This window comes from Eurosta solidaginis, chromosome 1 (assembly GCF_040869045.1).
Source record: "Eurosta solidaginis isolate ZX-2024a chromosome 1, ASM4086904v1, whole genome shotgun sequence".
In the NCBI taxonomy this organism is placed as follows: Eukaryota; Metazoa; Arthropoda; class Insecta; order Diptera; family Tephritidae; genus Eurosta; species Eurosta solidaginis.
In genome coordinates this window covers 363054824-363176719 of record NC_090319.1, presented here as the reverse complement: position 1 = coordinate 363176719, position 121896 = coordinate 363054824, and the positions used below count along the sequence as shown (strand labels likewise).

General features: G+C 36.0%; 1 protein-coding gene across 1 annotated transcript; it reads left to right on the top strand.

The window, feature by feature from the left end:
• The first annotated feature begins 344 nt into the window (after window positions 1-344).
• Window positions 345-107850, top strand: LOC137238163 (very long chain fatty acid elongase 7). Its single transcript, XM_067762833.1, has 6 exons — window positions 345-1130; window positions 41967-42157; window positions 42305-42385; window positions 61625-61787; window positions 63716-63852; window positions 106395-107850. Exons 1-6 carry the CDS (start codon window positions 986-988, stop codon window positions 106716-106718), a joined length of 1041 nt encoding a protein of 346 aa, XP_067618934.1. The 5' UTR covers window positions 345-985; the 3' UTR covers window positions 106719-107850.
• The last annotated feature ends 14046 nt before the right edge of the window (window positions 107851-121896 follow it).

Here is a 121896-nt window from a genome sequence, read left to right as displayed (position 1 = left end):
CTTTTTGCTTCACTACTTTTCGCCTTCGTTAAATGCTCTGTGTCAGTTTACACACATCTCCCTTTCCTTCTTGATTTTTGATTATTTTTTAACCGAAAATTTTAGTTTTGCGAATTATTGCCGCATGTTGTTGTTGTTGTTAATTTTCGTTTTAGTAACAGACTATTTTGCTGCTGCTCGATCGCTTTTGGTATATATGAAGTGATTTGCTCTTGGTGTTTCGTTCTCTGCATTGCTAACTTTTTTGGTTGTGTTTGCGTGTGTTCGTAAATTTGTTGTATCTGTGTATGTGTTCACTGTGTTTGCAAAGCGCTTTGACTAAGTACGACTTTACGCGTTCTGTGAAGAAAAAAAAACTTTATTTTATCTTGTGATTGTCGAGAAGCTTTACAGTCAGTTGAGCATAAACATTCATACGGTGCGGTTTGGTTAAATAATATCAAGAAAGGAAACAAACTAAATGAGATTGCAAAACTTGTACACGCACACATACATATGTACGTAGGTGTACTTAGAACATTTAGACGGCATAAGACGGTGGCGTATACGCAACTTTTAATATTTAGAATATTTCTAAATAAGTAAAATGTGGCTGTTAGCCTTTGAAACAAGTGCTTAAAAATTAAAAAAAAAATTTAGTTTGGAAATTTTCGAAATAACAGTTTTATTTAATTTGTGTTTTTCAACAAAAGATATAAACGGAAAAAAAAATTTAAATAAATAAATCTATGAAAAGTGCAAAGAATATTTATGTTAAATAAAAATGTGTGAAAGGAAATAAGAAAAGTCATTAATTTTGCTTAGAGCTTAAGAAAGAAAATTCTATTAAAAATTTTAATAAAGAAAATATATTTAAGTTGAAAGCTTGTGCTTAAATTTATAAATTGTGTAAAAAAAATATCAACGAAAGAAACCAAAGCAAATATTTAAAGTAAGCCAAAGTTGAGTTATTTTATAAAAACCTCCAAACGCACACACAATCAAAATGAATAGTAACATTACTTCACGCTTTGATATGGCGACAGAAATCGCGCTTTTGGCATTCGATGAGTTCAAATCTCATCATGTACATCGAAATTATACGGGACTGATACAACGCTACTATCAATTGGTTATACGAGATTTCGGTGGTATGTATTGGTGACACAAATTAATATATATATAATGAATTAAAAAAAAAAAAATAAAAGCGATGAAGTTAAAGGTTAAATTTAAAGATGCGCTTTATGGCAAATAATGCAGACCTTGGAAGCTTGCATGGCAGCTCATTTTTCGGAATCCCACCGAAACTGCAACTGTGCACATCTTTTTTTTTACATTAAGAAAAGCTTTTCTAAAATTTTGTCAAAATGTTTCTTTCAATCAAAGAATAAATAATTTCGGTGCTTTTTTGCAGTTTTTTTACAAATTTTATTTTAAAATCAGAGCCCGTATCGTGTTTTACGATAACGGATGAAAACCCAATTTCACTCAAATGATATACATGAATCTGTTAAGCTTTTTATAAAAATGATAATATATTAGGAATCTAATAAGTACTTGCAGCTCAACTTCATGTATTAACTCAATCCTAACCACCATTTGAGTGTAATTGCGATTTAAAAAATTGCATTCGATCACGATCATAATACGATATGGCCCCAGGACATGGATTTTAAGCTTTTTATTTCAATTAAATATCTTCTTTAATTTTGGAAAATGATGAAAAACTTTTTGTAAATTTTAAAACGTATAAAATTTATAATGAGTTATTTTTGTACGAAATTTTAAAAAACACCATATTTTTTATTTTTTTTGAAAGTATTTTAACTTTATTTTCTTTTTTCAATTTCATCGACAAAGTTTACTTTAAACATTTAATAAAACTCTGCAACTCTTGACCTGTTTGTTGAAAAAAGAGAGTTATCAAAATATGTACGTGCATGGATGTAGGGGAATCCCCTAAAGAAAAACTAAGTGTACGAGATTTGGCAAAGAAATGTAAGATCAGCAAAACGCAAGCTCCTAGCATTATCAAAAACAGAGATCAAATTTTAAGTTTGTGGGACACTGACGTCAACCCGGAGAGAAAAACGAGTCTGCTGAAGCCCAAAGGCCTTAATATTGATAAATTGTGCTACGAATGGTTTGTGAAGGCTCGAAATAAGAGCATTCCTCTGTCAGGCACACTCATAAGGAGCAAAGCTAAAGAAATTGCAGTGAGACACTATTACGACGATTTTAGTGCATCATCCGGCTTGTTGGAAAGGTTCAAAAAACGTCACAACATAACTTTCCGTAAAATTATTTTGAATACTTTGTACATATACCTTTATTCTTTAATTTATGAACAAAGCTTTATGAACCTCCTAACTCAGTCTTATTTGTATGTATTAATATTCTTGTTTTGGAAATAAAACTGTTTAAACATTCATCAATAAACTTTTCTCATAAGCGGACACCCCTCATAAGGGGACAAATTTGGCAGTCTCTTAAGTGTACGTTTAAGAGAGAGTACACTGTATACGGAAGCAGAATTTTTTTGAAATGTTGATTCGTTTGGTTTTTTTATAAATGTTTTAACCTTTATCTTAATTCGAAAAAAAAATTATCAAAATTTTATAAACTTAGAAAATAAATTTAAATAATCATCCAAACAGGAAAATATTTCGCCATGTAACTGAAAAAATTTATAAAAAAATTCCGATAGCAGTATTTTTGAAAATTTTAATAAAAAAGGAAAACCACAAACATTCTCAAAATCTAAGACTTAATTTTTAATTTTATAACACTAAAATAAGCTATCAAATGTTTAACTACTTATTTTTAACAGTTTTTTTTTAATTCATTACAAAAAGTATTTAAAAAAAATTCCCAAAATTATTGGAAACAATATCCGCTAAAAGTGTTTTTTAAAATTGCCTTATTTTCATTTTTTTGTGTAATTCAAACGAAAGAAAAAAATGTTTCATTATTTTTGACACAGTTTTTTTACAAAAATCATGGCTTTTTTTATTTCTTAAAAAATATATTAATTAAAAAAATAACCCAAATCAAAAGAGTTTTTCACCGGACTACTGAAAAAAACTTAAACAAAAATGTCGGGAGTAGAAAAAAATAGAAAAACCCGAACAATCTCAAAATCAATGTTACACAAAACAATCAAATAACACAAAAAAGCGATCAAGTTTTTGTAGGTTTCTTTCTTGAAAAATAATAAAATATTTTTTTTTTATGAAAATTTATTCAACAAAATTTTTTAAATATCACTTAAGCTGTTCAAAACACTTTATAAAAACTCTTCCGCGACAATATTTTTTTTTATTTTAGAATTTTTATTGTTTTTTTTTTTCACTAAGGCCTGCACAACTTTAAGAACAAAATTTTGAAATGTTATTTATATCAAAAAAAAAAAAAAGAATAAAGAGTAAATTTGTTTTGTTATATGGTAAGAAAATTCTTTATAAATTTTTTAATTTTACTTTTTAATTTTCATAACCCAAACAAAAAAAAACAAATAATTTTTTTTTTTAACTTCAGAAAAAATTAGTTTAAAAACTCACACACAAGTTTGGAAAAACAATGTTATTTAAAGATTATATTTTTGATAATTGTCCATATTCCATTTTTTATTTTAAAATGAGGGCAAGAATTTAATGATATTTAACGAAACAAAACGTTTTTTTTATTTTCTTTAATTTGGTCTCAAAGCGATTTCGAAATAACTTCAAATTTATCCCGAATGATCTTTATATAGTTTTTTAGGTGCCCCCATAAATTCAGAAAACAAAAATTCAGAAACAGTTTTTTTAGAAAACTTTAGTCAGAAACCTTTTTCAGAAACACAAAACTCAAAAGTTTAATTTCAGAAGTCAAATTGCAGAAGTCAAAATTCAGAAAATAGTCAGACGAAAGGAAAAATATTAAATTTTTCTCAAAATTCAGAAAAGTTTATTTATTTGGAAGGAATTATGGATAAAGAAAAAATAGTATAATCTAAAATTTTAAATTATGCGCAATAGAAAACATGTATTTTTTCGCGTTTTTCTTTTTCAAATTAAATTACAATACTAAAAAACGAAGTCTCTATATTTTCTCATGCATTTCCAATATGACTCGCATCCAGCCTGTTCGTTTTTTATTTTATTAAATATGTTAGGGTGTATCCCAAACGGAACGTCGAATGACGTGCCACCTTTCGATACAATTATTTGTACGGACTTCACCCAATTTGGTGACATTATACATATCCCATAGAACATCGCAATGTAAAATTCGGCAGTTGAAAGCATGTAAAAGAGATAGATGGCGAACTGTTAGTGGTTCAGACTTCATTAGAAGTGCACTAGTTTTGAACTAGAGATTCTCTTACAGGGTAGTTTCTGTGATTTTGTATTTTATTTCGGTATATTATTTTTTTTTTATTAAATTCAGGTGGTATTTCAGCACCTCAGTAATCTCTGTTGCTTATATATATAAATTGTGACACAAATTTAAAACAAACCGCGCGGGGCCTTGAGGGCCTTTCGAAAGTTATGTAACTCAATTTCTAATGCAAGATTCTCTACATTTACTTTTAGTATCATTATTGAGACCCAAATTTAGACGATATATATATATATAAAATATATTACTACAAAAACTGAGGCTATAGGTTAATATAATTTTTCGCAACTTTCAGAATTAAATTTACTGCCTCTTATATATTGACGACATACATAACTATTTACGTAAATAAATTTTGTATCGCGGGTTCGAATCGAGCTCAAGGCCTAACAATAATTTTTTATCATTATTATTGTTATGATAAATTTTCTATTTCTATTCTATTCTAATTTAAAAATTTTTTCAATTAAGAAAAAATTTATCATAACAATAATAATGATAAAAAATTATTGTTAGGCCTTGAGCTCGATTCGAACCCGCGATCTTAAAATCAGTAGGCCGATATAACAACAAAAATTGTTAATACATCCCAGAGCACGGGGAAAAAGTGTCAATAAAATATGACACTATGGCAGCGTTGCCAACAAACAAGTCCAATTTTCACAGCCATTCTGCAACAGATGTCGCAGTGTTGTGAATATCAATTGGCACGAACCAGAATAGAAGTAGGATTAATGAAGACAAACAAAAAACCGCTGTGATGGCTGAATGGTTATAGCAGCGGCGCCTAAACGTTGCCGATGAAGGAATTTAGCAGTTCCCGAAATGGATCTATACAACGAGCTTTGGCAGTTGTCTAAATTTTTTCTTTCTTCTATTCTAATTTAAAAATTTTTTCAATTAAGAAAAAATTTATCATAACAATAATAATGATAAAAAATTATTGTTAGGCCTTGAGCTCGATTCGAACCCGCGATCTTAAAATCAGTAGGCCGATATAACAACAAAAATTGTAAATTTTGTATCTTGAAACCAAATCTTGAACTTTTCCCGACCTCAAACAATTAAAATTTTTTAAACTTATTTTTTTCAAATACGAAAAAATTTCAGTGCACATACAAGTTTGTTCATGTATTGTGATTTGCACTTCCATATAAAAAATTTTGAGCAGCACTGTGTATTGATATCAGCAACATAAGTTGTTTTCGTTTGAAAAAACAATATTGGCATTTTTGAAAAATAAATAAAATTAAAATAAAAAAAAATAAAAATTAAAAATAAAAAATAAAAATTAAATAAAGAAACAAAAATATTTTTATGTTTTTTTTTCATGAAAATAACGTTCTTATACAGCCTTGCCCTAAAGTTAGTTTTAAAATCAAAATTAAAATTACGCTTATATTCGAACAATCCAGAAGTTCTTCCAAAATAGTCCAATATGATTATTAACAAAATCCAAAAAAATCCCAACATGCTTTTTTCATAGCCTCAAAACTATACCAAAAACAGTCTGCTTATGACCCGAACATTCCTCAAAACGATCCTGAGATAAACCCAAAATGATCCAAAGTGGTCGTAATATTCTCCCTAATCAGCGCTGAATCCTTCTTTCCATTTGAAGGCCAAATATCAACCCTTTACTAAATATTATTAGTCTACCCCAAAGAACTTCACAAAGGGACTCAAAGTAATGCCGATTTAAAAAACTTTTCCCTAAAATAAAAATAAATTTTATCGGGCAGATAAATCTAAAGTGGGCTTGCAAAAAAGTCTTCACACTTATCTAGTTGATATGTCCTTTTGTAAACCGAAATCGGATTGAGGTTCGAAGCTCTGTTATATTTCAAGTACTTAAACACAGAGAAAGCTTTCAATAGAAAGACTTAAGAAAAAACGTGTTCTTTTAAATAACAGATGTTTTAAATAAGTCATAGTCAAAATAGATTGTTTACTTTAGTTAGCGTCAGCTTTTGTGACAGATAGCTTATTGGAAGTTACGTCAAAAAGCTGCTACTAACTTTATAATCCACTTTATTTTGAATATTACTCATTATCTCCACTCTTCAAACGAAATGCCTGATGCCAATATAACATGTATTTAATTTATACATTGTTTTCTATTGTTATAAGTGCGAAGCTTTTATTCCAACTTTACAACAGAAACGAAGCGCAGAGCTTTTATACATTTTATACAAACTCCCTTAAGCCCATTAAATGTGAATATTTCTCATAAATGCACCTTTAGTTCTTTTAATTATTTTCTTTTAAAAAGAAGTGCTTCCCTTTCAATTTGTGGCGTGCTCCCTTATATGTTTTCCTACATATTGGCGGGACGGGACCTACACTTGTAATACGCCGACTCCGAACGGCATCCGCAATCCAGGTGAGCTTTCACTGAGAAGCTTTTCGTGGCAGAAATACACTCTGGTTTTTTGCCAAATCACTGCTCAGGGGCGACCCTTCTTAGAAAAACTTTTTATAACTGAAAAAAACTTGTTTCTAAATTTTCGATGATGTTTTGCCAGGGACTTGAACCCAGGATTTTCGGTGTGTTAGGCGGAGTACGCTACCACCACACCACGGTGGCCGCCAGAATCCCTTATCTCATAAAAAAATTACCTAAGAATCTTTTCAACTAATACATACATCCATCTGTAATTTGTGTTAATAAACTTCCTGCAATAAAATTACTTATAGCAAGCAATATTTTCCAAAAACTTAATCGAACTAATAACCAATAACTATGTGTTATTAAATAGATAATAATTTATAACTATTAGTTAATGATAGCTTTACTTAGCACGGATGTAGATATCTAGTTCACAATTGAACCCTAACAGAACACGTGGAAAAAAAATTGCATAAGAGATTACATATTATAATAGTTAATTTTTAATTATACGAGTATAACTTGTTTATAAAAACACAAGATGAAATCTCGAAATTGCAGCCAAGTATTTATCTTTTAAGACGTCCATGTAAAACTTCCGTTTAAGATGCATTCAGCTCAGGTTCCGCTTAGAGTGCATTGATTTGAATTGGGGCCAATGAAAAGCTTTTTATTTATGAATACTTCAGTATAATGTAGCAGTCCGAAGAAATGAAAGATCACATTACTCGTTCTGAAACATCTGCGTTTTTTCGCAATCACGTATTCCAATCATCTCAATCACAGCTCTCTTCGCAGGAACTATTAGCAGCGATACAATGAACTTATGATTTGTGCTGCTACTGAGCAGCAGTGCATGTCGCGATGCAAAGCTGCGAACGAGAACATTTGCATGGCCGCCTACATACGTAATATTAGAATCTATTCCAATAGATTTCATGATCATGGTTGAATCTGGGATGGAAAGATTAATAGTTGATATTTTTATACTGGGGCCTAATTGATAGATGACCGCACTTTTAAGATATGGAAAAGGGTATCGACCTTACTCCAGTGTGAGTTGTTAGATCATGAAAGCTGAACTGTCCGACTGTGGCCCACATTACGATTCTGATAACGATATGCAGCAAATAGCATCACTAACATTAAATATAAGAGGTGTAATCCAAGGCTTTGATTTTCATTCTATAAGAGTTCCTTTAACATACCCTTTGCTCCAACAAATATGCTCACTTGCAGCTTTACTTCGTGATGAGGAAACGCTGGCAGCTTCAGTGGGCTTTTAATTCTTTTAGATCAGTGTTGCAATCACACAGAAATTATTGGTTGTAGCTCACAGATCTAGCGGAGCTGGTGACCGTATACCGCACTTGATTATATTGTCAATAGTTCATCAAAAAGTATGCAAGTGTCGGTAGATAATGCTGATATTGTAAATACCTAGCGAATGCTTCAAATTATTATAAACTGATCTAGCGAGTTGCTGGGTCAGAATATACGGGAGATCCTGAAAAGCGACTAAAATAATGATACCCTGTTTAGAGTACACTAAACTACTTAACGTACAATAAGTTATGTCCCTTTAGTGTGCCTACTGATCTGATGAGGTTGAGACGGTGTGGCATATGAAGTGTAAGTTCTAGCTTATTCATTTTCTTTAACGAGGAAGTTCTGGCTTTCCTTCCTCTTTTAAGGAAAATGAGACAACTGAGTTATTTCGGTGCATCTCTCCATCCTTATTTGGATTCAAAGTGGGAGGATAATAATAACCCAATTACACACTTAAGTGTATTTCACTGCAGTAAGCTTTTAATGAGTTACAAATTAGTTGCTCAAGTTAGTGCTTTTTACCTGCTGTTTACATACTATACTGGTTTTGCGATCAACTGCTTCCATGCACCTCCAGAATAATCACGTATCACATTCTCGGATAGGGTCGTATAGTTATCTCTCATTATTCTTTCCCTCATACTCATGTATGTGCGTGTAAAATCATTTCTAATCGTTTGCCATGTCAAGCTAACTTTAACTCTGAGTTTAAAGCTAACTTTCCGTTTAGCAAGTGGGCCACAAAGGGTAAATAAAATGTCGAGGCTGAAAGAAAGTAACAGGAACGTGTGTGCGGGTATTTTGATAAGATAAAAGTTCAATAAAATGAAACAGATGTGAGTGCCAAGCATTCATCAAGTTCGATGCGAAAACATCCAGGCGTCGTCTAGAAAACTAATTTTTTTGAATTAAATAAAGCTCGACCAAGGATTGAAGGTAAACCACAAGTGAGGTAATTTTAAGAAAAATCCAAGAATCCAAAAGTATGCGGCTTTTTGAGAAAAGCTTCGTCGGCTTCTTATCTGTGTCAACCGATATGTAAAAGTTAGTTTTTCTTTTATCGGCTTATTAGCGGCAGCAAATTATCATCGCCGCGTAATCGGCTTCTTACTGGTTTCTTACCGGCTTGCTATAGGCAGGTTACAGATTTGTGATCGCGTTCAATATCAAATCAGTCACATCAAATCAATCACATTTTTTTAACAAATCGATAACTTTTCGATAACAAATCGATAAATACATGCCGCTAACAAATTTTTAACACTCTAATAACAAGCCGACAACTTTTTAAAATAAAAAGATCACTTTCCGATAACATATCTGTAAATATTGATAACCTTTCTTAAGATAATCGATACCACTGCGATTAAAAATCGATGCATATTTAAAAACATATCAATAACTTTTTCATAAGAAATCGATAACTTATCGTTAAATTTTTGGTAACATTTCTATGAATAACCAACAGCTTCACGATAGCAAATTGATAACTTTTCAATAACAAGCCCAGAACTCTTAGATAAAAACAAGTAAAGGTGTCTAAGTTCGGGTGTAACCGAACAATATATACTCAGCGTGAGCTTCAATTGCACATTTCATTTCAGATAAATTACTTTTCTACATAACACGTGGTACCGCCCATTTAAAAAAAAATGTCTCCCCATTTCCTCTTAAAGTAAAATTTGATAAGTGAAATATCATTGATTCAAAACTATTTCCTGCTAAATTATAGCTTATTATTCTAGTCTACGACTCTTTTAAATTTGTCTTATATCTAATTTGTTGTAGTCTTCAACCGATCTCGTCCATTCTTCCTAGAAATATTTCCTGCTATAGGGAAATTGTGGGTACCCAATTTTATTACGATCCGTCAATTTTTCTTCGAGTTATGGCTCTCGAAACATAGAAAATTGCTTAGTCATAAAAGGGGAGGTGCCACGCCCATTTTTCTTAAATTTGAAGCTTCTCCTATTTATTGCTATAAATCCACATGGGAAATGAAATACCATTGATATAAAGCTCTTTGTTGCAAAGATATTGTTTATTTTATTCGTCCACGACCCTTTTAAAAATATTTTATATAAAAGTGGGCGTGGTCCTTAACCGATTGCGTTAATTTTTCTTTAAAGCATTCCATATAGTAAAGGCAACATCTCTGCCGAATTTTGTTACGACAGGTTTAGTGAAATTTGATTTATGATTAATAACATTTGTAAAATTGATTTTATCACAAGTAAACGGTGCCACGCCTATTTTAAAAATTGTTTTCTAAATCAATATCAGTCCACATGTCAAATTTCAACATTCTAGGTCTATTATTTACTAAATTATCAGGTTTTTGTGTTTTCCTAAATTTTATATATATAAAGAGTGGGCGTGGTTATCGTCCGATTTCACTCATTTTCAATATCAATTTATTCTCGGTCCAGATAAGCTAGTGTACCAAATTTGGTGAAGACATCTCAATATTTACTCAAGTTATCGTGCTAACAGACCGACGGAAGGACATGACTCAATCAATTTTTTTTTCGATACTGATGATTTTGATATATAGAAGTATATCTCGATTCCTTTATACCTGTACAACCAACCTTATACAATCAAAGTTAATATACTCTGTGTGCAAAGCACGCTGAGTATAATAAGTAATTCATTGATGACCTTTGTTCGATAGTAAATCGATAACTCGTTTATACAAGATCACTCAATGGTAATTGAAACCATAGCCTGCGATACACCATGATATATAATTTTGCAACTCCTTATATATTTTTAATAAATTCAAAGTTGGTGCTAACAGAAATTTATAGTATCTTATTTGAAAGTGAAATATTTCTTCGAAAGAATTCCATTGAAAACAAACCAATTAAATAAGATTATTATTTTGAATGACAAGCAATGCACTGTGCTTTATTGTAAACAAAATATTGTCCACGTAGTTATGGGAAAAATTAATTTACATTCAATAAATTCCCACTCTAAAACCCGTTCCTGAGTGAATACTTAGAAATGCAGAGAATTTTCCATAATGCCATAAATTAATGCACTACTAATGCAAATAATTGTGTTTAAAAGCTGTAATGCCATACTCCTAGCACAAAAAAACGAACAAAACATATATGTTATTTACAACTAGATGCAGCAATTTTAGTGACGATGTTGAAAGGCGCAGCGAATGTCTAACTTAAACAAAAACAATACAAAGTCAATTCCGTGTGTAAAATGCAGTTCTGTTTACTTCTGTGTGGCAATTATTCATCTTATTGACGTCAAAGTAGCCTGCAAATAATAAAACTGTCTAACAATGAATTTGAATGAATTTGTTCGACATAGAATTGCACTTAAAATGTATTATTTGGCAGTTAAATACATGTAGGGGTCACTAAGGCAAGCAAAGGTTAAACAAGTGGCAAAAGCTTACAAAATCTGATTTTATGTTGTGCGCACGCGTGAGATGAATTTGTAAGTTAGTTGTTTGTTTAAACGTTTTCGAAAACTAAAATTTATGGTTTGCTCAAAATTTGTAGGCTGTTATGCCAATTTCACACAGAGGCTTAATGAAATAATTAGTCAAGTTTTCTACATTAAAGCCCTAATTGAACTCAAGCTTCCATGCAAAATGCAAATTCCTAATTATATCATTATTGCTTTATTGAATGCCTAATCGAGTGAAAAATCCAGTCGGCTTTGCTTGGTGCTTCGATTTTTATTGTTAATGTTACAAATTTACAATAATTTACGAAAAATATAAAAATAGAGAAACACGAAAAAATTCAAATTTCAGTTTTCGCTGCATTTGCTGCAATAGATAATATGGCTTTTTCGAAAATAGGCGCATATTTGGTTAAGTGCAATGCTTAAGAGTAGTTGCGCATTTATTTTATTTTGATTGTATTTATAGTTAAAAAGGAAACGGCTGCTTTCCATTTTGATTATTTTTTGTAAAGAAATATTTTTTTGAGGCTGCTGAGAGATGTTCGCTTAATGAAGTAAAAGGCGATGTATGAAAAGGGAAACTTAATTATTTCATTAAATAAAATTGTGATTCGATTAAGTTTCTGAGTGAAAATGGTATTAAAAATTAACAATAGTTTATTTAAAAAAAAAAATGTATTCACCCGTTTGTACGGATCGTTTTTTAGTTTTTAAATCAAACAAGAAGATATATGTATTTTAAAATTTAAATTAAATTTAATAAAAAAATTAATTTGCATACAGATTTGACTTGATTTTGATCGCCCACTAACTTTGTTGCATGCAATTATTGTACGCCCGTTTACAAGTTTCAAAATTAACATTAATTGATTGCGGAATGAAACATCTTTCATATCTAACTATCAGTTTAAAAGATAAGCTGATTGAGATATAATGAAGTTTTGTGTTGTTGGGTACTTTTCAGGGTAAATGGCATTTTGATTCCAAAAATGTGCCATACTTACATGGCCGGAATGGAATAAGAAGAGATCGCGAGAGCTTCTCACTCTCCGTAAGAGGAATCTGTCCTTAGTTGTAGGTCTTCTCACTGGCCATGTTTGTATTGGACCGCATGCGGAAAGGATTGGCGCTCCATTTAATGATTATTGTAGAAGCTGCGTCAACGAAGAAGAGCCTGAAACTGTTAGGCATCCACTCTGTGAATGTCCAGCGCTCGGTAGAAGAAGGCAACGTTTTATGGATGAGATGTTTCTCGTAGTTCTGACTGATATGGCTGAGGTCAATACACGACACTTAGTTAGCTTCACAAACTCAACGAAGGGGTTTGATTAGGAGAGTAGGAACACTTCCGTGTGGTTTCACAATGGGCCTTAACGGCTTAAGTATGCCGCTCCGATGTGGATGGCAGCCACTTTAACCTAACCTAACCTAAACGAGTGTGTGCAACAATTGTGGGCAACAAAATTGGTATACAGTTGCCTGTGAGTTGATCACTTTTGTTCCATGCAACCTTTGCTTGGTTAAAATTTTGTTATTTAGAAAAATAGAAATGACTTCAATAATGTAACGTTCATCATAAAAAAATTGTGCGTAAATAAATTTTCGCAATAATTTCTCAATTAACTTCTCTTATCACTTTTATAATCGATTTCTAAATATTTTCCCCGTGAGATATAGAAAATGGGGAGTGTTTCGATCAATTTTTATGGAACTTTTGAATGTTGGAGAAGCTTTTTTATCGCTATTTAACTATACGAGTAAACTGGCAGGGAAGTGGGTTTCTATGTTATGGCTGTTAATGCTACCGCAAAGATTCTGTAAAGCCTCGGCAGGAGAAAGAAAAATCATCAGAGTTGATAAAACTGCTCACATTCGCATTTACTTTGCAGCTGTCCGTGAGCTCCAGATCAAGATTAGATATATCGACTGTAGAACATATTCTAAAGAGATAATATCAGACAAGTCGTGTCTTCATTAATTAGGTCTTAAACGATTTCAGTCGTTGCCTAACGACTCATTTTATTTCGGTTTAACTGGCGCCAATTGGGAGCAACAACCATTCCATGCCAACTCAGTGGCGGTTTCCTCCCTCCTCTCCTTGCAATCACGCTTTCTATAAATATGAATCAGCCTCTGGTGTGTGAAAAACATTTTTAGTACTTGCACGATTTCATTTAAGGCTGCTTTCACGTGACTAGTGCTGCATGAGACTGACTTCCATCCGCAGGAGTTTCATCAGAATTCTGGTTGCTTTTAAAGATATATCATCACTATAAGCGATAACGTGATAATCATCCCCTTCTAATTTTAATAATAAAGTCTCATTTCCTTCTTGCGGGGTACCCCTGCTTTAGCACCTTACTATGGAAAAGTATTCCAGACTTGATAGACAGAAGCTTCTTAACGAGTCTCACAACCGATCAATCCATTCTATATGTGGTAGGAACTCTGTAATGGCTTGCGGATGAACGTTGTTGAACGCATATCGACTGCTGAGTGGAATATCACCTTATCGCGGCTGCTGTTTCGAAAACGACACGAAAAACGCCATATTTCAGATATTATTTCCTAAACGCCCTATCTGAGCTCAAATTCGATACATTTTTACATTGGCTGGGGTGTTTAAGAAAAAAATTCTGAAATAGGGCATTCTTCGAGCGAGTTCTGAAATAGGGCGTTTTTGAAATAAATTTTGAGATACGGCGTTTTCAAAAGGCAGCCGATATAGGGTTATATTCCACTCAGCAGTCCATATTCTATGTCGAGAGGTAAGTCCCTGACTGCTTTTAGTTCCTGTATCTTTGAGGTGATAGCGTCGATGGCTGTCTTCACAAATTTGCTTTTGAAGTATTTATGTTGAGAACTTGAAAGTAAATGGTCTCGTAAAATTTTCGATACGATCTTGAAAGCAATTCAAAATACTGTCGCCTTTTAATTCTAAAATTAAACAAGTGAGTTTTGAAGGGATCCTGGAATAATCCGACATGATCACGAAAGATTCCTGCAACTTTTGCCAGTTGATCTCGAAAGCAATCCCCAACAAATCCACAAAAGGTTCCGAATTAGTGCCAAAACAATTCTAAATGTTGAAATGGTCCCGAAATTTATTCCATCCGAATTTTTGAGTTGAGATATTAAAATGCTACTTTATTGGTGAGTTACAAGAAAGGAAAAGAGAAAAAAATCTGAAATAAACTGAACCAGTTTCTTCTAAAGTTAAAATAGCATTAAATGTCCGGAAGGTCCTCTGAAATATTAAGATATTTCTGGCCAAAATATCTATAAAAATTATTTTACACAAGGTAGCTGCTGCAATTTGCTGCTCACCTAAAATGCCCAACTAAAAATTGTCTACTCTTTAAACATTATAACATACACATGTACGAAAATCGTAAAAATAAATTAAAACTACTAAATTTATCATTGACTTTGTGCTGAACTTGAAACTTCAGGTTTATTTTGGATTAAGATATTACGAGCAACGCATTTGCTTACATTTACTTACATTCAAACTTATTACAGTTACTTGTTAAAAAGTCAAAAATAAGATGCAAAACGCATGTAAAATAATTATATGTATCTGAATTGACCTTGACAATGCCAAACGTTCGCGACTGCGTGTCTCTACTACTTTTATTAGGCCGGGTCGATTTGTGGGGAGGCAAAAAAATCTCCAATTGCTCTGTGAAAATCATATTCTAGGGATCAAAATAAGAAACTTTGCCGAAGGAACCATACCTCTAAAACAAATTCTGATGTCCCCCCCCCCCCCTTTGGGTCGTAGGGGCAAATTTTGTAAAATCCCACTTTGAAATGCCTATGTTTTTTCTTTTTGGAGTTTATTTTTCTCTTTAGAAATTTATTTAGTTAGAACATATGTAAATGAAAAAATTAATTTAACTTAGTAATAGAAAAGAAATTAAAAAAAATTATTAGAAATTAGCGTTTTTACAGCCCCCTTTTAAAACCAAGGCATCACTGTGATGCATTTGCATGTCGTAAACATAGTTGTGTGGGTTTTTATTCAACCGTTTTAAAAAATGAAGGTATCACTGTGACACAATTGCAGATCGTAAAATTGCTTGTGTTGTTTTTTTTAAGCCACTACAAGACACAGCAGGTAGAATTGAAATTGCCCTACCCAAAAGTTCGAGCCAAAGGGGGGGGGGGGGGGGGGGACATCAGAATTAGTTTTAGAGGTATGGTTCCTTCGGCAAAGTTTCTTATTTTGATCCCTGGAATACGATTTTCACAGAGCAATGAGCGATTTTTAAATCGACCCGCCCTAACTTTTATATATGAAATAATTGCACTTTTTTTTAGTTCGTCATTAAAAAATGCCGAATAATTGCCAATTTCCTTCTAACCATGTTTTATCACCTTATTATAAATTCATTATAATGGATTTTAGAGTCGTATTTTTGCTTTTCTTTTCCACATGGTTTCATATTTATTTTACTTACTTTGTTTTTAGTTTAATATATGTATTACCCTCATTAAGTATTTGAAGGAAAAGAACACCAAGAACTTGGGTAGATCATTGCACTACATAAGAAAATTTCTAAAGAGTTAAGCAAAAAACTGAGTCTGGGTGTTGGAAGAATACTCAGCAAGGCCATAGTAGTATCCTAAAGAAACTTCCGGATGGTACATGTAGTACCGAGATAGATTACTACCCTCGCAAACTGAAGTTTGAGTACAGTTGTAATACCAAGCAGGAACGAGTGGAAGAGAAACCCGGGCATAAGGGTCGACGACATCCAAATCTACACTGACGGCTCCAAGATGGAATCGGGAGTGGGGGCCGGATTCTACTCTGAGTCCATAAATTTGTTTGCATCATTCAGACTCCCATCGCACTGCAGCGTGTTTCAAGCAAAAATCCTCGAGATTTGGCAAGCCTGCAAATCACTGGAGGGCTTGAATGTAGCTGGTAAAGTTTGCATCCTGTCGGATAGTCAAGCAGCGATATAAGCGCTTTCCTTGCCACACATTAACACAAAATTAGTGTGGGCTTGTAAGCGACTCATATCCCAGTTATCCACCAATCTAGAACTATGCGTTATCTGGGTCCCGGGTCATAGGGGATAGACGGTAACGAGAAAGCTGACGAGCTGGCACGCAGGGGCTCATCGGAGATGAACAAGGAAATAACCTGTGTCGAAGTAGGCATACCCTTAGCAGTAGCCAAGGGAAATATCCAAAGCTTCTACTTGAAGAAAGCACAAACAAAGTGGAATAACTTCACCACCTGTGCAATATCAAAATCCATTTGGCCAAACTATGAGATGGAAAAAGGACGATAAGTCTTCTGAACAAACCCAGGGCTAACACACGCAAACTGACAGCAGTCTGCACCGGTCATAGGGCAGTAGGTACGCATGCGGAAAAAATGGGCATTCCGTATAAAGACTACTGCAGAAGCTGCAAAGATCCAAATACCAGGGAGACAGTAGAACACTTTATCTGTAAATGCCCGGCTCTAGCTAGAGACCGACTAAGGTTCCTAGGAACCCCGTTTCTAGAAGACATCAGAGGTTTGTCTGTGATAGCAATCTCGAATATTCTTAATTTTATCAACAAATCCGGCTATTTGTAATACATTGACCGTAACATGCCGTAGGCTTTTAGACGAGTTACATGGCATCAAAACGGCTATAAATAACTACTTGGGCAACCAGGATCGCAACAATTTCACCTGCCTACCTACCTAAGCAAAAACTTAATTCCAATTCCAAGAACCTGACCAGTTTTTATGCGACTATAAAACTTTAGTCACAAAATTACAGTAGGTAGGTACTTTTAATTTACAGTAAGATAATACCAATTAAACCGAGGTAAAATTTGTTTTTGTCAAAAGCAATATGCTTGCTCAAATAACGAAATTAGAGTTGTGCTTTTTTGTTCATTTCAGAGATTCGGTTCTTTCGTTCTTTTTCTGATGAACTATCAAGTTGTTCTCTTTTTTCATCTGTTCCTTTTTTTTCAAGCAAATTTGTTCACTGCTGCTCGCACTCGCGAAAAAGCCACCAAGTATAGATCCGGGAGTGTATGCAACAAAGCTTAGTGTAGGTATATTTAAATGTGTTATGAATAGGTAAATAAGTTAATATATATATGTATAATTAACTTCAAAAAGTTACAAATTTCGGAAGATCCAGCAAATTGAAAGAGTACAGACACAAATTGTAAATATGAACTTAAATTTTAAAAATAAAAATAAATGTAAGGCGCGATAACCTCCGAAGGGATATAAGGCCGAGCTTCTCTTCCAATTTGCGTCGTACTCCTCTTGCTTTTCCCTACAAATTGGCCGGACGGGACCTACATGTTTTATGCCGACTCCGAACGGCATCTGCAAGGCAGATGAGTTTTCACTGAGAGCTTTTCATGGCAGAAATACACCCGGAGCGCTTGCCAAACACTGCCGAGGGGCGACCCCGCTTAGACAAATTTTCTTCTAATTGAAAAAACTTATTTCTAAAATGTCGATGTTGCTTTGCCCGGGGTGTGAACCCAGGGCATACGGTGTCGTAGGCGGAGCACGCTACCATCACACCACGGTGGCCACCAAGTTTAATAAATGTAATAATCAGTTTTTTACAAAAGATGTTTTTCATATCACACACAAAGATGACCACACATATCTTTAGTGTAAGTAGCATCAACGACATTCGTGCTCACTGTTGTATGAATTTACGATGTTCACGAACGATAAGAGAGAAAGAATAACATTAGATAAAACGAACAAAAGAACAAACGAACTAGAAGAACAAATAGAACCCAAATCGAAGATCTAGTTCACTTGTTCAGTTGAGAGACCCGGTCAATTCAACAAGTTAAGAACGAAACGACCTAACTCTAAACGAAATCAAATTGACGGCCAAATTTATTTTGCTTGGTTTTCACTAGGCAAAATTTCACCACGAACTTAGCAATATCAATGAAAACGTCCTGCCATACAACGTCAAATGCGTTTGCCGTCCATTTTAACTATAAAGTGACAATTGAAGTGACTAATAAGTGAGAACCAGGGGCGGAAAGTGTTATTCCTTTTAGAATATAAATCCTTGAAAAACTATTAATTTTGGACTTTTAATATATTTGGATCAAGATAAAATTTATTTTCGGATTTTTATTACCTGAGTCCTGTACTTTTAAAAGTCCGAGTTTAACTAGTTCTATCGGACTCAAAAAATAAAAATACAGATTTTACTTTTATGTGGACTTTTAAGGAAAAATTTCGAAAAATGAAAAGGATGCATGATTCAACATGATATTGCTATAGGGATACTTGAGAACTCAAAATTTTTCACCTAGGACAATTTTTTGACCCGGACTTTTTCGACTCCGTAAAAAAAAAATAATTATCATTTTCCGTCCCTGGTGAAAAAGGCTATTGCTCAACGCTTTGGAAAATTTGACATTCAAATATCATTTGCTTACATGTTGGCAATTTATTTTTGTTTGCCAACAGGCCAACTACCAATAAGTAACGCCTTTTTGTGTGGGACAATGGAAAATAATAAATGGGTTGTGAAATGAATTAACATAAAATTTTTGCATGGGTATGGGCCGCGCACTGCTTTATCGACTACGAGTCAGAAATGTGACATAATGGAAACGCTTTTGACCCCAGCAGCTGTTGAGGCAGTTTTTGATATCAGTCGTCTTGCTCTAATGAAAACCAAGCATATATTAAAATGGTGTTTGGATGCATATTTGGGCATAGTGCACTCAATTTTCTAGCGCCACTGAAAAATTTAGTGAAGCGTTTGAAAAAAGAAATTGAGCGGAAAAAATTTATAAAAAAATTTATTTTTAATAGTAGTAGTACACCCTGCCCAGCTATGCTTCGCTAAACTCTTCGTAATCTTTGTAAACTTTTTTGAACCAGCCCAGTTATGTAACTTTGCAGTTGCTTGCGCTTTCTTGAAATCGGTAACTTTTTTGGAACGACTATTTTTTTGCAACCGGTTGTTTAGCTCCACCTTAAGACCTAAGTGCATGTAGGAAATTATTTCAAATAAAATTTAGTAAAGCCTGTGAAAAATAAATTAAGTGAGCACCAATTGCAAAAAAAAAAAACAAGTAAACGTGTCTAAGTTCGGGTGTAAGCGAACATTATATACTCAGAGTGAGCTTCAATTGAATTGTACATTTCATTTAAGATAAATTACTTTTCTACATAACTCGTGGCACCGCCCGTTTAAAAAACATGTCTCCCCACTTCCTCTTACAATAAAATTTGATAAGTGAAATATCATTGATTCAAAACTATTTTTTGCTAAGCTATAGCTTATTATTCAAGTCTACGACCCTTTTAAACCTTTTAAACTTGTTTTATATCTAAGCTGCCGTGATCTTTAATCGATCCCGTCCATTTTTACTAGAAACATTTTCTGGTATAAGGAAAATATCTGTACACAATTTCATTACGATATCTTAATTTTTGTGCGAATTATGGCTCCCGAAATATAGAAAATTGCTTAGTCATAAAAGGGGCGGTGCCACGCCCATTTTTTAAAATTTGAAGTTTTACCTATTTACTGTTTTAAATACACTTGGTAAATGAAATACCATTGATATAAAGCCCTTTTTTGCAAAGATATAGCTTATTTTTTTCGTCCGCGACCCTTTTAAAAATCTTTTATATAAGAGTGGGCGTGGTCCTTAACCGATTTCGTTAATTTTTCTTCAAAGCATTCCTTATAGTAAACGCAACCTCTCTGCCGAATTTTGTTATGATAGGTTTAACGATTTTTGATTTATGATTCTATAATAATATTTGTAAAATTGATTTTATCACAAGTGGGCGGTGCCGCGCCCATTTAAAAAATTTTTTCCAATTTTTGTCAAGAGTCTCAATATCAGTCCACATGTCAAATTTCAACATGCTATGTGTATTATTTACTAAATAATCAGGTTTTTTGTGTTTTCCAAAATGTTATATATATAAAAAGTGGGCGTGGTTATCATCCGATTTCGCTCAATTTCAATACCAATCTATTCTGGGTCCAGATAAGCTCATGTACGAAATTTGGTAAAGATATCTCAATATTTACTCAAGTTATCGTGTTAACGGACAGACGGACCGACATGGCTCAATCAAATTTTTTTTCGATACTGATGATTTTGATATATGGAAGTCTATCTCGATTCCTTTATACCTGTACAACCAACCGTTACCCAATCAAAATTAATATACTCTGTGTGCAAAGCACTCTGAGCATAATAACAAACAAAATATTTTGAGATAGTGCTTTGTGCACTAAAAATTTTGTGCATTGTGCCCAACTTTGCTTCGATACAATTTTTGTAAACAACCTTTTGGAACCAACCAATTTTTTATAAACTTTAATTTGTTTTTACTTGCGTGGAATCGGCAACTTTTTTGAACCGGTTATTTTGATCGAATCGGGTACTTTTTTGAAACAGGCCAGAGTTTACTATTTTAAGGCTTTCGGTTTTGGGAAACTGGTTACATCGTTTTTTTTTTTTTTTAACTGGTAAAAATTTGTAAAGTTTTATCTTTTAGGACGGTCTCCTTTTATTGAAAAGGCACATTTTCTGGAACAAATTACTTTCCTGAAATCGATTACTTTTTTCAGCTGAATATTTTTCTGGAACGGGCTAGTATTGAGGAATCGGGTACTTTTTGGAACAGACTATTTTTTTAGTTGAAGTCTCTTTTTTGAAGCCTTATACTTCTGGAAAACCGGGTGCTTTCTTTGACATTTTTTTGGAACTGGCAACTTTTTTATAATGCTTAATATTATTTTTCTTGAATCGCCACTTTTCTGAAACCTATTACTTTCCTATTGAAACTTGCTTCTTTTCTGATACCAAATACGTTTTAGTAACCAATTACTTCTCTGAAACTGGTTACTCTTCTGGAGTCGGTTACTTTACTGAACCCCATTAAATTTTCCGAAATTGGGTACTTTTCTGGAACCGATTATTTTTTTGAAACCGGTTACTCTTCTGGAGCCGGTTACTATACTGAATCCCATTACTTTGCTATAAACGGTTACTTTTCTAAAACCATTAATTTCTCCGAAACTGGGTACTATTCTGGAATCGATTAATTTCAGAAAAAGGTTACTTTTCTAAAACCATTAATTTTGCTAGAACTGGTTATTTTTCTGGAATTGATTACTTTTCAGAAACCGTTTATTTTTAAAAAACCGGTTACTTTTCTGAAACCCATTATACTTTTAGGACTAATAATTTTTTTGAAAACTAATATTTTTCAAGAATGACATCTTTTTAGGAAACCAATAATTGTCTAGAAAGGTAACTTTCTTAAAACTTTTGCCTTTTGGGGTATTCCATAATCAAGGGTGTCGCAAATGTATATCATATTTTCATAGAAGCAAGTAATTCGCTAGCTTTAACAGTCAGGTTTTCTTTTTATGTAAAAAATAATTACAGTATCGACAATATCTCGACTGTAAATTCAAAAAACACCTGAGATAAGGTTTACAAATCGCTCTTCTCAGAAGTCGGTTGAGGAACATACTATCTGAGAATTTTTGATCAATTAGCAGTTGAAAAGCAAGTTATTCGTTTACTGTGGAAAAAAAGAGAAAACTTGCAATAAAGCACGAACTTTACTCTGCATTAGGAATGTATGAATTCAAGATAAAAATCTTGATTAAAAGAGCGTTAATTGAAAAAATATTTTATAATAAACTATAATTGGGTATAAGTGGCAATATGAATTAGTTGTTGTGAATTATTAGCACTATGCATATATAAAGCGCAAGCATTTATTCCTCACCCCCTACATTAATTTCAGCTCTTACTGTAGGTAATGATTATTGCATGAGATAATTAAGCTTAAGCGGATTCAAATTATAGGCTTTTATTAGGCCAAACTTTTATTCTACATCACCTTCAGTTGCAAAAAAAAAAAAATATATCTATATTCTTTACATGTGCGCAAAGCCGGTTAAATATTTTTGATCGAATCCTATTTAGTCGTTTCGATTTCATTATAAACAACGCCTGACCTTTCCAAAGTAGTGCGGATTTCCTTCTTAGTCCCTCGCAAAAGGTTTTGATTTGTACGTAGAACATGTTCTAGCCTCTATATTTTAGCACACTGCGCTACGAACTCTGCATTCATGACAACTACTCAGGTACTCTAGGCGCCTTATCTTTGTGACTGGTTTACTCAATTTTAGTATGTTAAATAATATTAGCTTGTTGGACAATTATAATTGTACACATAACTTATACTATAATTATATATACATTTTCATTAGCATTGCTATAATTAATCAGTAGCTACGAAGCACACTCCTACATTTTTTTTTTTTTTTTGTCGTCTGTTGGCAATTCTCAGTTACATGAAACTATGAGGCACATGCCGCATAGCTTCACGCCTCTCCACACATTAAAATATATCAAATATTAGATCTCTCAGAAATGATATATACGACGTAGGTATTCAAAACAATACCATAATACAAGCTTAATATATAATTACATACATTTATGTGTACCTTAATATTTAATGAAAAAAATGTATGTATTGTAACCATATTAAAAATGATTCTGTTTAATCATTTGATCTTTTTAGCATCTTAATACGTATCTATGTACATATGTGAACTGTGTGCAGTGGTTGGCAGATACCTAGTGAAGTGGATAATTAAAAGGGGCTTTAAAGACATAATAATATCCATTGCTATTTCTTCCGGTCGATTATGTCAACAATACTTCAGACTAACAAACTTGATCTCTACTCATGGACCACCCTAATAAGGTCCTCATAAAACAAAAAATAATTTTTTACAGCCTTACACCTTCAGACGGTAATACATACCTAGATCCGGAATACTGCATACAAATATAGGTCCCGATCGGAGAGTATTATGGAGGTGTTGAAGTTAAGATTGCTCTCTGGAAACTAAAATAAATTAAAAATTACTTGAAATTTAACTTTTTTATTTTCAATACCCAAAAATGATAATAATATAGTTGTGAAATTTTAGTCATAATTGGACGCGATTGAGGCGTGCTGTACTGGTTGCCTATGAATACTCGATATATCAAAAACTGAACTTTAATCACTGTACAATGGGACCAAAAATTATCTGTGTTATCGCCAGCTATAATATTATCAATTTTGGGTGTTAGAAATAAAAAAATTCTATTTTTAGTTTGTGAGTTTTAGGCTGGGTACGAAAACTTTAAATACCTTACAAATATGCCACTAAAACTTTCCAGCATTGTCACAATTTAGACATAAAGCTCTCAGAACTATGCGAGTAAATTTGACAAATAAATATTTTTTTGTTTAACACTGCCTTACCGACATTTTCCAGTGATGTAGGATTTTATCTATTTAGGTAGCCATTTAGGTGAACTCGCACCCCCGCCTTAATTATACCCAGCTGTACTTGTACACAGGGTATTATAACTTTGATTGGATAACGGTTGGTTGTACAGGTATAAAGGAATCGCGATAGATATAGACTTCCATATATCAAAATCATCAGTATCGAAAAAAAAATTTGATTGAGCCATGTCCGTCCGTCTGTCCGTTAACACGATAACTTGAGTAAGTATTGAGATATCTGCACCAAATTTGGTACATGAGCTTATCTGGACCCAGAATAGATTAGTATTTAAAGTGAGCGAAATCGGATTATAACCACGCCCACTTTTTATATATATAACATTTTGGAAAACACAAAAAACCTGATAATTTAGTAAATAATACACTTAGAATATTGAAATATGACGTGTGGACTGATATTGAGACTCCTGATAAAAATTAAAAACAAAAATGTTTAAATGGGCGTGGCACAATGCTTTGAAGAAAAATTAATGAAATCGTTTAAGGCTCACTTTTACATAAAAGATTTTTAAAAGGGTCGTGGACGAATACGATAATCTATATCTTTGCAAAAAAGATCTTTATATCAATGGTATTTCATTTCCCAAGTAAAAAGTATAAAAATATATAGAAAAAACTTCAAATTTTGAAAAATGGGCGTGGCACCGCCCCTATTATGGCTAAGCAATTTTCTATGTTTCGGGAGCTATAACTCGAAGAAAAATTAACGGAATTTAATAAAATTGGATACATAAATTTTCCCTCTAGCAGGAAATATTTCTAGCAAAAATTGATAAGATTGGTTAAGGACCACGCCCACTTTTATTTAAATGGCTTTAAAAAGGGTCGTAGGCAAAAATAATAAGTTAAATAGTTTTGTACCAATCGTATTTTGTGCCATTATAACAAGAAATTGGGAAAAATGCAAATCTTGAAAAATGGGTGTGGCACTGCCCCTTTCTTACAATGCATTTCCCAACGTTTCTGGAGCCATAGCTCGAGGAAAATTTCGTGCACAAGTATGCCTTTTAACAGGAAGTATTTTCAGTAAAAAATGGACTAAATCGGTTAAATCGCTTTCTTTTATATAAAAGATTTTGTAAAAGTGCGTAGATGCAGGTAATAAGCTATTTCTAGTAAAAGTTGGAACATTTCGTTAATAACCCTGCCCTTTTTTTTTTTGTAATAACGCTTTTAGTACTTGCACTTAGCACTTGTGTGTTTATGCTTATTGTTCTGTTATATCTTTATTTTAAAGTAAACAGTAGGGAAATCCCAAGGTCACTGGTGTTAACCTCTGTATCCTTTTTGCTTCTTTTTAACGAAAATTAGTTCAGAATAGAACCATATGTATGTATATGTATTATTGCGCAGCCTTGTAACACTATTAAGCACACAAAACAAACAACAGCAGCAGTTCAAGTGTACAGCTGGGTATGTAATGTTCGGTTTCACCCGAACTTAGACTTCCTTACTTGTTTTAATTTTGACCTAACAAAACTGAAAATCGTTTATCTTATTTACAAGAACCAATCTAATATTTATATTTTAAACTTGCTTTTATTTTTGAGTTCGAAAAGCTCCTCACAAATGATAAGGCTTGGGAGTATGGGTACGCCTGGTATAAAGACTCCCCAACTTATAAGAAATTTTGTTTCTATGACAGTATTACGAAGCTATGTCCATTTAAGAAGTGTTCCCTTGCATTCCTTCTTTCTTTTAAGTTTTCCCAAAATTCTATAACTCATGTTAGCTGCTTTTTAAATTTTCGGCGTAGTCTTAGCTCATCATCATTATTGTAAAGACAAGTTTGAGCTATCTTCTTCACCTCGGTTTAAAAAATCCAAAATTGTGGTACGACTAGGACATTTAATTTAATTTAATTTATTTATTATTACGGCTGTTTAGGCCTAAAACTTAAACTACTAAGTACAATTCATTATTATATCATTTATTTCTATTGAATATGCTGTTGGAATGCCATGTGATTCCGATCAGCATATTTACTGGCGTAACAAACGGACGAGTCTGGGAGCCAGTCATTTAAGGAAGGTTGGAAAGGACGCGTTTCCAATCCTCCAGGGCTCCCAGCTTAAGGCAACAAAATTTGGAACTTATATTTTTCAATTATATTTGGTTTTTAAGCTGTCGGAATGTATTGGTCTCCGATCAACACAGCTAAACATGTCTTTGGATGTTGGAAATTGAAGTGTACCCAATCACCCCTCAACTTTGTTTAGTAAAGACGCTGTCGAAACGCATGAAGATTCCGATCAGCACATCTCAAAATATATTGGGAGGTTGAAAAGGTCGTGTTTCCAATCCCCCCTGCTCCAACTTTTGTTTGACTTTAAAATATTCTCTTAAGTTTTTATGATACTATTGGATTTTTTGCGACCTGGGTTCTTGCGAATATTTGGCGATTCTGCTGGCTCAAGGTCTCTTTAAATAAAACACATAGGTTTTTTTCCTTCCGATATATTTCGGTTACACTACGGTAACCGTCCTCAGGGATCTACAAACGTACAAAATTTTTTTATTAATATATAAAACCAAAAACTTTATAATAAAATTGATTAAAAATATCACATACATTATTTTACACGTCCTTCCGCGTGGAGTTTGGTACTGGTCGTTTGTTTGTTAGTAAATATTTATAGTTGTGAGCGGAATGGTCAATGTTAGTTTTATAGTTCAGTCTAATGTGTTCTGGAGTGTTTACGATATGTAGCATTTCCAATGTAAAGCGCTTATTGTAGTGTTGCTCTTGTTGTAGAATGCTCGCGCTCTCGAAGCTCGGTATATGGCCGCTAGCTGCACAGTGAGACGTTAGTGCAGTTTTTTGATTATTAGACTGTTGGCAATATTTTAAATCTGATCTGTGTTGAAACAATCTGGTTTTTAATTTTGATTTTGTTGTTTCTACGTAAACGCTGTTACATGGTTCGTTGTTTTTGCCGCCGCATGGGATTTTATATATGACATTGCTTTTTTCGGTTTCGGGTATCTTTGCTTTTGTTTTGTTAAAGAAACACCTTTTGTAGAAGTTGTTTAAAATTTTTGTATTTTTTTGTAATTTTTTCATGTTTTGGATTTTTTTTTGTAAATTTTTGATTTTAAACTTTTTTTGTAGGAATTTTTAAATGTTTTGTAATTTTTTTTTGTAGATTTTCTGTTTTATATTTTTTTTGTATTCGTATTAAATTTTGTAAAAAAAAATTTTTATAGATGGTTTTTTAACTTTTATATTTTTGTATTTTTTTGTAAATTTTCATTTTTGAAATTTTGTGTTGGGCTTTTTTTTTTCTTTTAATTTGAGCACCCACGCCTGTTGGGAGGCTTGCCTCCTTCCGGCCCTTCGCCGCATTTACAGGGCTTCGGCCCACGGTCGCCATATGGAGGATCCATGTGGATCTTTGGATATGTTCTGAACGCACGTGAACTGCACAAAAAACGCACGCACTTCGTATTACCTTTCTGTCTAGGACTATAGAGAGACCTTTGAACCTTTTAATTAATAAAACTTATTTATTTTTAATGAATATATAAATGTATAGTCTTTTATTTAATTTATGTTACACTAGGCACTTATATTAAAATTTGCAGGACTAAACGTGTGTAGTTAATTGGCCGGTTCACTTTCAACTGAAAACTGCCACTAACGCAACTCTCTAGCTAGGCAGTTTTTCTTTACGTTGCTTAGCAATGAAATTAATCATGGCGTCGAGCAACGGCAGTTTCAACCAATCAGAAACTCTCCGACTTGCTCGACTCCAACAATTTTAGTGATGCCAAGTGCATCTGATGTATGGTTGCATCTTGCACTTTTCTGGAGAGGGAGATACCAGCTCAAATTTAATTTAATGCAATTTACTATGGCACTACAATGTGCAATTTTAACTTTTTCTCCGTCATAGCAATCAGACTTTGCGAGTCGTTCTGATAACCGCGGTATATATGTTACGGATCTAAAAATGGTAGGTTTTTCGGATTTTTGTATTCCTTTGTTAGATTTTGTATTTTTAATTAATGTTTTAATAATGTTGTTCGGCAAATCATTGCTCTTCAATATATTTTCCGCTTCTCTTATTACCTCGTTGTGGTACGTGTCGTCCGATATACGCAGCATCCGTTGTATACAGCACATTGCTGTATTCATTATCATTGACTTCGGGTGTTTTGAGTGGAAGTTAATGATTCGTCCTGGAGATATTTGCTTCTTATACCACGATAACTTTAGTTGATTTCCTCTTTTTATCACAATGGAGTCTAGATACGGTAGTTTTACATCTTCCTCTATTTCTAATGTAAATTTAATGTTTTTATGAAAAGTGTTGAGAGCGTTGAGTGTGTTATGTACTTCTTTTCCGGGGACAATCGCGAACAGATCATCAACGTACTTTGTTAGCAATCTCGGTGGCTGTGCTAGTTTTTTTATTGTGGTGGTTAAAAGTTCTTCCAATATTATGTCCGCAATTACTGGGGACAACGGGGATCCCATAGGCATTCCCTTTAGTTGTGTGTATACCTGGTCGTTGAACTTGAAATAACGGCTCTCTTCAATACAGAATGTTACAATTTCCATAAATGTTTGTTTTGGTATCTTCGTGCAGTTTTTTATCAGTAGCCATTTACTTTGTATTATTTCCAGTGCTAACTGTGTTGGGATACTCGGAAACAGCGAGACCACATCGAAAGAAACCAATTTTTCATCGTCGCATATAAATGTGTTATTAATTCTCTCTTTAAAATCAATTGTATTTTTGATATTAAATGCAGAGTTCGCTGTTATGTTGCTTAAAATGTAGGTGATGAATTTGCATAAACTATATGAAGGTGATCCTACGGCTGAGAATATTGGTCTCAGTGGGGTTCCTTCTTTGTTTATTTTCGGGGGACCATATATCCTTGGAGGCAATGCAGTAGTTGTGGACAGTTTAAATTTTTCTTTCTTTGAAATAATTCCCATTTTAAAAAGTTTTTCCACCAGACTATTATTTTTGCTTTGAAGTTTCGATGTGGGATCTTGTCTTTGAACTCTGTAGGTCGTCAAGTCGCTTAATATATTGGTCATTTTATTTTCATAGTCATCTTTTTCCATTGTTACAGTTTTATTTCCTTTGTCAGAAGTTAAAATTTTAATGTTTTTATTTTGATTTAAAAATTTCCGTGTTTGCCCCACTGTGTCTATTATTGCACGATCTACACACTAACAAACAAACGACCAGTACCAAACTCCACGTCACGGCGGAAGGACGTGTAAAATAATGTATGTGATATTTTTAATCAATTTTATTGTAAAGTTTTTGGTTTTATTTATTAATAAAAATTTTTTGTACGTTTGTAGTTCCCTGAGGACGGTTACCGTAGTGTAACTGAAATATATCGGAAGGAAAAAAACCCATGTGATTTATTTAAGTTTTTATGGTTAAAATACACTCCTAGTCGTTCTTCAAATATACGCTACAGCTGCATTACTGGAGTACCGCTTTTGAGGTACTAACTAATGTAGCGACCTCATCTAAATCTGTATTTAATTAGCGAGACATGCTCATTAGGGTGGGTCGATTTGTATGGACGAAAGTTAACCGATATCGCGCCATCGATTTTTCGATAGGATTTCGGCTCAGGAAAAAAAGTTCCACTGCGCATACCCAAAAAAATAATTTTCGAGCTTGCGAAATTTCATTTTTTTTACTTTTTTCGATTTTGATTTTTAAGGTTTTTTTCATGGCCTACTTAAAAAATTTTCATAAGTATACCCTGTCCGACCCAAAAATGTCCGCAAAAAACGTTGGCGATAATAGTTAAAAAAAAAAAAAATGATGGAGGTGCAAAAGAAATATTTTTTTTTTTTCAAAAATTATTCTCGCCAACGTTTTTAGTGGATATTTTTGAGTCGGACAGAGTATACATGAAAGTTTTACAATCAAATGAAAATTTTTTTAGTAGGTCAATGAAAACCTTAAAAATCAAAGTCGAAAAAAAGTCAAAAAAATGAAATTTCGCAGGCTCGAAAATTATTTTTTTGGGTATGCGTAGTGGAACTTTTTTTCCTGAGCCCAAATCCTGTTAATAAATCGACCCAGTCTAATGCTCATATTGCTTTATTGATATTAGAGAAAAATTACAAAGTTTGCAATTACAAAAACAATTGTATAAAGCAATATGAACATTTATGGCTAATTAAATACATATGGGGTATTCCATCCCATTTCGACCAATTTTGAACCCGGCCCCTTTCGAATTGGCTGAAAGTTTTTCTTCTTTTTCTAGCTTACGAAAGACGTTTTTCAGAATTTTTTCATCCAACTCAAAAAAAGTTATGAATTTAAAAAAAAATACTGTTTTTGTTTTCAAAATGCTATAACTTTTTCAAAAATTGACCGTTTGGGATCTTTTTTTTTAATTTGTTTTTAAATGTACTTTTCGGAAAATATACAAAAAAATTTTTAAAGTTTTTTTTTTAATTTTTCAGTTTTTCGAGATTTTTCGAATTTCGCAATTTTTTTTTCTCATAAAAAACTTCAATCTATTCTGCAATCATCCCCACTAATCCCGGAGTGGGCCGATTTTTTTTATATTTTTTTTTATTTAATTGAATTAAAAATTTTCAAAAATAAAAATTTTTTTTTATCAATAAGAAAATGATTTTTAAGTATTCTTTTCTTTATATATTATGGTAATCTACGATTAAGATGACTCGCTTTCGCTGTCCAGCAACTGCATTAGGCCGGTATACACATACATTCGTATTCAGTACTTATACTTAATACTAAAAAATCATTTTCTTACATTTTTTATCTCGAAAAATTGAAAAATAAAAAAAAAAACTTTAAAAATTTTTTTGTATTTTTTCCGAAAAGTACATTTAAAAACAAATTTAAAAAAAAAAGATCCCAAACGGTCAATTTTTGAAAAAGTTATAGCATTTTGAAAACGAAAACGGTTTTTTTTTAATTCATAACTTTTTTTGAGTTGGAAGAAAAAATTTGAAAAAATTCTGAAAAACGTCTTTCGTAAGCTAGAAAAAGAAGAAAAACTTTCAGCCAATTCTAAAGGGGTCGGGTTCAAAATTGGTCGAAATGGGATGGAATACCCCATATACACATATCCCCCGATTTACACGGTACTTGTTTTACACGATTTCGCTTTTACACGGTTCATAAGTCAGCAAAATTTGAAAAACTCCGAAGATTCACAAATCATTAAAAACCTTTTTGAGTCCCCTTGGCAACACTGATTGCAATATTGAGGGATTCCCCTTATTGTGAATATGTGGTTCATGTGGAAGGAAAATGGTTTGATGAAAATTTGAACAAAAAGCCATAAATTTTACTATTATTGCCAGTTTTTTTGGTTTGAACTGGTAAGTTATCGATTGAATTATCTTTTCGTGAATCTTCATTAAGATGTTTTAGTTTTGTTTTATTTAAATAAATGACTTAATTGGGTAGTTTTTTCGCTTTACACGGTTTTTGTATAGGAAAACGAAGATTTCACTTTACACGGTGTTGTCTGGAACCGATCTTCCGTGTAAATCGGGGGATAGGGTAATAATATTGATATAATGGTGAACAGCGGAAGTATTGGGTTGGTGTCGAAATTCTGTATGTACAAAATTCTAAAAACAAAATTCTATATTAAAATATAATGTTAACTATGTTAAAGAGGTCATGTAGTTGGTATGTGGTGTGTGGTATAAACGTGGCTACCGCCACGGTGATTTCCTTCTGCGTACTATACCCTTCTGCGTAGGCGGCCTTTGCCCGCACTTTAAAAAAATAACACTTAGCCGATCCAACACCGACTACGCCATCCCATGATTCCGGAAATTTGACTTCCAGAATTAAACATGCAGAATTTTGAAAAAGCAGAATTTGAGAAAGCAGAATTTTAGAAAGCAGAATTTTAAAAAGCAGAATTTTAAAAAAGCAGAATTTTGTTCAAGCAGAATTTTTTTGCAATTTACAGAATTTTGTCACCCAGAATTTTGTAATACAGAATAATGACAAGGGTTAAATTTTATTTGAAGACAAACCGGTTTCGATATTGTGCCATCTTCTCTGTCATTTTTCGTTTCGAACGAACAATCGTAAAACGCTGAATCCGGCTTGTCTCCAGAGATGACGGAAAATCTTTCTAATACACGTCGATGGATCTTAGTAATTTTGCCAACGGTCTTTATTTAAACTCTAGTTTACAAAATATCTACAGCTCCCTTAAGTTAACAATCTTCTGAACGCCCCTGATTTGCAATTACTTTATTTTTGTTTATTGGATTAAAGTTGTTCAGTTTTAATTAAGTTGTGCGCAATATGAATAAATAAATTGAGCACGTTTATATAGCGGCAAATGTAAAGCGTCAAGCGATTTGTTGTAGAACAATTAATACTGGAATAACAAACATTGTTTTTATTATAAGTTTATCCACATCTCGAATATAAGTATATACATATGTATGTACATTCTTATGCACTCGGGACTATTGAGATTTTTATCATAGAACGTTATAAAAGTGTGATAATTTATTAGCATGTGCTAAACATGTAAACGATTGTCGCTAAAAAATTGTGAAGCACAATAGATATAGTATATATACACATATACATATGTAATGTTTAATAGCACAATTTATTTTTTGTAATAGCAATGCTTCGCTCCCTTCTTGCTTCTATTGTGATGGTTGGGAATGCTGTTCTGATAAGGGTGTTTACCGGGCGTGACCATTCAAAGGAAGCCAGCGGCTTATGGGATTACTGTTTATAATAACGTCCGCCACTCTGTGTGGTGGTAGTGGGATTGTTAACTGTAATAAAGACCGAGGCTTAGTTTTCGGGAAATGTCAATCTAAGTTTGCTTAAATAATTTAAAAAGGCTCTTCTCCAATCAATTTTAATCATTAAACGAGCAATTCTTGTACGTTTTATATCAACCCATTGGCAGATTATTGAGCAGCAGTACTGTAGCTGCAGAGTGGAGGGAGCAACGGCTCTGAGAAATGTTAAAAAGGACACCCCACTGGATGGTGTTGTTCTTCCCTACTTGGGTCGTAGTAATGAATGACCTACTTCAGGACATTGAGGGTAGAGACTGCCAAGTGCTGGCTTATACCGATGAACAGGCAATTCTTGTCAGTGGTAGTTTCTGAATACACTGAGGGCGGTTTAACAGAGTTACGTAGGTGTCGTCACACAGTTAGAACTTGGACATGCAGATTTGCTGTAAACTCTAGCATAACGGAGGTCATTTTGTTTACGCGGAAGTATAAGATTCTTGTATTTAAATCACTCTCTATTAGGGGAGTAGCGCTAGTGCTATCTGACAGAGTTAAGCATATTGGGATGGTTGTGTGCAACGAGCTTGGTAAATCCAGGCTGGACGAGTGAAGTATTCTGCCACGAACTCGGTGTTTGTCAGAAATTTAGGTTGTCCGATTGCTTCAGCATCTTCCAGGCAGAGTTCGTCGCTATAAAGAATGTGGTAGATGCGGTGCTATCCGCTGCTTTAATTGTTCGAGCATTTGACATCAACTAAAATAGTCAAGCAACCATGAGGCAGAGGACGATGAAGGATTTCTTGAACTACCTTTCGGTGGCCTCGAACTACATTTTGATAAAAAATATCTGGGTGCCAGAAACACAAGGATATCACGGTCATACTGATCTCTTGACCCCAGCGAATGTGTCTATCAATGGAGACTTTGGGACTCCGCTATGCAAGCGCTGGACTGACACCACATCTTGCCATGCATCAACGTCTTTCAAGCACGCTGCTATTGCCAAGGGCTCAGTGAAGCTATTACGGTTTAAAAAAGTGTATCTTTCCATGGTTATTGGATTTTTAACAGGGAACTGCCAATGGGAGTCCATGGGTGCGCGTAAATATACCGTGCAGCCCGACCCGTTTTTATTGTATGGAGAACGACAAGGTGGACTACCACATGCGCAGCTGTTCATCACTTGCGAGGACGAAGCGTAAATAACTCAGTCCGTACGTATGCTGTTATGAGGAACTTATTCGAAGCTTTATCTTCGCCACGCAATGATTCGCTAAAAAACTGGAAGCCACCTTCACCGTTAGAGTATGTGATAATACAACAGGCCAACATTGAAGTGTCCAAGTTAGCTATTCCTTAACTGGGCAGCTGCAACTCAACCTTAACAAACTATCTCGGAAACGGCACAACAGTTTAGTGAAACTTGTTTTAAGAATGTTTTTCTTCATTTTGACTCTGAATATATGTGACCTGGAATCATGAAACTACCCTATTTTGCGATACCAAGTTTTCGAGAAAAACGCGTTTAAAGTTTTTGTTTGCGGCCGGCCCTTGTGAACGAATTTTGTAATTAAAATTTAATTAACTTCCCGATAAGCTACAAGCTTAAAAGTTGGCAAATAGTTCAGAACCCGATGACAATGCAAAAATAAGAAGAAAAAACTCCGATAGGTGGCGCATGGATTGGAATATTTCAAAAAATCGTATTTGTGGTGCGATTTGGCTTTAAATGCGATTTGTGTAAAAACTAAGAAAAATAGAAAACTGCGGTTTATTTATTGGAAAGAGCGTTAAATTTCCTATAAAGATCACTCAAAAAATGAAGAACGGTATTTTCGCACAATAGGGTCCTTTCATGATTCCAGGTCACATATTTACAAAATGGCATATTTCGATGATATTAAGTGTGTTCCAACCTAGAACTTTTTGACTAGGCGTTATTGCTGAAACTGCCCTTACAAGGTTAACTAGTTGTAATTTGCATAAATCAAATTAAGTAATATTACATTTACACTAATTAGTCATTTGAAAGCGTTTACATTGGCTCTATTCGCAAATCGCACGACCTTCCCTGCAAGACTCGATTGCGAGGACCCCAACCCTTAGCAAGATAATGCACTGACGTAATTGACTAAACAACATAATGGGATTCAAGGGGTTGATAATCGCAATAGAAAGCTTTATAGCTTCATAGCTTCCGCAACCCAATTGTCAACCTCACCTACGCGAGGGGAATCCTGTTAAAATTCGCCATGCAGAAGAATGTCAAATCAAAAGAAAATTTGAATTGATTTCGATTAACTGACACATTAAAGTACAGGCGCTCTATGCTAAATAATCAAGAAGAAGCAATCAGCTGTTGGGATAAAAACACCTGATACTGAAATCGCCTTAGGTCGTGTGGATTGCATTTGCAGGACGAATGCGATTGAATGCGCTCAAATGAGTCATTTCGAAAATGCGATTTGTACGAGGGAATTCGTCGCATTTAGAATTTTGGTGCAGTGTAAATGGTGTATAAAAAGTGTTTTGTATAGTTTTTCAATAGAAATTTTTCTTAAACCGGTTGCCACCTAACCATAACATATATATTTCTGTGTAAATCCGCTCCTATCTCGAAAAGGAATTCAACCATTTGGAAACCAATTTGTTTATTATTAATATGCTACCCTAAAAACCCCTTATCTTAGGTGTGTTTGCTTGGGCTGTTTTTACAAACTTGCCAGCTATTCGAAGTTCTTAAAGAAATCAAAGGATTTGTGTCAAGATGGACATCAAACGAAAGATATTTGACGTCGTATTTCTCTATAAATATTTGTAAGAGGGCTTTTCCACAACCGATACCAATGAAATGCAAACTGGCTAAAGCATATGAGTCGGTTTTGTGAGAAATTAAAACAATCAGCTTAAAGAATTACGAAATTTAATGTGGTGGGGGTCGATTGGAATATTACTATTTTTCCTAATAATAAAAGGTTTAATCTAGATGTTAACGGGAAAAAATATACAGTCAGTTTTAAAAGAAAGTAACAATTTAAGCTCTACATAAGCGTTTTTCAGGCGACACAATGGAATAATTAATGTTCTTTGAAATGATATGTATGGTGAAGTGCTAATATTCGACATAATATATATATTTCAGAAATATCAGGTGCCGCGGTAAATGCTAGACAATGCTACGGACGTTATATACAAACGGTACACATCGGCAAGTTCCACTGAAAAAACTCCTTATATCCAAACCCTAGCAAATCAAACTTCCTAAAAAATTAGTATAAACACATCTTCCTTCGTAACGTTCTTTTAGCAACGAAAAAAATTTGAGGAGCCAGAGAAGAAAAAAGCATCAAAAATATGGAGAACAATAATAAACAATAAATAAGACACTTGTCGAAACGCAATGTTAAATCCATAGTGAAATATGAAGCGGCTAGGTATTGGTGTGCCGGTGTGATTCCGAATTACACAGCGAAAATTGTCAAAGAACAAATACTCGCTGTATCACGCCCCAAGCACTTAGAACACCCTCATCAGTTAGTGCATTTCAACCCATTGAGCATCCATGGGAGCACATACTCTTAGGCAGAAATACCTTAAAAAGCACCATTAGAAGTAAGATGTGCTCAAAGCCGCTTTTTTGGGGTAGTGGCAAAAAATTTAGCGAAGCTGAAAGCAGCGCTTTTTAATTCCATGCCATGTCCGTAACAATCCCTAGTAAAAGCAAGTAAGTAATTGGAAAGCGCACAAAGTACTGAAAATTGGCAACCTGTTATTTCGTATATTTGCGTTTGACACCAAAAATATGACATATTTCCGATATTTCGTCCAATTTTTTTTTTTTTGTTTTAAGAGCTTTGTTTTGGTTTTTTCATTACATATCATTTAAAAAAAAACAAAAATGTATCAATTGTGTCGCCCAGAAAACCTTTACAACAAGTAACAAAGATAATATTGTTACTTTCCACGTGTGTGCACTTTCTTTTGACATTGACTTCATATGGCATACCCAAGTCAACAAAGCAAACACTAATCACCTGAATATGTATCATGTTATTGTTGTTGTTGTACCGATAAGGACACTCCCCGAAGTCCTTGGGGACTTATTTTGATTTGTTGATTTTCCGACAGGGTAGGTAAATGATGTATATTGGAACGATTTTCCATCAAATTTGGTTTCGAAATAAACCGGTTCCGACATTGTGCAATCATCAGTCTCGATTTTCGGTCTGATCTGTTGTTGTAGTTTGTCCTGTATTTATAGTTCGTAGGTACATGAGGAGGTATTGTCAAAATTGATGCCTGTGTATATTTAGTTATGTGTATGTGCTGTGTGTTCATTCAGAACCGAGGGTGGTTTCTACTGATCGATTTGTGTGGCTTAATGAAGCAGGTAAAAGTCCGTAGTTTTAGTCGTTTGACACCTTTCATTTGATACCCATATCGTACAAACAAAGTCCAGAGTCACCCCTCGTCCACCTTTATTGCGATACCTCGAAAAGACGTCCACCTATAGAACTAAGGCCCACTCCCTTTTAAAATACTCATTAACACCTTTCGTTTGATACCCATATTGCACAAACGAATTCTAGAGTCACCCCTACTCCACCTTTATGGCGGTATCTCGACACGGCGTCCACCTATGGAACTAAGGATTACTCCCTTTAAAATACTCATTCTTTTGATGCCCATATTGTACAAACAAATTCTAGGGTCACCCCGGCTCCACCTTTATGGCGATGTCTCGAAACGGCGTCCACCTATGGAACTAAGGACTACTCCCTTTTAAAATACTCATTAACACCTTTCGTTTGATGCCCATATTGTACAAACAAATTCTAGGGTCACCCCTGGTCCACCTTAATGGCGATGTCTCGAAACGGCGTCCACCTATGGAACTAAGGATTACTCCCTTTTAAAATACTCATTAACACCTTTCGTTTGATACCCATATTGCAGAAACGAATTCTAGAGTCACCCCTGGTCCACCTTTATGGCGGTATCTCGACACGGCGTCCACCTATGGAACTAAGGATTACTCCCTTTTAAAATACTCATTTACACCTTTCGTTTGATACCCATATTGCACAAACGAATTCTAGAGTCACCCCTGGTCCACTTTTATGGCGGTATCTCGACACGGCGTCCACCTATGGAACTAAGGATTACTCCCTTTTAAAATACGCATTAACACCTTTCGTTTGATGCCCATATTGTACAAACAAATTCTAGGGTCACCCCTGCTCCACCTTTATGGCGATATCTCGAAAATGCGACCACCTATACAACAACCACCACTCCCTTTTAAAACCCTAATTAATACCTTTAATTTGATACCCATATCATACAAACACATTCTAGAGTTACCCCTGTCCACCTTTATGGCGGTATCTCGTCACGGCGTCCACCTATGGAACTAAGGATTACTCCCCTTTATAATACTCATTAACACCTTTCGTTTTATGCCCATATTGTACAAACAAATTCTAGGGTCACCCCTGGTCCACCTTTATGGCGATGTCTTGAAACGGCGTCCACCTATGGAACTAAGGATTAAAAAACAAAATAAATGTAAGGCGCGATAACCTCCGAAGAGATCTAAGGCCGAGCTTCTCTTCCAATTTGCGTCGTGCTCCTCTTGATTTTCCCTACAAATTGGCCGGACGGGACCTACATGTTTTATGCCGACTCCGCACGGCATCTGCAAAGCAGACGAGTTTTCACTGAGAGCTTTTCATGGCAGAAATACACCCGGAGTGCTTGCCAAACACTGCCGAGGGGCGACCCCGCTTAGAAAAATTTTCTTCTAATTGAAAAATCTTATTTCTAAAATTTTGATGTTGCTTTGCCCGGGAGTTGAACCCAGGGCATACGGTGTAATAGGCGGAGCACGCTACCATGACACCACGGTGGCCGCACAACTAACTAACTAGGGATTAATCCCTTTTAAAATACTCATTAATACCTTTCGTTTGATACCCATATTGCACAAACGAATTCTAGAGTCACCCCTGGTCCACTTTTATGGCGGTATCTCGACACGGCGTCCACCTACGGAACTAAGGATTACTCCCTTTTAAAATACTCATTCTTTTGATACCCATATTGTACAAACAAATTATAGGGTCACCCCTGGTGCACCTTTATGGCGATATCTCCAAAATGTCACCACCTATACAAAAACCACCACTCCCTTTTAAAACCCTAATTAATACCTTTTATTTGATACCCATATCATACAAACACATTCTAGAGTCACCCCTGGTCCACCTTTATGGCGATATTTCGAAACGGCGTTCACCTATAGAACTAAGGCCCACTCCCTTTTATAATACTCATTAACACCTTTCGTTTGATGCCCATATTGTACAAAGAAATTCTACGGTCACCCCTGGTCCACCATTATGGCGATGTCTCGAAACGGCGTCCACCTATGGAACTAGGGATTACTCCCTTTTAAAATACTCATGAACACCTTTCTTTTGATACCCATATTGTACAAACAAATTCTAGGGTCACCCCTGGTCCACCTTTATGGCGATATCTCGAAAATGTGATCACCTATACAACAACCACCACTCCCTTTTAAAACCCTAATTAATACCTTTAATTTGATACCCATATCATACAAACACATTCTAGTCACCCCTGGTCCAACTTTATGGCGATATTTCGAAACGGCCTCCACCTATAGAACTAAGGCCCACTCCCTTTTATAATACTCATTAACACCTTTCGTTTGATGCCCATATTGTACAAACAAATTCTAGGGTCACCCGATACCCATATTGCACAAACGAATTCTAGAGTCACCCCTGGTCCACCTTTATGGCGGTATCTCGACACGGCGTCCACCTATGGAACTAAGGATTACTCCCTTTTAAAATACTCATTCTTTTGATACCCATATTGTACAAACAAATTATAGGGTCACCCCTGGTCCACCTTTATGGCGATATCTCGAAAATGCGACCACCTATACAACAACCACCACTCCCTTTTAAAACCATAATTAATACCTTTAATTTGATACCCATATCATACAAACACATTCTAGAGTCACCCCTGGTCCACCTTTATGGCGATATTTCGTAACGGCGTCCACCTATAGAACTAAGGCCCACTCCCTTTTATAATACCCATTAACACCTTTCGTTTGATGCCCATATTGTACAAACAAATTCTAGGGTCACCCCTGGTCCACCTTTATGGCGATGTCTCGAAACGGCGTCCACCTATGGAACTAAGGATTACTCCCTTTTAAAATACTCATTAACACCTTTCTTTTGATACCCATATTGTACAAACAAATTCTAGGGTCACCCCTGGTCCACCTTTATGCCGATATCTCGAAACGGCGTCCACCTATGGAACTAAGGATTACTGGCTTTTAAAATACCCATTAACACCTTTCATTTGATACCCATATCGTACAAACGCATTCTAGAGTCACCCCTGGTCCACCTTTATGGCGATATCTCGAAAAGGCGACCACCTATACAACATCCACCACTCCCTTTTAAAACCCTCATTAGTACCTTTAATTTGATACCCATATCGTACAAACTCATTCTAGAGTCACCCCTGGTCCACCTTTATGGCGATATTTCGAAACTTCGTCCACCTATAGAACTAAGGCCCACTCGCTTCTAAAATACTCATTAACACCAGTCGTTTGATTCCCATATTGTACAGACAAATTCTAGGGTCACCCCTGGTCTACCTTTGTGGCGATATCTCGAAACGGCGTCCACCTATGGAACTAAGGATTACTCCCTTTTAAAATACTCATTAACACCTTTCATTTGATACCCATATCGTACAAACGCATTCTAGAGTCAACCCTGATCCACCTTTATGGCTATATCCCTAAATGGCGTCCACCTATAGAACTATAGCCCACTCCCTCATAAAATACTCTTTAATGACTTTCATTTGATACACATGTCATACAAACACATTCCAGGGTTTCCCTCGGTTCATTTTCCTACATGGTTATTTTCCCTTATGTTGTCACCATAGCTCTCAACTGAGTATGTAATGTTCGGTTACACCCGAACTTAACCTTCCTTACTTGTTTTGTGTTTATTTGTTGTTGAATGTTAATCTGTTGTACCTGTGTGATTACTTTGTTTCTTGTAAACAAGTTTTAAAGGATCAAATATTGTGTCAGAAATCGTGTTTATCTGTTCGTTTATAATTCTACCGGGGATTGTTATCCATGTTGATGGTCCATTGCCGGATGCAGATCCGGTACTTACCGGTAACAAGCGCCATAAAGGTATTAGCCCGAACATCTCGGGAACGATTTGGTATGACCACATATAACCTTCTAAGCCATCCCACCCCCTACATCCATCAGGAGTTCGGGTTGCCATAGCCTGGGCTTTTAATTCGCCACAGGTAGAGGAGGTTGACAATTGGGTCGGAGAACCTATATATTGCGCTACACAACTCCTTGAATCAATTTGGTATTTTAGTCGCCTCTTCGACAGGCATACCTACTTCAGGAATATTCTAAATCCCCTAACTCGCTGGGGGTTTCTATGTATCATTAATATCACCTGTGTTTTATACATGTATATATATATGCACTTAACCTTTATATGGACTGCTAAGTGCATCAATTTATCTACACTTATGAAATTGCGCCTAAAATAGGACCTTAAAAGTAAGTGTCTCTACTAAGACCGAATATGTTTGTGTCTCCACTATTCCTCCATATACTACCACTATGAGTATTTGTTGATCAGCGGTTTTTTTAGTCTCAATTGTAGATGTATATACATTTAAAAAAACGCGGCTATTACTATGTATTTAAGTAAATTGCAACACTATTATATTAAGAATTCAGCACATGGTTCAACTATATGGTTGGCTCATCTGTACAATAACAAAATATGTCTGTTCAAATTGTCAAAATTTGTGTATTGGTGTTGGTGCGAATGGTATGGAATGGAAACATAAAACGTAGCAGTTTTCGTATGTGTAAGAAAATGTTGCCAATGTGTTGGTTTCATTTTGAGTTTGCCATCTCCTTTTGACAATCCCATCGACCATGCAATGAAATAAATAAAATCATCTGATGAGATGAGCCAACCATATAATTGAACCATGAATTCAGTATTGAAACTGTTTAATATTTCATACATAAAAATTTAAAGGTAAAAATAAAATGCATTAAAAGTTTAAAAGTCACTGATTAGTAAAGATCATACTAATGAAACAAATTTTTTTAATTTTTCCTTTTGCTGTAAATAAATAAATTAAAGGAATGCTGCATTAATATATTTAATTTCACAAATTTTATTGTTCATTTTTAGATCCCCGCGCCACACGTTTCCCGCTCATGGAACATCCCCTCTACACATTCGGTTTAGTTGCCATCTACCTCTCTTGGGTTCTTGTAATCGGTCCATTGTTTATGCGCGACAGAAAACCGCTCCAGCTTAGACGTATATTGGTCACATATAACGCCTTTCAAGTGGCGTTGAGCGCGTATATGTTCTACGAGGTAAGCAAAATTGAAGGGAAAGAAAAATTTACAGCGATTTTTATTTGTTTAAATTAATCAAGCTAGTTGATCATTAAAATAAATATAAATAAATCAAAAATTTTCTTTCCGTAAAAATAAAAATGTTTTTTTTTTTTTAATTTATAGCATTTGATGGCTGGTTGGCTGACCAACTACAATTTAAAATGCGAGCCCGTGGACTATTCAGATGGGCCAATGTCAAAACGGGTGAGTTGAAAAAATTATATGTGGACAATGTCAATTGTATATAATAAATGTGGGTTATTTATGTACGTAAGACTACCCAGACTGCCTGTCATTTGGGGGTAACTTCGAGATCGTTTGTGAGCCATTCCAGTGTAATATTGTGAACTCTCTCGGAATCTTCTCGGTGTCACATGGAGTTCACTTCGGGATCGGTAGAAGGTAATTTCGGGCGCTCTATCGGTATTCTCCCGGATTCATTTAGGGTAAGTTTCAGGATGATTTCGGGAACTTCCTCGGGATCATTCGGCGTCAGTTGGGGATCACTTCGGAAAAAAATAGTAATAATTTATTTTAATATTATGCCATAGTTAGTTCCTATCGCAATCTGTCATTTTCGGCATATTAATTTTAGAAAATAATGTCGATGTTTTACATCTGCCAGGCGTCCCGTGACGGCTCACAATTTTTAATTAAAACAAACACTTTTATAAAGTTCATTATTTGCACATTGAACTTTAAACAGCCAAAATTTGTCACGCTCTTCAAATTTACTTTCATTTTCTTTTTGCTGATTATCTTATCTTTTGTTTACGTCGCTTGCTTTCAAGGTTAGCGTTTATTGTAAACGAAATTAATTGGCTGTTTCCAGGTACACAACCATTCATACTTACTTAAATTTTTTTTCTCTTGTTGATCTTGTACATCTACACAAAAATGTGAATAATCGTAATCTGCTTTCCTCTTTTTAGTCAGCAAGCCAAAGCAAACCAATAAAAAGCAAATATATTTGTGTTTGTGAACGATTTACATCTTTTATGTTTTGTTTTATGCCATTTCTATTTAAGTATTTGCTTTTCCTGATTCTACTTATTATACCCAGTTGTATTTATTTTTCTTATTTTTATGTCATTAACATCCATAGCAGGGTATATTATGTTCAATTTCTAGCTTTTTTGCAAAATTTTTATTCATTTTTATCTCTATATATTTCTTCATTTTTTAAACATTTAAAGTTTATGTCTTCATTTCAATTTTTTATGTGCAATTTTTCAATTGTCGTAAGATTTCGCGATATATTTTATGTCTTCAGTGCAATAAACTGTGGAAGTGTGAAGTAGTCAAGTACTCTAAAGTAGCATTCCATTGAGTCATCGAGCTCTGCATCACGTTCAAATTTATTGGATCAGTACAATGAAAACTGCCAGCACTCAATTGTTATTTTTAACTTTTTCCCCTATTCGCTCCATAAAACTTTACTTAAAAAGTTGAAACAAATTATCAAATTAATAACACTTATTATTAGTTCTTTAAACCATCCCGCAGATGCGATATATTTCATATAAAATTGTATGGTATTTTGCACTTTAAAAAAGCTAGAGTGTTGTCGAGTGGAAAAAAATATGTTAAATATCCGATGCCCAAGCGTTTACTGTTTATCCGAGGCTTGTTGTTGCTTTTCATTGGAGTGTATTTTGATGTGGCTGGTTCCACGCCCAGCACACAACCCGCTCAGTGGGGGTGAAAAAAATATATAGCGAGCCGCTTGATCCAAGACAGCCGCCCACTTGCAGCGGCACCTCGTGGTGGGCAGATGCTGCTGATGAAAGATCCCCTGACTAGCCCTTAAACTGATTATGTCAGAGTGGCCTAGCCAGGTTGTCGCCTTCTCACATTACCCAGAGGATACTTGGCCGCAAGCAATCGGAAGTAGTGAGCTGCTTGAACCGCATGGAAAATAATCGCTCTGGTCATTCCCAGATGAATGGCGATCAGAAGCTTTCCCCACTTTCGTGGACTTCTACACACGGCACCACCCTCTTAATGTATATGTCTGTAAGTGCTACCAAATAAAGAGGGTATGCTGTCAAAAAATTTCCATAAAAACCAAATCAGGGTGACTCTCCCTCTTGATCCAAATTTAATACAGATAGATATCAGGATCACAGCGGTGCTGTTGCATTTGCTTGTTAAACTTTTATCGATATCTGGATCAGATTTCATTGGAACGCAAATTATGTCTATGTGAATATTTGCATTTTCATACAAATTTGTTTAAGTCTGTAATAAACTTTATGTATGCGCTTAAGTGTTTGGTACTAAAAGATCAAAGCACAAGCCAGAGGAGAATCTCTTAAACTGGTGGGAAGCATCAATTTTATTTTTTTATATATAGGTAGACAACATATGTAGAGAGCGATAATTTAGGAAAAAGGCGTAGAATAAAACATGAGGCGAATAATTGAGGAAGTGTTAGACAGTTGTTTCTTAAGGGACTTCAATGCTGATATAAATTGGTAATCAGCTCTTCGTAATCAGAAGCTTCTATATTTTGGAGAATCCTGTTGGTTTTTAAACACAAAGATTCCGATAACTTCTTAGATTTATAGGCGGGTGTATAACATAGTTAATACCGACTTGCACAAACCCGAATGATGGGATCCCGATATACATAATCCAGATATCTCACGACGAACTCCCGAGGAAAGATTGCCCACAAACAACTAAATGCGGACCAAAAATAATCCTGACAAGTAAAAATCCAGACACATACTCCCGACCAGCGGCGCTTAGTGTCTTAGTGAGTATACCTACCTTCCCTTTTCTAATAGAGAAAGAGCCGATACTCACTGTACTAAGACTTCAAAACCATGAGAAGGCAGTTGAGAGTAGTTAGAGATTTCATAGAAAATCCCGTAATGCAAGTACGTGTTGCAATGGCCCCTACGCTACGAAATTTTGATATGTCAATTATGGACGCAGAAATCAACATAGTCCAGCGAATTAAAACGCAGCGGCTGCGCTGGCTAGGCCATGTTATGCGAATGAAAGATGACGCTCCGGCCAAGGAAGTGTTTCTATCGGAACCCGCCTATGGAAGCAGAGATAGAGGGCACCTCCCACTCCGCTGGAAGAACTAGGTGGAAAACGATTATAACTCCCTTGCTGTGACCAATTGGCGCTGGTTGGCAGATAGAAGAAGCGACTGAAGCGCCTTGTTGGACGGCCATAACCGTTTAAATGATTAAACGCCAATTAGGTAAGTAAGAACTATTGTGCACAAAATACTTGGTAAAACAATAAATTCATATACTTGCCCAGACTCGGTGATCAGGTTCATGGATGGATCAAAATTTGATGAAGGAAAAACGGAAGCTATTATCTATTGGCCGAACTTCAAGAAATCGATACCCCCTTATCTTTCAGGCAAAAATCCATGTGTTATAAGTTTGCGGTAGAGAATGTTTACGGAGAGGCTTATTCTCGAGGAGTAACCTCATTATATCAGACAAGAAAGCATCCTTGAGTGTCTTGAAGTCTTGCAAAACTTTTTGTAAGCTAGTGTATGAATGCATTGGATTCCTAAATTATCTGCGAGCCAATACACCAATACGTCATGCGCCGCTTCATAAAGTTGACGACCTTCGTTTTTGCTGTTGCCAGCTGAAGACCGTAATCTGCCATCTATCTATTTACACTGCGCATGAACACTTTCGCGCTTCTATGACAGCTGCCACGTGGTCGACGAAAACAAGAAGGCATGTACCTTCTGGCATGTCTAATCGAAGAAGACTGTCATAAGTAATCCTCTAGAGTTCTAAGCCCAGTACTGAATCCTGGTCACCTCCGCTTGAATTTTTAACCTTTGTTTGATCGTGTAGTGGTTTCGTACGTTAGATGCCGGTCCCTCAAGTATTCTGGTCCAATGGACGGAATTGCTTCATTACTATTCCACATCCTTGCCCCCAGAGCGATGCTTTAGTTTTTCACATATATTTTATCATTAAAAGGCGAAATGCAAATCGGCTGGCATTCCGGGTCATATAGCCAATCGACGGTGAACAAATGGCAACCAATTACAGTTCCCCCTTGATTGACTCTATTTCTCAATTACGGGATCTTTAGGTTGAAATAATTTTCGGTGCTATTACTTGTTTCAAATCGGACAACTTCTTTTACAGGCTTAAGCCTGTTGCTTTTCTTTCCCACATTTGAAAAGACACAGTTCAAAAGCAAGACAATACGTTTTGAAAGTAAGAAAAAAAAAACTTGATAAAACTTTCCACTTAATAAAGTATAAACGTAATTTATGACATTATAAATAATAAGCACTGTTTTTATTGTAAGTAACCCGTAATTATTTTTAATTTGGGCAATGACACAATCAACAATGAAAACAAGTAAGGAAGGCTAAGTTCGGGTGTAACCGAACATTACATACTCAGCTGAGAACTTTGGTGACAAAATAAGGGAAAATCACCATGTAGGAAAATGGACCCAGGGTAACACTGGAATGTGTTTGTATGACATGGGTATCAAATGGAAGGTATTAAAGAGTATTTTAGAAGGGAGTGGTCCGTAGTTCTATAGGTGAACGCTCATAGATATCGCCATAAAGGTGGACCAGGGGTTACTCTAGAATGTGTTTGTACGATAAGGGTATCAAATCAAAGCTGGTAATGAGTATTTTAAAAGGGAGTGGACCTTAGGTTTATAGGTGGACGCCTTTTCAAAATATCGCCATAAAGGTGGAACAGGGGTGACTCTATAATGTGTTTGTACGATATGGATATCAAATTAAAGGTATTAATGGGGGTTTTAAAAGGGAGTGGCCAGTAGTAGTATATGTGAAGGCTTTTTCGAGATATCGACCAAAATGTGGAGCAGGGTGACCCAGAATCACCATATTTCATCCCTTTTTTCGTATTTGGTATAGAATTATGGCATTTTTTCATTTTACGAAATTTTCGATATCGAAAAAGTGGGCGTGGTATTAGTCGGATTTCGCCCATTTTTAATACCAATATAAAGTAAGACGAGATAAGTACGTGAACTAAGTTTAGTAAAGATATATCGATTTTTGTTGAAGTTATCGTGTTAACGGCCAAGAGGAAGGGCAGACGGTCGACTGTGTATAAAAACTAGGCGTGGCTTCAACCGATTTCGCCCATTTTCACAGAAAACAGTTATCTGTATAGAAGCTACGCCCTTACAAAATTTCCTTACCAAATTTTATTAAAAGTAGTCTAGACAAATTAAATGAGAAAGGCGGAGCCACGCCCATTTTGCAATTTTCTTTTATTTTTTGTATTTTGTTGCACCATATCATTACTGGAGTTGAATTTTGACATAATCTACTTGTATACTGTAAAGATATTCAATTTTTTGTTAAAATTTGACTTTAACATTTTTTTTTAAGTGGGCGTGTTCATCATCCGATTTTGCTAATTTTTATTTAGCACACATACAGTAATAGGGGTAACGTTTCTGCCATATTGCATCATGGTATCTTCAACGACTGCCAAATTACGGCTTGCCAAACTTTTGAATTACCTTCTTTTAAAAGTGGACGGTGCCACGCCCATTGTTCAAAATTTTACAAATTTTCTATTCTGCGTCACAAGGTCAACCTACCTACCAAGTTTCATCGCTTTACCCGACTTTGGTAATGAATTATCGTATTTTTTCGGTTTTTCGAAATTTTCGATATCGAAAAAGTGGGCGTGGTTATAGTCCGATTTCGTTTATTTTAAATAGCGATCTGATATGAGTGCCCAGGAACTTACATACCAAATTTCATTAAGATACCTCAAAATGTACTCAAGTTATAGTGTTAACGGACAGACGAACGGACGGACATCGCTAAATGAATTTCTTTTTTCGCTCAAATCATTTTGCTATATATAAGTCTATATCTATCTCGATTAGTATATGCCGTTACGGATTACCGTTATTCGAACAAAGTTAATATACTATGTGAGCTCTGCTCAGCTGAGTATAAAAATGAAATACAAAATGCTCAAATGGATTCTGAACTCAAACTTTGAAGTAATATGGAAATTATATATAAACGCTATAAGTGAAATATTATACTTCATTATTTTTATTTGTTCTATAGAGGTTTATTAAAGACTACATAGTCTCTATGAGCCACAATTGTTTCTTTTGTCAGATATAATTTTGCAACGCATCGCTGCATGCGCGCCAAAATTTCATTCGAGCATTTAGTGTCTGACTAAGCACACATACACAGGCACAACATAAAAGTTATAATAAAAACAAAAATTGCGAACGATTACTTTTGATTGCGTTTATAGGCTTTCTGTTGTGGTTGTTATTATTTTTCATTCTGTATGTTAGTCAATTCCGTGTGTGCTTGCACCGGCATATATTTGGGCGTTTGTTTTTAAAGAATGTAGCCATACCAGTTTCCAATTGTTGCTGAGATTTGGACATTTTTCAATTTGTTGCAGATTGTAGGCTGCAACAGGTTAGTAAATATGTTGCTGTTGCAATAAAACCAAATAAAAAACAGTTGATGAAATTAAGTACCGCTTCTTGGCGTGTTGCCACACATTTGAACTAGTCTCTCTCTCTCTCTCTCTCTCTCTGCTTCTTCTTTCTCACGTACTTTTGCGTTACAGTTCTTGTTTGCAATTATTAAAAAAATTGGCTGTTAAAAATTTATATAATTTTTTTCGCAAAGCATTCAAACTCAAATACATGTATTTGTGTACGTTAGATTGGGTCGAAAAAAGTTTTGTAGGACCACCCTTAAATTTAATCTTACGTTGAGAAAGTTTCGGAAAATTTTTTTATTTACGGTATATAAGCGAAGCGAAAAATAAGACGAAAAATAAGACCAAAAAGTTAACTTTATTTTTCCAGCAAAATAAAAAAATACACAAAAAAGTCTACAAATCGATCGGAATCCAATATAAAAAAAAATTTATTTATTTTTCCAGGGAAATAAAAAACTCAAAAAATAAATTTACTTTCGAGAGAAATAAAAAAGCTCAAAAACCATTTAATTTTTCAAACGAAATAAAAACCTCCAGTGATGAATTTTTTTTTTCGAGTGAAATAAAAAGTTCAAAAAAAATTAATTTTCAAGTGAAATAAAAAAACGCAAGAAAAAATTTAAAAACCAAATAACTTTGGTTTCCGATCGAAACAAAAAGCTCAAAAACAACCTAATTATTTGGGCGAAATAAAAACCTCCAGTGATGAATTTATTTTTCGAATAAAACTAAAAAAAATAATTTTATTTTCAAGTGAAGTATAGAAACGCAAAAACAACTTAATTTTTCGAGCGAAAAAAAAGCCTCCAATGAAAAAATTTTTTTTCCGAGTGAAATAAAAAACTAAAAAAAATTTTATTTTCAAGTGAAACAAAAAAATGCAAAAAACTTAAAAAATCCAAGTGTTCGAAACGAGCTCAAGGCCAGAACAATAATTTTTTGTAATGATTATTGTTTTTTTTTATACTCAGTTGAGCAGAGCTCACAGAGTATATTAAGTTTGATTGGATAACGGTTGGTTGTACATATATAAAGGAATCGAGATAGATATAGACTTCAATATATCAAAATAATCAGGATCGAAAAAAAATTTGATTGAGCCATGTCCGTCCGTCCGTCCGTCCGTCCGTCCGTCCGTCCGTCCGTCCGTCCGTCCGTCCGTCCGTTAACACGATAACTTGAGTAAATTTTGAGGTATCTTGATGAAATTTGGTATGTAGGTTCCTGAGCACTCATCTCAGATCGCTATTTAAAATCAACGATATCGGACTATAACCACGCCCACTGTTTCGATATCGAAAATTTCGAAAAACCGAAAAAGTGCGATAATTCATTGCAAAAGACCGATAAAGCGACGAAACTTGGTAGATGAGTTGAAATTATGACGCAAAATAGAAAATTAGTAAAATTTTGGACAATGGGCGTGGCACCGCCCACTTTTAAAAGAAGGTAATTTAAAACTTCTGCAAGCTGTAATTTGGCAGTCGTTGAAGATTTCATGATGAAATTTGGCAGCAACGTTACTCTTATTACTATATGTACGCTTAATAAAAATTAGCAAAATCGGAGAAGGACCACGCCCACTTATAAAAAAAAAATTTTTATACTCAGTTGAGCAGAGCTCACAGAGTATATTAAGTTTGATTGGATAACGGTTGGTTGTACATATATAAAGGAATCGAGATAGATATAGACTTCAATATATCAAAATAATCAGGATCGAAAAAAAATTTGATTGAGCCATGTCCGTCCGTCCGTCCGTCCGTCCGTCCGTCCGTCCGTTAACACGATAACTTGAGTAAATTTTGAGGTATCTTGATGAAATTTGGAATGTAGGTTCCTGAGCACTCATCTCAGATCGCTATTTAAAATGAACGATATCGGACTATAACCACGCCCACTTTTTCGATATCGAAAATTTCGAAAAACCGAAAAAGTGCGATAATTCATTGCAAAAGACCGATAAAGCGACGAAACTTGGTAGATGAGTTGAAATTATGACGCAAAATAGAAAATTAGTAAAATTTTGGACAATGGGCGTGGCACCGCCCACTTTTAAAAGAAGGTAATTTAAAACTTTTGCAAGCTGTAATTTGGCAGTCGTTGAAGATTTCATGATGAAATTTGGCAGCAACGTTACTCTTATTACTATATGTACGCTTAATAAAAATTAGCAAAATCGGAGAAGGACCACGCCCACTTATAAAAAAAAAATTTTTTTTAAGTAAAATTTTAACAAAAAATTTTATATCTTTACAGTATATAAGTAAATTATGTCAAGATTCAACTCCAGTAATTATATGGTACAACAAAATACAAAAATAAAAGAAAATTTAAAAATGGGCGTGGCTCCGCCCTTTTTCATTTAATTTGTCTAGGATACTTTTAACGCCATAAGTCGAACAAAAATTAACCAATCCTTTTGAAATTTGGTAGGGGCATAGATTTTATGGCGTTAACTGTTTTCTGTGAAAATGGGCGAAATCGGTTGATGTCACGCCCAGTTTTTATACACAGTCGTCCGTCTGTCCTTCCGCATGGCCGTTAACACGATAACTTGAGCAAAAATCGATATATCTTTACTAAACTCAGTTCACGTACTTATCTGAACTCACTTTATCTTGGTATGAAAAATGAACGAAATCCGACTATGACCACGCCCACTTTTTCGATATCGAAAATTACGAAAAATGAAAAAAATGCCATAATTCTATACCAAATACGAAAAAAGGGATGAAATATGTTAAGGTAATTGGATTGTTTTATTGACGCGAAATATAACTTTAGAAAAAACTTTATAAAATGGTTGTGACACCTACCATATTAAGTAGAAGAAAATGAAAAAGTTCTGCAGAGCGAAAAAAAACCCTTAAAATCTTGGCAGGTATTACATATATAAATAAATTAGCGGTATCCAACAGATGATGTTCTGGGTCACCCTGGTCCACATTTTTGTCGATATCTGGAAAACGCCTTCACATATACAACTGCCACCACTCCCTTTTAAAAGCCTCATTAATATCTTTAATTTGATACCCGTATCGTACAAACACATTCTAGAGTCACCCCTGGTCCACCTTTATGGCGTTATCTCAAAAAGGCGTCCACCTATAGAACGAAGGCCCACTCCCTTTTAAAAATACTCATTAACACCTTTCATTTGATACCCATATCGTACAAACAAAGTCTAGAGTCACCCCTGGTACACCCTTATGGCGATATCTTGAAAAGGCGTCCACCTATAGAACTAAGGCCCACTCCCTCTTAAAATACTCATTAACTCCTTTCGTTTGATACCCCTATTGCACAAACGAATTCTAGAGTCACCCCTGGTCCACCTTTATGGCGATATCTCGAAAAGGCAAACACCTATAAAACGAAGGCCCACTCCCTTTTAAAAATACTCATTAACACCTTTCATTTGATACCCATATCGTACAAACAAAGTCTAGAGTCACCCCTGGTCCAGAAAGGCCCACTCCCTCTTAAAATACTCATTAACTCCTTTCGTTTGATACCCATATTGCACAAACGAAATCTAGAGTCACCCTTGGCCCACCTTTATGGCGATATCTCGAAACGGCGTCCACCTATGGAACTAAGGATTACTCCCTTTTAAAATACTCATTAACACCTTTCATTTGATACCCATATCGTACAAACGCATTCTAGAGTCACACCTGGTCCATCTTTATGGCGATATCTCGAAAAGGCGTCCACCTATAGAACTAAGGCCCACTCCCTCTTAAAATACTCATTAACTCCTTTCGTTTGATACCCATATTGCACAAACGAATTCTAGAGACACCCCTGGTCCACCTTTATGGCGATATCTCGAAAAGGGGTCCACCTATAAAACGAAGGCCCACTCCCTTTTAAAAATACTCATTAACACCTTTCATTTGATACCGATATCGTACAAACAAAGTCTAGAGTCACCCCTGGTCCACCCTTATGGCGATATCTTGAAAAGGCGTCCACCTATAGAACTAAGGCCCACTCTCTCTTAAAATACTCATTAACTCCTTTCGGTTGATACCCATATTGCACAAACGAATTCTAGAGTCACCCCTGGTTCACCTTTATGGCGATATCTCGAAAAGATAAACACCTATAAAACGAAGGCCCACTCCCTTTTAAAAATACTCATTAACACCTTTCATTTGATACCCATATCGTACAAACAAAGTCAAGAGTCACCCCTGGTCCACCTTTATTGCGATACCTCGAAAATGCGTCCACCTATAGAACTAAGGCCCACTCCCTCTTAAAATACTCATTAACTCCTTTCGTTTGATGCCCATATTGTGCAAACAAATTCTAGGGTCACCCCTGGCCCACCTTTATGGCGATATCTCGAAACGGCGTCCACCTATGGAACTAAGGATTACTCCCTTTAAAATGCTCATTAACACCTTTCATTTGATACCCATATCGTACAAACGCATTCTAGAGTCACCCCTGATCCATCTTTACGCCGATATCTCGATAAGGCGTCCATCTATAGAACTTAGGTCCACGCCCTTTTAAAATACTCATTAATACCTTTCATTTGATACCCATATCGTACAAACGCATTCTAGAGTCAACCCTGATCCACCTTTATGGCGATATCCCTAAATGGCGTCCACCTATAGAACTATGGCCCCCTCCCTCATAAAATACTCTTTAATTCCTTTCATTTGATACACATGTCATACAAACACATTCCAAGGTTTCCCTCGGTTCATTTTCCTACATGGTTATTTTCCCTTATGTTGTCACCATAGCTCTCAACTGAGTATGTAATGTTCGGTTACACCCGAACTTAACCTTCCTTACTTGTTTTTTTTTAATTTTTCTATAATTGAAAAATTGTATTTTGTTTTTGGAATACTAAGTAGACAATTTTTCATCATTACAAAAACTTATTGTTCTGGCATTGAGCTCGTTTCGAATACTTGTATCCTTTATCAATTGGCCGATAAAACAAAAACAATTCTTAAAAAATCAATTTACTACCCGAGCGAAACAAAAAGCTCAAGAAATTATTTTAATTTAGAGCGAAATAAAAAAACTCAAAAAACAACTTAATTATTTGTGCGAAATAAAGACCTCCGAGTGAAATAAAAAACTAAAAAAAATTATTTTATTTTCAAGTGAAATAAAAAAACTAAAAATCAAATAAAAACTTTATTTTCCGACCGAAACAAAAACCCAAAAAAAATATTTTATTTTCGAGTGAAATAAAAAATCTCAAAAAATAACTTTATTTTCCGAGAAAAACAAAAAACTCAATAAATATCTTCATTTTCTAGCTAAATAAATGACTCAAGAAATCGCTTTAATTTTCGACCAAAATAAAGACCCAAAAACATAAAGTTATTTTCCGAATGATATAAAAAACTTAAAAAATAACTTGATTTTTCGAGTTAAATAAAATACCTCAAAAATTAACTTCGTTTTTCAAGCGAAATATAAATCGACAAAAATTATTTCATTTTCATTATTTTGCGTGAAATAAAAAAACGCAAAAAGTATTTTAGTCTTCGAGCCAAATAAAACTCACAAAATAACTTAATCTTTCGAGAGAACTGAAAACGTTAAAAACAAACTTTTATTTTCCCATTCAAAAAAAAAATTTCAAAAAATATATATATATATTTTCCGAGCGATGTAAAAAACCCCAGAAATAACTTTATTTCCGAGGTAAATAAAAACCCAAAAATGAAAATAATATTTTCCGTACGAAATAAGGAACTCCTTTTCCATGCGAAAATAAAATGCAAATAAATAAATGTTATTTGCCGAGTGAGAGAAAAGCTCATAAAACTCGAAAAAAAAAACTTAGGCCTCGATATACTGCGACCTTTATTTAGATCGATTGTGCTTGACCTTCCAACGCATTACTGTATGTGGTGACCTTTAATGTTTTTAAGTACCTACTTCCTACAGGCTTTTCACTATATATCATAAAGAGATTAAAAGTCGTGCCACATAAACGGGAGAGGCTCAAATTTGTGTATTAAATAGTTTTAATATACGTAGGTGATGTCGTTGATTACAGTGTCTCCTACAGAATCTAGTGAGGGTTTGCGGTACTCTCTGCTTAGATGAATGAGTTTGGCTAATAATTTTGTTTCTGCGAGCATAAACAATTTTGCCTGGGCATTCAATTCAATGCTGTCTGAACTGCTTTGTTTCCCAGTTACTTATGATGTCCATCGTGTATATCTTTGTCAGTTCACAGAAGGGCTCTGAACCATAGTATGCTCCCATAACACCCCGATTTCCTAGGTGGTCCGGCTGTTCATTATCAAATGCCCTGTCATGTTTTCGCTCTTTAGCTCAAAGATATTTTTAAGTCTTTGTGCAGCAAGTGTTGCCACTTTCTCTATTAGAATAGAGAAGGAGATATTCCCACTAAGGCACTAAGGACGTGGCCATTGCACCCTTTAAGCTAATACAAACTAGTGGATGTAGTTTGCTTAGGAAGTGTGTAATTGGGCCAAATTTCTTTTAACTTATTTTGTTGCATAGAATACCCTGAAGATGGCGCTGTCGCGTCGAAACGCGTAGGTATGAAAAAACAAAAATTTTGTTTTATTACCAAAAAACGGCCGAAGCAGCTCTCTATGCAACAAAAGTAGGTTGCTTAGTTTTGTTATTGCTTTAGGACTGTAACTTGTTCATTTGGTTTTCTCTCAATGTTTTTTAATAAATATGCTTCTCCACCAATTCACGACATAAAAACCAATTTCAGCTGCATTTTTTTTCGAAACCTTTTCAACATATACTTCAAATTCTGGAGCAATCTTTCGACACTTTTTTAATCCCTCTGGTGACCGATCCAGTCTAATGTACCTACGTTCATTTATTAACTACCTTATTTCAATATTACCTTCCAATTTATGCTTTATTTACAATCGTTTCAAGCAGTCATTGCACGAGCACGTTTCCTTCATGCTTCACGCTGTCAAATGCGGTAATAATCGCTAACAGCAGCGCATGCTATTCATATTTTTCTGCAGTCTTATATATGCATGTTTGTTTATGCCTACATACATTGTGCTACTATTATAGGTAAACACTTCTTCCGTTTACAATATAAAAATAATAACAATGCTCGTTTTCCAAGTTTGCGTTTGAATATCACGACAAAAAACAAAAAGCAACAGCTGCAAAAATACATAACTACAAATACATGCAGCATATCAAGGTCGTTTCTATTACCTTCCATTATTGCGTCTTCTATTAGCTCCCTTATACAAACACACTTACACTTACACTCAATTTGCTTATTGATATTACTCATACGCCCGGTAGGCTAACGCATTCATATTTGTGTGGTCACTTTAACCACTTGCAGTTTGTTTGTACTTGTGCAACCACCAACAAATTTTGAATGCCAATATAAAGTTGTAAGCTTGTAAAAAAATAAATACAAAGCATTGATTGCTTTTTGACAAAGCTTTGTCGATCAAAGCCGTATTAGAGCGGCTCATTGGGCTTGGGCGCCATTTGTAACTCGTATGAAAACTCTGCCAATTTTTGTAAAGGATTAAGCCCAGGGGCGGAGACTGGTATTCCTTTTATAATATAATTCCTTGAAAAACTATTAATTTTGGCCTTTTAATATATTTGGATTAAGATAAAAATTATTTTCGGATTTTTATTACCTGAGTTCGATAGAACTAGTTAAACTTGCACTTTTAAAAATAAACGTCCGGAAATAAAAGTTAAATCCGGATTTTTATTTTTTAAGGCCTTGAAAAGTAAAAGTCCGGATTTAACTTTTATTTCCGGACTTTTATTTTTAAAACTCCGAGTTTAACTAGTTCTATCCGACTCAAAAAATAAAAATACAGATTTTAATTTTATATGTGGACTTTTATGAAAAAAGTTCGAAAAATAAAAAGGATGCATGATTCGAAATGATATTGCTATAGGGAAACAATACAAACATTTTCACCTAGGACAATTTTTTGACCCGGACTTTTTCGACTCCGAAAAAAAAAATAATTATTATTTTCCGTCCCTGATTAAGCCTCTTTCGTTGTAACAGCGAAACCCGAGTCCATGCGAAGGAAGTCTCAACGCATTTGCTAAAATTCTATATCTATAGATCTTCGGCTTCTTATCGGTAACGACGGATACCGTCAACTTATTATTTTTCTATAAGCTTATTATCAATAACGCATAATTATCCTCAAGTTATCGGCTTTTTATCATAGTTTTCCAATTGCCTACTTTTCGGGTTGTTATTTACGGGTTGCAGATGTTACATCGATTTTACATTAAAATTTAATCGTCATCTGTTTCATAACAAATCGGTATATTTTCGATAAAAATTCGATGACTTTTAGACAACAAACCTTTTTCTGATAACAAATCGATAACTTTTTGACAATCGATGGTTTTTCGATAACAAATCGTTATATTTTCGATAAAAAATCGATTACTGTTAGATAACATAATTTAATAATAATAATCGATAACTTTTCGGTAAATTATCAATAACAAAACGATCAATCACCTACCCTGTGAACTCTGCAAACAATTCGATTTGTCTATAAAGAATACAGTATGAGTCGTAAAGGAGTATGCGATTCTTGCCAGTTTTGATCCCTTTATAAGGGTTGGAGTGATCACTTTTGTTTGAGTTTGTCTTATGGAGAAGATAATTGACAAGATAATTGACAGACTGGTGCTCTTTATACCCCTATGGGTACAGTCATACAGATCCTTTTTCTACTCTCTATAATGCCCTTGCCTCGACCACCGTGGTGTGATGGTAGCGTGCTCCATCACTAAGAGGAGTCGCCCCTCGCCAATGTTTTGCAAGTACTCCGAATGCATTTCTGCCATGAAAAGTTGTCAGTGAAAACTCATCTGACTTGCAGATGCCGTTAGAAGTCGGCATAAAACAAGTAGGTCCTATCCGGCAATTTGTAGAAAAAATTAAAAGGAACACTACGCAAATTGGAAAAGACGTTCGGCCTTAAACCTCTACGAACGTTATCGCGCCTTACATTTATTTATTTATTATGCCCTTGCAGGTACTGTCGGACAGGTCCCTTTTGTACTCTTATGGGTACTTTTCGACACATTCTCGTAGTACGCCTACGGGCACTGCCGGATTAGTCCTCTTTCTACCCGTATGAAAACTCCTACCGATTTTTTCGTTTATTTAAAATTAAAACAAATGCTACGATAGTAGAACATATGTGGAGGTCCACACCAAAACGAAGCTTTTTTATATGAAAACCATATACAAAGGTGCCGTTTTGGTGTAGACTTCTACATATATATAGGCGGCCACCGTGGTGTGATGGTAGCGTGCTCCGTCTACCACACCGTATGCCCTGGGTTCGAACCCCGGGCAAAGCAACATCAAAATTTTATAAATAAGGTTTTTCAATTAGAAGAAAATTTTTCTAAGCGGGGTCGCCCCTCGGCAGTGTTTGGCAAGCACTCCGAGTGTATTTGTGCCATGAAAAGCTCTCAGTGAAAGCTCATCTGTCTTGCAGATGCCGTTAGAAGTCGGCATAAAACAAGTAGGTCCTATCCGGCAATTTGTAGGAAAAATTAAAAGGAACACTACGCAAATTGGAAAAGATGTTCGGCCTTAGATCTCTTCGGAGGTTATCGCGCTTTACATTTATTTTTTTTTTATTCTACATATAGTACTAGTATTTTGCCCTCCATTATTTTTTTAAATAATCGGTTCATTTCCATTTAATTTTAATTTTTTTTTTTTATTTTGAACATTTCGCTGGCGCTTATTTAGTATTTCTTAAAATTTACTACATAAATTTCAAACTGATTTATACAAGCTGTACACAAATGGGACTACACCTACACTTACATTCTGTATTCCCCAATATAGTATAACACTTCTAACGACTACGCTTACGCTTACAGTCTGTACTCTCCCATACTATCGTCTCTTTTGATAGTTTTAAATTGGCGAAATATGATATAGCAAGATTAACTACCAATTAAATCCAAAATTTATTTAAAAAATATTTATTTTCAAATATTCAGTTTTGATTATTAATTAGAACTTTGGTTAATGAAAGTGCTGCCTGAGCGATATATCTTAAGCAAGCAATTAAAGAAATTGTGTTAACGGAATTAATTTCGTTTGCTATAAATAATAACACTAATTAATTGATGTTCAAAATATTAAAAAATACGCCTTTAACATGTAAATCCTGCTCACACAAGCGTGTAAAAAGAACAATAAAATTATTAGCAGGAAAAGGCATAAATAAATAAAAACTTACGCACTTTAGAGCCGAATATATATGTACATCATACCTATATGCATACTTATATAATTCACTTTTGTCTAGGGAGGTAATGTATATATGTATATACAAACTCGCTCTACCTCATCGAAGCTCCACTTACAATCAGCAACGAAAAGATCAAAAATTACATTTAAGCAAATATGGAATTTCAGGTGCTGATATTTCGACACCATCAATTTAATAGTTGTTAAATTTAACATTGGCAGAGTACTAAGAAGTTATTACCAAGAAGTTTTACTGCATTTAAGAACTTTAAATATGTGAGTAATTCAGTGAATGATCATATGCATTCCTATACGGGTACTTGCATAAGTAAAACCACAAATAACCCTGCAAAAAATCGTGCGATTAATCCCTAAAGTGATTGGTCTCTGATTAATCTCTTTTGTCTACATTTGGGCATAATTGATCCCCTTTTGTCCCCTTCGGGTACAGTTGGTATTAGTCAGTTCGAAATCTATGTAGCTCAAACGAATTATTTAAGAAAAATGCGGAGCTCTATACTGAACCTAAATTACTAGGACTTTACGACTATGCCGGAGTTATAGTAAAATTTTCAGAGAATATTTTTTATTCCCTTTTGAAAAGCAGGCGAACATCAAATAAATTTGGTGGCTTGGCAAACCCTTCGATTGTGTTTCTACCATGAAAGTTTCGCAGCAAAAAAGTCATCTGCCTTAGCAAATGCTTATTTCAATATAAACTGCAAATGAAACTAAGACGATTTGAATTATTGTTTTATTTTAAAATTGGTTACATCGGTGAGTATCATTCTACTACTATTGGGGTTAAAAATGGGACTGGCCCTAAATGGAGTAGTCTTCTTATGTTCCCATATGGCTACAAGGGGGATTGGTCCTATCCATTCCTTTCGGGTATAAATGAATACAATTATTCTGTTCATATGACAAGATCAAACAAAAGATAACAGTTCAACTCAAATAAAGACTTCAAAACTGGCATTGATCGCATACTCTTTTGCGACTCCTCCCAGATTCACCTAGACTAATCCCATTTTTTGCAGGGAAGTAACTCAATTTGTGTACCCATCATAAACATAGTATGTTGTACTAATATTGATCCGCTGCCTGACATTTTTAAGTATTTAACGCAGAAGAAATAGACCCGTTAATAAATATACCGAAATGACAGAACGCGGACTGTGTCGATTGAACTATGTCCGTTAGCTGTGAAACACAAAGTGTGGAGCGTACTCTATGGACATCTTTGTATTTTTTACTGTTAGGCCCACTTGCAGAACGGCAAGTTATAATTTATTAATTTAACCGCTCATGCCAAGTTCTCTCTGCAAGTGTATACTCTTGTAGTTGAAAATCGAACCGACAATGTCAGATTTCTAATATGCCTATTAATTCCGTTTTTAATTTTTATTATTGTTATTATTATTTTTATTTAGGAGTTATACTACACTTATCAAATAATACGAACTCTAAAACCCAGTTTTTAGTACAAGTTCAGCTCAGTTTGTCAGTTTAACTACGCTTAAATTATTCTGCAGTTTTTCAGTCTACTTTGACTGAAGTTTAAGCTGAGCTTAAGTGGCCGATCTGGCAGGGTAAGCTCTTATTAACCTCTCAATTATTTTCGTTCATTAGCATTGCCATTGATTATACCAAGTAAGCATTTGGGCTTGAGTACCATTAGAGTTCAGGTTGATAACTAGCATACTTCTAAAATTTCAAGAATTAATCCGAAACAGTGACTGAACTTGAGAATCATAGCGTTATAAAAAAAATAAATAAATGTAAGGCGCGATAACCTCCGAAGGGATCTAAGGCCGGGCTTCTCTTCCAATTTGCGTCGTGCTCCTCTTGATTTTTCCTACAAATTGGCCGGACGGGACCTACATGTTTTATGCCGACTCCGAACGGTATCTGCAAGGCAGATGAGTTTTCATTGAGAACTTTTCATGGCAGAGATACACCCGGAACGCTTGCCAAACACTGCCGAGGGGCGACCCCGCTTAGAAAAATTTTCTTCTAATTGAAAAACCTTATCTCTAAAATTTTGATGTTGCTTTGCCCTGGGTGTGAACCCAGGGCATACGGTGTGATATGCGGAGCATGCTACCATCACACAACGGTGGCCATCAATAGCGTTACTTAAGGTGAAAATTGATAGCTCCCATCTTCTACTCAAGTGTGGTACTCTAATTGGCCTCAAATGCAAGATTCCAATAATAAAGTATTTTCACCAAATTAAAATAAAATATGTATAATTTATTTTTAATTTTTAACGCTTTATTACTGCTACCAATCATGCTTCTTTTTTCCTCACAATAAACAGCTGTTTGCTTTGATGGTACCACCTTGGAGAATATTTTTCTTCAACTACCTCAACTCGATATCCAATGTAGGATATCAACTGGAGAAATGTGCTGGTATTCATTTGAGAACTATATTTCTCGAAATCTCTTAAAGATTGCAGAATAATTTCAGAATGACTTAGGAGATCAACTCCAGAACTAGATTTATATTTCTCTAAGGCTGGAGAATTGTGACTAAAAATCTGGTCTGAAGTTTAACTGAAGTTGAAAATTGACTAGAGTTTAAGCAGGCTTACTTTAGGCACAGCTTAACCAACTATAAAAAAAAACCGGGCCTAACATACAATCGTTTTTCAATTTTTTTTTTTTTCATTTACAGATGCTGAATTTGTGTTACATTTACTACCTCTCAAAGTTAACCGAATTTGCTGACACAGTTTTCTTCGTGCTGCGGAAAAAGTCATCACAAATCACATGGCTGCATGTGTATCATCATTCAGTAACGCCATTGGAGACTTGGGTGCTGGTTAAGTTTTTGGCTGGTAAGTGAAGCGAATTTTACATGTAAATGCACTCGGAGTGTTTGGCAAATCACTGCCGAGGACCAACGCCGCTTAGAAAATGTTTTTTCGTATTGAAAAAACTTTTTTATAAATCTCGATGTTATTTTGTCCGGGAGTTGAACCAAAGATCTTCGGTGTGGTGGACGGAGCACGCTAACACCACACCTTGTCAGCCGCCAGTTATAAAACGTAGATCTTGTAATTTCCAGTCTTCTCTTAATGGCAAATCATTACCTAGAAAAGGAGCGATAGCACTGTCATCTTAAGAAAATTAAATTAAAATTAAAATTGTTAAAATAACAGATTTTCGTGTGACACCATGGTCGTAAGAGCAAAGTAGTGAACGCTGTGGGCGTAAAATTGTTTGATATATATACATGATATTGTCAGTAATTCGCTGTTGAAACTACCAATGAAATCAGTTCTTTTATCAGTTAGATTTATTGAGAATCTGTAATTTTTACAGAATATTGTTAACTCGAGATAAATTAACAAATTTGTTGTTTTGACAAAGAACCAAGTTGAATTAACCATAGCGCGATCAATTTCACCGAAAGTCTTTTCATTCAAGAATAAAAATCGATTTGTGGATTTCACTAACGTCATTTATATCGGTGTATTAGTTAAAATTGGACTTTTATTGTGATAGTAAATAATAAAAGTTAAAATTGGGCTTGGAGGTTGGATTTTGTAAATTATAATTTTATAATCAAAAACCCTAACCGGGACTATTTCGGGGTTGTATTCACGATCATTACAAGACCCTTTCGGGACGGTTTTCAGGGCAATGGGGTAGTTTCAAAACAATTTCAGAATAATTTAGGTTTTTATTTTCGAAATCAATCGAGGAAAATTTTGGGATCACTTCAGGGTCACTTGGGGTTTATTTCAGAATTGTTTCATGTATAACTATGCGGATTATTTTTTTTTTTTTTTTTGGTATTACTGCGGTACTGTTTTCGGATAGTTTTGGACTTGTTTTCGGAATCAAATCGAGAATATCTCATGATCTTTCGGAACTGTTTCTGAATCATTTTGGAGACATTCAGGGATTATTACGGGATCATTTCGAGAGTATTTAGGCATCGTTTCGAGATTATATCAGGGATCGATTCTAGGCTATTTCAGGATATTTGGGGGACTATTTTCTGGATTATTTTGGAACTGTTTAAATATATTTATGGGATCCTACCAAAGTTATTTGCGGGACATTTCGCAATGGCTTTCGGGATTATTTTGCGGCTATTTTGGGAAAATTGTTTAAATCTTTTGTGGATCATATCGGGACACTTTTGGGATCATTTCGGGCCACTTTCGATATCTGTTTAGGACTACCTCAGGATGTTGACAGAATAATTTCGGTACTATTCTTGTAAAATTTTCGTATTTGTTTTCTTGAGGGGTATTCCTATTGTCGTCCCAAATTAGTCCGCCTCTTAACAAAGTTTCCTTGGTTTATTGATTGTATACGTCATTATAAACAAAAACTAGCACCACCGTTTTTACTAACGACAAAAAAGTTTGCTTATGAAGTAATAACTTAATTTTCACTTGAGATATCACATCATCGGGCATACTATACCAGAATGAAGGATAAACATCATCTTCTAGAAAATCTTCATTTCATCTGTAATTTCGAAATTAGCTATCAATACATAATTAAAAGGTAAATGCTAAACTGCTCAACCAAATTATCAATATTGTTACCTAAGTACCTATATCTCGGTACGGATGTGTATACAAATAATATTTTCATAGTTGTCTATACGTCAATTGCATTTCTTCTCTTATTTAGCATCACTCATACTCGTCCATGCATATTTACCATTCAACGAATATCAAATGCAGTAAAATTATTTTTATTAAGTTTCACAATCATTTGAAAAAAAGCTTTAATATTTCCGCAGGTGGTAATGCGACGTTTCCAAATTTGCTCAACAATTTCGTGCATGTCTGCATGTATTTCTATTATATGATGTCGGCCATGGGACCAGAATATGCCAAATTTCTGTGGTGGAAAAAATATATGACTGAACTACAAATCGTAAGTATATCGTTATGCAACATTTAAACAATTTTAAACATGTAAATAACCGCATGGCCGAAATATTTTAAGCTAAATTAATTGTGTCCTTGTCTGCGCGTAAAAAAAAAATTAGGAAAAATATAAATAAAATCTGCACGTAATATTGCGTTTGAAACTAGAAAAAATGTGCTGAGAAAAGCTAATAGACGTACATAAATCTTAGTTTCAGACACAAGATCAGTGTATATGTTAGAATAACAAAATCATAGACCCCATTAAAACACAAAATAGTATTTTCTAAAAAACAAAAATAACACAGCAAGAATATTATTTTAAATAAATTGGTAAAATTGTTTATTGAAAAAACCTGTTGGAAATTCTGGTTGGACAAAACCAAGTCAATAAGTTTATACTTAAAGAAAATTTTGCATTTATCTTGTTATTGATGTTTGTTTGTCTGCATACATGAAAAATATAGCCGACAGGAAAGACTTTGATAATTGGCATTAGTTGTAAATAAATATTTGTTGCCGCATTGTGACCAAGACCAAAATTAGAAACGAGTTTTAAGTATTTTTCAATAAATCCATTCACGCCTACGAGTGCGTACTAGGATGGATCGCAAGGAGGCTGTTCATTCAAGAACTTGGTAATATGTCTTTTTCGTGTTATGAAGAGTGGGTATGCAGTTCTGCTCAAACAATTTCTTGACTACTTTTCAAAAAAGCTTCTTATCACTGCCTTCATCTTGCTCATGCGCTATATCTACCATTTCTCCTACGTACCCTCTCTCATTCCAGCTATCTCCCTCTACAGCTCCTGGAAGTGCAGGTGGGATTGGCAGTTAGAGTGAGAGGGGAAGTGGAAGATTCCTTTCTCCACTTCCAATCCCATTCTTGTTGTTGTTGTTGTTGTAGCGATTAGGTTACTCCCCGAAGGCTTTGGGGAGTGTTATCGATGTGATGATCCTTTGTCGGATACAGATCCGATACGCTCCGGTAACACAGCACCATTAAGGTGCTGGCCCGACCATCTCGGGAACGATTTATATGGCCACATTGAACCTTCAGGCCATCCCTCCCTCTCACCCCCAAGATCCATGAGGAGCTTGGGGTCGCCAGAGCCTCGTCTGTTAGTGAAATGGGATTCGCCGCTCGAAGGTGAGGTTGACAATTGGGTTGGAGAAGCTATATGTTGCGCTACACAACCCCTTGAATCCCTATTCTCACATCCGATCTCACTCCCACCCCTTCTCTCACTCCCTCCATAGACGCTATACCCAATTTTGTATATCAGTTTTAAATAGTTACATATATATATATATAATTTTATAAAGTCGATTCGGATGTATGACATTTTCTAAAATCTTGTTAGCCCTACTTTGCAAATTCGGCTGCCTTCTGAATCGTTCGCTTCAGCATAAAGCATCTTCTTTCAGCTGTTGACGGCCTTGGGCGAATTTATAACTATGAAAGCTTTTTGACTAGTAAATGCTCACTTCGCGCCCCTCAATGTGTCCTCCGACAGGAGTCCCTCAAGAATGCTGGGGGTTGTGCCGCACAGTGCATTGGCTCTCCAACCAAGTCGTCAACCTCACTTACGTGAATATGTCGTACACATACTTAACAGCGAGCTCTCGCGGGACCAAGCTCCTTGAAGATTCGACGTGGTCAGATGAAATCGGCGGCAAAGGATCATCAACAGTGACAACACTTCCCAAAATATTTCGGAAGCGTCTTTATCGCTTCAAGAAATAGAAGATAGGAGTATGCCAGTACTTTCGTTTTGAAGGACTAACCGGGTTGGGAAAATGGTCTGAAGACGAAACCTTAAGCCACCCAGCCGCTGTTCATTTTTACCAGTCAGTGTAGAGATTTCCTCTTTTTCTGCACATTCTGGCTCCACCTAAGTCTCTTCTTGAGAAATTAACCTTATAATTCTAATCGAACTCGGCGGGCGGGTTATGTCCTAGCCAAACCGGAAAACTGCTACAGTCTTACTTTCGCACATGTTACGGTATCACGTATATATTAGAAAGTCCGGAGATACTTTTTTAGTATCTAGTTTGTTGCGTCACTTTGCTTTTTCTCAATAAAAGTTTTTTGGCACTTTGTTTCACGTTCCACACTAATAACTATCTATGCAGGTGGTACAATGCCATGTCATCGATGATATCTGTGATAATGTCATACGCTAACACATCCCACTGAGCATTGAGCAATTCTTATAAATATTTACGGCAAACAGATTTTATTGTATAACTTATATGTAGTTAGTATTGGTTGAGCAAAGCGCATCATTCTTTTGCTACGAGTCAACTGCGATGCAGAACCTCCAGTACTTTGAAAGCACATATGTACCTACATACAGCAGCGAACAGAAAATTGGCAGTGCCAAGCTTTATCAAATTTCATCAGTTAAATACCTCGACCCAAAGTTAGTCCAAATACTATATTTGAACGAGTTCGCTTCATTAATATCTAATCTAGATAGATGCAAAGTTTCAGGAACTTCTAGAGAAAGTATTTCAAGCTGGACCTGTGTAGAATTTCATGAACTGAGTGCGAAACACGACCAAGACATAGGAAGGCAGATATTTGCGAAGTACTAAATTTTGCAACCCGGGTCTCGAACAGGCGACTTATCCTGGCTTTTAATGCCATTAACATAATGTTAGAATAAATGAGTATTCAAATTTTAAAGTCTTATTTCCAATTCCAAGGTTGTTGTTGTCGTATTAACAGTGCTTCGCCCCATGCAATGGGCACGACCACTCACAAATTGTCATCAAAATCCTCTAACGGGAGTCCAAGGAAACTGGCTGTTTCAACAGGGGTGGACCATAGGGAGATGGGTGGGAGAGGCGTAGGTTCCACATTACAATTGAAAAGATGGTTGGTGTCATGTCGGCACACATCACATGCAGGACCAATTCCGAGGTCGAAAAGTTAAATGGCTTGGTAGTTTTAATTATCTTAATGAATCAATTTTGAATACATATTTTTTCCAGTGGCATAATATTTTTCAATAATTTTTAGTTTTCGATTTATTAGTGTCAATTTTTCTTTTCTACTGAAGTGCTCTTTCATCATATGAAAGTGATTTGGCTTTGCACTTAGGGCATACAGGAGTGCTTTAAAATTTTCTTTTTATATTTGAAGTGTAAATTTGTATCTGTGTCTATTATTCAGGGCAAAACAAAAACAAAAGTGCTTTAAGTATATTGGGGTTGAGCAGCTCTAGTATAAAGCAATATGAGCATGTCGCGCTAATTAAATACAATCTCAAAAACGTTTTCGAAAAAGTTCAAAAATTCGAGAAAATTTTTCGAAAACTTCTAACTTTTTATTTGGTCTCTGAATTTATTTGAGCATACAGTTTTGTATCCCGATCAATTTTTGGTACAAGTTCTATGCGGAAAAAAATTGTAAAAAATTAATGCGAGTTGTGAGAGACCTAAAATTGATCGGATTGTAAAACTGCATCTTCGAAAAAATTTAAAAAACTCTAAATAAAAAACTCGAATAATTTTTTAGAATTTTCAAATTTTTTCTAAAACATTTTTGAATTTGGTTTGCAATATTCAGTTACAAAATTCATTGAATTTTTTTTTTTTTAAATATCGATAAAAATAATAATTTAGTTGACGAATTTTGGAAAAAATTTTCACTGCTATTTAATCGTTCGCTGCTGTAGACATATACCTATTATTATATATACACATAGGAGTGTATTTTGTTGCATGTTTTCTTTATTTGGTTGCTTAAATTTTGGCAAATAATTTACTAAGATTAAATACACGTAGATTATATAACGATTTACAAGTCACCACAAGAATGTCATTAACAGCAAAACAAAAACAAACACAAACATTTATTGTTTGCTATGTTCACTTGAAAACACTTTTCCAGCACTTTTAGCACTGTGAAGCGAGGTCAATGTACATAGAACTCGTTGAGGCACGTGCAATGATCTTTAGTCGCCACTTTAGACTAAAAGTCATGTGTATATATGTACAAGCATTTGAGCATATGTATGTATGTATACGAATATGAATATATGTATATTTTAACATAACATCTATACTACTAGCGTTTATATATAATTTTGTTGGTATCGTTTTTGTATTATAAATTGCATATTCAAAAAGTTTGCTTTTCATTTATCATAAATTCATTAATTACATTCTTTTTTGTTTTACTTTTGACAACAAATATACTTTGATACTGTTAACACTTTATATTGCAAATTGAGTTCGTGTGTTTTTCATTAAAAAAAATTTTAAGCCTTTAGTCGTTTTACCTTTCAGTATTTTCGCGCTTAAATTTTTACAAAGTTTCCAAAATTTAATTTTATTACGCAAGTCATCGATCATTGCACTTTTAATGGTGTCGCTGTCATCAAGCAAAGTGTTGTGTTGATTGTAAATCAGAGGTGTGCAAATCAAGCTTTCCTATGCACGCATTTTTTCTTTAGATGTCGCTGCTATCACTACTATATTATGGGTTCAGGATATGCATCCCTTGACTATACGATATACGCCTTTTTCCACTGACAGCACGTACGTGGTTCAAAAAACCTCCCGGCTTACCGTTTGTATTTGAAACGTATATGCTTGTTTGTAACTCTCTAGGCTAGGCGCGCAAAGGGGAGATAAACCCATCTAGCGGCAATTATTGAACACTCGCGGCAGTGGTTAAATAACTCGCTACAAAATGAAATGTGCTTAATAGCGGAGACACGAACCTCTGTGCTACGGTGCTATCTAGATCAAATATCTAGGTGGATTGTAGAAACTAAAACGGCACCATATTTGCGTATTTTTTAGTTTAGTAAACTATATTTATTTTATTTTTTAAACTCATTTCGGTTTCGTTCTTAAACATTTATTTCCGGTTTCGTTCCTGACAAGTGAACCCGGTTTCCATTGAATTTTCGAAATTCCCTTCAGAAGGCAATTGGGATAAGATTTACAACAACTAAGGCATAACGTGGCTAAATGCATTTGTAACACTTCAACCATCGCAGGAGTGCGGGTTCAAATCCCACTTCCGGGAGAAAAGGCTTTGAAGGGATTTACAAGGTATAATCGAAAAAGCTGTCGCCTTGTCTGTCCTGATGTCACGTTGTTTAAATTTTTCTCAAATTATTAAAGAAATTCCCTTCAGTTTCGTTTTTCAACGTTAATTTCGGTTTCTTTCTCCTAAAGTATTACGGTTCCAGCATCGTTCTCCAAATATGCTTCGGTTTGGTTCTCAATTCCGGTTTCGGTTTAATTCTGCGGAATTCTAAAATTTCGTTCTTTAATAATCTAAATTTACTTCGTTTCCGATTCCATTCTCCAAATATGCCTCAGTTTTCTTCTTCAAAATTCATATCGGTCCCGCTTCAGTATCCAATATTTTACTTTTTACACTTATCTATCTATATTCTACGAATTTCATCCAGGCTTCGTTATTCAAAATTCGCTATCGTATAGTTCTGCAAACTTTTTCCTTGAAAATTCATTTCATTCTTAAAACTCATTTCGGTTTCATTCTTTAAAGTTCTTTTTGGTTTTGCTTTTCAAAATTCCTCTCGGTTTCGTCCTTCAACACACATATGGATATCGCGCTTCAATATGAATTTGGTTTTATACCTTAAAATTCGATTTAGTTCGTTCTCATTCTTCGAAATTTGGCTCAGTTTCGTATTTCAATAATTTCGTTTCACGGCTTTATCTTACAAAATTCATTTAGTTTTCGCTCTTCAAATATTGGCCCTGGTTTCGCTCCCCAACATTCATTTGGATATCACTCTACAATATTAATAGGGATTCCGTTCTACAAAATCTGTTTCGGTTCCGTTCTTCAAAACTAGTTTCGAGTTTAGCTCAATTTTTTTTAATGCGGGTCTGCTTCGATTTTCGAAAAATTCCGTTTCTTACCTCAACTTTCATCTCGGTTTCGTTCAACAGTATTAATTCCCAGTATGTTATACATATGTATTCTTTTGGTTTCTTTTCTCACTCCGTTTCTGGTTTCGTAATACATTCGTCCCAGTTTCGTTCTTCAACATCATTAAGATATCGGATTCCCCTAAATGTTTTCACGTTCCGTTCTTCAAAAATTGTTTAGATTTGGTTTCATTCCTCAAAATTTGGCTCAGTTTTATTTTTCGAAAAATACCCGTTTCTTCCCTCAGCATACGCTTGGGTCTCGTTCTTCGAAACTCGTTTGGTTCACATTTATTCTTCCAAATTCTTTTTAATATTCACAATTCTTTCGCTTTCAGCTTACTTGCAGTTTTGTTCCAGGGGTGCAAAAGGTTGACGACCTTTGAAGGAAAAACACTATTTATTTTATAGAACTGGAGGAATCGAAATGGAACTTGCATATTTCTGAAGCAGATTCGTTTTGGTTTCGTTCATAAAAAACATTTCGGTTTCCTTTTTCGCAACTAATTTCGAACTACATAAGTGTTCTTTCAGTATGAGTTTTGAAAACAAAAGGGAAAAGAAGGTCTATAATAGTCCAAATTAAAATGAAACTTATCTAATGAAGTGATAAACAGTTATACTGCTGGGTTCAAAATGGAGCAAGGAGAAACTTAGAGAGCTATTATTGTCCAAAATACAAGATCCGACACACGTTCACCCGTTCAGACAGTGTTAGCAGTATAGATCGCTGCCTTTAAGAAGCTATTTGCAATCCATGGACAGTAAGGCTTGGCACCTGCTGTGCCTTTTACAAAGGCAAGACTTAACTAGTTCGACTTGAGGACCTCTAAATGTCTTTTCTAAAGTCGAATCAGTTACGAGTTCGTTTTCTGCTTTAGAAAAAAACGCTTTGAATCAAAGCGATCCCAAGAACACTCCAAAAATGATCTCATGTAAGCCCGAAATCTTTAACATGATCCCCAGAAGATAGGAAACTCTATGATACGTTCGAATATATGTAAATAGTATCCAATTAATAAACTAAAATGAATATATCTCTAACACAAATATAATGGCTAATCTAATCGAAAATTGTCAATTAAATTGTTAAGTAGGTGTACATAATTAATTTTGCATAAATGACACTTAAATTTTTAATAGCCACAAAACGTCGTAATATCGTTCTTTTTAAGCCTCGTGATAATGTCCATATAAAAAACTTACGATTATTTTGCCATTCACACCAAAATATTTTAATTAAAGGCAAAATACAAAGTTTTGTTAGTGTTTTACAGTAATGAGGTATTTATTGCAGACGTAAAATGTATTGCGTTTATGCGACTCATTCAGGGTCGTTGTTGCAAAATTTTTGCAATTTCTTGGTCTACGACCCGCTGTTGATTCTATTTCCGTCACCTTTGTCTGCATTCAACTTTGGTGCCTTGATTGTGGAAAAGTACTTGCAATAAAAGAAAAAACTGTCAAACAATTATATTCTTAGACATGATCCAATACCTATATTAATAATATCAATTTAGTAAACCTAGTTTTCTGGAGCTATTTTCGATGATGCCTTGTTAAATTTGGTCAACCAATTTCCGTGTTGTTCCATTTTCAGTGCCATTTTTGTTCACCATTCTAGACTTCTCATAGTCATCTTTAGCATTCTCTGAAGTGGCACCCTTCCGCAAACTATTTCCATACTTAAAAATAATGGCGTGTATGGGTTTTTAGTAGTTTTGTATTTATTTCAACAAAATGTGTGAAAAATTTAAGTTGAATAACACTTGAAATAACTTAGCACTTAATTAATTTCTTTGAGGCCAATTAGCGTAGCATTTACAACAAACGTAGTGTATTATAACAACAATAATATTAATAAATTATAGTAATATAAGTATGTATTCGGCGTATCAACCAGAAGTTCTATGCTCAGTAGGTGGCAAAAAGACTATTTTGTCAAACTTGGTTCAGTAGCAAAGCGGTTTTTCACTTGTGCCATCTTCAGTGCAATTTTGCTTAGAGCTGTTATTTTCGCGCTGCCCATTCGCTTATTGAAGGTATTCTCCGCTTTGTACGGGTTTTATGGCTTACGAATTTTGAACCATTTTTCTTCGAATTATAAAATAACTCGAAACAAGGTTTGAGATAGACTGTAAATAATGAGTCTCATCCCGGGTTTTACGAGTTATGAATAATATGAGCTGTCAACTAATTCGAAAATAGGATTCGGAAAAGAGTTAAACAAGCCGACTTATCTTTGTCTATATTACTTAAAGTAACTGTTTATTACCCGACCTGATATTTTTTGAATAACTAGATTTTTTTTTTTTTTTTAATAAGTGAAATAATCTATGTTTTAATGATTTTCGAATCAGAAACCGTGCTTTCAAATAGTTCGAAATGCCAATAAGACGGTTTATCCTACTTTTCAAGATTTTCCTACTAGGAATCAACTTTTTCGTATTGACATTTTCCATCTAACTCAAAAATTGGCACTGGACCAACGACTTGAAAACCGGGTTTTTTCTAACAAAATTTTTTCAAATAACTCGATAATTGTTTTCATAAACTGTTTCATTCGGGGTATCATGAATAAGGAACCGAACTAGGAATCGTTAATTTCTAGTTGACATTTTGACAACTAACATGATATTTGGTTTTGGAAAAAGGTAAAAAAAAGTTGGTTTATCAGAGAATGCACGACAAACCATGCAACCAGCTTTATTCAAACTAAAACTTTTCAAATCGTTCGAAGATTCTTTAAAAAAATAAGTAAAAGTAACCGGCTAATTCGGGATTACAATACTTATAATCTGTTTTTTGTTTTTTTTTTTTTCCAGATCGATTTTCGAACTAGCATTCACCTATTGGGGGTTTTAGCTATAAAAATATTAGACACTGGCTTTTTAGAATTAATATTTTTCAAAAGACTTTATCATGGCTTAAGAAAAAAGTGGAATAAGCCCGGTTAGACTACCTAGGAATTAGAAACCGGAGTTTTCCAAGTAATTTCCAATTTAGGTTTGGTATAGATTGCAATAAAAAGAAAAATAAAAAAGGTTTTTATAATTTTTGAATTAAGAACCGTTTTTTATAATTAAATTTTTTCGAAGAAGTCCGTATTTATATTTATTCTGGTAAATTTTAAATTTGTAGACTAATAAAAAATAAATAAATTCAACAGGCGAGGCTTTCGCGACTCCAAGTTCCTCATGAAACTAGGGGAAGACGAGGAGTGTGGCTTAAAGGGTTCAGTGTACTTGTTCTTATTGTAGCGATAAAGACACTTTTAGAAAAGTGTTAGCGATGTTGATGGTGCTTTTATAGATATAGACCCGGTACGTTCCGGTTACCAGCAACATGGAAGAACCAGCCCAACCAACTCGAATGCGATTCAACATGACCACATCGAACTTTTTAGGCCATCCTAATACCCTTTTTGTTAGCAACTTGGAGTCGACAGAGTCTCTCCTGCTGTATGATACATTGTTGAAAACATATTGACTTGGATCATATTTCGTTCATAGAAGTAATTGAGCTATCTGGCCAAATTCAACTTTTGTCTGCGATGCCCTTTATCAGCCACTTAAAAAAATAAATAAATAAAAGTAGATTTAAAAAAATAGATTAAAATAAAAAGTTCTTTTTTAATAATATACCACAATGCAGACGTAAAAGCTGAGAAATTATAGGGAAAGGTCCGATTTCGATATTTTTACACCTTGCCTCATAATGAAAGTACCCTTATCTTGAGAACATTGTTGTTGTTGATGTTGTAGCCGTGCTTCGCCCCATTCAATAGGTGCGACCAATCATAAATTATCATTAATTTCCTCTAACGGGAGTCCAAGGAAACTTGCAGTTTCGACAGGGGTGAAGCATTGTGAGACGGGTGTGAGAGGCGTTGGTTTCACATTACAATTGAAGAGATGGTTGGTGTCATGTGGGGACACATTGCAAGCGGGTCATACATTTTGTATGTCGGGGTTGATTCTGGATAGGTAAGAGTTTAGCCTGTTACCAGCATCCAGAACGAAGTTGAGCTAGAGTGACTCGCATTTCCCTGGGGAGTGTGTGTTCCCCTTCCGCAAGTTTTGGGTACTGGTCATTGAGTACTGGATTTACCGGGCAATTCGTGGCATAGAAGTCCGACGCCTGTTTTTGGATATCACTGAGGACCTGCTTGTGCTTTTTTGCTTCATACCGCTGTGTTCTCGAGTGTCGTATTTCCTCATACGAAGACGAGGAGATGACCCCTTAAGCCCCTGGGAGGTGTAGCCCTATCAATTAGATGTCTGTCGAGAAGCCCAGGTTTCTGGGTATTCAACAGAAACTGTTTGTTCAGCACTTCATTTCGCTCCCTAATGGGAAGTACTCTCACCCCGTTTTGTAGGTGGTGTTCTGGGGATATAATAAAACAGTCCATAGCGGTTCTGAGGGCAGTATTTTGGCAGGCCTGTATATTTTTCCAGTGAGAAACTTTTAGGCTTGGCGACCAAAATCGGGGACGCGTATCATGCAATCGGCCTGCCAATTGCTTTGTAAGCGGTAATGAGCGTTTCTTTTCCTTTACCGCAAGAGACTTGAGGATTTTTTTACGGCTCTGGATTTTAGGAACAATTGCGATTGCATGCTCTCCAAAATGTGTATCCTGATCGAACGTCACACCCAAGATTTTAGGGTGTAAGACAGTCGGTAGCGTAATGCCATCCACGTCGATGTTGAATATGGTCGACATATGGCGCGTCCATGTTGTAAATAAGGTCGCCGATGATTTGGTCGGTGGCGAAAAAACTGTAGAAATCAGGGAGATAGATGTTTATTTTATTACAAAGCTCATCGATGTGTGGGCCTGGGCCTGTGGTCATTATTGTGCAGTCATCGGCGTAGGAAACGATAGTGACTCCTTCTGGTGGTGAAGGTAGCTTCGATATGTACAATTTAAACAGAAATTGGGATAGGCACCACCCTGTGGTACCCCTTGTTTAATTCTTCTGGGTTTCAACTTGAAAGAACATCTTTAACTTCTTTGTACACTCTAATGTACAAACATACGAGCTACTGTTTAAATGGGTAACCAAGTGGAAGCAATCGTTATGAGTGGAAATTGTTACAATAGTGGAAGTGGCCACACGCGAGCCGGTCTTAAGCAAAATCATGCTTGTGCATTTTTGTGGTTTTCCGTTCGATTTCCACTCTCATGCGCGACCACTACAATTTTTTATTATTTTTGTATTATTAATTTGATTATGTTTAATATTCTTGGTATTGCGCATTTACATATATACTTTTATAACTAGTATACATTATTTACAGCAACTGAAAATTGAACATATTTTTGTTTTTGTACTTCTTTCGACTTTGTCTTATTTTGTGTTTTTCGCATTTTCGATATGTCGATTACAAAATTCTTGATTATATACCAACAAAAAAACACACTTGGTAGACATAAATAACTTAAACATACGCACAGCTCTAAGTATACGGACTAAATTAAGTATAAATTTACTACTACATACTCACATTTAAGCGCACATGCGTACTATATTTGCAATCGTACATGCCGTTTTATCAACTGGCTAAGATACTTTTTTGTTAAATACTGCAACTTGTCAGTTTTATATATATATATATATTAGGCGGGGTCGATTTGTGGGGAGGCAAAAAAATCGCCCATTGCTCTGTGAAAATCATATTCTAGGGATCAAAATAAGAAACTTTGCCGAAGGAGCCATACCTCTAAGACGAATTCTGATGTCCCCCCCCCCCCCCCTTTGGGTCGTAGGGACAAATTTTGAAAAATCCCACTTTGAAATGCCTATGTTTTTTTTTGGAGTTTATTTTTCTCTTTAGAAATTTATTTAGTCAGAACATATGTAAATGAAAAAATGAATTTAACTTAGTAATAGAAAAGAAATTTAAAAAAAATTATTAGAAATTAGCGTTTTTACAACCCCCTTTTAAAACCAAGGCATTGTGATGCATTTGCATGTCGTAAACATAGTTGTGTGGGTTTTTTATTCAACCATTTTAAAAAATGAAGGTATCACTGTAACACAATTGCAGATCGTAAAATTGCTTGTGTTGTTTTTTTTAAGCCACCACAAGACACAGCAGGTAGAATTGAAATTGCCCCTACCCAAAAGTTCGACCCAAAGGGGGGGACATCAGAATTCGTTTTAGAGGTATGGTTCCTTCGGCAAATATTCTGATTTTGATCCCTAGAATTTTTAAATCGACCCGTCCTAATATATATATATATATATATATATATATATATATATATATAGATTCCTAACTTCTGAGCATAGGCGACAACTTTAAGGCTTAGCAATGGTATTTGCGTCCGCATTTGTTTAAATTTTTTTAGACTATTTGTTTAATGCACGATTCCTGAAAATTGTGTCCGTTAGTATAACCAAATGCTGTATAGTAGCCAATATTCTTTAATAAATTAATTAATTTGTATAACCATAGTGCTGGTGATAGTAAGGTTATGTGGAAAAACTTGAAAAATTCCATAAACATGGCTAAAGAAAACAATGGTATTAAAAAAATTAAAATAAACGACCAACTCTACACAAAGGAAAATGAAATAGCGCAGTCTTTGAATAACTATTTCATTGATAGTATATTGGAGATTAGCATGAATATTCCTACTTGTTTTAGTAATGAAGGTACTATAGATGAGCAAAATGGCCCTAATGTTTTTAAGTTTCCGAAAGTATCTACTTCAGAAATAGTTAATATAGTAAGTAAGTTTAAAAATAAAATTGGAGGGAAGAAACTTGTGTCGGATGGAGTCGTTAAAGACTCCATAACGTATACAGGTTTTTTCTATTCTCAACTTGTTAACGAGAGCTTAGATAAAGATCTCGTTCCTAGTTTATGGAAATCTTCTATAGTTGTGCCATTAGAAAAAGTTAAAAATACCATGAAAGATGAGGAGATAAGACCTATTAACACATTACAATGTAATGAAAAAACAGTGGTAAAAAAATCAGCTGGTAAAATATTTAGAAGATAATGTAATTATTATACCTCAACAATCTGGTTTTCAAAAGAAACATTCCTGTGAAAGTGCTTTGAATTTGGTTGTAGCTAACTGGAATGAAGACTTAAGCAGGAAAAAACACATATTAGCTGTGTTTTTGGATTTAAAACGTACATTCGAGACGATCGACCAAAACTTAATGCTGAAAAAGCTTTCTTACATTGGCGTTTCTGCTATAGAACTAAAATGGTTTCAAGACTTTCTAATTAACAGATACCAAAGAACAGTGATTGGAACGTCCGTATCGGATAAAAGGGAGGTACCTGTTGGTCTACCTCAAGGGTCTGTGCTGGCTCCCATACTGTTCAGTATATATATTAATGATATAACTAGCTCCATTAAGCACTGTGAAATAAAATTGTTTGCTGATGATACATTGCTGATGATAAGTGGGAACAATATTACTGAAATATATGCTAAGCTGCAAGAAGATCTTAACAGCGTATATGGATGGTTATGCGTAAACAGACTAAAAGTGAATGTCAATAAAGTGAACTACAAAACTTAAATATAAATAACGAACTAATTGAAAAAGTCAGCACCATAAAATACTTGGGAATAAAAATAGATGATAAGCTGAATCTCAACGAGCACGTGGATTATGCGGTAGGAAAAATAGCGAAAAAGTTATATTTTACACAACGAACCTGCAAATATTTAAATAGAAGGTATAAAATCATCGTCTACAGATCTATAATCCAACCTCATTTTATTTATTGCCCAACTATATTTTTCATCTTGCGAGATAATCAGATATACAAGCTACAAAACAACAGAATCGAGCTATGAGATTCATTCTCAAAAAACGGTATGACACACCTATCAGAGACATGCTATGCTCTCTTAATTGGCTTAGCATTAGACAGCAACTTTTTTATTATACCATAAAATTTATTAAAAACATAACTGAAGGAACTTTGCCAGCGTATTTGATGATTAATATAAAATATGTAAAAGATAGGCACTCTGTAAATACTCGTAATAAAAATGATTTTAATCTGCCGGCTTATAAAACAGAAGCAGACAAATGTAATCTGTATTATAAAGGTCTTAAATCCTATAATGAACTACCGAATGATATTAAATCATGTCATTCCAATAAATTTAAACAAAAATTGTACAATTATTGCAGAACACTACCAATTTAGTGCTGGACAGGCGGGCTTCCATAGCATCGATATAAGTGCAGCGAAACTATACTGCTATGTAGCGCCAAGACTTCCAAGCTCTTGTACGCATACAAAAAAGGTTGCCGAAGCACATACTGAAACGCATCACTCGATTAACTCAGATGTTGCCTTCGCGCTTTACTAACATGCGTAAAATGCCTACATACTACACAAGCACAACACTTTGTTCGCATGATCTGGAAGTCTCCCATCCATAGTACTCCAAGGTATGACATAGATGTAACTATTCTAGATTGCATAGTCCAGAAGACAATTATAAACATGTAAAATAGATTTAAGTTAGGCTTAGGAAAGCCGTAATAAATAAATACATTACATTACAAATGGCAAATTTAGTAAAAAAAAATAGAATTACCAACTGCATTGGGAGCCAACTGTGCTTGTAGATCGGTTATACAGTTTCTGTAAAGTAATTTTTGCTTAGCATATTTTTATAATATAGGTCCTGGATCTTGAAAGAGTTTATCAATTGTAAGTATAGGCGTAGTCTTTTGTATTGGTATGCTGTAAAGGGGGAATACAAAATACAAGCGGTGGTGTAATCACCGATGAGTTATCGGTCTCGCATGATGTCCATTTCGATTTTTTATGAAGTGTTATTAATTTGCTATCAATAACAAAGTTCATCGAAGGGTTATCAATTTTTTATAGATTTCTTGTCGACGAGTTATCGGCTGGTTAGCACAAAGGTTTAAATTTATTATGGAAAAGTTATCGATTATATATATTTGTTATCAAAAATTTATCGATTTATTACCATTTTTGAATGACATGTTATCGATTTATCTTCAAAAATTCATCAATTTGTTTGAACAAATTTATCGATATATTACCGTAAAATTGTCGAAAAGTAAGTTAGCTTAGGTTGAACTGGCCTATCCATGAGGACGTCACATTAGACTGAATGAGTTCGTTGTGTTATCAGAAGTTTATTTAACAACCAACACCCAGGACCTGTGTTATAAAATAACTCCATCCCCTTGGCCAATACTATAAACTTTCTAGGGCCCATGTTACTTGCTGCTTCTAGATCTGACAACTGTATCACTCCTAATAACTGAAATCTTAGCCTGGCAAGCGCAGGGCACGAGCACAAAACGTGCTCGATTGTTTCCTCCTCCAGCACACACTTTCTACACCTGCTATCGCTGACCAAGTTTAATTATAAGGCATGTGACGCCAGAAGGCAGTAACCAGTCAGAATACCCGTCATGAGTCTTTTTAATGAGAGAATGAGAGAATAAACTTTGTTAGTCTAAGGTTGTAAGACCTACACATAATTTTCGACACTTTACAGTCCGCGCTTGAACCCACGCCTTTCCCGCTTGGTCGATCATGTGCACCACTCACCTTCTCTTAATCTCGCCCACTCTAAATGGGACGTCTACGGAGCAAGCTTCAAGGGATGAGCGCCTTTTAGCTAGTGCATCCACTATAGAGATAGATGCATGATTTTCTCCGTCCCGATTCTTTCCAGGGATTTCTTACAATCTAACACACTTTACGATGCTGTGATATGCGAGATTATTGCCTTAATTGTTGCTTGACCGTCAATATAAAAGTTAACACGGTTGCAGCTTAAGCTATTTTCTTCCAGTGTTTCTACTACTTTGGTTACGGATATACTTCCTCTTGAAAAACGCTACAGTTATCTGGCAGCTTGTAGGTTCTGTTTATTTCCAAATCAGCACGGTATACCGCAGACCCTACTCCTTCCACTACTTTAGAATAATGGGCTTAGTTCGGGAATTACCTCCCTGTTCCACTTTTCTGCAGTGGCTCCGCCCTTTTTCACTTAATTTGTTTAGAATACTTTTAATGCCATAAGTCGAGCAAAAATTTACCAATCCTTGTGAAATTTTGTAGGGGCATGGATTCTATGACAATAGCTGTTGAAGCCACGCCCAGTTTTTATACACAGTCGACCATCTGTCCTTCCGCTCGGCCCCTAACATGATAACCTGAGCAAACATCGATATATCTTTACTAAACTTAGTTCACGTACTTATCTGAACTCACGTTATCTTGGTATAAAAAATGGCCGAAATCCGACCATGACCACGCCCACTTTTTCGATATCGAAAATTACGAAAAATGAAAAAAAAAATGCCATAATTCTATACCAAATATGAAAAAAGGGATGAAACATTGTAATTGGATTGGTTTATTGACGCAAAATATAACTTTAGAAAAATACTTTGTAAAATGGGTGTGACACCTTCCATATTAAGTAGAATAAAATGAAAAAGTTCTGCAGGGCGAAATCAAAAGCCCTTGCAATCTAGGCAGGAATACTGTTCGTGGTATTACATACATAAATAAAAAGCGGTACCCGACAGAAGATGTTCTGGGTCACCCTGGGCCACATTTTGTTCGATATCTCGAAAACGCCTTTACATATACTAAGGGCCACTCCCTTTTAAAACCCTCATTAATACCTTTAATTTGATACCCATATCGTACAAACAAATTCTAGAGTCACTCCTGGTCCACCTTTATGGCGATATCTGGAAAGGGCGTCCACCTTTAGAACTAAGGCCCACTCCCTTTTAAAATACTCATTAACGCCTTTCATTTGATTCCCATATCGTACAAGCACATTCTAGAGTCACCCCTGGTCCACCTTTATGGCGATATCTCGAAGAGGCGTCGACCTATAGAACTAAGGCCCACTACCTTTTAAAATACTTATTAACGCCTTTCATTTTATTCCCATATCGTACAGGCACATTCCAGGGTTACCCTAGGTTCTTTTTCCTACATGGTGATTTTCCCTTATTTTGCCTCCAAAGCTCTCAGCTGAGTATGTAATGTTCGGTTACATCCGAACTTAGCCTTCCTTACTTGTTTTCAGTTGGCGATTGACATTTTTAATTATTGCAATCCCCCAAATCTTGTTCCGACTACACCGCCTATGTATGTGTGTATGTCTTACAAAATAATTTTCACATTTGTCAACTACAAATAAAACAATTTTCTGCTAACATAACTTAACAAAAATGTGGTATTATTAGCTAACAGTTCAATTGTTGGCACATACTTAGATAGATATAATGAAGTTCTGGGGATGTGTGTGAACATGGCTGTCATGCTGCAAGTGCACTGCAAATAGAAGCAAATACAACATGCCACAACATACAAATACAAACAAAACTCACTCTTATTACACTCTCATTGTAAGCTATGCGCTCACGTGTTGATCGGTTAAACTTCTGAAATATGTTGGAAAAACCAAAAGTAGAATACTAAATGTAAACTAGAAACGCAAAGTCATTTTGTTGTTATATTTCCTAGTAGCCAATGTTTACAAATTACAATGCCAACGTACAGTACAACAAATTTTTATAAAACTACTATTACAACCTGTTGCCGCCAATACCGTTAGTTGATTTGTGCAATTTAGTTAGCTTGGTCTAGCACTTGGCTTTCGTTTGTCAAAACTTAAGCGTGGTGTTGCACGCCACTCACCGTCATACTTGTTGTTGGTTGCTGCCATCCCAAAATATGTTGAGTGAAATTGAATGCCATATACCCAATAGCTAACACTATGTGTTCGTTCAGGCTATCTAGGATCCTCACGGATCAGCCTGTTAAACCTGCCCAATAGTTAGTTTCAGCGTGATATAGTCTTTGGAAGGCAATCTCGTGCTCATTTTGCAAAAAAAGATGGTGGCTTACATATAATTCTAATTCACATAAGATATCAAAAAATATATCAAGAAAAAATTTATTTCGTTGGTTTTGTTGAGGACAATTTTGAGTTCTTTTCAAGGTAGGTGCGGGATTGTTTCCGAAACATTTGAGTGTGTTTTCGAGAATAATTCAGGACTATTTCGTACTATTTCTAGACAATTTTTGGGCTCGTTTCGGTAATTCTAGCTCTGTTTTGGTGTAATTGGCAGATTATTTCGGGATCTTGCTGAGGTAATTTCAAGACTGTTTTGAGTATAATTCCAGGATCGTTTTGAAATTATTTTCATGAATGTTTTAATAACTCCGAAAATAAATAAATCGAAGTTTTCAGAAAAATTATCTGCACGTAAACAGTTCTAAACACATAACGGTTTCCAATAAAGTCACCTCTTCTTAAAAAATAACTGGTTCTAGAAAAAACAATCCGATTCCAAAAATATTGGAATCATTTTGAAAAATAACCAATTACAAAAGAATAAATGGCTTCAAAAAAGTTAGTGAAAAAATAACCGGTTCCGAAAAGGTAAATGGTTCCCATAAAAAAAACTGGCTCTAAAAAAGTAAATGACGCCCAAAAAAAACTAGCCAGTTCCAGAATAGGTACGAGGTTTAAAAGAAGTAACGGAGTAAATGGTTCCACAAAAGTTGCCGGTGCAAGAAAAAAAAACGGTTTTGAAAAAGTAACCGGCTCAAACCAGTATCATGTTCCAAAAAAAACCGTTTCCTGAAAGAAGAGGGTTACAAACAAGTACCTAGTTCCAGAAAAGGAATGGCGTTGAAAAAGAGTCCAAACAAGTACCTAATTTTTATAAGAAACCGGTTCCAAACAAGTACCAAGTTCCAAAAAGCAATAAAATAATCGGCTCCAAAAAGAAGCCGGCTCTGAGAAAGTAACCAGTCCAAACAAGTACCTTGTTTTAAGAAGAAACCAGTATCGAAAAAAATGCCCCTTCAAATTAGTATTAAGTTTTAAAAAAGAAACCGGTTCCATACATGTACCTAGTTCAAAACCAAAAGGGTTCCAAAGAAGTACCGGTTGTGAGAAAGTAACCATTCCAAACAAGTACCTCGTTCCAAAAAAAATGTTTTCAAATAGGTTGCAAAAACGTAATCAGTTTAAAGCAAACGAACCGGTAGAAAAAACTTAACAGTTCCAAACCAAAAACTAGTTGCAAAAAAGTAAGCGGTTTTAAAAATATAACCAGTTGCAAAAAAAGTAACCGGAGTCTAAATAGAAACCGGTTAAAAGATAATAATCGAAGATACAAAAAATAAACCGATAATAATAATGAAACAGGTTGTTATTGTTGTTACCCTTATCGCTACAACAACAACAACAGGAAACAAGTTTCCAAAAAGTAGCCGCTTCCAGTAAAAGTAACCGATTATAAAAAAAATTTACCAGTTTAAAAAAGGTTAAGACAAATGCCTATTTTTTCGAATTCGAAATGATTTTTGCCAGTATTTTATCGAAGATTTTTAAAATCTTCTCAAATTTGTATTTTTTTTAACACCATGAAAATTAGTTAAGTTTCCGCTTAAGATTTTTTTTAAATTAACAAAAAAAATCTAAAAATTGCTGAGAGAATATGCAAATCATTTCTCAGTCCATATTTTACTCGCATGTGTATGTAGTAAATTTTAGTGTGGTAAATGTTCCTTGTCAATCTTCGGTCGGAATTACTCTCAGAGTTGAGAGCTAGTACTATTGGGTATAGCTAACAACTAAAACACCCAACACCACCCAAATCGATTTTATTAAATTTTTTATCTCCATTTTTTTGTTTCTCTAGTCGTTTTTTTTTTTTTTGATATTTCCTTTTTGGTTTATAATTCATTGCTTTGATGTGCAATTGTTTTGCCATGGGCGATTAGATTGTATTGTCGATGTTACCAGCATACATTGCATCGCACTCGGCTTTGTTTGTTTGTGTATATACATATATGTATGTATGTACATATAGAATTAGTGTTGGTTTGTTGCCATGCTAATCAATAGTTGTTGTTTTTATAGTGCTTCAAATTATAGATGTATGTTTTACTTCTGTTTTACTTTCGGTTGCTGCTTTTTTTGCAGTTGACGTTGGCTGTTCCGCTTGGTTGACCAATGAATTGTTTTGTAGGCCACACACACATACACACTGGCATACACTCTGGCTCTCGGTAGCATGTAATGAGGGTTCATTACATGAATACATAAGCAAAATTATTAAACACTATATATAATTGTAAAAGTTGTGGTTATGTTTAGCAGCTCAATAAGCGGATATGTAAAGACGCCTGATAATTAGCAAAGTGCGTTATGACTTGCAAAGGTGTTGGTGTTTTTATTAATTTATTATTTCTTGCAAGCATTTTGTTAAATTTGCTTTTTAGCACTTTTACGTACATACATACACACATATATGCATACAGACACTTTTAAATTTACACATATCAATTTTTCCAACAACTTCAGAACAGCGTTCTAATTATTTTTATTATACCCAGCTGCAATGTACACAGGGTATTATAACCTTGATTGGATAACGGTTGGTTGCACAGGTATAAAGGAATCGAGATAGATATAAACTTCCCTATATCAAAATCATCAGTGTCGAAAAAAAATATGATTGAGCCATGTCGGTCCGTCTGTCCGTCCGTCCGTCTGTTCGTTAACACGATAACTTGAGTAAGTATTGAGCTTATATGGTACACGAGCTTATATGGACCCAGAATAGATTGGTGCTGAAAATGAGCGAAATCGGATGATAACCTCGCCCACTTTTTATATATATAACATTTTGGAAAACACAAAAAACTTGATTATTTAGTAAATAATACACCTATAATGTTAAAATTTGACGAGTGGACTGATATTGAGACTCTTGATAAAAGTTTGAGAAAATTGTTTAAAATGGGTGTGGCACCGCCCACTTGTGATAAAATCAATTTTACTAATATTATTAATCATAAATCAAGAATCGTTAAACCTATCGTAACAAACGGCAGAAAGGTTGCGTTTACTATAAGGAATGATTTGAAGAAAAATTTACGAAATCGGTTAAGGAACACGTCCACTCTTATATAAAAGATTTTTAAAAGGGTCGCGGACGAATAAAATAAGCTATATCTTTGCAAAAAAGAGCTTTATATCAATGGTATTTCATTTCCCAAGTGGATAACAATAAATAGGAAAAACTTCATATTTTAAAAAATGGGTGTGGCACCGCCCCTTTTATAAATAAGCAATTTTCTATGTTTCGGGAGCCATAACACGAAGAAAAATTAGAATAGAACCATATGTATATGTATTATTGCCCAGCCTTGTAACACTATTAAGCACACAAAACAAACAACAACAGCATTTCATGTACAGCTGGGTATGGTTTCACCCGAACTTAGACTTCCTTACTTGTTAGTTATGCATTTAACTAATGAAAACAGTGTATTAGAATAACTATAAAATTACTGTTGCATAAAACTCCAATTCATAATATTTATGAGCAACAATAACATCTTTTAAAACAAAAACTAAATACACAAATAGCTTTATAATTGATTGTGTAGTAATTTGCTCACTCAGACAAAAGACTTAGGAAACGAACTTCTTGCGCATATTTAATGAAGCGTGCTTGGTTCTTATATAATAATTACGCGTATTAAAATCAGAATGAAAATGTTTTAATAGTAATGAAAATTGTATTGATGCTGTTTGTAGTAGAACATGTCATTTAATTATTTACTTACTTACTTACTTATTTAATTATTTATACCTCTTAATTAAAAAGAAATAAATTACTTAAAATAGATATACAAGAGAACTTGATTTCAAAATGAGCATGAGCACTACACATATTAGCAATACTTTACCGTAACAAGCCGCGCGGCAGAATCTTAGTACAAAAAATATTACAACAACGTATAATTTGGGTGTATACGGAAAAGAAATTTTTCCTTTAACATAAATAGACTTGATGAGCATTTTTTTAGAAATTATGAGGAATGATGATGAAATTATGAAATAAAGCTGCGCTCTTGTTCTTTCATTGTAATGAAGATCATATGAGACCCGGCCTATGAAACGGTGGCTTATTACTCAAAAAAGAAATTGCGAGAAACAGCTGTTAAATATAAAAAAATGTCGAAACCAGAAAAAAGTGGACACATTTTTTTGAGTCATAAGCCACCTTTTCATAGGCCGGGTCACATATAGTGGTGTTACCACACTTGCAATTCTGGGGGCAGTGTTCAGGTTGTACTTATTTACTTACTTAATTGGCGCTTAACCGTCTAAACGGTTATGGTCGTCCAACAAGGCGCGCCAGTAGCTCCTTCACTCCGCCAACCGGCGCCAATTGGTCACACCAAGGGAGTTTAAATCATTTTCCACCTGGTCCTTCCAACTGAGTGTGGCCGCCCTCTACCTCTGCTTCCATAGGCGGGTTCCGATAGAAATACTTTCTTGGCCGGAGCATCATCTTTCATTCGCATAACATGGCCAGCGCAGCCGCTCCGTTTTAATTCACTGGACCATGTGGATGTCTGCGTATAACTCGTACAGCTCATCATTAAATCTTCTTCGGTACTCACCATCGCCAACGCGTAGAGGTCCATAAATCTTTCGAAGAACTTTTCTCTCGAACACTCCCAAAGCCGCTTCATCTTCTGTTGTCATGGTCCATGCTCCTGCCCCATATAGCAGGACGGGTACGATAAGTGACTTGTAGAGTACCGAATCTTCAGGTGCTATGGATATTTTTGCATGTAATTGGTTTGTTTTAAATAAAACAATGTGTGTAAGTTTAGACTATTATCTACTCGGGAATATATCAAGGGTTCAAGTTTCGGTGTAATAAACATAAAAATACTTCAGAAATATTAAAATTCAAAAACCAGTATATCTAATACTCCGTGCTTTTGATTTTTAAATAGACTCTTTTGTACTTAGTTATTATGTTTATTAAAGCGACCCTAACAGCAACCGTGACGATAGCCATAACACTTACCAAAACCGCAGCCGTAGCTGTTACCGCAATTATAATTGTCACTATTACAATAGCTAATCCTATACCCATAACCTATACTCTTACCATAACAATAACCGTAAAATATACTGTCACCAGAACCATAACTTTTACCCCATCTGCTAATGTAGGAATAAATGTTAATATAAATATAACTATAGCCATAATCATACCCATAACCCTAACTTATATTATAACCGAGACCGCTATTATTCAACAGTTGCTATAACATATATATACACGATATAAAAATCTTAACCGTTTTCATACATAAAACTGTAACCTCAGCTATGGCAACTCACCTGTAATTGTAACCACAATTGTACCAGCGATAGTCAACTTAACCGCCACTATAACAACTATCCTGATCATAACCTTAACCCTACCGTTACAAGCTAGCACAAAACCTATTGTGACATAAGCATAGCCGTAGGCGTTACTATATTCATAACCGTAAACATAACTGTAACAGTAAATATTTCAGGCATCGTAGCCTAATTCAAACTCATTATCATAAGCATAAGTTTGACTTTAGCTTAAGCGTTTTCATGCCCACAACCGCAATAGCAAGTATTATAGCCGCAATCATAGCCATTACGATATCCTTGGCTGAACTCACATATTCAATTCTAATTGTAACTGTAAAAGTTCGCGTAATCGCCACGACAAAAATAACCCTTACCATAATCCTAAACTTGCGCTACCGGACCTGTAAGCTCAATCGTGATCATAAAACAGCATACCCATAACACAGGCCGACAGCATCTCAGACCAAGAAACTGGACTACATATATATTTTCGAAGGATTTTGTTACGATGAATCGAAATCTGGCCTCAGAATTGCTCTATCAGCTCTGGGTTTTGAGGTATCCTAATCTAAAAGTGCGAAAAACACCGTTTTTGCCCTTATTGGAGGTTATGTAGCCTTGCAGATGTTTTCTTTCACCAAACTTAAAGAATGGCATCTTTAAACACAAGTCTTCTTCTTTCAAATGGCGTTGAGTTTGCTCAAATATAATTTTTTTTGCTGAGATATCGCATTTTGACCTGCGGCAGGCAGGTATGGTTTCTAGGGGTTAGGGGATACGGGAGTTGATGCGTTAACAGTTAAGTTGGTTAACACACTTGTGGTGTGAGATATCTAGATAAATAAGACTTCTTTTAAGAAAAATATGCGAGTAAACGCTGTCCCCAAGGTTAAGTGGGTTAGCCTGCTTGCGGTATTATAAGGGTGGTTTCTAGGGGTTAGGGCTGTGTGTGACTTGGTACCCGAGGGTTAGATAGTGCAGGGGTGTGGTGAGTTAGCACACTTATGATGTGAGACAAAATTTTAAGAAAAATAAGGCTCAATTCAAGAAAATTAGTAATCGACTATATCATGTCTATGTTATCTCAATCGATTTTCAGGTGCACGAAAATTTAGAAACATGAAAAAAACGGTATTTGAGCAAGCTCAATGCCATTTGAAAGAGAAGACTTGCATTTAAAGATTCCATCCCTTAATTTTGGTGAACGAAAACATCTGCAAGGCTACATAACCTCAAATATGGGCAAAAACGGTGTTTTTTGTACTTTAAGGTTAGGATATCTCAAAACCCAGGGCTGATAGAGCAATTCCGAGGCCAGATTTCGATTCAGCGCATTATAAATATATAGTCTGGTTTCTGGGTCTGAATGTTGGTTAAATTTTGTCGGCCTGTGTAATTATAGCCTTTACTGTACCCGTGAACCTAATAGTAATTCTAATTGCAATCGTAAATGTTACTGTAAGAAGACTTAGTGGAACATTTGTTAACCTTATAAAATAAAAGGATTTAGGCTTATGATCAGCTTTCTTATAGTGCACTATCTTTGGGCCTCATTTTCATATAAGTTAAGTGTCTTGTTGTTGTTTTAGCAATGCTTCGCCCCATTCAATAGGGCCGTCCACTCGCAAATTGTCATCAATATCCCCTAACGAGAGTACAAGGAAACTTGCAGTTTCAACAGGGGTGGACCAGAGAGAGGGCTGTTAGAGGCATTTGTTCCATATTGCCATTGAAAGGATGGTTTGCATCAATTGGGGGCACGTTGCAAGCAGGATATATATTATGTATGCCGGGGTTGTTTCTAAATAAGTATGAATTTAACCTGTTATAGTAGCGAGATCGAGGTGAGCTAAAAAAATTGACCCACCGTTCGGAATTAGGGGCTCCCGCTTCCCAAGGCAGTCGGTTCTATGTACCGGAGCGCCTCGGGATTTTTCCCGACCAAGGACTGTCATTTCAGTGTGACCCCATTTAATTTGTTTCGTCCCTCCCAAAAATTGTCATCCTCCCAGCAGCTCCTTGCAGCAGGACTGCTACATATTCTCTTACTCCGGGAAGGTATCGAACCCAATCCGGGTCCGTCTCCTGACCCCGGTCCTGAGAAATGGTTTTGCTGCATTTGCCAGAAAAGAATCTTTTTAGGACGGTCATACTCTGTTCAGTGTGTCTCGTGCAAGGGATGGTTGCATCGGACAGGTTGTTCTGGGCTTGATCCCAAAACCCGACGTCCACGTAACTTTTATAAATCTTTTGTGGCTCCTTGCTGCTCACGCCCAAGGGCGTCCCGTAGTCTACGCCTAAGCGTATCCCCACAACCTTCCAGCAGCTTCGCTGCTCAGCAAGCCACAACAAGTACCCGCTGCTGCTCGCGCCCCACGGCGCCAACAACTCAAACAGCTGATACCACTCATAACTACTACCTTCGCAGTAGAGCTGGTAGCAATGCTGAGCATCAGCCCCTGCCCCCGTCTTCTTCTCCCCCCCTCTTTTCTGGCAGCAATCGTGCAGGTCAGGGAAACAGACTCTTAGTCCCTGCCTCCGTTTGCACCGTCTGCCAGCAGAGAATATATAGGTTTGCGACATCCGCTCAATGCAGCTCCTGCCTTGGGTGGTGCCACTTTCCTAGATGTTCTGGTCTCCGCGACGGCAACCCCCCGACGGGTTTCATCGCGCCATTTTGCCAGGTCGCAAACCCAAATCATCCGGGTACCCCAATGCTTGCCCAAGGGCGCCCAGTCCCAAGGCCACAACAGCAATTGCGTCCTGGCCTCCCACAACCTAGGCGTAGTCACCCCTCACTTATCCCTAGAGTGGCGGCGTCACCCCTCATGCACTTCAGAATTCTGCAGTTCAACTGTAATGGACTAACTGGGAAGATTACGGAGATAGTCGATTTCATGAAGCGGCACAACATCCGCATTGCTGCGATTCAAGAGACTAAACTCACAGCAAGATCTGCATTGCAGACCTGCTCTGGTTATAATGTCCACAGGAAAGACCGCGAGAGCGGAAATGGAGGCGGCCTCGCGTTTATTATACACCACTCTGTGCAATATCATATATTTGATCCTGGCATCGACCGCAGTGACAATGTCTTAGAACGTCAAGGCCTATCTGTCCGGTCAGGCGATGCAAATCTAGAAATCATCAACATCTACATCCCTCCTGTCACCTGTTGCCCCAGTGGATACCGCCCTAATATCGAGGCCTTACTCACTGGCAACAATCGCATTATCTTAGGCGATTTCAATGCCCATCACGACCTATGGCATTCAAACTTGCGGGCGGACAGTAGGGGTGAGATGTTGGCGGATCAAATAGACGAAACGACGTTCTGCACAATAAACGGAGACGCCCCCACACGTATGGTAGGAAGCTGTCATAGCTCGCCAGATATCTCAATCGTGAGCGCAGAACTCGTAAACTGCGTCAACTGGCAGCCGATGGTAACATTGGCATCCGACCACCTGCCCATACTTATTTCGTTCGAGCGTACCGCCGACTTCATCGTCACCGAAAAACGCACTTTCATAAACTTCAAAAAAGGAAAGTGGGAAGAATATAAATCTGCAACAGACAGCAGCTTTGCTGCCCTCCCTATCCCGACTGATGCCCGCCAAGGAGAGCGTGCCTTCCGTAAGGTCATTGAATTCGCCTCGGCACATTTCATTCCCGCCGGGAGAATTCCCGAAATCCGGCCCCACTTCCCGGCGGAGGCCGCGAGCTTAGCGAGGGAACGCGACCTTATAAGACAGCTTGATCCAGGCGACCCCTAAATAAGGGATATAAACCAACGCATCAGATTGCTTGTGGACGAACACAAGCGGGCGAAATGGGAAGAGCACCTAAGAGGTTGTAACCTCTCTACCGGTGTAGGTAAACTTTGGTCCACCATAAAGTCCCTATCGAATCCGACTAAGCACAAAGACAAAGTTTCCATCGCCTTTGGCGATAAGGTGCTGTCGGATGCGAAAAAATGCGCGAGCGCTTTCTGCCGACAATATATAATGCATGCTACGGTCGACAAAGATAGACGGAGAGCCAATAGACACGCACATAAACACAAACTCAGCGCGTCATCAATTACCATCACCGCTAGAGAGGTTGAGGACGCCATTGGTCGCGCTAAACCATCCAAAGCAGTGGGCCCAGACGGCATAGCCATGCCGATGCTTAAAAACCTAGGGAAAGAGGGTTTCAAATATTTAGCGCATGTCTTCAACCTGTCTCTTTCCACCTTTGTCATACCCGAGAAATGGAAAATGGCCAAGGTGGTCCCGCTACTAAAGCCTGGGAAACCAGCTAACGTAGGTGAGTCATATCGTCCGATATCTCTCCTATCGCCAGTGGCAAAGACGCTTGAAGCCATTTTGCTCCCTTATTTCCAAGCACATTTGCAGCTAGCCCCTCACCAGCATGGCTTCAGAAAACTCCATAGCACTACCTCCGCGCTAAATGTCATTAGCACCCAGATAAATTGCGGTTTGAATCAATATCCCCACCATAGAACAGTACTCGTAGCGTTAGACCTATCAAAAGCTTTTGATACGGTCAACCATGGCTCGTTACTGCAAGACCTGGAAGGGTCCACCCTTCCCCCATGTCTTAAAAGGTGGACCGCAAATTATCTGGGTGGTCGGCAGGCGGTGCAATTTAGAAACGAAACATCAAAACCAAGGAGAATTAAACAAGGGGTGCCACAGGGTGGTGTCCTATCCCCGCTTTTGTTTAATTTCTACATATCTAAGCTACCTTCACCACCGGAAGGAGTCACAATCGTTTCCTACGCCGATGACTGCACAATAATGGCCACAGGCCCAGGCCCAAAGATCGATGAGCTATGCAATAAAATAAACGGCTATCTCCCTGATCTCTCCAGTTTTTTCGCCTCGCGAAACCTGGCACTGTCACCGACTAAATCTTCCGCGACCTTATTTACAACATGGACGCCCCAAATGTCGACCATATTGAACATCCACGTCGATGGCACTACGCTACCGACTGTCTTACACCCCAAAATCTTGGGTGTGACGTTTGATCAGGATCTACATTTTGGTGCGCACGCAACCGCAATTGTTCCAAGAATTCAGAGCCGTAATAAAATCCTCAAATCCCTTGCTGGCAGTACCTGGGGAAAAGATAAAGAAACGCTCTTGACCACATACAAAGCAATTAGCCAGCCGATTACGTGGTACGCGTCACCCATATGGTCGCCAAGCCTAAAAACCACTCACTGGAAGAAACTACAGGCCTGCCAAAATACTGCTCTCAGAATCGCCACGGGCTGTCTTCTTATGTCCCCAGAACATCATCTGCATAATGAGGCGAGAATACTCCCCATCAGGGAGAGAAATGAGATGCTGACCAAACAGTTTCTGTTGAATACCCAGAAACCTGGGCATCCCAACAGACATCTGATTGACGAACCAGCACCGCCTAGGGGCCTAAGGAGTCATCTCCGTAAGCATTTTGAGGAAATACGGCACCTGAGAACCCAGCCGTATGAAGCGGAAAAACACAAGCAGGTCCTTGGTGAACTCCATAGACAGGCGTCGGACCTTTATGTCGGGAATTGCCCGGTGAATCCAGTACTTGAAGAAAAATATCCAGAACTCGCAGAAGAGGAACGCATACTCCCCAGGGAAACGCGTGTCACTCTTGCTCAACTTCGTTCTGGATACTGTAACAGGTTAAACTCTTACCTATCCAGAATCAACCCCGACATACAAAATGTATGCCCTGCTTGCAATGTGTCCCCACATGACACCAACCATCTCTTTAATTGTAATGTGGAACCAACGCCTCTAACACCCCTTTCCTTATGGTCCACCCCTGTTGAAACGGCAAGTTTCCTCGGACTCCCGTTAGAGGATATTGATGACAATTTGTGATCGGTCGCGGCTATTAGGTGGGGCGAGCATTGCTACAACAACAACAACAGGGGCTCCTCCATTTTGTAAGACTGACAACAGAGGGAAAGCGTTACTATAATATAATGAAAGAAAACTATGAAAATTATCTATTTCTTTTGGAATATTTTAAAATATGTCAGTGTTAGAAGCGTTTGAAGTACCATATCTTCGCCCACTATCCAGAAGCATGAATGTGCAATTTTTCCGATTTCATAAAAAATCTTGCCAAATTATAGTTTTTATTTAAAAATAATTTCTGCAGCATTTTGCACAAATAATGAACTCTAATCCTAGTACAAAGAAAATACACAAATAAAATAGAACTTGAATTTCAGAAACGGTAACTGAAAAGTAAGAAGTCAATAGCCAAATAAAAATAACTAAAACAAGACTAAAATATCAAGCTCTGTCACTGTCGAAATTAAATTGCACTTTAAGCCGCGTAGCAAAAAATCTGTTTATCATCCTTATATTATTAGGTGTCCTATAACCGACAGTTGTAAGTTGAATGAAAATTTATATTGATTTTTAATTTTTTCAGTTTACCTATACAATTACATAAGCACCTACTTTAGAAGCTAATGACCTGTTAATCTCAATTAGACTTTGGGTGCTAGTCAAAATAATAACAAATAAAAACAAGTAAGGACGGGACTGGCTTCATACCTTTCATGAATGGGGCTGAACAACAATCTTATCCCATTCGTAATCTCCAAATAATCGGCTGTATAAGATAAGAATTATATAGTGAACAGATGTACATACCTAAACGATTTTTAAGATAAATATAAAATAAACAAGTAAAGGTGTCTAAGTTCGGGTGTAAGCGAACATTATATACTCAGCGTGAGCTTCAATTGTACATTTCATTTCAGATAAATTACTTTTCTACATAACACGTGGCAGCGCCCGTTTAAATAAAATGTTTCCCCATTTCAATAAAAATTGATAAGTGAAATATCATTGATCGAAAACAATTTTTGCTAAGTTATAGCTTATTATTCTAGTTTACGACCCTTTTAAACTTGTTTTATATTTAAGTTGCCGTAGTCTTTAACCGATCCCGTCCATTTTTACTAGAAATATGTTATGCTATAAGGAAAATATGTGTACACAATTTCATTACGATATGTTAATTTTTCTTCGAGTTATGGCTCTCGAAACATAGAAAATTGCCTAGTCATAAAAGGGGCGGTGCCACACCCATTTTCAAAAATTTTAATGTTTTCCAATTTAATGTTATAATTCAATTTAGAAAGTAAAATTCTATTGACACAAAGCTCTTTTTCGCTCAGATATAGCTTATTATTTTCGTCTACGACCCTTTTTGAAATCTTTTATATAAAAGTGGGCGTGGTCCATAACCGATTTCGTTAATTTTTCTTCAAATCATTCCTTACAGTAGAGGCAACCTCTCCGCCGAATTTTGTTACGATAGGTTTAACGATTTTTGACTTATGATTAATAATATTTGTAAAATTGATTTTATCATAAGTGGGCGGTGCCACGCTCGTTTTGAAAATGTTTTCCAAATTTTTATCAGGAGTCTCAATATCAGTTCACATGTCAAATTTCAGCATTCTAGGTGTATTATTTACTAAATTATCAGGTTTTTTATGTTTTCCAAAATTTTATATATCTAAAAAGTGGGCGAGGTTATCATCCGATTTCGTTCATTTTCAATACCAATCTATTCTGGGTCCAGATAAGCTCAATCAAATTTTTTTTCGATACTGATGATTTTCATATATGGAAGTCTATATCTATCTCGATTCCTTTATATCTGTACAACCAACCGTTATCCAATCAAAGTTAATATACTCTGTGTGCAAAGCACGCTGAGTATAAAAAATAGGTAGGTACTTTGTGCGAGGATGCAAGGTTTCACGTTTTTTGTCGTTTGCATGTAAAAAACTATGGCTACGAATCACGTATTTCAACAATATATTACGTAAGCGTAAGTATTTGATGAAATTTGATGAAATTTGAAGCTTCTAGCCGTAAAAAAAGGGCACAAATGACAGTTTATATGGGGTATATAATATATATACCACCGATCTCTATGATTTTTTCAAACAACAATATATGCTATGTACGTAAGCATTCGTTGAAATTTGAAGCCTCTAGCTCTTAAAATAGGACAATAATTACGAAAAGTTTCTTATCGGAACAATCGGGGGATATATACTATATATAGACCGATCTCATCCATTTTTTTAGACAACAATATGTGCAATATACGAAAGTATATGGTGATGTTTGAAGCTTCAATCTGATGAGGAAGATATGACATAAATCCTCTTTTTCTGATATGTATGGAGGATATATGCTATAGTGGTCCGATCCGACCGGTTCCGCCAAATGTCTAATCGGACACCTAATCACACCCGCTCACCAAATTTTATCAAGATATCTCAAAAACTGAGGGACTAGTTTCCATACAAACAGACAGACGGACAGACGGACATGGCTAAATCAACTCAGCTCTTCCCTGATTATTTCGCTATACTTATACTATTTTCCTTTAAGGACTTACAATTTTGAGATTTGTGCCAAAGTTAATATACCATTTCATTTTCATGAAAGGTATAAAAAAATAAAATAATAATAGCAGCGAAAGCTATTTGCAAATTTTATCAGTTATTTTGTTATTTTTAGTTTTTACTAGTTTAAAAAAAAACAACTTCAATAAATTTTTTTAGCGAAAACTGTATAAACCAATCGAAAACATCTTCGAAAAATTTGGAAAATTCGGGAATTTTTTAAATAAAAAATTGGAAACTTTGCTTGAAGATTAAAACGTATCGAGTTATTCTAATTTTGGGAACTTTTTCGTAATTTTCATAGTTTTTGTTATATAACGCACTTACATTTTTTTTAAATGAGCAAAAATAAAGAAAAGGCTATTAAAATTTTCAATTCATTTTTGTGCTCCACGAACAACGCCTAGTGAAGCTCTTCCGTACATTCTTGACATCCTACCCTTGGATACAGCTGCTTAGCAAGCAGCAGCAATGGCAACCCTGCGTTTAAGAGAGTTATGCAATTGGAACACTAAACACATAACACACTCGAGCATATTAAACAAATACCGCTTTCTTCCTCCTAGCACAGATCACTGTGCCATTACAATAGTTACGGAAAGGAATTTTATGTTAAACATTGCTAGCAGAGATGATTAGGCAGAGTTGGATAGGTGTCTTGCGTCTGATAGCAGCATTTTAATAGTAGAGTTGGAGGAGAATTTCTTTCAAGAGGCCTTGACTTCCAACTCTCCTTTAGTGCACCGAATCACTGTAGTGTCTTCCAGGCAGAAGTATCAGCCATCACACACAGACCACAGTTTAGATAGGAGGCCACAATATCGGCAGCGAAGTCTTTGTTTTCAGCGAAAGCCAGACGGCCATCATATCCATGTGCTCTTACGCGTTCAATTTGTGTTAATTAAAGTGTCAACGATCTCTTCAAGAGATGTCCAACAGAACCATGTACACCACACGTATTTCAGATGAACCCGCTAGGCATGGTACGACTAGGTAGATTCTTCCTGAAAACGAATGTTTAAGTGTATGCCGTGCCATATGTAAGTTAATGCTAAAAGAGCGCATCCACCGCCAACGAAAGATGGCTACTAACTCCGGGGTGTCGGACAAGAAACATGGCCAAAATGGTATCTTAAAAGATCCCATCACGGGTACACCTTAAGGAGGAATAAAATTTCCACTTTTGTACTATCTAGGCGCTGTCTTATAGATATGTATGCAGATAGTTTTCTAAGATAATATATTCCAGGTAGTGGAGTATGACATAGGGACCTTGGTAGCTTTAATTAGGTGCGTAAAATGGTTCAGAGGGGAAAGGTTATGGCATCATCGTACACCTGGGGAAAATCTCGGTAGCGAAAATAACAATAAAAGAAGAATATCGAGAAAAACATTACATAACTATAAGGCAATCGATTACTTGTCAACTGCAACTAACAAATTTCAAACTCGCATCCTCTATCTCTACATTTACCTCTCCCTCTACCTACTCCGATGTATTTCGAAACCAACATGTTTAGTCATGGCTGCCACTCAGGATTACCATTTAATTTCATTATATTTATTTTATTATACATCCGCTTACTTGAAAAGGGCTTGAAGATGTTTACAAAGTGCCCACCTATTTAACTGTTTTATACTCAGCGTGCTTTGCACACAGAGTATATTAACATCGGATAACGGTTGGTTGTACAGGTATAAAAGAATCGATATAGATATAAACTTCCATATGTGACCTGGTCTATGAAAAGGGACCTTACGTGTCAAAAAATCATTTTGCACTTTCTTGTCGATTCGTATAGAGTTCGGGACGCTCTTTCACGTGGTAAAATCTGAAAAATCAAAAACCAAAAACCCCCCGAGTAACAATTTAACAAAAAAGTAAGTAACGAGAAACTGACGGAACAAGTTGTTTCACTTCAATCTCTGTTTTCTCGAAAACTTTTTTTCGCATGTAACGTCCCAGGTCACATATATCAAAATCGTCAGTATCGAAAAAAAATTTGAATGAGCCATGTCCTTCCGTCCGTCCGTCTGTCCTTTAACACGATAACTTGAGTAAATATTGAGTTATCTTCACCAAATTTTGTACACGAGCTTTTCTGGACCCAGAATAGATTGGTATTGAAAATGAGCGAAATGGGATGATAACCACGCCCACTTTTTATATATATAACATTTTGGAAAACACAAAAAACCTGGTTATTTAGTAAATAATACACCTAGAATTTTGAAATTTGACGTGTGGACTGATATTGAGACTCTTGATTAAAATTTGAAAAAAATTGTTTAAATGGGCGTAGCACCGCCCACTTGTGATAAAATCAATTTTACAAATATTATTAATCATAAATCAAAAATCGTTAAACCTATCGTAAAAAAATTCGGCAGAGAGGTTTCGTTTACTATAAGGAATCCTTTGAAGAAAAATTAACGAAATCGTTTAAGGACCACGCCCACTTTTATATAAAAGATTTTTAAAAGGGTCGTGGACGAATAAGATAAGCTATATCTTAGCGAAAAAGAGCTTTGTATCAATAGAATTTTACTTTCTAAATTGAATTATAACATTAAATGGGAAAACACTAAAATTTTTGGAAATAAGTGTTACACCGCCCCTTTTATGGCTAAGCAATTTTCTATATTACGGGAGCCATAACTCGAAGAAAAATTAACATATCGCAATGAAATTGTGTACACATATTTTCCTTATAGCAGAAAATATTTCTAATAAAAATGGACAGGATCGGTTAAAAACCACAGCAACTTAGATATAAAACAAGTTTAAAAGGGTCGTATACTAGAATAATGAGCTATAACTTAGCAAAAAATAGTTTTGAATCAATGATATTTCACTTATCAAGTTTCATTGTAAGAGGAAATGGGGAGACATTTTGTTTTAAACGGGCGGTGCACGGTGTTATGTAGAAAAGTAATTTATCTGAAATGAAATGTACAATTGAAGCTCACGCTGAGTATATAATGTTCGCTTACACCCGAACTTTGACACCTTTACTTGTTTTTAATTAATGCCGCTATGTCAATATGGATATCTAAGGAAACGTATTTTACACCGTAGATCTATATACATAAGTATTTTTAAGTCGAGCTATCACCTATGGTTGCCACATTACCATGTAACATTTATTGCGTACCAACTACATTAACAGCATAACCGATTTGTATGAAATTTTATATATGGGTATTTCGCTATATCAAATGCTCTTTTACCGATGTGTCCATATTTGAGCCATATTTTTTAAGGTTGCCGCCTGTTTAAAGCCAAAAAACAAATGAAATATACGAATATTTGAATGCAAACGTATTTCACGTAGTTTTTCAATAAAAAATTGTTTGACAAGAGTTGCCACCCATCCTTACAGTTACAGATTTGTTAAATTTTTTTATCGTAAAGTTGTAAAGTTAAGTTACCGAGAGTTTAATATATTGTGGCGAATATTAGCACCACTAAGCTGTTAGGAAGTAATCGCAACAACAAAACACAGCAAGCGGCAACACTTATGTACAAGGCAACAAAGAGATATCTCACACACATACATTTAGTCATCAGCCGAAGTAGTTACTCACATATACACACACATATGTCTATAAGAAAACCATAATCTACAAATTTACATGTATATAGCTCGTAACAAAGCATGAGTTGCAATTGTTCTCGAACTGTTCGTGAAATGACTAGACCTTAGGAGAAATGAGTGAACGAGAAAATCGAGAGTATAAAAGCAGCGCAAGCTGAGGAATCAGGAATCAGTTTGATTTAAATACGCTGTTGTGAAGTACGTGATATTGAATTATAATTGTACTATTCACAAAGTATACTAAATAAAGACCATATTGCAATACTGAATATTGGAGTTATTTATTCGACAGTTCAGCGATACGAACGTTAGCAGAAGGTGCAAAATAAGAAGAATTTCCAAAAATTCGTTACAATATCTATTGAATGAGAAGATATCGCTCTAATGAAAAATATTGGCGAAGCTTAGAAATCTTACAGAAATTTAGACATATTTTATTTGCCTTAAGACCATTGACAATTTAGATTGTTTGTGTTACATGTTATTGTTTATAACGATAACGTCGCCAGATGAATTAAGATTATTTTATTAGTAGTATAATGAATGTATGTATGTATATATGTATAACACTTATGTATCGATGACATGTTATATGGATTCAAATCGGCATCAAAGTTCTCATACAACGGATCAACTAATTTGACTAAAAAAACACTACTCATAGCAATCACATACATATTTATGTTACGCTATTTTAGTTAGCTGTTGTCGACATTCTTTTCGAACATAACCTTTTTTTAGAATTTTATAGTTGTCAGAACTAATTTGTATGTGCAGACAAGCGTATTAAATTTTTGATTTACTGTCACTAGCACCGATTGTCTGAAAGGCAATGACAAATTGAATGTGATTTACGGAAGTTATGAATTTGGTTTTTGTTATCATTGCGCTACTCTATGTTTTCATAAAAAAAAGTTTAACTTTGTTCGATAGCATAAAATTTTGCTGCTCATCTCAGCTTAAGCGGCCGGAGTGGCAGTAAGCGGCCGAAGTTCCAGGGTCAAATTCTAGTCAACTTTAACTGGAGTTTAAGCTTGCATTGAAAAACCGAGCATAAGTTTGTAGTCGATTTTGAAAGAAAAAACAATGAAAATTTTATATGGTCTAAGATTTTTCGCAGTTCTAGCATTTTGGAATACAAGAAACCCAATTTTCATGCTATTCCAAAAAACTCAAGTTCTTTATAAGGAAAAGGGAGAGAACAATCAGACTACTTCTTCTAGATGTATACAAGAAATAGAACACAATTTAGGATAGCCTCACGCGTGAACGAATTGATCAGACTGGCCTGGGCTTCAGACCAAAGAGTGGTGGGGGGCAATGAGCAGGCAAACACCTTTGCCAGGAAGGCATATACTGAAATGTCCAGAGCTAGTATAAACCTCTCCAAAAGTAACTTGAGAATTTACAGCTCACCGCAGAGTCAAAAGCCGCATATATGAGCTGGGCATCTGTTCTAGCAACATTTTTAGCACATCCTTGATTGCGATGCCACTGCGAGAAGAAGACTTAAAATTTTCGGCTCATTCCAGCTTGAACGTAAGCACATATGTACACTCCATGGAGCCGATTTTCTGAAGATGCTTAGCTAGTTTGGGGTACTTTGAAGGGAGGAGAACACAATAGACTTATAAGTCGCAGTGCATTACCTGAAATAATGCTTTTCGAGTCCATTCTTTGTACTTTATTATTTTTTTTTTTTAATTCTACTGCACTAGTATATAGCATTGTAGCGAATTTTGGGAAATTCCGCGTATTTGCAACCTTCAGCTGACGTTCCAATAGCTAAATTGTTGAATAAATAACTCCAGTATTCAATAATACATAATAGTCTTTATTAGACTACTTAGAGAGTACTTCCACAATAACACTCACACTTCATAACCAATAGCGTGCTTAAATCAAAACAAATTAGTCATGCCTCGGTTTGTGCTGCTTTTATACTCTCTGTTGCCTCATCTGCATATTTCTACTAAGGTCTAGACGTTTCGCTTTCGATAATAGTTGTATCTCCTACTTGGTAAATTCTATATACATGTATGTTTGTAGATTATCTTATAACCATATGCGGGTGTATGCGTGAGTACTACTTCGGCTGATGATTACATGTGTTTGTGAGTATCTCTTCGTGGCCTTGTATGTATATGTGTAAATGATGATTGATTTATTTACGTAAATACGAGTGGCTGCTTAGGGCGATATTCGTCACAGTATGAATGTTGGAGATTTCGAGTTCAATACTCAGCTCCTGAGAAGCTAGCTGATGAAGAAGTGAAATTCAGAAACATGTCCTAGTAACCATCGCCGTTTGTAAACTTTGCAATTTTTTTCTAATTACAATAACAAAAACAATTGTATAAAGCAATATGAGCATGTCTCGCTAATTAAATACAGATATTAATTCTACTACATTAGAATGGCTTTTACAAACTCACAAACAAATACATATTCCAGATGTTAGCTCAAATTAGTAAAAATAGCAGGCATATACGTACTTTTATAGTTATTTATTTAGGTAGAAATACAGGAAGCATATATACAAATTGCGCTACTTAGTTTAGGGTCTCTAATTACCTCATTTGTTTAGCACAACCTTGACCTCAAACTCGGAAGTACAAGAGCATCAAATAAACGCTTCGGGAATAATAATTTACCTTAAAATCGTTTTCGTACGCAAATTTAATAATTTGTTTAATTATTTCCAAACATTTATACAAATTTGCTAAGAACAGGTTCGAAATTTAAATATTTATTATTATAATAAACAAATTGAGTAACGTCGTGGATACGCTATTTTATAAAATATTTGGCTGATTTATTTATTTATGTACCAGTTTACAGCTTTTAAAGTTAGGGGCTTATATAATTTGAGAATACACAAATTACCTAACAACCCAGGCACTGTTTTCAAACTTGTTTTTTTCGTTGTCTTGACTTAGAACTTTGTTGGTTCAACCAATATAACGGGAATTTGTAGCAGGTGATCGTAGCTTATGGTTGGTAAATGCCTGCTACAGTCGAGAGCAAATATTTTGCTGCAAAGTGGCACACTTGACTATAACCTTGGTTAGGAGTCATATGGCAGACTTGGTTAATTTTTGAGAAAAGCGGACAAAATATACAGCCAAAATCTAAACAAAAATTCCTTGTTTTTTCCTTCCCCCATTCCTAGTATTCTAAATAAAAACTCCTTGTAATTTTTTTTCACTTTTCCCTTTCCTCTTATTCTTAACAATGTTCGAAAAAGCGGAAACCTGTTATGGGAGAAAAGTAGGTATTATGAATGTGAATGAGAAGGAGATTTCTCTGCCATTTCTTAGAAGTTTTTTCACTTTTAAATTAAAGGGAATACATCAAATTAGTTAAAGTAAATTGGTTCTTTTAAGAAAGAATACTTATTTGTACATATTTGTGCTAAAATATGTACATTCTACTACAATATTCTTTATTTTAAGTCGAAAAGTATATCATAAGCAACGGAAGAGCTCTTAATATATATCATGCAGCCATCCAGAAATTGCGTAAGGATTTTTTACGAGGGCTTGAATAGATTTTGGATTAGGACGAAAGACGAATTCACCTCGACTTGGCCGCCAGAAAATTGCTTTGCTGAATGGAAGCAGACAACTCCAGCGGATTTGTGTTATCACGCCGTCTTCTTCTTCTTATGCTCCTCTGTTGATGTTGCTGTGGCACTAATTCATTACTTATTTCAGTGAATACCATTTGAAATGCAATACTGTGCATTATTTATACTTTATTTCTTAATTTCAAAGAAATTCGCAAAAATAATTATACTTTTCAATTTTTTAAAGAAAATAAGAAATGTGCAACGAAATTTCAATTGACAAAACAGCTGACTTCGAAAATTCGAAATTCCTATTCCCAAATTCCCGTTCTCTCTAGGAGAAAATCATTGGAGGAATTTCTCCGCGGGAATAAAATAATCCGCGAGAACAAAATTCCGTGGGAATATTTAGAATTGGGCTGACAATCCCTTCGCAAGGAGAGCGCGCTCTCCCAATATTTCTGATGTTTTCTCTCATTTCCACTTGTAATTTTGGAAAGATTTGAAATTTTTTAAAACAGTTTATGTTTGTGTCTCTTTTACAAGTTAAAATTGTCCTGAAAAAAAAACCACTTAAGTTTTGCCCGCTTCACTTTCAGTCAAGATTTGCTAACAGTGTGTGTAAGTAATATGGAAATTTTTATATGAAAAGCCGCTTATCAAGTTTCAGGAAATTCGCACAATAAGGCGTAGGGGTAAGAGGAAGTTTATCGCTGGGCTTTTAGACTTAAATTGCCACCGCAAATCGGATTATGTCAATCAATTAATGTTTTTCACATTATAAGGGAATTTTTCTGGAAGTTTGTTGCTAATAAAGTTACAAAAGACTTAAGCAACGAACCCGCAACTATCAAAAAGCAAATCTATCTGCTCTATTCTGCTGTTTCCCAATTTAATAATTTTGCATTATTTTAATTTTAATGGCGATCTCAGCTGCCTTGAGAACATTATGCCAAATGTTGAGCTTTACAAAATGATAACTTCCTCAGTTGTTAATCGTTAGAGTGTTTAAAATGCTTAAACAATAATTTAGCTACTGAATTTCACACAATTAAAAAATCATTTTTCTAAACACGCAAGCGTGCCGCGAACGAGCTACTGACTTAGTTTGGAATAAAGACTTAATTGTTTTCATAGCAATAGCTATTCCCAACTTTTGACATGCAAATATATGTATTTTCCAAATTATTAAATAACTCTACAATAATGGAAAATTAAGTGATAGTGATTCTCGGGGAAACATTGTTTTAACTTTTTATTACATAAATATGTTTTGGGGGTTATGGTACAATCAAAGCCCCTCCCCTGCATTCCATCACTTATATCTCACTTTAGCTATTTTTATACCCTACTATACTTGTACACAGGGTATTATAACTTTGATTGGATAGCGGTTGCTTGTACAGGTATAAAGGAATCGAGATAGATGCAGACTTCCGTATATCAAAATCAGCAGTATCGAGAAAAAATTCGATTGAGGCATGTCCGTCCGTCCGTCTGTCTGTTAACACGATAACTTGAGTAAATATTGAGATATCTTCACCAAATTTGGTACACGAGCTTATCAGAACCCAGAATAGATTGGTATTGAAAATGAGCGAAATCGGATGATAACCACGCCCACTTTTTATATATTTAACATTTTGGAAAACACAAAAAACCTGATTATTTAGTAAATAATACATCTCCCACGCTTGCTCCCAGCTTAGATATCCAATTTTGTAACAATTAGTTCTCCAATTATCTTTGGTACTAACCTACTTAATTGGCGCTTAACTATTTAAACGGTTATGGCTGTCCAACAAGGCACACCAGTTGCTTCTTCTCTAGGTTAACTGGCGCTAATTGGCCGCCCCAAGGGAACTTAAATAATTTGCCACCTGATCCTTCCAGTGGATTGTGGCCGCCCTCTCCCTCTGCTTTCATAGGCGACCACCGAAAAAAATACGTTTATTATATTATTGTTTAATCCGCTGGACTATGTTGAAGAACTTTTCTTTCGAACACTTCCAGAGCCGCTTCATCTGATGTTGTCATGGTCCATGCTTCTCCATCATATAGCAGGACGGGATAAGTGACTTGTGCGAGCATGAAGTTCGTTTCCCGATAGAGGACTTTACTTTTCAATTGCCTCATTAGTTCAAAGTCGCATTTATTGGCTAGAGTGATTCTTCGCTGGATTTCAGAGCTAATGTTGTTGTTTGTGTTAATGCTTGTTCCCAGATAAATGAAGCCTTTTACAATGTACGGTTCGGAGATGTCCTTTTCAGCTCTCCCTAAGCTGATGGTGTTGCTCAATGTCATTTTGCACAGCCGTATAAGTTTTGCGGGGAAACCAAATTCAGACAAAGTAGCATATAGGCAGCTCCTTTTCATGCTGTCGAAGATGGTTTTTAAATCGATGAAGAGGTTAGGTTAGGTTAGGTTATAGTGGCCACCGGTGCGAGCACCAATGCACTTAGGCCCAAAACGGTCCCATTGTGATACCACGTGGATCTCTCCCCTACTCAAACCAACAGGTCGATGCAGCAAACGTCAGGAGTTTCTTAGGTTCCAACTTAGTCAGATTACAAGGATCGTCAAAGAAGGGAGATCCCAGAGATTTCTATGAAGAGGTGATGTGTGAGAATTCCTTTTTCGTGGGTTTTTGGCGCATTGCGAAAATCTGATCGATGGTATATTTACCAGGTCTGAAGCCACACTGCCACACCGAAGATCCTGGGTTCGCCTTCCAGGCAAAACAACTTTAAAATTTTAGAAACATGTTTTTTCAATTAGAAGACAATTTTTGTAAGCGAGGTCACCCCTCGGCAGTGTTTGGCAGGCACTCCGTGTGTATTTCAGCCATGAAAATCTCTCAGTGAAAACTCATCTGCATTGCAGATGCCGTTCGGAATTGGCAAAAAAACATGTAGGTCCCGTTCCGCCAATTTATCGGAGAAATTAAAAGGAGCACGACGCAAAATTGGAAGAGAAGCTCAACTCTCTTCGGAGGCTATCGCGCCTTACATTTATTTACTTTATTTATACGGCGCACTGATAAGGTCTCATCAGCTGATTCACGGTCGACTTAATCGTTCCAGATTCCGCCAAAGTTGGCGCAGTTTACAGGATCCCAATCGTCGGGCATGCACTCGTCCGACCATATTTTGCAAAGAATCTGATGCATGCACCTTACCAACTCCTATCGGCCGTATGTGTTCCTGTTATTATTGACCTTATGTAGTCCAAAAGCCGTTCCAGCGCATTCGGATGTGACGGTTATTTGTCTATGGTAATTGGCGTTTGCGTGTGTTTGTCCTGCCGCCTTGGGTAGGAATAGTACTCTAATTTTCATCCAGCTCTGCGGGATCTAGGTGAGAGCGATAATCGCTTTGTTAACTCTTTCCAACAAGCGGACGACTGAGTCTCATAGCGTCATCGGAGTGATGCCATCAAGTCGAAATGATTTGCTATGAAGGAAGTTTTTAATTGCGTAACAAAGATTTTTCATGCCTATCAACGCTTCGAATACTTCCTCTGGTGGTAATGAGCCCCAGCATGGAGAGTTATTTAACTGTGTGTGATTTCAGTCAGGGAAATATTTATTCATGACGATGTCAGGGGAGTCCACCGCTGAGTCGTCCATGTACCGTTCTTCTCTTTTAAAAAGTGGTCATTGACGCGTTCTTTTAGTTTTTTTTTTTATATTTAACAACTTTTAGATTTCAATTTCACTGATTTATTTATTTAAAAAAATTTATTTTATTATTTTCTCTTCTTTTCAGGCTCAATTTGTGCTCTGTATTGTGCACACTACCCGCGCTCTTATAAGTTCTCAATGTCAGTTTTCGAAATTCATCTCACTTTTGCTGCTGCTGAATGCTTCAATTTTCTTCTGTCTCTTCATGAATTTCTACATGGCTAGCTATAAGAAAACGCAAGAAAGGCAGAACAGGAACAATGTCACCGCTACCGCTAAGATGAATGGCGTGCCAAAAGCGCTAAATAACTGTACGTTAGCAACGAAACAAATTTTGGAATTGAATAATAACACCATGGATACAATGGCTGCAATTGGTTTGCTGGCATTAAAGGAGAAACTAAATTGAATAAATAAAAAAAAGAAACTAAAATAAGCCAAATGGTTAGATGAAATTTTAAGTTGCATAATTGTAAACAAATTACATAGCTTACGTATGAACACATGCGTCATATATACAAAATGTACAGTTAAGTACAGCACAGTACAGTACATTGGTACAAGATGCAACGACTTATTGGCCATAGATAGCGAAATAAAATTTACGAAACAAAAATATTCAAAATAAAAATGGGGAAAATAGCAAAGTACCTACAGGCCACAGGGGTGCAAATAACCAAGGGAGGACAAAGCGATAAAGGAAGGATTTAATTTAAATTAGATTTCTTACTTATTTAAGACTTATTATTACTGAAATTTTAGTTTAAGAAGTTATGCTCATTATTTATAAGAAACTTTAATTTCATGAGCTGTTCCGGCAAAATTGTTGGAAGAAACTTATGAAAGAAAATCTTAAAAAAAAAGATACTTATTTAAACTTATTGTTAAACAAGTTGAAGGCTTTAGTTCGATAACTCATTCTGGAGGCACACAAGTCAAAGCGTCATCTCTGAGTACTTCGCAAAAGAGCTCCACATGTCAATATTTTCTTTAAAACACTTTTCGAAAGAAGATATTTCTGAATCAAATTCAGACAATACGAGAATCAATTTTATATTATAGAAGTAGCATTTTTATATATGGTGTATTAGCTGTGGCTAAAAATCTAGAAACAGTGCAATGATGTAAAACTTTTAGTGCTGTAAAGAATCAGTTTTTCTTCTGGAACAGAGCATAAAAATGTAACACCCTAAAGTCATAGTTATATGAATTTTTATGTATGGAAATACGAATTCCTACTACACAAATATGTATTTTCTGACTTCCTTAGGTAAGTTTCTTAACGTACTATAATAAAAAGTGAAGCCTGCGGTGTGTGGTGATAGCGTTTTTCGCCTACCACACCTAAAATATGGAGATCGAGCCGCGGCCAAAGCAACATTAAAAATTTAGAAACTAGTTTTTCCATCAAATCAACTTCTAGGAAATATTAAAAGCAGCACGTCTTAAATTGGAAGAGAAATAAGCTCGGCCTAAAATCTGTTCGGAGGCTAACGCGCCTTGTATTTATTTTATGTAATAAAAAGTATTTATAAAATGTATGTAAATTGTAGTTTCCATGAATAAAACATATGATGGAAAGTGGTACAGTCTAATGTAGATGCATGGATAGATATGTACTGGTGTTTGTGAACGCATAACATTACATTATATAAATTTTGCCTGTATTCAGGCGCAACCTTTATATTTAAAATGAATAAAGCCGCGTCACATAAGCAGTTTTTCAATCTTAAGCATTATGAGTAGATTGCATTTATTTTTATGGAGAACGGTAGATTGAGCGACACTGGCGCCATCTGACATGGATAAGTAGCCAAATCCCAGCTTTTGTTCCAAGCAAAGCATATAAAACAGAATTTGACATTTTCTTTGGCTAAGGGTGCCGGCACACTTTGCCAGTGAAATAATTTTTCCCACTCGTTGGTAACTTTTCTAACATTTTTCGCAACTAAAAACTCTAACATAACAAAGGAATACGACACAATAATTAAGGAAAAAGCTCTCAAAACTGTGCGAGTTGATTTGAAAACCTGTCAGGGTGTGGGTGTTCCCCGCGTTGGGCGTACCTTGGCCCGCTCGAGTGGTACGGCCGAACTCCCAAGTCAATGGCAAAAGTACCTAGAAAGACGAAATAAAAAGGTATGCAAAAGTAACAATCCTTAGATTCATTTTTCGAAGCAAGTGTACTTCCCGTAAACTCGACATCCCAAAGTCCCAACATCTCGTCCTCTACGCCTCAACGCCGGAGCCTCCTAAGATACACACTGAAATAAAAATAAAGAAAGAAAACAAAACACTTTAATTATTGAGGGCATGAAAGCGTAACACTTATCTAAGTGCACAATTTTTTTGTGTTGGGTAACGAATCACTCAAAATTACAACAACCATATGAAGTTCTTTCTTCAATTTCTTCCGCAAATATCTCGTAGCAGATATAAAATTTTTGAGTTCAGCGTTCGGACCCGTGATCCTGGGTCCAAAGCGCGTCTGCGGGCACATACTCACGATATTTCTTGGGCGAGTCATAGCAGCTGTGAGCTAAAGTCAAGAACCACCGTAGCTGCTTCTACAGGCAGTCCAGACGCATACTCTCGGGTAAAAAAAAGGGCACCACATGAAATGGGGTCTTGTTTTTTTTTAAATTCACTTCACCACTGAGTGTAAGTAGAAATAATTACACAAATATAGCAAAAGGTAAAACATTTAGATTTATCACGCACGTAAAAATGTAAACAAACGAGAAACGTCAAACACGGGGTATGTTCACAATAGAGGAACTGGCAAAAGCTCTTTTCCAAGGGTTGCCAGATGGTAGCCATAGGGTAGCTCCGAGCGTGGTGAGTACAGGAAAGGGATGGATATAGGTTATTATGGTTGCGGTCGAGATTAAGGATGATAATAGGAAAACGGCACAAGAAAACGGTGTATCTGCTATGTTGTTATCTATATAAGGGGGTGTGACTGTAGAAAAGAGATCAGTCCAAAAGTCTATTGCACCAATTCGTCTGTGCTGCGCGGTCCGTCATCGTACAAAATAAGTACCTAATGTGTAGTTAGAGTGTATTTCCCTGTGCGCGTAAAAGTAAAGCGAATTATAAGAGTGAGATTGTGTTTAAAAAAAAAAAAAGATCCGGTTTAAAGAAAAAAAGAAAAAAAAAAAAACTTGTTTTTTTTAAAAGGCTTTTGGCCTTATAAAACCTATCGGGTCCGTCGGTAAAACAATTCAACCAACGGCATAATGGATGTGGAATAGATTTTATGAGGGTAAGTGCCAGATTTTAAATTTTTTTTTGAAATTTTTTTTGTTAATTCCCTTTTTTTTTTGCGCCATTTGGGGTTCACGCAACCCCATTGTCGACTTCGGTTATGAAATTTTCCGTGTTTTAATCGCCCCCCATTTTAATTTTCTTCTTTTTTGAAATAATCATCCCTTTTTTGTTGTAAAATTTTCTGGATACATTTTAATTGTGTCGGAAAAATCTAACCGCTTTTTTTTCTTGTCTTTCTTGTTTCATATCCCTACTTAAAAACTAAAGTTTTCTTCGGTAAAAGTAATCCTCATAATGTTGAGCACGTATTTTTTTTTGGAAGATTTTTGTTTTGGTGCTATCAATTTTGCTATTTTGTTGGTGTCATAAACACCCTAATAAAAATGCGTGAACGCCAAAATTGGCGTGAAATACCTCCATTAGCCCATGTAAGTCGAGCTGATTGGTATTTTTCTATTCCTCTAGTGGGAATGCCATCTGGTCACCGCGGATGACGAAAGCTCCAACAGCGCCAGGGAAAATTATTTATTACATTTTACCGGACATTTATGCGTTTCATGTATGCAGTTATACTGGTCCCTATACCAATCACCTATATTTGAAAACAACTATCCCCATATGTTATCTGGTTCCGGCAGTCGAGACTGCAAGCAATATATATATACCCTTAACAACATTAACAACTCGAGATCGACGAGAAGCGGCAGTAATAAGAGGAAGGTGTTTGCAGGGATAATTGTAGTCTAGTTTAGGTGTTTTTTATATATATAGTTTGTTCCTGTATGTAGTAAATCTCGTATAAATTTGAACCTTGCCAAATGTAAATGCACCTATAAGGCACTACAAAGGCACTCCAAACGGAGAAATTTAAGGAAATACGTTTTTTTTTGTATCGTGCAGTGGCCAATAAACCCTGCAACAAACCCCTGAACTTCCTTGAGAGCGCTCTTGTAGGTAGGCATTAGGGTGGTTTCTCGGATAATTTTTTGAAGTGGCTCCGATTGAGCCCAAAAGCGTTTGGATGAACTTAGGTGACCAAGTAGGCCTTGAACAAATTGCCAATCTCTGATTGGAAAACACTTGTAGGGTATATCCCATGATGGAAATGGGTGTAACATATATAAAATTATTCGTGTTTGAGTTATATACATGCTAATGGATAATATTTTTTTTCTTTGCCAAAATTAGAATAATCGAAAGACTGATTTTTTTGTAACATTGTATTTTTTTTTTAATGATTCCGTTACATGTACATATGTCTTATTTTTTTGGTACAGTGTCGTATATCGAACATTTTTTCAGAATATATACATACATACCGTTTTAAGTTTTGAAAGTACGTATATGCATCTATATATATGTATATATATATGTAGGCATACACCGTTCGGCAATCTATTTTTTTTGAAAACGGTTTGAATTTTTATTCCGTGTCCTTTTTTTTTGTGGTTTGTGTTAAGCCTGTGAATAATTATACATTTTTCTTGTGGTACCTGTGGATATTCACATATATATACATATATCGATTCGAGTGTGATATAAGTTTTTTGTTTGTCCTGGTCTAAATCTTTATTTTTCATGAGCATTGATATTTGGCTCGATAGCCATAAAGTACGTTTTCTTTTAATTTCTTTGTATAGAATTAAGGTATTTCAAATAAATAATATGGTAGATTGAAATTGGAAAAGAAATTGAAATGGTTTGCTAAAATTTAATCGGTTGGGGGAGGGTGAAGATGACATTAGGGTGAGTATGCAGGGTCATTTGGAGCAGAGGAAAAGGGGACTCGCTGCCAAGCAGAAATTCGAGCGGTCCAAGGCAGGGTGGGCTTTCTGCGAGGGAGGTGCACGGATGTAAGTTTAATGATGATTGTGACATCCGCCCCGCATCAAGGTGGACAAGGGTTAAGGGCCCCGACCTCTCGCCCTGAGCTAGCTGGGGGACATTCCACCTTGATTGCGCAAAGGGGCGGATTCACCCCTAAAAGGTGTACGTGACAATTATTATTATTATGGCGCCCAAACGAAAGCATAGGGAGGGGGCCGCTATATTTAGCATAGCGGCCAACCAAAAGAAATTTTTTTTAAATACCATATACATATGTATGGTGATAAAATAAAATGTTATCGTGAGGATTGTACAGCAGCGCCGCTGATTGAAATAGGCGCCCGGCAATGAGCAAATTTTAAATTCGAAATCAACATCTAAGTCGCTAGTAATAGCAAAGCTCATTTCATATAAATATATTTCAATTTTTATATTATAAATATACATATTTTTTTCACGTATGCAATCATCGATTTAAACGGGTCTGGCCGTATGCGACCAACACCCTGTTTCGGTGACTTATTCATGGTGTTTGATCCGAAAATTTAAATGCACCGAGACAGGAGTTGGAAGCAGATGGCAGACCCTAGCAATAGCCCATAGATGGCATAGCCGCATTAGGGTGGCCGACTATTTGCATCTTTCATAATTTACTAAAAATTATTTTTCTTTCATTACAATACAATCAATCTTTTTTTTTGTAGCTTCAGATAAAAGGGAAGTCCTTATTAAGTTTTTTTGTTAATATGTTGCTCCGTAATTATGGAAATTATACATTATGACCTCAAGCGGTCAGCTGCATAAAGCTAGTGTTGCATAATGTATGCGAATTTTAGAACAGATCCACATATAGATTTTTTTTTTTGAAATGCTGAAGTGCATACACCCTCGTAGGAACGCAAGAGTTTGCTCCAATGACTCCTAGCATCAAACATTTTTTTTTGATAGGGCTGAATGTTATCTGAACCCACCCAAACCAATATATGTGAAATTTGAAATTGTTAATACTTTTTTGGAAAACAATTTGAAGTCAAAGAGTTTGACATAGAATTCAAATTATAAAGAATTTTCTTTGAGGGAACATCCAAAGTAAATAGTTGAAACTGATCTTCGAAAACGAACGAAATTAAACGATAAATTTTTTTTGCTATAAACATCTTGTTTGAAAACAATTTTTGCGATCAGATTTGAAATCGAATTGCCTCCTTTTTTTTTTTGCGGGAAACAATTTAAACTCAAATATTCTGAAACAAGTTAAACATAAGGATAGGATTTTGGAAGTCGAAGTAGCGATCGAAGTTTTTTTTTGAAGTTGAGCGGAAATCAGATTAATTTCTTTTTGCGAAATAAATCTAAAAAAAAAAAAAAAAAAAAAAAAATAGACGGTGCGATAAGGGGAAAACACCAATCGTATGGGTCGCTTTGAACCTTATAACACCCGATACAAGACTAAACAATTAAATAAACTAAAATCATCTAATATGGCGAACTCTCACGACACTACCTTTATAGATCTTTCTGATCGATTCGGGGGCGGTAACACAGCCGTAGCCGCAGGCGGAGAGATTAGGCAAGCAAATACTAATAACGCTTCAGCAGAGCCAAACAAGAGCACCGGTACTATTCCGAAAGCGCCTAAAGAGCAATCGCAACCATTACAAGCTCCACCATCGAACCTGAACTTTCCACCACCTACTACTAACAACACTGTCGAACCAAATCGAGCTTCTGTAGGCAACCCTCGTGGGCTTAGGGATGAGTTAGCACCAATTCTAAAAGAATTGATGGTCGAGGCGAAACAAGCCATTATGACAGAAATTCGCGAAAGTTTACCGGAGTTAAATAGGGCAGGTCCAAATACGGAGGCAGCGGTAGAGCAGTCAGGGGGCAACGATAGGGTTCGTAATCGAAATAATAAACGACGAAGACACAACTCAAGTATCGAATCTCGTGATTCCAGGCGATCCATGAATTTGGCTACACACGCTAATACTAATAATCATGACAGGGGTGGGAACAACTATCACCACATGGTCAGTGCAGCAGTCTACACGCGCAACAACCCACCACCAGCTCGTCAACCTCGTATAGTCGAAGAAAGGGAATCAGCAACTACCTCCGCAGGGCGTCTAGAAGTGTCAGGAATAAGGGATAGGGAAGTGTCCAGGCCAGACATTAAGGTAGAAAAATGGGGACTAGATTTTAAAGGGCATCGCGATGCCATGCCAGTCGAGGACTTTATATTCCGACTAGAATACCTAAAGACTCAATATGGGTGTACATGGAATGAAATAATACGCGATTTCCATCGATTGCTGAGCGGCGAAGCACGGGAGTGGTACTGGCTTTATATAAAGTCGCACGGCCGAGTCGATTGGCCGAGTTTACAGCTCGCGCTGCTACGCCAATATTCATCACAACGTACAGATTTTGAGATCCTTAGGGAATTGACAGAGAGGAAGCAAAGGCCGGGAGAAAATATCGACGAATATTTCCACGCGGTTGGTATTTTACGTTCACGACTTAAAAATCCGATACCAGAATACGAGATAGTACGATTAGTAAAAGGGAACTTGCGCGAATCATTAGCTAAAATGGTTTACCCAATTTCGGCATATTCCCTAGACCAATTACGAATGGAATGCAAGGAGGTCGAGCGATGCTTTCCGCGCCGGGACCGCACGCCGTTGAGTACTTTTACGCCACGCGCACAATATGTGAATGAAATTTATCAATCGGAAGACGATGAGCGTTTTACTCCCGGTGATGAGGGTCAAGTCACCGTGGAGGAAATACGCCATCAATCTTCAAATAAGCAGTCGGGCGTTCGCAGAAACGTTTCGTGCTGGAATTGTGGCGCTGACGGCCACTTCTTCACCGAATGTATGTCGCTTCAGCGGCGCATTTTCTGTTACAAATGTGGCAAACAGGATGTTATTACTCCTAAATGCCCAATGTGTAACCCAGCGGGAAACGCTTTGAGGAACGCGATTGTGACGGGGGAATCGCGCTCCACCCAAACCTCGTCAAAGTAGACGCGTCAACAAATACAGAACCGTATATAGAATCAGCAATTACAACTGATATTTGCATTTTCAATAAAAACACAAAAACCGTAAAGCCCTCAAAGACAGGAAAGGAAAATACTATATCCTATGAAGAACGACTTAGGAAATACCTCGAAACTCGGGAAAGAATTTTTGCAGAAAGCATTGTTATGGGACGTCGGGCAGTTTCGCGGAAAATTCAGAAGGCAAGGGAACGATTTAAAAAGAGGAAAAAACTTCGACAGAAGGTAGTGGCATCTATTAGGAAATTAAGTACAACAGACCCGCGTGTGTATGCGGATATAGATATAAAGGGCATACAAACACGCGGCTTACTAGATACTGGAGCCTCCGTCAGTATTCTAGGCCGTGGCTGTCGGGAGTTTGTAGAAGGATTAGGAGTTCCTATCGAACGTTATGTGTCTTCTGTCACAACTGCAGGCGGCCGCAGACATAATGTCTTAGGCAAAATAACTTTACCGGTAGAGTTTAATACAGTGGAACAAAAAATTACATTTTTTTATGCCCATATCTCGAACAAAAGATCTACCTCGGAGTCGACTTTTGGAGGGCGTTTCAGTTGGCACCTGAAGTTATTACCGTGGATGAAATAGATCTAACAAAAATAGAGCAAGAGTTGGTATCTGATGAAGACAGGAACGAACGTCGGGTTTTACACTGTTTAACGCCAGATCAGAAAGAACGTTTAGAAAAAGTAGTAAAAGAGTTTAGGACATATGAAGATCACGGGTTAGGACGAACTAGCTTGGAAAAGCATACAATAAAGTTAGTCGACGAAGCAGTACCTATTAAGGAGCGACATTATCCTCTATCGCCGGCAATGCAAGCCATCGTATATGAGGAAGTCGACAAAATGTTGGAGTTGGGCGTTATAGAGGAGAGTGAGAGCCCCTGGAGTAACCGAACGACAGTGGTGAGGAAGCCGGGGAAAAATCGCTTTTGTTTAGACGCTCGTAAACTAAACGCCGTCACTGTAAAAGACGCGTACCCCCTACAAAATATAGAGGGTATACTAAGTCGCATTGACGACACACACTTTATAAGTAGCGTCGACCTAAAGTTCGCGTTTTGGCAAATCGAACTAGACGAAGCTAGTAAACCTTATACCGCGTTTACCGTGCCTGGACGTCCACTCTACCAATTCGTTACAATGCCATTTGGATTGTGCAATGCGGCCCAAAGACTATGTCGCCTAATGGACCGTGTCATTCCACAAAGACTAAAGTCAAATGTTTTTATCTATTTGGATGACTTATTAATCATCGCTCCTGACTTTGACTCACATCTTCGAATTTTACAAGAAGTCGTCATCTGCTTAAGAGACGCGGACCTTACGATTGGGTTGAATAAATCGAAATTTTGTTTTAAAGAGTTGCCATATTTAGGTTATATTGTAGGAGGCGGGATGTTAAAGACAGATCCTGAGAAGGTCAAAGCAATACAGAAAATCCCTGTTCCAAAAACGGTAAAAGAGGTGCGCAGTTTCCTCGGAACTGCAGGATGGTATAGGAGATTTATAAAAGATTTCGCCACAATGGCAGCACCTTTGACAGATTCGTTGAAGAAGGGGAGAAAGTTCGAAATGTCTGAAGAAGCAGTGGAAGCATTCAATAGCTTGAAGAGAGCACTCACAAGTGCTCCAGTTCTCAGACACCCTGATTTCTCAAAAAGATTTTTCATACAATGCGATGCATCTGATTATGGTCTGGGTGCAGTACTCTACCAAAAAGAAAGTGATGATGCAGAAAAGCCAATCGCATACTTTTCACAAAAGTTCAACGAATGTCAAAGAAAATATAGTACAACGGAGAAGGAATGTCTTGCGGCGGTGATGGCCGTCAAGAGATTTCGACCATATATTGACTTAATGCCCTTTACAATAGTGACCGACCACGCTAGCCTTAAATGGCTAATGTCTTTAAAAGATTTAAATGGAAGACTAGCTAGGTGGTCATTACAACTACAAGCTTTTAATTTCGAAATAGAACACCGGAAAGGTGCCGACAATATAGTGGCGGATACGCTCTCGCGTTGTATAGCAGAGGTCACAGAATCTCCAATAGCAAATATGGATACCGTTGAATTCGAATCGAAGGAATATAAAGAATTAATCAACACGATAGAAAACAATACAGATAGGTTGCCTGATCTAAAGGTAGAAGACGGCATGGTTTTTAAAAAGTTTTTGTCGAAAAACGTAGAACTAGAGGAAAATGAGTGGAAATTGTGGGTCCCTGAGGCGTTGACGTCAACGCTAATCGAAAACGCACATTGTCCAGAGATAGCTGCGCACGGGGGTATGGCGAAAACTCTACATAGACTTAGGAGGTTGTACTATTGGCCTAACATGGTGGTACAGGTTCGCAACTTTGTACGAGAATGCCAGACCTGTAAGGAAACAAAACCTTGTACTACAATTCTAAAGCCAGGGATCGGAAAAGAGGTAGTAACAGTCCGCCCTTTTCAGAAATTATACATTGACTTTTTAGGCAAATATCCGAGGTCGAAACGCGGCAACTGTTTTATTTTTATCATTATCGATCATTTTTCAAAGTTCATATTTTTGAAGGCAATGCGCGAAGCTACCGCGAGTAATGTGGTTAAGTTCTTAACCGAAGAAATTTTCCATAAGTTCGGTGTACCGGAAATCGTACATTCCGATAACGGTAAACAATTTGTATCCAAACAGTTCACGGAACTATTGGAAACGTACGGGGTTAGACACTTAAAAACAGCTTTTTATTCACCGCAATCGAATGCCGCCGAAAGAGCAAATCAATCGGTGTTAGCCGCTATCAGATCATATCTAGAAAATGACCATAGGGATTGGGATTTATACCTAACCGAGATTGAGTGTTCTCTTCGGAGTGCAGTGCACTCGGCGACAGGAGTGTCGCCATACTTTGCACTCTTCGGATTTAATATGTTCACAAATGGGGCTGATTATGCGCTCGCCAGGAAATTGAGTTGTCTTAATGACAACGAAATGTTTGTAATTGATCATAGTGACAAGCTTAGGTTAATGCGTGAGAAAATACAAGAAAATTTACATGAAGCGTACGAAAGTAACGCGGCGCGCTACAATAAAAGAATTCGCGAAAGACAGTTCAAGCCTGGCCAAGAAATTTACAAACGGAATTTTGTACTTAGCGACTTTAAACAAAATGTAAACGCTAAATTTTGTCGCAAGTTCACTAAGTGTCGAATTACTAAGGCGCTAGGTAACAATATGTACTTGTTAGAGTCGTTAGCAGGGAAGAGTTTAGGGGCCTGGCACGCGAAGGACCTTAAACAATAAACGAATCCTAAAGAACCTAATTCTACCGGAACTAACGCTTAATAATTAACTTGATATTAGCTAACCTAGAACTAAATAACTTACGGTCAAATAACTTAAAACTACATAACGGTATACTAAATAACTTAATACTAGAATGCCGCGTCGATGACCTGAAAAAAAAGAACAAATTATAATAAACTTTATACACATATACTTCATAACTTGCGGAATACCACTCCGTCGATGAGGGTCAAGTCGGCGGCGTAGGATGTTTCTAAAAGGTGCCCGTTCTGGGGTTCATCTATAAAGAAACCAAAAAGTAAGAGTTCATATATATACATATTACAATTTTCGTTACTTCCCGTAACATATGCCCGGCTAAGCTCTCGAGGCAGGAGACGTTGTCAGGGTGTGGGTGTTCCCCGCGTTGGGCGTACCTTGGCCCGCTCGAGTGGTACGGCCGAACTCCCAAGTCAATGGCAAAAGTACCTAGAAAGACGAAATAAAAAGGTATGCAAAAGTAACAATCCTTAGATTCATTTTTCGAAGCAAGTGTACTTCCCGTAAACTCGACATCCCAAAGTCCCAACATCTCGTCCTCTACGCCTCAACGCCGGAGCCTCCTAAGATACACACTGAAATAAAAATAAAGAAAGAAAACAAAACACTTTAATTATTGAGGGCATGAAAGCGTAACACTTATCTAAGTGCACAATTTTTTTGTGTTGGAGTAACGAATCACTCAAAATTACAACAACCATATGAAGTTCTTTCTTCAATTTCTTCCGCAAATATCTCGTAGCAGATATAAAATTTTTGAGTTCAGCGTTCGGACCCGTGATCCTGGGTCCAAAGCGCGTCTGCGGGCACATACTCACGATATTTCTTGGGCGAGTCATAGCAGCTGTGAGCTAAAGTCAAGAACCACCGTAGCTGCTTCTACAGGCAGTCCAGACGCATACTCTCGGGTAAAAAAAAGGGCACCACATGAAATGGGGTCTTGTTTTTTTTTAAATTCACTTCACCACTGAGTGTAAGTAGAAATAATTACACAAATATAGCAAAAGGTAAAACATTTAGATTTATCACGCACGTAAAAATGTAAACAAACGAGAAACGTCAAACACGGGGTATGTTCACAATAGAGGAACTGGCAAAAGCTCTTTTCCAAGGGTTGCCAGATGGTAGCCATAGGGTAGCTCCGAGCGTGGTGAGTACAGGAAAGGGATGGATATAGGTTATTATGGTTGCGGTCGAGATTAAGGATGATAATAGGAAAACGGCACAAGAAAACGGTGTATCTGCTATGTTGTTATCTATATAAGGGGGTGTGACTGTAGAAAAGAGATCAGTCCAAAAGTCTATTGCACCAATTCGTCTGTGCTGCGCGGTCCGTCATCGTACAAAATAAGTACCTAATGTGTAGTTAGAGTGTATTTCCCTTGCGCGTAAAAGTAAAGCGAATTATAAGAGTGAGATTGTGTTTAAAAAAAAAAAAAGATCCGGTTTAAAGAAAAAAAGAAAAAAAAAAAAACTTGTTTTTTTTAAAAGGCTTTTGGCCTTATAAAACCTATCGGGTCCGTCGGTAAAACAATTCAACCAACGGCATAATGGATGTGGAATAGATTTTATGAGGGTAAGTGCCAGATTTTAAATTTTTTTTTGAAATTTTTTTTGTTAATTCCCTTTTTTTTTTGCGCCATTTGGGGTTCACGCAACCCCATTGTCGACTTCGGTTATGAAATTTTCCGTGTTTTAATCGCCCCCCATTTTAATTTTCTTCTTTTTTGAAATAATCATCCCTTTTTTGTTGTAAAATTTTCTGGATACATTTTAATTGTGTCGGAAAAATCTAACCGCTTTTTTTTCTTGTCTTTCTTGTTTCATATCCCTACTTAAAAACTAAAGTTTTCTTCGGTAAAAGTAATCCTCATAATGTTGAGCACGTATTTTTTTTTGGAAGATTTTTGTTTTGGTGCTATCAATTTTGCTATTTTGTTGGTGTCATAAACACCCTAATAAAAATGCGTGAACGCCAAAATTGGCGTGAAATACCTCCATTAGCCCATGTAAGTCGAGCTGATTGGTATTTTTCTATTCCTCTAGTGGGAATGCCATCTGGTCACCGCGGATGACGAAAGCTCCAACAGCGCCAGGGAAAATTATTTATTACATTTTACCGGACATTTATGCGTTTCATGTATGCAGTTATACTGGTCCCTATACCAATCACCTATATTTGAAAACAACTATCCCCATATGTTATCTGGTTCCGGCAGTCGAGACTGCAAGCAATATATATATACCCTTAACAACATTAACAACTCGAGATCGACGAGAAGCGGCAGTAATAAGAGGAAGGTGTTTGCAGGGATAATTGTAGTCTAGTTTAGGTGTTTTTTATATATATAGTTTGTTCCTGTATGTAGTAAATCTCGTATAAATTTGAACCTTGCCAAATGTAAATGCACCTATAAGGCACTACAAAGGCACTCCAAACGGAGAAATTTAAGGAAATACGTTTTTTTTTGTATCGTGCAGTGGCCAATAAACCCTGCAACAAACCCCTGAACTTCCTTGAGAGCGCTCTTGTAGGTAGGCATTAGGGTGGTTTCTCGGATAATTTTTTGAAGTGGCTCCGATTGAGCCCAAAAGCGTTTGGATGAACTTAGGTGACCAAGTAGGCCTTGAACAAATTGCCAATCTCTGATTGGAAAACACTTGTAGGGTATATCCCATGATGGAAATGGGTGTAACATATATAAAATTATTCGTGTTTGAGTTATATACATGCTAATGGATAATATTTTTTTTCTTTGCCAAAATTAGAATAATCGAAAGACTGATTTTTTTGTAACATTGTATTTTTTTTTTAATGATTCCGTTACATGTACATATGTCTTATTTTTTTGGTACAGTGTCGTATATCGAACATTTTTTCAGAATATATACATACATACCGTTTTAAGTTTTGAAAGTACGTATATGCATCTATATATATGTATATATATATGTAGGCATACACCGTTCGGCAATCTATTTTTTTTGAAAACGGTTTGAATTTTTATTCCGTGTCCTTTTTTTTTGTGGTTTGTGTTAAGCCTGTGAATAATTATACATTTTTCTTGTGGTACCTGTGGATATTCACATATATATACATATATCGATTCGAGTGTGATATAAGTTTTTTGTTTGTCCTGGTCTAAATCTTTATTTTTCATGAGCATTGATATTTGGCTCGATAGCCATAAAGTACGTTTTCTTTTAATTTCTTTGTATAGAATTAAGGTATTTCAAATAAATAATGTGGTAGATTGAAATTGGAAAAGAAATTGAAATGGTTTGCTAAAATTTAATCGGTTGGGGGAGGGTGAAGATGACATTAGGGTGAGTATGCAGGGTCATTTGGAGCAGAGGAAAAGGGGACTCGCTGCCAAGCAGAAATTCGAGCGGTCCAAGGCAGGGTGGGCTTTCTGCGAGGGAGGTGCACGGATGTAAGTTTAATGATGATTGTGACATCCGCCCCGCATCAAGGTGGACAAGGGTTAAGGGCCCCGACCTCTCGCCCTGAGCTAGCTGGGGGACATTCCACCTTGATTGCGCAAAGGGGCGGATTCACCCCTAAAAGGTGTACGTGACAAACCTAAATTGTTTATTTCTGCTCAGAAAATAATAACAATACGGGAAATTTGGTAATTTTGACGCGTTTCCATGCTTATCCGAAAATAGCAGTACAAGAAAATGCAGCAGCTCCGTTTTATAAGGCTTTATTTCGCGACATAGTGGAGCACATGCACAATGACCTTTTGCACAATCTCGAATTCAATACTGTGATCATTGTGAATGAAACTAAGTGTGATATCTTCTGCATAGACGTCAAAATTCCAAAGTGATTGGATCACCTGATTTGTAATTGACTACCGGTATCTCATTCTGTATCTCTTTCTATCACACGCTGAAGATAGCCGGTCCTATACGCCGCCATATTGAACACCCTGTTATAGTGTTAACTATTTTGTACTCTTTACATTAATTTTTTAAATAATTTTTAATTGAGTTTTCGTGTTAACTTAAAATTTTTGAATAACTTCAAAAAATGAAAATTCTAATTAGTTGGAAAATATTTAAATAGTTAACACTAT

What these genes read in the sequence shown, in the direction of transcription:
- LOC137238163 (XM_067762833.1), top strand. Translation starts at nt 986, where the DNA reads ATGAATAGTAACATTACTTCACGCTTTGATATGGCGACAGAAATCGCG. An exon ending in ATGGGCCAATGTCAAAACGG is followed by an intron (nt 42,386 to 61,624) that starts GTGAGTTGAAAA and finishes TTTCATTTACAG; the next exon opens with ATGCTGAATTTGTGTTACAT. An exon ending in ATATGACTGAACTACAAATC is followed by an intron (nt 63,853 to 106,394) that starts GTAAGTATATCG and finishes TCTTCTTTTCAG; the next exon opens with GCTCAATTTGTGCTCTGTAT.